At 58.5% G+C, this 138884-nt stretch overlaps 6 protein-coding genes across 6 annotated transcripts; 2 read left to right on the forward strand and 4 right to left on the reverse strand.

The window, feature by feature from the left end:
- Positions 1-4570: 4570 nt before the first annotated feature.
- Positions 4571-21050, forward strand: WNT10A (Wnt family member 10A; the record flags this gene model as incomplete). The annotated part of the gene is made up of 4 exons (XM_084265631.1): positions 4571-4629; positions 7551-7813; positions 15522-15898; positions 20583-21050. The coding sequence occupies 4 exons, from the start codon at positions 4571-4573 to the stop codon at positions 21048-21050; spliced, it is 1167 nt and encodes a 388-aa protein (XP_084121757.1).
- A 29892-nt stretch (positions 21051-50942) lies between these two features.
- On the forward strand, positions 50943-51908 carry CDK5R2 (cyclin dependent kinase 5 regulatory subunit 2; the record flags this gene model as incomplete). Its single annotated transcript, XM_084264403.1, has 1 exon — positions 50943-51908. One exon carries the CDS (start codon positions 50943-50945, stop codon positions 51906-51908), a length of 966 nt encoding a protein of 321 aa, XP_084120529.1.
- Positions 51909-60733: 8825 nt separating this feature from the next.
- Positions 60734-64616, reverse strand: FEV (FEV transcription factor, ETS family member; the record flags this gene model as incomplete). The annotated part of the gene is made up of 3 exons (XM_084264532.1): positions 60734-61245; positions 63483-63557; positions 64565-64616. 3 exons carry the CDS (start codon positions 64614-64616, stop codon positions 60734-60736), a joined length of 639 nt encoding a protein of 212 aa, XP_084120658.1.
- A 4103-nt stretch (positions 64617-68719) lies between these two features.
- Positions 68720-71314, reverse strand: CRYBA2 (crystallin beta A2; the record flags this gene model as incomplete). Its single annotated transcript, XM_084265122.1, has 4 exons — positions 68720-68867; positions 69277-69419; positions 70502-70643; positions 71154-71314. The coding sequence occupies 4 exons, from the start codon at positions 71312-71314 to the stop codon at positions 68720-68722; spliced, it is 594 nt and encodes a 197-aa protein (XP_084121248.1).
- A 15468-nt stretch (positions 71315-86782) lies between these two features.
- CFAP65 (cilia and flagella associated protein 65) lies at positions 86783-118274 on the reverse strand. Its single transcript, XM_084264459.1, has 31 exons — positions 118201-118274; positions 117415-117517; positions 115833-115999; positions 113819-114018; positions 113016-113161; positions 111854-112076; positions 111349-111614; positions 110674-110874; positions 109884-110246; positions 108836-108973; positions 107717-107962; positions 107081-107305; positions 106255-106407; positions 105288-105453; positions 103952-104080; positions 102909-103134; positions 101802-101930; positions 101314-101490; positions 100636-100702; positions 96701-96805; positions 95719-95910; positions 94818-94976; positions 93496-93639; positions 92943-93059; positions 92203-92340; positions 91575-91637; positions 90034-90248; positions 89537-89686; positions 88731-89006; positions 87968-88105; positions 86783-87299 (listed from the first exon to the last, which is right to left on the reverse strand). Exons 1-31 carry the CDS (start codon positions 118257-118259, stop codon positions 87263-87265), a joined length of 5118 nt encoding a protein of 1705 aa, XP_084120585.1. The 5' UTR covers positions 118260-118274; the 3' UTR covers positions 86783-87262.
- A 4995-nt stretch (positions 118275-123269) lies between these two features.
- Positions 123270-131972, reverse strand: LOC311192370 (uncharacterized protein; the record flags this gene model as incomplete). The annotated part of the gene is made up of 3 exons (XM_084264831.1): positions 123270-123587; positions 124187-124347; positions 131537-131972. 3 exons carry the CDS (start codon positions 131970-131972, stop codon positions 123270-123272), a joined length of 915 nt encoding a protein of 304 aa, XP_084120957.1.
- Between the last annotated feature and the right edge of the window lie 6912 nt (positions 131973-138884).

Here is a 138884-nt window from a genome sequence, read left to right on the forward strand (position 1 = left end):
GGCATCTGGGGACTGTGGGGAGGAGGAGGTGGCGTGTAAAAATTGAGGGGTGGCAAGAGGGATAGCGGAACAGAGGGACGGAAGGGAGGATGGAGTGAAAGAGGGATGGATGCGTCCCCAGTGCTCTGCACAAAGAACATGCTGGGGCACCATGTAAGTTGCAGAATGATGGGAACTGACTGGGTGCTTTGGCTTGGGCAAGGGAGCTCCAAGGGATGTCCCCATGGTGCCTTGTGCCGGTGACCCCCCATCACCTTTCCAGCCCTGGTTCTGGAGAGCAGAGCCCTTCATGCCAGTTCTGAGTGCTTCCCACATCCCTGGCCGGCTTCTGCAGTGCATGGGGCTGCTGAGGGGTGCTGTAGGTGGGAGAGACACTGGGACGTGTCACGTCCCACAGCCCCATGGCCTTGTGACCCCAGCTGTGGGGCTGTAGCAGTGACAAGGACAGATATGGTGCTCACAGAGGGCCCAGCTTTTGTCCTGAGCCTTGATGCTCCCAACAGGACCAGAGCATCCTCCCCTAGCCTCGCACACCTACCTGCACACATCCCTGCTCACAGGGGCCAGATCCTGCCCCATCGGCCTCCGGTCCCCGGGCCACAGCAGATGCTTAATCTTGTGCTTAAGGGCTTTGTGGGTGTGACGCAGAAGAAGGGCTGGAGCGAAGGGCTCACCTGGCTCTCCAGCCCCGAGACGCTGCTGGGACATGAGGGAACAGGTCCTCCCCCGCCTGCCCGCGCTGCGAGTGCTGAGACGGTGGGACGCAGCGACCGGCCTCCTCCCCAAGCCAGCAGGAGTGCGTGAGCGAGTGAGACACCCGCTCTTGGAAGCGATTATGTCATTAAGGGCTGGAGGAGGATGAAAGCGCTTCCCCTCTGATTTACCTTTGCGTTTATTTGTGCACGAGGTCCTAACAAACACACGAACATCTGTGCCCCTGGAAGTGGGGTGTCAAGGTCCCTGGAGCCGTGGGAGTTGCCTTCTGGTGGGAAGGGGCCAGACTCCTGCTGGAGACCCCAAAAAGGACACCCCCCTCCCCTCCAGGACACCTTCTGGTGGGTGCAGGACAAGGGCAGCACATGTTTGAGTGTAACGCCTGGGGTAGCCTGAGAAAGCAGGGGCCACCCGAAGCAGGCAGAGGGGGCTGCTCCCCACCTTCCCCACCACCTACCAAGAGGGGTGCAGGCAGCCTGTACGGAGATTGGGAGATGGGTCTTGGGTGGAAGGAAGTGGGGAGGGAAGGAGCAGTGGCTCCTACATTAGGGTCTGGTGAGTGTCATCCGTCCAAATCCCCCCGGGTGTACTCTGCTGAGCCCTGATGCTGCACCTCACATCAGCCAAGGGACAAGCATCCTTCAGTGCCAAGGTGGCTAGAGTGGACCCTGACATCACTACCAAACTCCTGCATTTTTGCAGGGGGTGGGGAGGGGGGTGGAAGAAATCAGGATGGCAGCAGCTATGGGAGCGATGATGCCGAGGGGATGCTCTGCCAGGGACCTCTCTGTGAGCACCGGGACCGAGGGGTCTGCAACCCCCATCCCACTGAGCTGTGCGAGCAGGGAAGCTGGAGGGTAGAAGCCAGCCCCATGCCAGTTCTCCCACCTGTCCCCAGCCCAGGAGTGGAACTAGGGGCAAGAGAACAGCCTGCACCCCCAGGCCTGCAAAAGGGAACTCAGTGGGGATGCCACCCCCCCAGCCCCGCACCCAGAGTCCCCAGGGGGCACAGCACAGCCTTCAGGCCCAACCCCGGATTGCAACTCATTTCCCAAAGGAAACGCGTTTTCCTCCCTGGTGCGAACAGGAACCAACACGCAAGCGGTGCTGGCAGCCCCCGTCAGCAGTGCCGTGCCGGCGCGGAGACGCGCGGTGCCTGCCCGGGGGGAGAGCGCTGTGCCAGCTGCCGCACGGCGGTTTGTGCCGCGAACGCCAGCGTGGCGTAGGCCGCGGCGGCTGGGGACACCGGGGAGCTGCGGGGGCACTGCCTGCTGTCCCCAGCCACCGGCACCCAAAAGGAGTCCCCTAGCCCCAGGGTGGGGACCCAAACTCAGGGGACACCTGCGGCCCCACAGCCAGGAAGGGGCTGCATCAGGGCAGATGGGGTGCAGTGAGTTACCCTGGGCTTTCCCACGGCCACCCTCTGTCCCCAAGGGAGCAGCAGCAGGACACAGGGACAGGCTGCAAGGCTGCACAGCTCCCAGATGGAAGACCCCCCCAGCACAGTGGGACCCTATGAGGGAAAGGGCGACACAAGCACTGGTGTGATGGTGCCAAGGAGACCAGCATGACCTGGGTGCCCAGCCTGGGACTGCTCATGGGGAAGCTGAGGCAGGGAGTGCTCAGCAGCCCCGTCAAGAGAAGCCAGAGGCACAGCTCCTCCAAAGGCATTGGCGCTGGCACTGGGCTTGGGGAGTCCAAAACTGGGCCAGTGCTTCCCTGAGCTGTAATGTGCCATGCTCTGTGCCCACGCACACAAAATCACATCCCCATTCACGCTCACACCCCTGGGCACACAGGCAGGCACCCATGTGCCTCACACTGTCATGGACACTTTTTGCAAGCCCCCAGGTCATGCCAGGCACCCCCAGCTGCTCTGCACACACCCTGATGCCCCTGTGCACCCCAGCGTCCTGTGCACACCCCACACCACGGGCACACTCATTCCCACCATGTATCCCATGTGACACACACCTTTCTCCCTGCACTTGCTCACTCAATGCCCCCTGTGCTCACCCCTGCACACACATTCCCTCCCACACACCCTGCACTACGCACACTCTCCCCAAATCCCATGCCATGCACGCTCACCCCACACCTTGCGTACTCCCCACACGCCCCAAGTGCAGGCACATCCCCTGCCCATGCTCACCCACACTGTGCACACCTCATGCACGCTCACCCCGCACCCCTGGCACACTCACACCAGGCTGTGCAGAGTCACCCCACACACGCTCACCCTCACACCTTCTCTGTGCTCCACACATGCTCACCTGCACCACGTGCATCCCATGCACCGGGCACACTTGCCCCATGCCATGCACCCTTGCTCCATACGTGCCTCGTGGGCACTCCATGACACTACACACACTCGCCCACGCCCCATGCACACCGACCCTGCATCATACACGCTCACCCAAATCTATGCACTCGCCCCTGCCCTGCACCCTCAGCCATGCAGTGCGCACTCACCGTGCTACCCGCGCTCTTGCACGCCCTGCACGCTCACCCACGTCATGTGCAACCACCAGCACTCTGAGCACGCTCATGCCACGCACGTTCAGCCCCACTCTGTGTACACCCATCCCACACCACACACACGTCGTGCCCAAGCGCCCCACACTCCACGCACACTCCTCCACCTCGTGCCCTTGCCCCATGCCCACAGCACCCTGCCCCAAGCGAGTCCCCGTGAATATTCCCCCACCCCGCACCCCCCCCCCCCGCACCCCCCGCAGTCCCCACGCTGCGCACATTCACCCCGTGCCACGGACACTCACCCCACACCACGCGTGCCCCCCACCCCGCCGCGCACACTTACCCTACTCCCTCTGCACGCTCCTCCGCGCTGCGCGCATGCCCCCCCCCCCCCCCGCCCCTCAGCTCCGCGGGCTGTGCACGCGTACCCCACGCACCGTCCCCGCTCCCCCACGCCGCGCACACTCTCCCCACGCCGCCCCTACTTCCCCGCGCTACGGCCGCTCCCCCCCGCACCTCACACCCCCTCCAACTCCCCGCGCGCGCTCCCCCACGCCGTGCCCACCCCACGCCGCCCCCCTGCCCGCGCCCCCCCACCCCCACCCCCAGCCCCCTCCGCCCCCCGCCGCCCGCTCCCTCCCCGCCAGGCTGCGTGCGACACGCCGGCTCCCCGCCCCGCTGCCACCCTCTGCCCCGTCCTTCCCCCGCGGGCTCCTGTCTGGACGTGTCGGGACTCGGGCTCCGGGCGCTGAGTAATGCTCGGCGCAGCGCGATCCCAGGCAGAGCCGCCGCCGCCGCCGCTCCGCGCCCAGCGCTCCCGGGGCGCTCCGGCCGCGACCCTGCCCGCTCCGCCGGCGGCCCGGCGACACCGGCGGCGGGGGGCGGCGGGGGGGGGGCCGCGGCTCCCCATGTGCCTGCGGGCCCCGCGGGAAGCGCAGCGCCGCTCGCCCGGCGAGCCCTGCCCACGCCCGCCGCGGCCCCGGAGCCCCGGGGCGCCCTGGGGAGCGGCGGGGGAGCGCGCCCCGCGAGCCGAGGGCCCCCCCAGCCCCCCGGCGCGTCCCGCCATGGGGGGCTGAGCCGGGGGGCTGAGCGCGGCGGGGCGGCGGCGGGCAGGGCGGGGGGCGCGCAGCCCTCGCCGGGCTCGGCGGGCGCCGGGGCGGCGGGAGGTGGGGGGGGCATCCCGGGAGGATGGCAGAGCCGCCCCGGCGAGCCGAGCCCCGGCGCGCAGGGAGCCAGTGAGAGGGAGGAGAGGGGAAAACACAAACAAGCAAACAACCCACAACAAACAAAGCGGGCAGAGAGCAGAGCCGAGCCCCGCCGCCCCTGCCCCAAAGGCGCCCGCCCGCCCGCAGCCCGCACAGCCGCTGCCCCAGCGAAGATGCGCCCGGCCCTGGCCCACGGACTCTGCTCGCTGCTGCTCAGCCTCTGGGTACCCAGGTAGGAGCTGCCCCCCCACCCCTTACACCCAGCCCCACCGCCGCTGCCGCTGCCGAGCGCCCCGGCCCCGCGGGAAGAGCGCCGGGAAGCCGCCGCACCCGGCCCCGCGTCGGGGGCGGGCATCCCAGGGGGCTCCGAGGGGGTCCCGCCGGCCCGCCCCGCACGGTCGCAGCCCACCTCCCCCCTCGCTCGGGGCGCTGTCAGGGCCGCCGTCCCCCCTCCGCCTTCCCCCCGTCCCAGGGGAGCAGCGGCAGGATGCGCGACTCCCCGCGCTCCGGGAGGTTGTCCCCTTTCCTCCCCGGCCGCAGCCTCTCCCCGCGCCCGCCCCGCCTGCCTCAGTTTCCCCGCTTTCCCCGGGCGGAGGACGGGCCTCGCCGCCGAGGGGCACGGCGGAGGCCAGAGAGGATGCCGGCAAGGATGCTACTGTCGTGGGGGACGGTGCCCGCGGGATAGGCGACTTTGGGCTCCGCCACCCAGAGGCGCGCACCGGGGCCGGGGATCCACCTGCATCCTCTCCCCGGATCCACCGATCCCCAAGGCGAGGGGGGTAAGAAGGGGCCACCTGCCTTACAGAAAAAGGCCCCCCAACACTCACCACCCTTGTCCGTCTCCGTCTCCCCCGGGTCGCTGGCAGCTCTCCTCCTCCCGCTCCCAAATTTGTGCGCTGCAGGCAGCCAGGGGTTAACCCTTCTGCTGGTGTGAGTCGGGGGGGGGGTGGTGTCCCCCGCCCTTCCCCCTTCCTCCAGCCCCTTTAAATATAATTTGTTAACGTTGGGACTTGTATTAATTAAAGCAGCAGCAGCCGCAGCCTGTGACCTGGGGGCTTGTCACCGTGAAATCAAGTTTAAATCCAGATTTCAAGGGGGAAGAGAGCTGGGGGGAGTGCTGTGTCCTCCTAGGGAGGGTGACAGTGACAGCTCCTTGCGGGTCCCTGGTCACCCTGGGTGGAGCAAGAGGGAGGAGGGCCTGCCCCCTCGCTCCCTGGGGTCCTAGACAAGGGCCCCTGCCTCATTTTCCCTGGTGTGCAGTGGGGAGAAGGAGCATAGCAGCCCCCCCGGGGTGCCCTGGGAAGAGGCGGCAGGTGTTGTGGCTCTCTCATGACAGGCTGGGGACAAGGTCCCTGCAGTGCTTGGGACAGGAGCTGCTGGACTTGGGGCAATGGTAGCTGCGGACCTGCTCCTCCTCTCAGCCAGGGCTTGTTTTGACGGCATGAATGGGCACAGGAGCCAGGCAGAGGATTCCCCCCTCCCCTCCCCGTGTAGGGGCTTTGGAGGGATGCACCCCTTTCTGCTCTCCTTCTCCCTGCTCCCCCTCGCCCCAAGTCTCCCTGCTGGACTCACTATGGGTTCACACTGGGGCAGACCCATATATCACCCATGGAAGTGGTGGGGTGGGCAAATCCACTTTTTGGGAAGCTGGAGAGAGCAGCAGCCTGATCCTGACAGCTCCCCTTCCCCACCTGAGCAGGCTGTAATTCAGCAGCAGCCCCAGGGCTGAGCCCTTCTTTTGGTGCTGGGCGAGCACAGGGCACAGGACATCTCTTGAGGAAGTCCCTGGTCCCCAAGAGATGTCCCTTTCCACGTACCTGCACTGGGCTTGTGGGATTTGGGGAAGCTGAGGGGGAGTAACTCTTCTCTCCAAAACCTGGCTGCTCCATAAGGCAGCTGCAGTCCTTCCTCCAGCATCCTCCTCCAAGTCTCGTTTCTGTAATCAAGGTTCAAAGAGCTCCAGCTCCCTGCTCCTCCCAGGAACCCAGCTCTTGGCTGTTCCCACGGAAGAGTGAGCCCTGTGTGGAGAGAGGTCTCAGCAGGGACCGACCTGTTCTGAGCATGGAGTGAGGTGGTGCTGAGCTCCTGATGGACCCTTCTGCAAGTTGCAGGATGCTCCTGGGCATCCCACTGCCTACTGCTCACTTTCCATGTCCTCTGCTTGGACACTGTGGATCCCAGGATCCTTCAGCCCTGGAGCTGGGCAGAATCCTTCCTTCCCTTCTATCTCCCTCTCCGCATCCATATGTCCTGTGTACCACTGTCTTGGCTCCAGGCACCTCTCTCTAGACATGTCCATCTCCCCACGCTCCATCTACCTCCCTGTTTGCCCAGGCAGCATCTCTGCTGGTGTCAGTACTCGCACCCCTGCCATGGACCGTTTGCCTCCCTTTGAACCCATCTGTCTGCTGGTCTCTGGTCTTCTGTGGTGACAGACACAAGGTCTGGTGGGGCTGGGATGCGATGGTGGTTTCAGGATTGTTGCTGAGAGATCAGGGGTGTGAGGTGCTTGGCTCTGAATTTCCCAGCTGGGCTATCAGGAAAAGGCTTTTCCCTTTGGTTCCCTCCCTTGTGAGGACCAGCGGTGCCAGGCAGGCACAGGACACACAGGGAGGGGATCAGCCAGCAGCAGGGATGGAGCTGGACCTGGGGTGGGTGTCCTGTTCTGGCATCTCTAGTTTCTCCCAGGGGAAGCCCACACTCTCTGGGGAAGGTGAGCTAAGGTGGTCTGTGCCTGAGATCCTGTGCTGCATGTCCAGGGCAGAAGAGCCCTGAAGAAGCATGTGAAGGGCATGCAGCCCTGGGAGATGCTGGTCTGCTGCTGGGCACAGGCTGCTGGGATGTCCAGACTCTGCTGGAGGGGATTGCAGCAGTGCTGCTGGGGCATCTCTGCCTGGCTGAGCTTGCTGTTGTGCCAAGGGGTGGGGGAAGAGGGGCAGTTCTGGCCCTGGGACCCCCACCCAGCCATTGGAGTTGAAACTTTCCATTGCCCTTCATTGTTTCTTCTCCTTTCCAAGCCCAGCCTGCCCTGGTGTGTCACCCTTGCAGTGGAGCATCTGGGGAGCATCTCCTCTTCCCATCTGTCCCCAAAGGAGAAGCAAGCAGTCAGCACATTGCTTGCCCCAAGCTCACGGGTTTCCCTGTCCCTCCCAGCTCCTGCTCCAATGAGATCCTGGGCCTGAAGCTGCCGTCGGAGCCGGTGCTGAACGCCAACACGGTGTGCCTGACCCTGCCCGGGCTGACGCGGCGGCAGCTGGAAGTGTGCGTGCGCCACCCCGACGTCACCGCCTCGGCCATCCAAGGCATCCAGATAGCCATCCACGAGTGCCAGCACCAGTTCCGGGACCAGCGCTGGAACTGCTCCAGCCTCGAGACCAAGAACAAGATCCCCTACGAGAGCATCATCTTCAGCAGAGGTAAGGACCGGGAGGCCCCCTTTCTCTTCCTCCCCTCTCATCAGTCGCTGTTCTTAGGAGTCCTCATGGGCTCCCCATGGACCTCTGCACAGCTCTTCCTTGGCCCAGAAGACCAGGGCAGCTGGTCTTCAGCATCCCCATGGAAGACAGACAGAGCCTGAAGAGCCTCAGGGTCTGCCAGACGAAACATGGCTATGCTGTGCCAGGGCTGGGCTCTGCTCTGTCCACCTTTGTACCTGCTCTGGCCCATGTCCTGAGCTTCTTCTCCCCAAGGCTCCTTCAGGGCCCCACTGCTTTCCAGCATCTTCCCCTGCCATGCAGTGCAGGCTGGTGTTTGGAGCAGTGCCATGGGCGTGCAGAACATCTGGTGGGTCTGAATGTGGGTCCTGTGCTCCAGGATTCAGTTTGCTGGATGCAGTGGGCATCTTGCCTCATTCCCCCTCTGCAGATGGTGTTTCAGTGGATCACAGTGAGCAGATAAGCCCTTAGCTAATAGGATGCAGCTCTGTGAGCCCATCACCTGGGCATCCTGCCTTTGTTTTGGCTCCTCAGTGCAGAGAGCTGAGTGCTCCCTGCTTTGTGAGACCCTGAAGCATGGTGGCAGTGGGATGGGAGGGAGACAGGCTGTCCTGGGACCTCATCTGCCCACAGAGCCTCCACCTGCATGGCTGGGAATGCTCCTAGCCCTCCATGGTCTGCCAAGCCCTGGTGGCTGAGTCTCCTCATCTCCCTCACAGGCATGGCCAGCCTTGCATGTATCAGAACCTCCCTGGTTGATACTCTTTCCCTTGGGAGCAGACTCTGGTGATGCAGAGGAGCTGACCTGCATGGTGCAGATCAGGGTTGTGACCTGATGGGACCTTCTGCAGGACTTGAATGTATCTTCTCACCTAAGTACCTTTCTTGAAGCCTGGCCCTTGGCATACGCCAAAGGACCTGTTGCCCCAAGCTGTGGCCCTGAGAGAATTATTTGGTGGCAGTGGCAGGCAGGAGGGTGCTGAGGTCTGGCAAGGTGCCCAGCACACATTGCTCCTCCAGCTCCCAAGGAAGAGAAAACTACCACAGATGCTGCTCACCTACCCCCTTTGGAAGCCTTGTATCCTAGTGCCCTGCAGAGAGGTGCCTCTGTGCCCCCTTCCCCCAAACAGCCTTCCACACCCGGAAAAATCTCTCCCTGGGACTCCAGTGAGGGGTTGGTAGCTTGAGGCTTACATGGCTTTGAGGAGATGAGGTAGCAGGAGCACTGAGGCAGCTGTAGCAGGTGGGGAGATGGCAGGAAAGGGGAGCACAGAAGTGTTTTGGTGCCGGGAGGTCCCTCATGCCCAGGGCAGATAGGCAAAGCCTTGCTGGAGGGGATGCTACCTTGGAGTACGTGTGGCATCAGTGCTGCGGTCCTGCTGTGGAGCAGCCACTGGTGCCTGGAAGAAGGGCAACATCTCTTCCCTCTGCAGGCAGCACCTAGGTTAGGGCCTGGCAGGGAGGGTGGGGACCGTCAGCCCTGATAAGCATCGAGGTATTTCCAGGTCCTCTGAGGAATGCAGTTCACTTCTAGTCTCCTGGGGCGGCGGGAGACATCGACTTGCTGGCTCAAGTTGCTCACACACCCAGGCAAGCTTCCCCGCTTTGAGTCCCACCAGCCTGGGTGAGAAGCTCCAGCAGCAGCGAGCATTGCCCTTCTGCACCTCTCCTTCAGCCCACCGTGTCTGGTGGTGGCCAATGGCTTGCAGCTCACCTGTCTCAGGTGCCACTGCAGCCCTTCCGGCTGCCAAGGCCATGGGGCTCCTGCAGCTGCTGAACTCTTGCCCTGGCCCTGAGCTCCTGGCTGTGGCTCAACCCAGGCCCCCAGCACAGGTGGGATGGAGGGGATGGAGAAAAAGCACTGGGGAAGGATAGAGGTAGGGCTGATGTACATCTCATAAAGCAGATGGACATCTCACAGCACTTCTCTTTTGGCACCCAGAGAGCGCAGGGTGGGCCCTGGGCACCCATGTGGCTGCTCAGAGCCATCCTGGTGTGGAGCAGGCCTCGAGGCTGGTGCCCTGGCCTGCTTCCAGCCCACTCATGTCCCTCGGTAATGAAGCTGGAGCTCTGAGCTCCTCCTCACAGCTGTCATGGACGCAGTGTCAGAGCAGGGCCGCTGGGTGCATCTCCCGAGCCTGGCGCTGGAGGAGAGGCGGGTGGTGGGAGCGAGGGGTGCGGGCTTCGCGCCGCAGGCATTAACACACCTCTCCCCCAGGGAGCAGGTCTCTGCTCGGCGCCCTGCTGCATCCCTGCCGTGCCTGGGAACACAGCGTGCTCGTAGGACCATTGTTTGTAACCCGAAGTGACAGACCCCTTAAATCTTTCATTCCTTTTCCCACTTCTTCTGCCATCAGCTCAGCCGTGCGTGAATCTCACTTTAAATTATTTGTAGCTGGCTTCTCCCTCCCGCTCTCCCCGTTTGGCTCCACTCCCCACCTCCGCCCCGTCCTCCTGCATCTCCTGCATCTTCCCTGTGAGCCAGCCGGGGTGCAGGGCCAGTGCTTGCTGCCCACCAAGCCCACTCTCTGCTCAGCATCTGGGTGCTCAGAGGGCTTACACCCAGGGGACAGAGTGGAGGGCAGCGGCAAACAAGTGCCCATCTCCCCATCCCACTGATCTGATCCCAGAAGTTTTGAGTGGAACCTCCGGGGAGCCATGAGGGGAGCAGGGAGGCTTCAAAGCGGGCAGGGTTGGGAATCTGGCGGGGCTTCTGGGCAGCGTTGGTGGGGACAGGGATCCTGATGGCATCCTGGGCTGAGCGCAGACCTTCTGGAAGCATCAGGGGTGCAGGGCACGGCGGCTGTGAGGTTAGCGGAGGGCGAGCGGAGGGGGTGCCCAAGGATTTCCCACCCCTGCTCCAACACAGTCTGTTTTTGTTTTTCAGACACCCCCATGGTCTGTGGGGGTGTTTTGCCTTTTGATGCTGCACCCTTGGGTTGTGGGGGGTCTCTTGCACCTCTTCCTGAGCCTCCAGTCACATCTGCACCCCCCATGTCCACGTGCATCCAGGCTCAGCATTGCCATTGCAAATCCTCCTCTTGTCCTACCTGGCTCCTCAACTGGCTCCCTACATCCTTGCCACCCTCCTGCCCATTCCTTGGCACTGTCACCCCTGTCAGTACCCTCCAGTCCCATACCTGGTTCCATCCCTCTCCCTCCATATGCCAGCAGAGACATCCCCTCCTGGCCCCAGGGGCATAGGTAGGAAGATGGATCAGTGAGGTGGAGGCAGGTGGCTGCATCTGCAGTAGTAGCTGAGACCAGTTCCCTGCTCCTGCACTGAGGCTGAGCAGCATGGTCATGTCCACCTTGCTGGAGAGTGGGGCCTGTTGCCCCTGGTACCTGGTCCTCCTGTGGCATTTGCAGGCTTCTGGGCACTGTGTGGCTTGGCTGGGCTGAACCGTGCTTGGGTGCCTGCCTAAAACAAAGTTGTAGATGGTGGTGGTGGGTCACCAGCCCCTCGTCCTTGTCTGGGATGTGTGCACCCATGTGTGGGTGCGATGCCAGCAGGGCTGGGACTGTCCAACTGCCAGGCAGGGACTGTCTGAGGTGCACTGAGGGATCCCTTTTCCCTGAGCACTGCCCTTCCCTCATCCCAACCCCATCTCTATGGAACTCTGAAAGAAATGGGACACACAGAGGGGCCAGGTGTCCTCGAAGGCCCCCGCAGATGCCTGGCTGGAGGGGACATGGCTCCGGAGCACAGCATCCCGCTGTTCATCCAGCAGCCTTGGGAGGGATGGGTGAAGCTTGCATGCCCCATGCCCTCCTGAGAAGTCTCCTCTGATGCCAAGGGGTCTGCATGGGCATGGCCAAGCATGGCCAAGCCTGGATCTCGTGAAGAGAGGAGGGGGAACTCCCTGCAAGGCTGCAAATGCCAGGTGCTGGGGCCCATCCAGCTGTGATCCAGGGCTTGAGGAGGCTGTGCTGTGCAGGAGGGAGGGAGGCAGGTGCTGTTGTGGCTATCCAGGGGGAGGCTGCCAAGCTGAGGAGCCCGGTGCCCGGCTGTGTGGAACCTCAGCCAAGCTCTGGTGCCCACAGCCTGCAGTGTCTGCCCGGCACAGCTGCAGCTGGGCTGCTGCGGGGCTTCCAGCGCTCCCGGGAGAGATAAGGCTTTGCCCACCTGGCCCTGAAGCGCACGTGGGCGCTTTGGGTGCTCCGCTGCATCCCTGTGGGTGCCCCCAGACCTTCCCCCAGCTGTCGGTGGCAAGCAAGATCCCGGGGACAGGGCAGCATCCCCAGAGGTGTGGGGCTGACCCCTGCTCCCTGCATCCCACAGAGCAGCTCGGGCTGCTGGCTCAGAGTGCCGTGGGTGGACGGGGAGCGAGGGCTGCGGGCTGTCCCCGGCACGCTCAAGGAGGTGCAGGGAGGCAAGTTGGGATCTGCAGGGAGGCGTTTAGTGCCTGGCGTGGGGCCAGACCCTGGCAGGTTCACCTGCAGTTTAATTAGGGAGAGGGGAGGGAAGGGAGCGGGGCTGGGGGAGAGGCGGCGTGTCGGGACTGGCTGTCTCCGCAGGCCTCGCGGGAGGTGGCAGGAGAAGCTCTCCTCTGCCTCGCCGGGCTGCGGGGCTGGGGCGACACGCCACTGGCTTTATGGGGGTGCTGCCGGAGAGAGTGGCTGAGCATCCCTGGAGTGCCCTGGGGCGTGCTGGGACAAGGCTGTCCTGCCTCCTCCCTCAGTGCCACCCAAGTGCCATGGTGGTGGGACCTGAGAGGGTGTCACTGCCTGGGTGTGATGGTGAGCCGTGGGAGGGATGTGGCTCCAGGTCTCCCTACCCCAGCAGAGCATGGAGCCCAAAGCCATGCCTGAGCCAGGTCCATCACCTTGGCCCTGCATCCACGTGAGAGATGGAGAAGCTGCAGCATTTGCTCAGAGTCAGTGTCAGCCGGTGTATGGGGTTCTGCTGAGTGGCCCCCCCATCTTCTGGGTCATGCTAAGCAAGCTGCTTTGCAATCTGACCTGGAGCTGAGATTCCAGATCCATCCTCCTTATCCAGCATGGTCCTTTAAGTAGGTGGCAGGCTGGATGCCGGTGGTGGTGTTGGGGTGGTGTGCTCCATTCCCTCTTCCCTGCAGGATGCAATACTTCCCTTCACATCTCCCACAGCTACAACCTCTTCAGTGATCTCTGGAGGGATCTGGTGACTCAGCCACCACCACTGAGGTCTTAGGTGGCTGGGGCAGCTGGAGAGCCTCCCTCCAAAGGGCTCGAGGCTGGCCGCCGCACACCACGCTCAGCTGCAGCTCCAGGAAGCTCCCACCCTCATGGAGCCCATGAGGCTGGTGGGTGTTGCCTGCAGCCACGTTACTCGCTGCCTTGCTGCAATCCTCTGGGCTCTGGCATGGCTGGGGTAGGACAAGGAGCGTAAACAGACTTCCAGGCAGAACCGTGCTGGCATGGCTGCTGCAGTCCCGGTGCTGCCCTGGCCCCCCCATTGCTCACAGCTCCCCATGAGAGCCCGTAAGGGAAGGAGGGGAGAAGGTAGGGAGGAGCGATGGGGCCAGGCAGAGTGATACTGAGCAGGGAAATGACTGCAGAGAGATGGGGACAAGACTCCCAGAGCACTGGAATGTCGAGTCCTGTGGAGCACAGCCCATCCCTAGCCCACAGCCCAGGCACAAGGACCCGTGCCTCATCCATCATCGCATGTGGCTGGAGAGCGGTGGAGGAAGGAGGAGGGCTGGGGCTTGACCCCAGGGATTTCCCAGCTGTGGAGGGCACCAAATGATCCCGGCCTCTTTACCTGTAAGGAGACAGGCTTGCTAGACGGATTGGGTGGGGTAGAGCTTCTGTCTGGGCTTCATAAGGGATTTTAAGGAGATGCCATGTGGGAAATTGTTTTTTTTGGCTGGAGAAATGTGTGAGAAATAGGCTAACGGAAAGGCAGGGCCGAGAGGAGGCTGCCATGCCAGGTGGAGGGCTTGCTGCTGTGCGAAGAGCCAGGGATGCTGAGCGGGGTGGCAGCAGCAAGTCCCTGCTCTTGGGTTGTGCCCAGGTTTGGCTCATGAAGGGCTGGACCTGACCCAGATCATGGGGATGGAGAACAGATACAGGGAGGATTTGGGGATCCTGGAGACCTTTCCCGTGCTGGTTCTCCATCCCACATCGCTCACCTGGGTGCTGAAGTCCTCCAGCTTTGGGCTAACCTGCTCCAAAAGCGATGTGGGTGTGTTGCTGGTGCTCTCCTGGGGAGGCTGTGCGGTGTATGCACCAGCAGCCCCATTACCTGCCCGCTGAAAAATGTTGTTCAACTTGTGCATGGAAAAAGGCAGGCAGAGAGCAAGCTTGTCCCACACCGAGGGGAAGCTGGGAGAGGCTCCTGCTGGCTTTTAAGCAGCGCCTCGTTAATTTTTTAAATGCACCAGTGTCAAATTAACACACAAAAGAGCAGCGTGACTTTAAATGCAGGTTTCTGAGCTGCGTTCCATCTCCCTTTAATAAGATCATCACGTTTGCTCGGCGGGTGGCAGCGAAGCAGGGAGGAGACATGCGTGATGGGGCGCATCGCCCAGGATGGGCGACAGCGCTGGGAGCGGTTGGGCTCTCGCCTCTCCTGACTCCCCCCCCCACCCAGTGCAGGCAGGGAGCTGGCACAGCCCCTGCCTGGGGTCTGTGCTTTGGGGTGATGGCACCCCAGAAGCCTTGCATCTGTTCAGCCACAGCAAAGCCGGGCTGATCCAGCTGCTCTTGTCCGAAGGAGGGAGAGAAGCTGGCAAACTCCAGCTGTTTATTTATTAATGTGTGAAGCCACTGCACAAAACCTGGCTCTCCCTGCTTCCCCTCCTCGTGCTGGGGCCAGGCATTGAGCACTGAAGCGAAGGATGCTGCAGGCTCCCCTCTTGGTGCGGGAACCATGGATAAAGTTCTTCCTTTGCCTTTAAAATGAAAGTTCCCAGGAATGGGAGGCTCTTCACCCAGCTGCAGCGCTGGGGCAGCCCCCACTACCAGCCCTGCAGAGCCCCTGCTGTGGGACCATCCCTGTCCTCGTGTACCCCATCCCCAACTAATGGCACTTGTGGACATCCTTGTTCCCTGGCATTTAACCACAACCAGCTGCTGGCCCTGGCAACGGGTGCTGTGGTGGTGATGTGCTCTCACTAACCAGGGGTGCTCGGTTTTTCCAGCGTGGTGTTGCATTTAGAGCTTCTTGCAGGAGCTGGTAGGGCTGGGGGTGGGAAGGGGCATGGGCGGGTGGATGGGGCTGGACAGGCAGTGCTGCCTGCTCCTGTGACTGCCTGATCCTGCACCCTGTGGGTAGGCAGCAGAAACAACCCATTCCTGGGCAGGAGTGTTCCTTGGCCAGTGTTATATTTAATGTAGTAGGAAACTCTGAGTGGAGCGGGGAGGAGATACAGCCGCTCCCATCAGAGCCGTAATGCTGGTACCTGAGCAATGCTGTGCTGGCATCTCCCAGGGCGCTGGAAGAGCACGGTGATGGTGGGAGCTGGGGTCCTGGCCAGGGCAGGGCTGAGCTTTGGGGTACCTGTCCTGGTGGGGATGGGGTGGGAGAGCACTGACTCTGGATTCGCTCATGGTTCAGGTGGGAGCTGGTGCATCAGGACAGGACAGGGCGTGAGGTGGATCTCCAGGTCCCGACAGCCCAGCATGCTGCTGGGCTCCTCCAGCCCGCTGCGGGGGGTCATGCTACACAGGAGCCTGAGCCCCTCCGCTCTCTCCTTCCTTGCAGGCTTTCGGGAGAGCGCCTTCGCCTACGCCATCGCAGCCGCCGGCGTGGTGCACGCCGTGTCCAACGCCTGCGCCCTGGGCAAGCTGCAGGCCTGCGGCTGCGACCAGAAGCGCCGGGGCGATGAGGAGGCCTTTCGGCGCAAGCTGCACCGGCTCCAGCTGGAGGCCATGAACCGCGGCAAAGGCATGGTGCACGGCGTGCACATGGAGCACATGCCGGCCGAGACCCCGGGCCTCCAGGACTCCTGGGAATGGGGAGGCTGCAGCCCCGACGTGGACTATGGGGAGAAGTTTTCCAAGGATTTCCTCGACTCCCGGGAGACCTACAGGGACATCCACTCCCGCATGAGGCTGCACAACAACCGCGTGGGACGGCAGGTGAGCGGGGCGCTGGGCAGGGCTGCGGGGTGGCGGTGGCTGGAGCCAGGGTCCCTGGGGTGCACATGAGGGTGCCGTGAGGGGCTGGTGCTGGCTGCGCTGGGAGTCAGTGCGGGGCTGGGGTTGCCTCTGAGGCACCCCCTCCCTCCAGTTCTGCCTGTAGCAAAGGCAGCGGTGCAGCCCTGCTGCTGAGCATCTCTGATGGGGAGGACACCTCTGAGAATTGCTGCTGTCCCCGTGCCAAGGAACACTTCCCCATGGTGCTATGGAAGTGTCACAGCAAGGAGTCCAGCTCATGACCCTCAGGGACTGCGTGAACTGCTGTCCAGCACCTGCAGCAGGAGGGACCTGTGGTCAGGGAGGAGAAAGTCACTGGCATCATATGAGAAGGCAGCTGCTGCAGTGCACTGTCCCCAGCAAGGGGACACAGTGTGGGCTCTCTGCAGCACCCAGCCAACACTCTGCCTCTGAAGAGGGGACGGTGACCTGGAGAGGCAGATGTGAGCAGGACTGTGCCAGCTGGGAAGTGCAACATCCACCCCCTCGATAGCAGAGGGAACAGCCCACAGTCTCATCCTCTGGCTCCAAGGGGGTGTTGGAGCCTGCCCAGGCGAGCAGGACAGCCTCCCCTCCATTCTCATGATGTCAGGTCTTTTCATGGTGCTAATTAGTAGCTCGCTTGGTTTGGAAGCTGATGTTTAAGAGAGGCCTGTCAGCAGAGATGAAGCATGCATCAGGGGGGGCTGGGAGGGTGGCTGCATTTCCCTGCACAGCTTTGCTCCCAGCAGGTGCCAGGGAGACCCCGTCCCCTGGATCCAGCAGGACATTTGTCCCCAAGACCCCAGCCACACACTGCCATAGCGGTGTGGGGGGATGTGTAGTGGCTGCAAGAATAAGTAATTAAAGATCAGAATTCCCCAGGGAGCATTTGCCTGGGATGGCTTGGGCATTTGGATGTGCCTCTTGTCTTGAGGAAGTTTAAAGCCAGCTGTGAGATGGGCATGCTGCAGAGCAGGACCTCGATTCGTGCCCTTCCTTGGTGCTGGAGCTGGACTTTCCCACCCTGAAAGGCTGTCCCAGTCTGGCCAGGCTGTAAATGCCTGGGGAAAGCCAGAGATTTTTGCTTGTTTGGCTTTGTTTGCGTGTGTGTGGTGAAGGCTTGCTCAGCTACATCCTCCACAGGCTGCTCTGCCCTAGGCCAGGCAAGAGCCCCCCCACCCCATCCTAAGCCTTGCTGCAGGGCTCATCCTGACTCCTTTACAGCTCTGTGTGCCCTGAATGACTGGAACTCTCATCAGTGCTCAGAAATTTGGGGTCTGTATTGCCTCTTTCCCAAGGGAAGACCCAAAGCCCCCCACAGAAGGAGGGGAAGGCGAGAGAGGAATATTTGCATGGGGAGACAGAGGAATGTCACCCCTTGGGGTCTGCTTGTCCCCAAGAGCAGGCAGGCATGGGACTGACAGTCTCAGCTCTTGGTGGCTTCAGGGACAAGAGCTGGACTGATGGAAGAAGCCTGGGAGATGGAAGCAGAGGCAGAGGAGGACCAAAGGGATGAAGGAGGGGATGGTACTACTGCAGCTGGCTGGACAGACTGCCCAGTTCAGGCACCTTGAGATGAGGGTGTGAGCCTGTGTGCAGGTTGGGCTGTGATGGCTGCAGGTGCCCTGCATTGGAGCAAGGAGATGATGCTGTGCTTGCTGTGCCTGTTGGTTCCATGCTTATTGCCAGGGCTGGACCTGGCCATCCACAGTGCCTGGGGATAGGGTCTCCAGCTCCCCGCAAGTTCTTTTAGCGATGCCATGGGTTCCACACCCACCCAAACCCTCCTCACCCCTAGAACCATCTTTCTGCTGTACTAAGGAGCAAACTGCTGGGATTTCCCAGGAAAGAAGTGCCAGTGATGGATGCAGCAGCTCTGTGGTCCTCCCCTCCCAGCCCCAAGGCTTGAACCCCTTGAGCAGAGCGGTGACGTGGATGCACGTGCCACATGCCGGGCACCAAGCAGCTGCAGCACCCAGGGCTCTGCAGCATCTCACTGATGCTGAGCATCCTCTCCGTGGTCCCTGTGTCTCCCAAGGGTGCTGTGCATGTGGGCAAGCCTGGGGCCCAGCTCAGACCCTGCAGTGCTCAGGGGGTGGGGGGACATGTGACAATCCCACCGATGGCTGCAGCCCATGGCAGTGGGATGTGGGTTTCTGTAGTGTAGTGGTTATCACGTTCGCCTGACACGCGGAAGGTCCCTGGTTCGAAACCAGGCAGAAACACGTGGATTTTTTCTTCCTTTGCATCATCCAGCTATGAATTCAGCCAGGGAGGAGGGAACTGCAGCTGCACCTGCATGGGATGCACAGCATTCTTCAATGGTGGCAGTGGTCACCTTGGTCTTGAGCTGGAATAGGACCCCCAGGGCAAACCCAGGGCTTCCCATTCCAGCTCAAGACCGAGGTGGGCATCCTGCATCCCTGGGAGGGAGCCACTTCCCCAGCAAGGAGCAGCAGGAGTATGCAGGAGGTTTTGCAGGTCCTCCTAATGCCAGATCAGAGAGCAAGAGAGGATGAAAGGCAGCCAGGAACTACCCATTACCCTCACAACAAAGACCTACGATAAAGCTCTTATGAGCGTGTCAGGGAGGAGCTGGGAATGTGCAAAAGAAAGCACCAGCAAGTCCTGGCATGTGCTGAACCCGAGTGTCTGTGAGATGGGGGAAGGACCTGGCTGGGTAGGGGTGCGTGGAGGAGATCCAATGGCAAAAGCATGGGGCCGAGGCTCAGGTGGGTCCTTCTCAGGTCTCCTGGCTCTGGCAGGGTCCTGTCCTCCCCCGTGCTGCCCATGTGGGAGGGAGGACAAGACGTCCCTGGGCAGGGATGGATGGGTGCTGCTGTGTTGGGGCTCGGGATGCTGGGCGGCGATGTCTTGGGTGATGGAGATGGCACACACCCTCTGCCTTCTCCAGTGCCTGCTGTGACCAGCCGTAACCCCAAACGAGCCCCTGTCCCGCTGTCACACCACTGTCCCCTCCATGCCGGTGGTGACCATCCCAGCCACAGCCCTACATGCAGATTTTCCCTGGTCCAGCCAAGGGAGCAGGGAGGGGCTGTGGGGAAGGATGGGGGTGCCAGTGTGGATGGTGACAAGGCTGGTGGCGAGCAGCCGGTGTTCCCAGCCGGCACACCCAGGGCACGGCGGAGAGGCTGGGCAGCTCATTACCTGCCAGGTGGAGGCTGTTCCCGGCAGGAGACAGGACTCTCAGCAGGATGAAAGCCAAACTCCAGCCCAGCCCAGACCTCTCCAGTGTGCCCCAAGCTCCAGGCGTGTTTCCCTGACCTGCCTTCATTACCATAACTGCTTAGCAACGGGGAGATTTACTCAAAAAACAAGAAAACAAGAAATAAAAACTACCCACCCCTACCCAAACAAGGCACTCCTCGCAAATGTGCCCCCCCATTTCCCCCAGGGAGGGGGCAGGAACAGACAGTGTGTGTCAGGCATGAAGCTGGATGGCTGGTCAGGGCTGGCATCATAGGACACGATGTTGTGTAGGGCCATGTGTTCCCCCAGGCCCCTCATCAATCCTCAGAGCATGCCCCTGCATGTGGAAGGGAGGGGGGGGGGCAATAAGCCTGTGATAGTCTTCACAAGCCCCAGCCCAGCTTCTGGGTGTCCCCATGGGAAGGGGACTTGCTGGAGCCTGTGTGAGCGTAGGGGCATAAGGGTACGTGACCCAGCAGAGAACCCCCATTGGGACAGAGCTGAGGATGGTATAAAAGGCCTCTTTGTTGTGTGGGGATGTGTGGTCACACCGTGACCCTGAAGGCTGCTGGGCATGAGCTGTGTCCCTTGGCATGGCCACGGCAGCATCCCTTATGATGCAGGGGATGCCAGCATGCAGCCTGAGGGCTCAGCATTGCCTGGGCAGCCTAAGGTCCTCCTCGTCCCTGCGATGGCCTCTGGCCCCTGCAAAGCTACACTCTCCAGCCAGCCCAAACCACAGCCACAGCCCAGCCCACACACCCTGCCCCTTGTGTTGGGTGGGTGTGTGGCACCAGCCTCACTGTGGCCTCCCCAAACCACAAATCGGGGCTGTAAAGCACCTCCGATGCCTGCTTGACATTCAGGTGATGGTAGGAGTCAGTGCCTCAGCCCCCCAGCCCTGTGCCCAAGGCTCCCAAGAGAAAGCAGGCAAGAGCTGAATGCAGAGCTGCTCCCAGGACTCCTGGCACTGGGAGTAAAGCCCTGGGGAGGGGAAAGCATCCCTCCCACCTGTCCTGCTTGTAGCGCTCCTGGCCAGTGAGGTGCAGGACCCCTGCACTGGGACATCCCAGTAGGGCTGCGAAGATGCAGCCACACCAGCTCTTAACTGGGGTCTGTGGCCAGGTTGGTTCTGCTGGAGTCAAGCAGCAGTGGAAGGTGAGATCCAGGATCCTTTTCCCCAGGGTCAGGTAGCTCACCCTCTCTTTTAGGTGCCAACCCCTTGTTGGAGTGTGAAAGCCACTTGGTACTGCCAGGGTGGGAAGGACAGGGTGTGGGGCATGGGTGACACTAGGCGCAGCACCAGGGTGCTGCTTGTGCCAGCCCTTGGCGTTCCCATAGTGCCGACTCACAGAGAGCTCTCCATGATGGTCTCTCCGGTCCCCCAAAAAAACATCTCCCCCATGCTAACCCTCTGCTTCACCTCCCCACCCAGGTGGTGATGGACAACATGAGGAGGAAGTGCAAATGCCACGGCACCTCAGGGAGCTGCCAGCTGAAGACGTGCTGGCAGGTGACGCCCGAGTTTCGCCTGGTGGGGTCCCTGCTGAAGGACCGCTTCTACGGGGCCACCCTCATCCGGCCCCACAACCGCAACGCCGGGCAGCTGGAGCCGGGCCACGCTCGGCATCGCCGCCGGGCTGGCATCAGCGAGCTGGTTTACTTCGAGAAGTCACCCGACTTCTGCGAGCGGGAGCCAGCTCTGGACTCCCTGGGCACCCAAGGGCGCCTCTGCAACAAGACCAGCCCGGGCATGGACAACTGCGAGAGCCTGTGCTGCGGCCGCGGGCACAACATCCTGCGCCAGACGCGCAGCGAGCGCTGCAACTGCAAGTTCCACTGGTGCTGCTTCGTGGCCTGCGAGGAGTGTCGCATCACCGAGTGGGTCAGCGTCTGCAAGTAGCTGGGCAGGGACGGGTGCCCGGCCCAGGGTGCCAGGGACAAGCATGCCTGCCTACGGGGGTGGTGGGGGGGAGGGAGACGGGGATCGGCGCTGGGGCAAGGGGGGGGAAATGGAGCCACGCTACCCGCTTCCCTCTGCTCCGAGGGGAGTGGGAGAGGAGATGCTCGGCACCCTCCGAAATCAGCACTTTGTCGTCACCCGGGGAGGGCGGGGCTGCCCGCTGCCCGCTGCCCGCCCGGCCCCACAGGAGAGCACCAAGGGTCCCGTCCCTGGGGAGCGCATGGTCATGCTGTACAGACCGCCGACACCAGCACTGCTCGGGGGGTGGGGCAGAGGGTGGGCAAGGGGGTGGGGGAGCGCCCGCTGGCACCCAGCAGGATGGGGCAGGGTGGGGTGGGGGACAGCAGGGCATGGGAAGCCCAGGGTGGGAGGGGAGGGGGGGGACACACACATGCACTGGCACCGTGCACAGGCTCCTCCAGCCACGTGTGAGGCTGTGTTTTGAGGGGGATGGGGATGGAGCATCCCATGGGATGGAGAGGGGGCACAGCTCCCAGGGTTGGGGAGGCAGAGCTTGGGCCTGCTCAGGCTGTAACGTCGTGGCTGGAGGGGAGGGTACCCAGGGCTGTGCTGTGCGTGCCTGTGTTATTGTATGGTAAGTTATTTTCTCATTGTGAATAAAAGTGGATTGGAGACAGCACGGGGTATTTTGGGGTGCCCTCAGTACTGCCTACCCACTTGTGCAAGACTTTCTGCTGGGTACTCCACTGCCATCCCATAATAACAGCCTAGGAGCTGTTTGCAAACAGGCAGGAGGCAGGGACCCCTCAGTGGCACCCCACACCCTGGCAAGGTGGCTGCTGGGAGGCTCCTGACTGGCTGGATGCACGCTGGACCTCATCCATCCCATGGGAATTCCGGCTGCTGGCCCTACACCTGTGGCTGTGCCAAGGCTGGGGGCTGTGCTGCTGCCCCCCACGCTGCTGTGGAGGGATGGTGGGGCCGGAGAGCAGGGCGAGAGGGAGGCAGTGAGGATGGGCCAGGTGACGGGTGTCCGCAAAGAGCACCCCGCTCTCGAGGAGGGCACCCAAATCGTCCGGCTGCGGCAGCCTGCGGGGGCCAGGCAGTGAATCATGCTGCTGGTATCTTCCAGCTGATAACTTCCCAGCTCCTCCCACGGCTGCACACCCCTTGGGGCTATAGAAAAGAGGAGAAAAAAAAAAAGAGTGAATTAAAAAAAAAAATTAAAAAAAAGAAAAACTTCAGGAGGAAAATACCAGTCTGGAAGGAAGCAGATGCCCCAGGCCTGGCAGGGAGCGGCCTGTGTCCTCGTTTCATAACGCTCCCACAGGCAACAGGGAGCTGGGTCAGCTGGGACAGAGGATCTGCCCTTCCAGGATCCTCTGCCCGTCATCAGCTCAGGGCAGGAGGACTGATTTTGCCCCCCCATGAGGGGTTGGGTGAATGGGGTCCTTGCCCCTGGAGCAAGCTGTGGCTTAGGGGCTGAGGAGGAAGGAGGGTGTAGTGATGGAGGAAAGTGTGGAAGCTCCTGTGAGGCTGCAGCATCTGCCTGGCTCTGTTGGCCAGAGCAGCAGTGACCGCAGGGCGCCTGGCCACTGCAGGGGCTCCCAGCAGCAAAGACCCGGGGCTGGTGACAGGATCTCAGCTTGGGGCTCGGTGCACCCAGGCTCTCCCTGTGAGGCATGAAAGCCGTGGTGCTCCCGTGGAACAAGCTTGCTCTGGCAGGGCACGCACCAGCAGTCCATTTTCCCTCCTGAGGTCCTGCTTTTCCACCTCCATCATCAACCTCCAACATCAGCTATCCCTTTCACCCTTTGTCCCCACCACTAATTGGACCCCATGACGTCCCCTGGTTCCCCCCCCCCCCCCCATCTCCCCACTTCCTCCCAGGCTGTCCAAATCCCAGAGCTGTGCTGCCCAGGGCAGTGGGGCTCTGCATGTCCATCACGCTTCAGCACTTTGTAGGTGGTGGTGGCTTCCCCCCTCCCAGGGGCTGTTTCTCAGGTGCCTGTGATCTCAGGGCTGCCTGGGGTGATGACTGGCTCTCCATGGAGCAGTCCCTGCACTGCACTGGCCTCTGCTCCTCTGCTTGTTAATCCTGGCTGGGCAGAGCTGGGGAGGGGACTGGAGTGCAGATAGAGAGTATTTGGTGATACAGAGAGGGGATGCAGAGCAGGGACACTCCCCTCAAGCAGATCTCATATCCCAGCTAGGGACCAGGCTGTGAGCACCCTGCGGCTGCAAAGACCACAGCTTGCTGTCCCCTCACTCTCTCATTTTGGGAAGGCTGAAATGGCCCACTAGCAATGCAAGCACAGCCAGTGTGAGACTCCCAGTGCAGCCTGGCCACTGAGCCCAGCAAGCCACCGTGCCCAGTGCTGCCTGAGCTTGTGACCCTGGGACATCCAGGGGAAAGCATAAAAAGATCCCGCGGTCTTGGTGGGTCTGTGGGCACAGTGGTTAAGGGTGCAAACGCTTGGGGCTGCAGGCAGCACGCTCTGGGTGCAGGCAGCTCTGGGGCACAGGCTTCATGGTCGCTGGAGCTGGTTCCCTCCAGGCAGCTGGCTCGCAGTGCAACACCAGCCTTCAAGATCTGCTCTGTAGCTTCCCTCACTGAGTGTCTCGGAGCCGCGGGCAAGACGTCAGTGTGCTTGTGGTTACAAGGACTGCATCCCCAAGCTTCCCTAACTGGGAACCAGCTGCCTGGCAGCCATCCTAACAGCCACGCTGCTGGGCACAGAGACCATGCAGGACACCTCCTCTTCCCATGGACACTCCTGAGCCTCCAGAGCCAGTTGCCAGCAAGGACTTGGCTCCCTAAGGTCTGGGCATCCCAAAGCGCTCCTCTTCCATGAGCCTGAGCGTAGCCTCCCTGATCCACAGATGGGATCTGTGCCGGTCCCACTGAAGAGTCGTGTTTCCACACTTAGAAGGTCTGTCTTAGCCTGCTGAGTTGCTCCAGCCTTGCACCTTCTAGTGCATGCGCCCCCAACCCACCATGAGGGGTACCTGCAGGGCCCTGCATGCAGGGTTAGGATGAATTGGGAAGGTTCAGGGTGCTTTACCCAAGAGAGAGGAAGAGCCCAGGCAGGTGATGGAGGTGGTTTCCAACAGAGGGGACCAGATTTTCCCAACGCTTTCCCATCATCTCCCCGCAGAGCCAAATTGCTAAGGAAGTTCCGAGCCACTTCTTTCAGGTGCCTTTCTTGAAAAGAGCAGTAAAGGCTTCTGAAGATGGCAGCAAGACCATGCTGGCCAAAACAGGTGGAAATTACTCCAGTTTCATGAAATATTTTGGCCGAAGCTTTGGGGATTCTTCCATCCCCGAGGGTCCCTGGTGCAGAGGGTGGCTGTGCTGGAGCTGTGTGAAGCCCAGTTGTTTTCCCGAGGTCTGAACTTCCTAGTCCCAGGAGCAGGGGAGCTTCTCAGCTCCTTCCAGCAAACCGAAAGTAAATCTCATTCTTGCCCCTGCGGCTGTGGAGAGCGATGGGGAAACCTGACCTAAGTGTGACCGCTGAAAAGGCAATAGGGAGACCTGAGCTGGCCCGATTGGTTTGCACTTCTGCCAGGTCTGAAGCCAGATGTCCAGATGTGGATACCCCAGGCTGGCGCTCTCTCAGCACCTGGCCTTGTGCCCATCACCAGACACAGTGTGGAAGAGCCAAAGGAACAGCGGATTCGCTCTGGAGTGGCGGGTTGCTCTGGTCCCTTCTCCTCTCACCCAAAGCCCCAGCTCATCTCCCACTTCTGGAAAGCTCCAGCAAGGGTGGGGAAGGTCTATGGGGGTGGTAGGGGGAGATTGGGGGGGGGTGGGACTTTCCCCAGGAGATCACAGGAGGAACTTTGGCTGGAGGGCGGGGGGAACTGGTGAGGAGTTGCTACATCATGCCCCAATGAGCCGTGAGTAACTCCTTTGGTATTTCTTCCCCTTGCAGAACAGTCATCAGAGCCAGATCCTGCCTGGGGGAATCGCTACACGGGAACGCCCAGCCCCATCCAAATTCCATTCCTGCTCCCAGCAGAGAAAACGTGAAGCAGAGCCACGAGGGGACGGTTCCCTGGTACTCCTGTCCCATCCCACAGGCTGCAGTGGCATTAGCACGGCCATGGGCAAGGCTGGCAGTGATGGCTGGCAGAGCCTGGTGGTCTGCTAACCCACAAAAGCAGCCAGATGCTCCTGGGGCTACTGGAAGTCACAGGAGAGCAAAGCCTTGTTGCATCCGCTGGTCTAAAGGGGGGCAGAGGGAAGACCCTTCCTCTCCTTGAGCTGGGCAACTGGCCTCCATGCTCCCTGTGGTTGAGAAGCAGGTGGCCATGGTTTGAGACCTTTCCCGTGAGCCTGGCTGGCACTGTGCTGCAGCCTGAGATGCAGAGAAGTGCTCCAAGGCTTTCCTGAAGTTCAGCCCCAACATGTCGTGCTTGGCACCAGCACCCATGCAACCCCCCCAAAAAAAGAAAAGGGGAAAAAAAAAAAAAAGAGAAGAGTTTGGCCCTGACTGACCTGCTTGGCAAGGCACAGTACCTACAGCGAGGCAGCAGCTGGCTCGGAGAGGAGCTCAGAGGGAGTCCTGTGCTCCCCCTGCCAGGCCTAGCCCCTGCCCACCGCTCCCTGGCACGGCATCCTGAGGGTGCTGCTCCCCAGGATGGGTCAGCTGCCCAGTGAGGAGGCTGTAGCAACCACTGTGTTGAGCTCATTGAGTGACCAGATGTGCTGGCTGCAGCCTGGCTCAGCAGGAGCACCTCTGCTGCCTGGGAGGACTGCAGCATCCTTGCACCAGCCCTTGGTGCTCCATGGTTGGGTGCCCTGGGACACAGGGCTGCTGCGCGCCTGCAGAAGGGCCACCGGTGTCTGGAAACGGGTGGGATGTGGAGATGGAGAGCTGAAGAGCTTGGGCTGAAGGCTGTGATGAAGCCAGGGCAGCTCCAAGGGCAGCTCCCAGGGGAGGCTGGGTAAGGGATGGGAAAGGCAGTGGCTGAGCAAGGTGTGAGCAGAAGATCTAGAAGATCCAAGTGGAAGCAGGGGGTGCAGAGGACCAGGGTGGGCAGACACTGGGGTGACACCAGGCAGGGGAGGTGCACAAGAAAGGAGGTTGATGGTGTGCCTGGGAAGGGAATGATGTGGAGGTCCTGCCCAGCCCAAACCCAGATAACTGAGTTCCCCACCAAGCAGATGGGCACCAAGTCTTCCCAGGGAGCCTGTGGACTCAGAGGGAATGCTCTAACCATTAGACCACGTTGCTCATGACCAGGCAATGCAATGGCTGCGGGGAAGTTTGAACCCAAATATTCTCTACTGTCTTGGTCCTGCATGTGGTCCCCTGCCCCAGGAAACACCAGGGACACCCCAGGCCTCTTGATGGAGTGTGTGAGGGTCTGTGACCCACAAGAAGAGGGGACCCACCACTTTTCTTTTTGCTTTGACCAGAGACCTCTCACAGGGAGTGCCCAGCCCTGGCTGCTGCATGAACTGGTGCCTTTCTTCTGTCCCCCAGCTGGAGATGAAGAAGAGGAAGGTAGGCGGGTGCCAGTGACAGGGAGGGACGTTGGGGTCCACCAGCATCCCCAGCTCCTTGATTCCATGAGGCAGATGGAGGAGGCAAGAGGATGCCTGGCTGCAAAAGAAGAGGGCATACCCACTGTGAGGGTGTGAGGGGGGGTGTGTGATCCTGGAAGCAGCCTGATGGGGACTGATGGGAGAAAGAGGGGGAAGAGATTTTTGGATGTGGATGGAGAACACCTGGAGGGACTTCGAGCCACCCCTCTCCTTCACCCCAAGGTAATGGGAGAGTTTGGGCTGGGGAGGGAGCTGACAGAGGGGCAGCCCCGTCGCAGGGGCAGGATGCCAGTGCAGGGGAGGTGGGAGCAGGCAGCTGGGGGGTCAGGGGATGAAAGCGCAGGGGCCTGGAGGGGGGGGCGGCAGGAGGGGGCGCAGAGGCAGCCAGCACAGCCAGGTGCAGTGGGAAGGGCTGGGGGGAAGGCAGGGAAAAGAGGCCAAGTGCAAAGAGAGCAAAGGCAGCGGAGGGAAAGAGAGCGTGGCCAGAGAAGGCAGACATGAAAGGGGGAGTGAGGCAGGGGAGAGATGAAAGGGCCACGGCGCGGGTGCTCCTGCCTCCTCCCCAGGCTCCGGGGGCTCTGTAATCCCCGGGGAGCTGGCTCCTCTCATGTGGTGGCCCGCAGCTGTGTGCGGTCGGCTCAGCCCCACCGCTCCGCACTGGGACTTTCCAGGAGGGGGAGAAACCCAACACAAAACACATGACTGAAGCAGCGCCTGCCAGGCCCCGGCACACGCGGGGTCCCGGGGCACCCTGGTACGCGGCGGGGATGGTTACACCCCACCCCCCCCAAGAGCTGGGTTGGACCGGGGACAGCCTGCGTCGGACAGCACCCACAGCAGCGTGGGGCCAGACCCTCGGGGGCACCCTTCGAGGGCATTAGGTGGGGGGGTTCAGGGGGCTCATAGACTCAGTCCCTCTCCCCTGCTTCCCCCGTCTAGTGCCACACCGCTCCTCCTGCCTGCTGGGCTTGGCTCTGGGTACCAGAGATACAGCAGGACTTGGCAGTCAATCTGGCACCCGTCCTGGTGGGTCACTGGGTCACTTGTTTCACTGCCTACAAGCAAACCAAGAACCCAGGCTGCAGCAGATACTGAAGCGGTGCTTCCAAGACACACGCAGCTTGGGATATCTCTGTTCTCCATGCCCAGCTCAGGCCATCAGAGGGGGACTCCTTCCCATAGCTGATGACCTTGCTGCTGGGCAGTCTCCTCTTCACCACTGCTGGCTTTGGGGATGCTGGGCTCCCCGGGGATCCTGGGCTCTCTTCTCAGCTTTGAGGCAGGTGTGGCAGCAAAGCTGGTACCCATGGGGGAGGATGGTCCTTTGTATGTCTCCCTTCCTCCTCATCTCATTTTTTTTTTCCCATGCCAAGCTTTCCTTGTGTGCCTAGGTGAACCAGGTGGGTTCAGCTAGAAGTGACTCTGGCCAAGTTTGGGCAGAGCCAGAAGATGCCTTTGCCCTCTTCTCTCAGGGCTTTTGCTCCCCACCCCCCACCCCCCCCACCCCAACCCCAACGCAGACAACAGAGATCTGGTGCTTGGCAGCGTAGCCAGGGATCTCCTCTGAGCCCCTTCCAAAGGCCGTCATGGAGCGTGGTTGTGTCAGCTCCACACGTATCACCCCCCTGGGGAGATCCTAACTCCATCTTTTTGGCTACACCTGGAAGTGCTCTGACTTCCTCCAGAACACCCCGTCCTCCCCGCAGTCCCATCTGCCCTCAGCATGGAGCTGTAAGGGGATTCTGGAGGGCAAGGAGACCCCAGCCCTAATGCACTGTCCTGTCCTGGCCCCGTGGCTGCTGCTCTGCATCGGTTAGGGGGGTCACACCACTCTCAGCAACACACAGATGGGAGAAGGGGCACAGCCATCCCAGGGTGCTCCCTGTGCCGGCACAGCAGCCCTGATATCGCTGCTGGGAATATCTCCTGGTGCCGGCTGGGAGCGCTGCCTCCATGGCCACCCTGGGCTCCTGCTTTGGGGACCGAGCTGAAGAGGTGACAAGGGTGCTGCACGGGCCAAGAGCCCAGTGTGCTTGAGGAGCAGGGGGTGGCCATCCACAGCCCCCCATCCCTCCCGGTACGAGGCAGCCCTCCCCAGAGGAATGCTCCGGCATGGCTGCAGCTGCAGGGAGGGGAGGCGCTTGTTGAGCGCCGTGGCACGAAGGCATGATAGGGCACGCTCCGCTGGACCATGAATACCTGTCCCAGGCAGCTAGAGGCACCCAAGGCGTGTTCGGGTGGCGCAGGAGCACACGCCCCGTCAAGCCTGGGCGGTGGTGCTCCACCGGGAGAGGAGGCTCTTTCCAGTTCGCCCTCCCACTCGTCCTGGTGAACGGCAAGCGCCCACCCCCGGGCAGCGACCCGCTTCCCCATCACACGCTGCACGTAGCACACGGGTCTCGCAGGGGGGGGAATACCCCTCTTCTCCCCGGCAAAGGGGGTGCGAGTGGGCCTGGCCTGAGGCTGGAGGTGGGCTGGGTGGCCCCGCTGGGTCCCTCCAGCCGTAGCATCGCTGCTTGAATGAAGCACCAAGGGAGCTGCTGAGAGGGAGACAAAGATCAAGGCGTGCAAGGCAGGGGGTGAACAAAGAGGAGCAAGAGTCGCAGTGGCTGGTGGCTTGCCCTCGTTTGCTGCTGGTGTGGGCATGGGCAGCATGCCTGTCACACGCGTGGGGACGCGTCCATGTGAGCCTCACCCCAGCTGCTCACACACAGCTTGCTGTGACCCTGCTGCTTTAGCATCCTGTTGCTCGGGACAGGCTGCACCCTTCAGCCCCTCTGTCAGTCTCACCAGGAGCGCGTGCCATCCCAAGAGGGCCCTGGACTCTCTGCTGGCTTGTGCTCTCATCTCAGGTACCGCAGCACATATCCCCAGGGGTATCCTAAAGGGATACACTGAGTAGAGAATGAGGAAAAAAGCCAAGGTCTCCAGCTGTTTCCAACAGCTGTCCAACAATAAGGATGCGCTGCACCATGACACTGCCAGTGCAAATCCTCTGCCATGGCCAGATGGGGCAAATATGGGCAGGAGGAAGGGGCTTTTGCTGGTTGACATCTTGGAGCAAAGCCAGGTCTGGTCTGGTGTTTGTAGCCCTGTGACGGCTAAAGGTGCAATTCAGACCTCCTGGGAGCCAAGGGCTCTGTACATTCGGGCTGGCAAGGGGGCACATTTCCTGCAGACAGAACACTGGAGCACTTTCGGCCATGACTGGTGACCCTGCAGTGCTGGAGGCATTTCAGCCAGCTGGGTTGGGAACCTCTGAGGACACTTGTCCTCAGGAGGTGGGGGCTGTGACAGGAGAGGTGCAAAGTCAGAAGACTTCTGCGGCATTCCTCCAACTGTAGGACCCAGAGCAAGCCCAAGGTGGCTGTGAAGTGAGAGAGAGCATTGCTCCTCACCCTCCCCAACCACCCCCCCCCCCCCCATACACACACACTCACCCTGCCCAGCCTTACAAGGAGAAGCAACCTGTGCTGTCATGATGTGTCATGCTCACTCTTCATGGGTGCCGAAGCCTGTGGTGGGATGGAGCGTCATGAGCTGGCTTTGATGTGGCTGCCTGCTAAAACCACTCCTGCAAGGTCCCTGGGCAGCAGCCCTGGCTGCGGGGCAGATATCCCAGATACTGCGGGGGCTCCCCTTCAGGTGGTGCTGGTTGGGCTGAAAGAGGAGCCTGGCAGCAACAGGAAAGCCAGGACATCCTGAATGATAAGCAGTCTTTCCCTGGAAGCACTTTGCAGCCGGCGGCTTAGCCCTGCAACCTGCCTGCAAGATGGATGCTGTCAGCTCTGGTGCCACGAGAGCTCCTGTGGATAATGGCAGCAAGAAGCAGCCAGGCTGGGAGCAGGACACGGAAGTCCTGTTCCTGGTGCCACTTCCATGCCACCTGTCACCCAGACTGAGAGGGAGCCTGGTCCTTGTGCTGTCTCTGTAGCCTGGTGCTGCTGCTTGAGGGAGCCTGGGGAGATGCCTGGAAGACTTGTCCCCAGAGGCATCTCAGGATGCGAGTCCCCCCACGGCGGGTGAGCCCTGCAGTGAAGCAGAGTGTTAAATCAAGGCTGGATGTGGGCAGGGATGTGAGGCACTTCTGTCACTTGACTTGGGGATCAGAAGCTGCGGGGGGGGGGGGGGAGAGAGAGAAGGTATGTCCCTGCTCAGCCCACGCTTCACCCCCACAATTCAGAGGGTGCTCAGGCTGCGAGTTGCAGTTGCAATCAGCCCGTGGAGGCTGTGGTTCCTGGAGCCTCCTGACTCCCCATCCCTACTGCAGGCTTCCTGTTTCTGCAGTCAAAGTACTTGCAGATTTGGGGATTCAGCTCCATCCCTGCCCTGCTGGGGCGATGCCCCTTCCCACCAGGCATCTTTCCCCCTGTGCCACTGCAAAGCTGGGGGCTGGCCAGGCCCCACGCTCACCAGGGACCACAGCATCCCTCAGCCAGGCAGCCAGGCTCAGCGGGAGCTGAGCTCTCCAGCTGCTGTCAGAGCGGCCCTCCCTCACCAGCTGCCCCATGCTGGGGCTGCAAACAAACAAACAAACACCCCAGCACCAAGCCCCAGCAACTCATCCCCTCCTAACCACCGTAATTGCACGAGGCAGCTGGTGAGCGGTGCTTGAAACCTGGTGTGTAAACATGGCTTTCTCCTCCACCGCTCAGGCAAAAGCAACCTCCTTCTTGGGGAGCAGTAATTTCAATAAGGGGGTCCGTGTTGTTGCGGCAAGGGCTGTGGCCAGAGACTTTCATCTCGGCCTTTTGATGCAGGGCAGGAATAACAGATGGCAGCCAGCAACACCCCACCTTGCTGCACTGCCTGCTCCAGGCCATTTTCCACCTCCCGGTGGGGAGCTGAGTCTCCTTGCCCTTCCCAGCCCCTGGGCCAGCTGCCGGCTCCCTCTCCCTTGCCAGGATGGTGAGGGCACGGGGAATCTCAGGAGCTGGGCCAGGGCTGGCACCAGCTGTCCAGGAGCTAAAAGAGCCATCTCATGCCCAGAAGGGCTGGCAGCTGGAGCTGTGGAGGGATGGCTGAGACACATCACTACCTGTGGACACATCACCCATCTTTCTCCCTTGTGTCACTGCTTCCAGGGCTCTGGCTGCTCCAGAGCCAATGGACCAAGAGCAAGTGTTCAGACACCCCAGTGATGGGCACCCTTTGAGATCAGAGCGGTGTGGCTGCCCACAAGAAGAGGTGACCCAAAGTTTCACGGTGATGATACCTCTAGCAGAGCAAGCCCAGACTATCACATGTGGGATGTCCCACCCCATGCACAGGGACACTACATCCCTGCAGTGTCCCCTGGTCCCTCCCCCTGCTCCAGTCTCTCAGCCCTGTCTGGCGGTCCCTTGGGTACCACTGGAGAGGAGAGAGTGTGTGTGAGGAGTGGAGGGCAGGGTATGAGAGGCTGTGTGGGTGGAAGAGGGTTGGGAGATGTGATGGAGTGAAGAAAGATTGTCCTGGTTGGGAGAAGTGGGTGAAGGAGACCCTCACTCCCTGCCTTGCCTCCCAGCCCCTCCAATACACAGCCTCAGGTGTGGATGCTCTCGAGATTTGGGCCCCTCCACCCAATCGCTGGCTTGCTGTCACAGTGTGCCCCTCAGCTCCCCTCTGTGCCCTGCTCCTGGTGTCACCAGAAACTCCTCACACTGAGCCCAGCCAGCCATGTTCCTCTGGGGAAGGAGGCGGCCCGTGTCTTGCCGGTGTGGGGAGGATTGTCGCATTCCCTGTGGTGCCAGGGCAATGCCTGTGCAGGGAGAGGGATGTCTGGGACAGCCACCCCCCAACGAGGCCAGGCTGAGCACTGGTGAGCACTGTGTCACGCCAGGCAGGCGCAGCGCTGGGCATGGCTTTCCCAGGACACACAGTGGCCATGCTTCAAGTGACACCTGGTTTTGTGGGAGTGATTCCCGCTGGCTGTAACGCCCGGCACCGTGTGCCGAGCTGTGTGTGCCGGCAGCGAGGGGACAGCGCTGAGCACACGGGTGGTGACTTCCAGGCATCCCGGGCTGCCTCTGCTCAGTGCCACGCTGATAGCCAGGGCAGGCATACTATGGCTGGGTCAGACCGCCTCAGCAGACCCTGGCAAGGTCGCTGATCTGTGTTGGGATCATTACTGGAAGCACTGGACGCAAAACGCTGCCTTATGCCCTGATGGCTTGATGCTCTCCTACCTCCAGAGCCAGGGTATTAAATCCACCTCCCTGGACCACTTCCAGCTCAGGTAACTGCACCTGCCAGAACCCCCTTGCCTGCAATTTGAGGGCAGGGCACTGACTTTCCATTGCTAGGGGGGAGAAGGGATGCTGCACACGGAGCACACTGCCAGGTGCTGCGTGGAGGGAGCGCGTGGTCCAAGTCCCCACTGACGTAACTCCTGGGAGGCAGCCGGGAGTTGCCAGCGGGGAATTGGCCCGCATCGCTCAGAACACTTGGGGAGCCATGAGGAGAGGAGGTAATTGTTAAATGTGGGATGAGATAGGCTGAGTGGGGAGGGCAGGGAGCCAGGGAGGTGGCAGACACCTCACCAGGGCTGGCTTGGTTTACAAAAGTTGGGCTTTGTTCAGTATCTCCCCAGGGTTTCGTGGCTGGGAGGTACCACCCTGTGCTGCTCTGATGACAGGGAGCCAGGCGTCTGCTTTGTGGAGCCTTGCAAAACCTTCCCCAGCAGCCGTGCCTCAGCAGGATGCAGTGGTGAGGGGAGGGGGGACATGGCAGAGCTGCCTCAGGTCTGTCCTAAATGCTGGTGCCAAACAGTGGCCTCAGAATCCCTTGGGAGAGCAGCACAGAGAATAGGGGGGTATGGAGAGGGTGAAGCCTCCCTGTCTGAACTGGAGGATGGTGGCCACAGCCTGGCTGTGTCCTGGGCAGCCTTTGGAAACCAGGCTGAGGGCAGCAGCAGTGGGCTGGAGGCTGTAACCCCCCTCCCCACCATCTTGATCATGGTCCTGATTGCCAGCAAAAGCATCACCTGAGGTGGTTTTGGTCCATGTTGGCTTCACACCCAGGGCACTGAATCATAGAACGCCAGGCTGGAAGGGACCTCAAGGATCATCTGGTCCAACCTTTCTTGGGAAAACCTCTGTGTAAAGCTGGGCTGCTGAGAGCTAATAGTATCCTCTGGATCAGACCATGGACCCTGTGGTCCTCTGGAAGGACACCAGGCAGGTGAGAGATACCAATAGTGTGGTGGGACACAAGCCCTGGCTGCTGGGAAAAGCTTCTTTAGCCTTCAAGCCACCAAGTGCATCCCTGTGCCCACTGGAGATGATGTCCTGGTGGCTAACAGCAAGACAGCGAGATCAGGTCTCTCTTGTGCCAAGTCCCTTTGGCACTGGGGTCTGGCAGACACCGGGATTGTACACTAAAGCACAACTGTCCCCCATGGACAGCCTCAGGTCCCTGGTGTGTGCCCTGACTGGGCCCATGGGGAGCCCATGGTGCAGAGCTGGCTCCCAGGCACCTGTAGCTCTTCCCAGCATCGCACGTAACTAAAGTGGAGCCTCCTGTCCTGCAGGTATAACCTGCCTCTGTCATCGTCCCAGCGCTGCCTCACGCATGCTGTGCTCAGCCACGTAGCCAGGCTCTGTGTTGCTCACCACCAGCACCCTCCAGCCTGTGCGTCACTTGCAAACCTGGTCAGCGGTGATGCCACCTCCCTGCTCATCCCTGCCTGGTGCCCAGAGCTGGCCCCTGCGCTGGATGGGCTGTTCTGCACCTCTTCTTCCCAACACACCTAGCTCTTGGCTTTTGGGCTGCCTGCGGTGGGTCTCCCCAAGCCCCACAGTCCTGAGTTTCCCCTGACTGAGTGCCCCCAATTCGGGACAACCTCCCCATTGACACCACTGTGAAGTCCCCCGTGCCCTCCGCCCCCCGTGGAAGTCACAGGGGGATAAAAAAGGTCCATCCCAGGCTGGAAGTGCCTTGCACTTTCTGCAGCCAAATACCGCCTGGCAGAGCAGGAGCAAGGAGCCTGGGAGAGGCAGCTCCCTACCTGCTCGCTGCCTCGGCCACGGCTCCACGGCCGAGCTGGCTCCCCAGCACCTGCCTCCCCCCAGCCTGCAAGCCCCGGGGCAGCGTGCAAGGAGTGACAGGTGAGTTGGCAGCAGCCCGGCTCCGGCATCCCTCGGCGCTCCTTCAAAACCAAGCCCTTTGCATGCCGTGTTTCTGCCGTGACGAACCGGCAGACATCAAGGAGAAGTAATTTGCTGGGATTCTTCTGGCCAGGCGTGTCCTGACGCCCACACGCCGCTCTTGCCCGTGCAGACACGTGCTCTGATGTTTCCCGACACCCGGCATCGCTGCTGGCTTGTGGTCGCTGAAAACACTGGCAGGGTGTTGGGTTGGTTTCTCTCCGAGACCTGGGAGCCCATGGGTTGGTATCTGCTCAGGGTTTGCCCTTCCCAGGACAGAGGTCACCAGACACCAGACACGCAGGGTTTTTGCAAAGATTATCAAAACCAGCTCCAGGGAGCAGCGATGCTCTGCCCTTCCCTCTGTCCCACCACTCCTGAGCATCCTTTGGCTTTAGGCAAGTCCTATCGTATACCCAAAGTGTTGCTGCTCTGAATCATCGAGCCTGCCTCCTGCTGCTGCTCTGGTACTGATAACCTTCCTCAGCAGTGGCAGTAACAAACCCTCTGGTCTGCTTTCCAGGTGTCCCTGATTTCTGCAAATCCCTCTGACCTTTTAATTCCTGACTCTGAAGCCAAACTGCTCTGTCCTGTGTCTGGCATCCCGTGCCCCATCTTATGGCAGGACTCTGGGTGAGCTCTGAGCAGGGCTCAGGGGGGAGGATCCCAACCAGGGCTGGCAGGGTGGCTCAGTTCCCTGGCATCATGGTCCCTGAGCAGGGAAATAATTCTTGGAGGCTCCATATCAACTCTACCCATGGTGGATCTGGGCTGGTGGGCCAGGCCCTGGGGAATGGGACATGCCCAGCTCCCACTGGCTTAACAGGAGCTCTGCTGGGCATAAGCAGGGGCAGAGGGCATGTCCCATCCCCAGCATGGCGTGACTCAATGCCATGCTGCAACCAGGGCCTCTTCCACCCAGCTACAGTCTTGGGGCTTTGGGCCTGGGCAAGAGGCCTCACCCAGGAGGGTTTCCCAGGGAATGGGTGCTGAGCCAAGCTCCTCAAACCAGGCCTCTCCCAGCAAGGCAGACATCCCATGGGGATGGGCTGGGAAACCCTTCCAGCTGGCGCTGCCACAAGCATCTCCATCGCCCAGGAAAGCCGCGAGGGGACGGCCGGTGAAGGCACACATACCCCAGCATCTGGCAAGGCTCCGGCATGCTCAGCCATAGCTTGGGCTTGGTGACAGCCAGGCTTAGCTCAACGTGCTGAGTCGGCTGAATCCAGGCCAGGGTGGCTCCTGCCCTTGCAGCAAGCCGAGTGGCTGAGCGACACAGAGTCGGGGATCCGGTGGCAAAGGCAGCATCCCACAAGCCCCCCGCTCCCTGCCTGGCTCCCACCTCCCTTCCTGGGGCCAGCCTGGCCTGCAGAGCGGGGACAGTGGGGCTGGGGGCTGGCAACACCCTTTCTGTGGCTTCCCTCCTAATAACAAGAGGATGACGCCATGTGCACAAGCTGTTCCTAAGGGAGGAATGTCCTTTCTTCTTGTGCCATGTTGTGGCGGGATAAGTACAGGCCTTGAGCTCAGCAGGCTCTGCACAGCTTGCCATCGCAAAGTGTACCTTCCACATCTGGCCTGAACACTCAACAGCTGCCGGGGCTGCCCCCTCCCTCTTACCAGCACATCTGGGCTAGAAGACACTGAGATGGTGAGGCCAGAGATACTGGGAGAGGCTGGGATGCACTGGGGACGGGTGCAGTGTGGAGCTTCACCTCTCACAGAGAGGGGCTGACACTGGGGTACCCTGTGGCTGGCTGTCATGTCCCTCACATGGCTGTAGTGGTCCTGCTCATATGGTTATAGTGCCACTCCTGATATAACTGTAGGGACCCCCATTTATAGGGGGACCCCTTTATACTCTGACAGGGACCAGTCTGACCTGGGAGGCTGCCTCCATGCCCTTAGGCACTTCATCGTCTCCCCCTGCCCAATGATAGATATGGGGTCCCAGTTCAGCGGCCTGCAGAATCGCATGGACAATTCCCTCATCCCTTTGGGCCTCAGGACCTTTGTAGCCTTGTCCTGGCTTCCCAGGGCTCAGCACTGGGGGTAGATGCCCCCACACAGCCAGCTGCTGGGGTGAGCAGAGCAGTGTGGGGGTCACCCACCTGGGCTGGACACGACATGTCCTCTGTTGGGGACCAGGGAGAGGACGGGGAGCGGGGTCAGGGTTGGGGACAAGGTCAGAGCATGGGAAGGGCAGAGACCCTCACCGCTCAGTGGTCCCTACTCAGGCAGGATGTGTTGAAGGGCCAGCACTCACCTTGCTGCCACCCCTCTCCTGCCAGCCCCTGGGGACCTGTTTCTCCTCCAAGGGCTGCCAGCCTCATCCTCCAACCTCCGGCAGCACCGGGAGCGCCTGGAACCGGTCCCTGTTGATGTTTCCCTCTGTGTCCTGGGCACACAGGGGTGGGTGGCCACGGGGATGCATCGCGGGGGTGCATTACGGGGGTGCATCACGGGTGTGCATCACGGGTGTGCATCATGGGGGTGCATCACGGGGGTGCATCGCGGGGATGCATCACGGGTGTGCATTAGGGGGCTGCATCGCGGGGGTGCATCGCGGGGGTGCATTACGGGGGTGCATTATGGGGGTGCATCGCGGGTGTGCATTATGGGGGTGCATCACGGGGGTGCATCACGGGGGTGCAGCGCAGGTGTGCCGGCGTGTGCGTGTGCATCCACTGCCCTCTGCTGAGGGAGTGCGGGCAGCTCACCGGGGCTGGTGAGGGGCTGGGGCAGGCGCTGTCCCCGGCCACCGACACCTTTGTGGGGCGTGGGTTTGCCTCCCTCCACCCCGTGCTGCAGCGGTAACCAGACCTCTCGGCTCTCACCGGGTGTTATTTTCTGCCCCCAACCGCCTGAGCCCTGGCTCTGAGGCTCAGTCCCCTGCCTGCTCCCAGGCTTCCCTCCCCACAGCCTGCTTGGTTTCCCACTGACCTGGTTCCTTCTCTTTCCCCCCTCCCATGAATTGTGTGCACATGTACACACACACAGAGTTATCTGGATGGTTTTCATTTCCCCCAGCCAAGCCCATCCGTAGGAACAAATAACCAGGAGGTACCCAGAGGCCGCTATTAGCAGCCAGGATGCTGTGGGGGTCACAGGGGACCTGGCCAGGCCGGCCATGCCGAACAGTGCTGGAGCTGTGTCCGGCAGCCACACTCCCCTCTGCCCTGCCCTAGAGGTGAGGGGTGTTCTCAGCCCTCATTCCCAATTGATAGGGCATTTGATTGCAGCCAGCCAGGAAGGTTGTGCTGGAAACCACGGTGGTCCAGATACAGGGCAGGAGGGAGTCAGCAGAGCCGGATCCAGCCTCTCCCAGCAGCACCAGCCTGGGGGCTGCGAGTGCTTTGTTGCCTGGAGGGTCTCTGGTAATTCTGGGGGTACATCTAGCTGCCAGATGTGTCGGGGGGGGGGGGGCAAGGGGGGAGCTGCTCCCCCTCCTCACATTCTGCCTATTCCTTTGCTGCCTCCCTGTAAATGGGCCACTTAATTCGAAGCCTCTAGAGGAAAGGAGGGGGGGAATCTCTGGTACATCTGCACTTGTAAAACAAACAGTCCTGGGGCATTCCCAGGCACAGCAGCGTGACTGTCCCCATGGGAATTTTTAGCACTGCCCTGATGTGATTTTGGCTTGAGCCAACTGGTACTGAGCCAGGCAGTATTTGCTCATGGTTTAGAAGTTTTGCCTGGGTCAGGGACAGTCCCAATGGGATCTGGCACACAGGCTGCCCATTTGCAGGACATGTTTCACAGCCTGGGGGTGGGCTGGTCTGTGGTAGAGGTCCTCAGGGTCAGAGAACAGCCCTGAGGTTTGTTTAACTTAGTGTAGGGCATCCCTTCCAGAGAGCCTGGTGGTGAGCACTTTGAAATCACAGCCCCACAGCCCCTGGCATGTCTGCTCTGGGCATGTGAAAGGTCTTTGGGGAGGGGAGCTCCCAGACAGGGAATGGCAGTGGGACCCTATTGCAGACCTTGTGCAGGAAGGACTGGATTGATGGTAAAGAAGCAGTTTGAGGGCTGGGCTGTAGGATAGCAGGTGGGGGAAAGGGCTTGAGGCAGACCCTGTGGGTGGATGGGAGTCCATCCATACACGGCATGGCAGAGCCCCAGCCCACGTCCACCCAACATGACCGCCCCAAACACCAATATCAGTGGGGTCTATTCACATACTTGCTGAAACATCACAGTGACCCCACAGGGCTTCCACCCCGGGACCCTGCCGGGCATCACTTGCCCTCTCCCACCACAGCTGCACAATACAGTCTGCGTTTGCACAGCCGCCAGGCCTGAGGGTGTGGGACGGACTCCCGCACACGTGTGTGCATGTGTGTGCACACACAACAGCGCTGGGCAGGCGCCCTTGGCATGCCGCATGCCTGTGTTTGAGCTGTGTGCTTCAGGGCACGTGTGGGGTCTGGCAGCTGGGCACGGGCACTTGGTGTGGGCTGGGGGGGGTTGGCTCAGCACACTCCTCCATCCATGGTCGCCGTTTCGATGCAGAGGCAGGCTGGGCTTTTGATGTCGGTGTGTGTGTGCCGTGCTGCACAGGTATTTCACACATGCTGTGAGCAGCCTGGGTGGATGTGTGTGTGTGTGTGTGTTTGCACATGCGTGTGTGTGTGTGTGTGCACGTGTGTGAAGTGTGAGATCAGCGTCTCAGCTGGCCGCCGCTCCGGCTGCTGGAATCCCTGCCTCCCAGGCCATGTTATAGATGAATACACTTGAAAGCATTTTTTCCCCCTTAGCCACCAGATTTCACTGGGAGAAGAAAAGGAACCCGGCACTTTATCTTCATTAGCAGCTGGGAGCCTCTTGAGGCGGCTTTTGTCTGGGCGATGCTCCCTCCGCCCCTGCTCTTATCCCCTGTCCTCACTCATTAGCCTTTTCCAGAGGGGAAAGGGGCTGGCTGCAAGATCCTGTGGCTCTGCTGCATCCCCTTTCCCGCTTGCCACCATGTCCCCCAGTTCCGTGGCCTTCTCCAGGCCCCTGAAGGCAGCAGGGCGGGGTGGGGAGGGGACAGGTCCCTTTCCTTATCTGCTCTGGGAGACCCCAGAGTGATTTTAGACCTTGGTAAGCCCCTTTAGTTGCAAGCTGCTGCCACCTCTGGGTTTGGAGCTGGCTTTGGCCAGCACTGCTCAAGGTCTGGAGGAGCTGGGGAGGAGGGTGGAGGTGGCTCCATGCCCAAGCTGTCCTGGGAGGGCTGGAGCAGGCTGAGCTGAGGGCAGCCCTTCCCTTCTGGAGATGCTCATCACCGAGAAGCACTCATGCCCACACTCATTAATACCCAGTCACCATGACAACTGCAGTGGAGCTGTCATCCTGTCCCCAGGCCAGCCACCACAGGGGTCCTTGCAGATGGGGGCAGAGGTGTCTGAGGACAGAAGCTTTCCTTGAATCACTGCTATGTGTGGGGTGACGCCTGGGCTGCGCATTGCCTTGCTGCTGAGGCCTGGGGTGGTTAGGAGGGGATACAGCACTGCTTCCCTCCTCCCCCCCCCACCTCCCCAGGCTGCCAGGGCATCCCCAGGCAGGGCCAGCGCTGCTGCTGCCAGGAATGGGACAGGATGCTGGGGCCACCATGGCAGTGGGAAAGGATTCGGGGAAGATGGGGGTAGAGAGACTCACTGCTCCCCTCCTGCTAGCCCAGATGCTGGGGGTTCAGTGAGACAGTGAGGCGGGGGTGTTGGGGGCAGACTGCCTTAGGTAACATTCCTTCCTGCTTAAAAGGAGCCATAAATCACTCACTCTTTATTAAAAGCTCTGCCCGACTGGGAGAGAAATGTCAGGAGCATAAATCAACTCCACTGCTCCCTTGCAAGGGTCCTGGTATGCCAAGGACTGCTCCTTCCAAGGACCACTCCCTCCACCGGCCCCAGGTAGGGCACAGCACGGCCACGCTCTTCGCATCCATCCCCACGCACGAGGGATGGGGATGCAGGTCGGGGTCCGACGATGGGGGGTCTCGGAAACCCAACCTCTCCGTGCAAATCCTTACCCTGGGGGGCTGTAAGGAATACAAACACCCATCCAGGGGCACAGGGGCTTTTTTGGCCTGAGTCCTCCGCTTCCCCCTGCCCCTCAGGGCCGCGGGGGAAGTGGGGCAGCGCTCCGGCCAGCCGGGTGCGGGGATGCTATGGAGGTGCGGGGATGCAGAGGAGGTGCGGGGATGCCGCGGAGGTGCCGATGTGGGCCTGGTACACGGCGGGAGGAGAGCACCCTCTCCTGGGGTTGCCGGGAAGGAGCCCTCCTTCTCCCCGCGCCTGTCCGGCGATGAGGGGGACTGCCTTCCCCAGCCCTCACCCTTTTCCCAGGAACAGAAAAACCCCAGCTGAAGGCAGACAGCGCCCGCAAAGCCCCCGATATCCTACTGCCAGTGAGGATTTTGCCTTAAACGACGGGGACTCGCCCCATTTTGCAGTTCCTGCCTACCCCAGGAGCTGGGCTGGGGTCTGGGGGCTGCAGCAGGTGGGAAAACACTCCACCTTAGCACCCTGTCCCGAAACACAAAGGCCATCGGAGCACCATAGGATGCCAGCACCCACCTCCTGGAGCGGGGCTGGGCAGGGGGACAGAGGTAGGAGGGATCCTGGGCAGGAGAAGGACTGGCTCACGCAGCCGGCACTGAGGTAGCTGCCTCGCCATCTCGTTTTTCCACTTAGATGCATAGCTTAATATAGCAGCACTTAGGTTGTAAAACATCACTCATAAAACACAGAGGATGTGCTGTGTGGGAGCGCTCACAAGCCAATCCCCAGCTGCTTTTTGATGTCAGCTTGGAAATCAGTGTCCTGGCAATGGCTGCTTGCTGGGTCTCTGTGCAGCTGGGCCAGACCTTCCCTGGGTCTGGGGAGGGTCTGCAGAGATGTCCACGCTCTGGTCAAGCTTTGAGGATTTCTACCCACCCTGGGATCTCTGTCTGGAGTGAAATGGATGAGACCTACTGGTGGACATGTGTGCAAACCACCTGCAGGTCCCAGTGGTACCATGGAGCTGGTCCCACGGGAGCTTTTCCCTAGTGAGGAATTGCAGGTGCTGCAAACTCCGGGGCCCAGGGGATGGGCAGTGACCAGTAGCACCCACTGGCACTGACAGCACTGGCTGGGCACACCAAGGATGCAACAAGCATTTCTGTGATAGGTCTGGTCTCCCCGTATGCTCAGCCCCATCAGCTGTGTTGGTGGGAGTCGTGGCTGCTCCCAGCAGTGCTGGCCTTTCTCAAACATCTTCACCAGAGACAGAGCAGGCTGATAAAGGATGTTGCTCAGGAAAAATCAGTCCAGGCTCAGGCAGTCTGCATGCAGCTCAGCATGCCCATGTGGAAAGGCTGAGCATCAGGGGCCTCATCCTGCACAGAGGGGAGGGCTTAGCTCTGTGGAGTACCACCAGGCGGGAAGAGGCAGCCAAGGATAGCTCATCTTCCTATCTCAGCCCAGGCCTCAGCTGGAGAGGGAATGGGCTGCGGGGGGAAAGAAAGGGGGTGAAGTGGAAGGAGCCAGGATCTTCTTGCTTGGGAAACCGCCGGGCCTCTTCCATCAAAGGGAAGGACGCCCTAGGCACAGGGCCACAGGCTTTCATGAACCGCTCGCTGCAAACCCCGGCCCCCATGGCTCTGTTTATCCTGGCATGGGAGAGCCCATAAACTGCAGCCCTGAGGCAGCCTGCAGAGCACGGCTTCCCTCCCTGCATGGCTGCTGCTCTGGCGGGGGGGCCAGGACAGACTGCCAGGGATGGGGAGGGGGCCACTGCCTGGGCATGGCTGCCAAGCCTGGCTGGTTCATGGCTGCTTCCCAGCTGGGCTGTGGGAAGGTGTATCTATCCCCACGTCCCCAGACCCAGCAACAAGGCCTTCTGCTCCTGTTGACTCTCCATGGCTGTGCTTGTTCTTCATGCAGCATCCCTGGAGCAGCTGGGGGTGACCAGGGCACAGAGGTCTTTGGCTCCCATCTCAGCTCAAAAGCAGGTCCCAGCCCAAGGACAAGGGTCCAGAAGCGATGCTGGGAACTTGTCACCATGGCTGGCTGGCACCCTCCATCATCTGCCCCGTTAAGTGTCTCTCCTGTCTGGACTGACCCAAGGTGCCCTGTAGTTTCCCACGTTCCCTCCTCCCTTCCACCCGTCATATTTTGCATTTCTCCCTCTATCTTATCTCCCTGCCGGCTCACCCCTTTGCAGCTGGTCTCTTGTTTTTCCTCTGCCCTCTCCAGTGCTCCTCAGCCCCACCTGCTCCAGCTCCAGCCCGGCTCCCGTGCTGAAGGACCTCGAAGCAGGTCCCTGATAAGGGCCAGACCAAACAAGAACCTTTTGTGCCACTCCGAGCTCATCTGGAGGAGCTGAGCAAAGACCTGGGACAGGCAGATTAAGAGCGATGCACGGAGGGACCGAGCAGTTCAGTGCCTCCATGGGGTGCCAGATATGCAGCCTGGTCCTGCCTCAGTTTCCCCACTTCTCTGAAAATCCTTCCTGCCCCTTCCTGCCCCTGCCTGCTGCAGCATTCCTCCCTCGAGCAGAGGAGGGGAAAGCCGAGGGCTGAGCCAGGGAGGGAGGGCGCATGCCCTGCTGAGAGATGCTGTCAGCGCTGAGCCCTGTGTACACAGCAGGTCTGGCAGCCAGCAAGTGCAGGGAATAAAACTCTCCCCCCTCGCAGCCCGCTGCCGGGTTAATATTCCCTCTAACGACAGACGGCTCCTTTTATCCTCTCTCGCGCTCCCGCCAGTGATTTAATCTTGGAACAAGCCATGATTATTTCCTGTACAGCTGCCTCCCTCGCTTCGACCGCAGCCCAGGCTTGACAGCATCCCACCAGGCAAGGGGCAGAGACTCTTCTCCAGAGCCCCACAGCCAAGGGCAGGAGAGACCCTCTCCAGCTCCTTCCCTGCCCAGCCCCCTTGCCCTGCCTGTCGTGCATTGGGTGTGCCATGGGGAGAGGAGGAATGGGCTGTGGTAGGATCCCTGTGTGGGGCTGACAAGCATCAGAGGAGAAAAGGGGCTGTAGAAGGCAAGGAACTTCTTGGTCAGGAGGTCTTTCAGGGTCCACCTTCACTGGGCAGGTCTAAGGCTCTCTCTCAGAGGAGGTTGATGGGTCTCAGATCAGCTCCCCTGGGTCAACAAAGAAACACCTCCCCCTGGATTCCTCCAAGCTGAGCTTTGTCCCCAGATACAGATGTACACGTGGGCTCAGGAAAGCAGCACATTACCAGCAGGGTTGGAGGCAGCTGGATCTCAGGCTGCCAGGGCACAGGGAAGCAGTGGGAAGGCAGGGGAAGGATTTGCCCTCATAGCCCTTTGCATCTCAGATGTCTGCGGTGCCTGAGCAGATGCACCTCAAGCTCGGGATCTCTGAGCTCACAGCCTGGGATTCCAACAACAGCCCCAGCAGAGCCAGTGGAGTGGCCTGCAGCAGACCCAGAAGGTCAGGGGTCCTCAGGGACCCTCACACAGGGTCTGCTTTGCATCAAGGGCTCAGCAAGGAGCTGTGATTGACCCCATCCTCATCTGCGTAGCAAATGCAGCCATCTCCAAGCACTGGGAAAACGCGAGCCACTGCTGAGGACAATCTCCTTGTGTGCCTGTTGAGGAGAAGGCCTCCAAAATACTGGGCCAATATCCAGCGTCTGCCTGCAAGCAGGCAGCTTCCCTGTGCTGCTGGGCAGGTGGGGCTAGCGGGGGTCAGCATCCCGCATGCTACCCGGAGGGTTCGGGGAGGCCAGGATGCCTTTTGGGACGGCAAGGAAAAGCAGCAGAGAAGAGCTGGCCCAGGGCCACCCCAGCAGCAGCAAAACGTGGGGTGCAGCTCCACCTGGTGGGCAGCGAGGCCCCCCCCCAGGTGTCACCAGGTCCCTTTGGACATCACACGGGGCAAGGTGCCTTGAGAACTGGAGCCTACAGCCCTGCCTTCCCTGATATGGCTGGTGACAGAGCTGGGGACAGCAGCATCACCCGGGAAATTGGGCTGCCCTGGCACCCAGGGATGCCGGGGCGGCATCAGCCTGTGGATGCCCACGCAGAAGGTGCTGCATGCACTCAGATGCATCCCTGCTCACACAGAGCCTTGTGCAGTGAGCACGGGATGGCTGGTGCAGAGCCAGTGTGCCCCTGAGACCTGGCTCGTGTGTATGAGGCTCCCGTGTCCCTGCAGAAGGGGGCTGGACGGAGGGAGCTGCCTCCCTGCCAGGTGGAGGCAATCCTGAGGGGTGCACTGCCTAGCTCCTGGGAGGTGTGGGAACAAGTCTGACCTGCAAACCAGGAGTCCTGGGCTCAGCACCCAGCATCCTACATGATCCTGGACAAATTCTTGCTGGCTGCCATGGAGGAGCCTTGCACAGCTATTTTCCTTGCCCTGTGCATCCCTCTGGGATGCTCCTCAGGCAGGGTGCCTTGTGGTGCTCCTTCCATCCCGGCACAGAGACATCAGCCCCTTCACCCACAGCTTCTCTGCTGACAGGAGAACCCAGAGATGCCCCCTGCTTCTGCACAGACCGAAGGCTGGAAGCTGCTGGGTCTTCACAGGCAGGTGATGGGCAGTGTAGAGGAACCACCAGGGCCAAGACAGCAAACAGACACTTTCTCTCGGAGAAGCGGCAGTTTCCTCCAGCTGTGCCAGTGCCCCTGACAGCCGGGGAGTCTCCCCAAAACCGGAGTTACTGTGGCGGGCTGGGCACGGAGCCGCTGGAGCAAGCCTGCGCCCAGCTCCAGCCAGCCTGGAGATGGGGAAGGGACCCAGAGCAGCTCAGGGCCCACCCCGGGGAGCTCCGGGAGGCGGCTGCCGCGAGAGGGCAGCACAGCCCCGGTCCAGGGCACCCACCCGGCGGCACTCCGAGCCCCCCCCCCCCGCCCCCCGAGTCTCCACAGAGCCTCCACCGAGCCCCCAGACAGCCTCCACCGAGCCCCGCCCAGGCAGCACAGAGATCTGGGCAACCCCACTTTGCACCTTCAGGAGGTCCTGCTCAGACCACCGACCGCTCCCCCAGTGCTAGGCTGGCAAGGGCTCCCCTAATGGAGCCGTAATTATCCGCAGGGGTGATAAATAGCCCCATTAACGGCGGCTGTGTGGGTTTCCTCCTGCCACAGACCAGAGGGATGTGCTGGCAGGTATTTAAGCAGCCCATGGCTATGGTTGGGGCTCCCCAATTACACCTTCCTGTGCTATCCAGAGCTGAGCCCCTTTTCCCTTAAGGTGCTACGGTCCTGGGAGGAATGTGGGCTGCAGGCATAGCCCTGATGGCGAATCCCCAGCCTTTCCCCCTACACCAGGAAGGGGTACTTCCCTCCCCACCAGAACCTGTGGGCTGCCCAGTGCTAAGACCCCTCTTTCTGCTCAGGGATCAGGAGGCAGAGGGATGTTTCCATGTTGATTCAAGGCCCAGCCTCTGCCTCGCTCAGTTTCCACCCAGAGGAGCTGTGCTTCTCTGAGCTGTTCCCAGCACCGCCGTTCAGCAAATGGCAGGACAAAAATAGCTTCTCTCCAGGGGCTGCAACAGGGCTGCTCGGCTCAGCTGTGCTCTGCTCCACTCTGCTGTGTGAACCCAGGGCAGACCTCGGAGCAAGGACTGCACCAGCTCCTCCAGGCAGCTTAGGTAGGTGCTGCCCCCCACCCTGAGCCACGCTAAGGGGGTATCACAGGGTAAGCACAGGGTGCCTGTGGAGCTGCAGTCCCTCTCCCTTGAGAACAGGAAAGGAGAAAGTGGGGGACCAGGGATGGAGAAGGGAGAGGGTTGGGGCACTTGGAAGGACAAGGAGGTTTCTCCTCCCTGGGCCCTGCTGACAACCCACCGGCCAGGTCCTCTGGAGGCTCTCAGCTCAGGCAGGAGCTCTGGTGGAGATGGCCTCCCCGCTGTGCAGGCTTGGTGGGGGAGAGCATCAGAGCTGCCAGACGTGCTCAGAGAGCTGTACTGAGGCTGCAAGCTAACGTCTCTATGGGTAAAGCAGCACAGTGCAGGAGCTGGCTGGCCAGCTGCTGCCAGGGAGATGGTCCTTTTCCCTGCCAGTCCTTGCCAGTGCAGACAGATCACAGCACAGCAAGTGAGCTATTAAAGAACAGCTCCAGCCAGTAAACACATGCTCCTTCATCATTCTGGAGCAGGCAGGGGTATGGAGATGTGCCAGCTGCTTTCAGTCAGGTCCCCTTACAGAGCCTGTACCCAGTGGCTCAGCAGCCTGGAGGGGAGCTGGCATCCAACTAGGTGGCCCAGGACCCTTCAAAATGCCTCTTCATGTGCTGGTAGAGCTGCTCTGCCCCAGCCTGGGAGGGTGTGTGCTTCCAAGCCATGGCCCCAGCATGACAGCATCACTCAGACAGCTTGGCAAGGATGTGAACGTTGGCATGGGCCTCACCAAGGCCTGACCTGCCCCCGTGTTCCCAGCTGTGCTGAGCAAAGCTCTGTGCAAGAAGAGACTCAACTTGGGTGGAGTGGGAGATGCTGCCGGGGAGCTGCAGAGAAATGTATGGTTCCTACAGGTCAACACTAGCTATTTTAGACTACAGCACTGCCTGGTTTTGCCCCAGCTTCTCTCTCCTGGTGTTGCTGTCTCCCTGCCTGTCTCTATCCCTGGAACCCAGCCAGCTCTGCCAGCTACTGGACTGTTCCAACTCCTATTTTGAAACTCCCCTGCTTCAGGCCAGGGGTACCCCTTTACACAGCCCAAATTAGGAGTCTGAACTAGAAACCATCCCTTTGGTGCTAGCATGTAGCTGAGGCATGTGTTTGCCTGCCTAGCAGGGGCTCTTTGTCTGCCATCAGTGTCCAAGAGAAGCTGCAGCACCAGCAGCTGAAGACTTGGCCAAGGCCAGGAGCCCAAGACAAGTTTTGAGACTGAGGGTGCCTGGAGCCCTACTCTGCTCCTCCCTTGCACAGAAGGGCATTTCAGCTGCCTGGGGTGGGAACCCCAGTTCTCCAGGGAAGGGAAAGGCTGCCCTTCCCTCCTGCTTTGTGCCTTCCCCTGCCAACTGACCATTTAGAGCTGGGACCTGAAAGAAAAGCCAAGCAGGGATGACCCTGAGGATGTAGCTTGTGCTGTATCATTTCCTGTCAGCCTCAGGCTGGAACCTGACGAGTGAAATTGAAGATTGGGGAAATACCATCCTCTTTCACATGGAAGAGCAACTGCCTCACAAGTAAGATGTAAAGTGGCTTCTTTAGATACAGACGGGGAGGAGAGCTTCTTGAGCCCTGCTGAGAAGGACTTGGGGATTCTGGTGGATGAGAAACTTAACATGAGCCAGCAGTGTGCTCTTGCAGCTCGCAAGGCCAATGGTATCCTGGGCTCCATCAGAAGAGGGGTGGACAGCAGGGACAGGGAGGGGATTGTCCCTCTCTACTCTGCCCTCGTGAGGTCCCATCTGGAGTCCTGTGTCCAGGTCTGGAGCCCCCAATACAAGAAAGATGTGGAACTGTTAGAGGGGGTTCAGAGGAGCCACAAAGATGATTAGAGGGCTGGAGCACCTGCCCTACAAAGAAGCTGAAAGAACTGGTCTTGTTCAGCCTGGAGAAGAGAAGGCTGTGGGGGGACCTCATTGCAGCCTTCCAGTACCTGAAGGGAGCAGAGAAACAGGAGGGGAATCAACTTTTTAAAAGGGTAGACAATGGCAGGGCAAGGGGGAACAGATTAAGGCTAAAGGAAGGAAGGTTTAAATTGGATATCAGGGGGAAGTTTTTTACAGAGAGAGTGGTGAGGGGCTGGAACAGGCTGCCCAGAGAGGTGGTTGGGTGCCCCGTCCCTGGAGGTGTTCAAGGCCAGGTTGGATGGGGCCCTGGGCAGCCTTGTGTAGATCCAGGCCTGAGGTTGGTGGCCCTGCCTGTGGCAGGGGGGTTGGAGCTCTGTGATCCTTGGGGTCCCTTCCAACCCATGCAATTCTTTGATTCTATGGACATACAGCTGAGGTAGAGGAATGTTGGCAGGGCCTGTCCATCCCCCAAATTCTACATGTCTGCTTGCAAGAGACAGCTACTGCCCCCAGTTCAGGAGAGTTCATGCAGGGCGGGGGCAGCTTCATGTGTTTCAGATGAAGCAATCTGAGAGCAATTTTGCTGGTCAGGAGCAAGCAGTGTGCAGGAAGGTCTCTGCTTCCCCACCTGTGAAACTCAGCTGTGGGTTTCTGATGAGACCACGTTTCTGCACCAAAAAAATCAGTCCATCCCTAAACACTCAAAGAAAGCAAAGACCTCAGGCTCCTTCCCATCCCCTCCCTAGGGCTCCTCCATTTTCTCCACTGAGTTAAAGCCAGCTCTGTATACCCAAAGGTGCCGACTTAACCTTGTCCTGATTTTCTTCCTCTGTATTTGCACCCCTTTCCCAAATCCTCCTGGTTCCCTCAGCCCAGCCTAAGCTGGCCTTGAGTAGGTGATGCTGGCCCAGATCCACTTTGACTCTGACACCTCACAAAGGGAGACTGCCTGGTGGGTCTGTGTGCACATGTGCGTGTTCTTTGCAGACCCCACTGCAGCTTCCTGCAAGGAAATGGCTGCATGTGGCTGGCCACAGCAGAGGGTACAATGGGAACGGGACCGTGCCCCTTGTCCCTCCCACAGCAAAGAGGGCACAGCCCCTGTCTTCCCCCAGATGTGGTAAGTCGGCCCCAGGCCTGGCTGGGAGTCTGAAAACAGGCTCTGAGCTTGCGCTTTCATTGCAAACACCTCCAGCATCAGCAGTGCAGGAGGAAGTGTGGGGGGGGCTGGTTTAGCTCCTCCCAGTTGATAATTCATTACTGCCTGTTAGCCCGGATCCATCCGGCAGCAGCTACATCCTGGCACTGACATGTGTTCATTTCACACATAAAATGCTGTATCAAAATGCATCACTGAGACATCCTCCCCGAAACCCTTCCCAGCTGCCTCTCCCGGCACTTTACATGCACGAGCAGTCCCAGCAATCGGGGCATTTTGTTCCTAATCGATGCCTGGCACCCGCCATCAGAGCTGCAGAGTGTGTCCTCCAGCTCATGAGAAACACAGGGGGATCTTCCTGCAAGGGGCAGGGGGGCAGTAAGGGGCAGGTGGGGGTTTTGTCCCTGGCATGCTTGGATCCAGAGCGGGAGAAGCAGCCTGTGTGCACATGGCTGGTTTATCACATACCATTTTGCAATGATGCAGAAGAGCAGCATCTCTTCCCTCGTCCCTCCTCCCCCTTCCCCCAAGAGCTCCTGGAGCCCTGGGCTGCAGGGCTGACTGGTCTCGCCTTGGGGACCCAGAGGAGGTTCCTTCCCCATTGTCCAGGGTCCCTGCCCTCAGCCTGATGCTGGTGACTGCCAGTATGGTGGTAAATCTCCTCTTGAGAGCCGAGGGGGAAGAGGCAGGGGGGGTGGGGGACCCAAGGCTCACACTGCAGGTGCCCCCTCCCACCCCCTCAGGCCGGGTGCTTCCTGACTCTCTCCAGAGCCGTGCCCCAGGGTCGGGCTGGTTCTCACAAGAGCTGGAGCTCTGCCACCAAGCCTAGCCCTTCATGGCGACTGTCGAGTCACAGCCAGCCTTGTCACAGCCCCAAGCTGCTCCCCCAGGACACGCACGCATCTTATTATTCATCCCTTCTCATCCTCTCCTCCGGCAATCCCCAGGGCTTTTCTTCACCACTGTGTCCCCCAAGCATTATCTGGGGGAGCTCTGCTGGTCTGGAAAGGTTCACCCCTCACTTTGTAGGTAAGAGTACAGAGCAGGACCTGGGTGAGAGGGGCCAAATACAGAAGACACCGTCCCCTCACCCTGTGCTTCCCTGTGCCCCTGTCCTCTGGGCTCCCCCCCACCCCGCTGGGCCCTGCCGCCTCCCCACGTCCCTAAAACAGAGGGCTGAGGGTCTGGGACAGCATCGCAGGTCCCAGCCCCCCCGCCCCGGCGGGAGAATCGGCCGAGCACCCCAACGGTGAAGGTCACGTCGGGGCGGCGGCGCCCGGCAGAACCGCGCCGGGCTCTCCCCCCACCCCCGCCGTTTACCGGCGAGGGGGCGGGCCGCACCGGCGTTGGGAGGGGGAGGGGGGAGGGGGTTGTCTGCGGCAGCGATTGGCTGGAGACGGGGAGGCGGGGAGCGGCGGGGCCGCGGCTGGCTGCAGCGGCGGGCGCGGAGCCCAGAGCGGGCGCGGCGGAGCATCTTCGGGCACCGCGGCCCCGGCGCGGGCTGCCTCCCCCGCAGCCCCCGGCCTCCTATGGGCGGTGCCGGCACCCCGGCCCCCACACGCCCGTCCCGCTCGGCGTTAGCATGGGCACGGTGCTCTCCCTCTCCCCCGCCGCCTCTTCGGGCAAGGGCGGCGGCGGCGGGGGGCTGCTGGCCGACAAGGCGCCGGGAAGAGTGCCGGGCAAGGGCGAGAGCCGGCTGAAGCGCCCCAGCGTGCTCATCTCGGCGCTCACCTGGAAGCGGCTGGTGGCCGCCTCGGCCAAGAAGAAGAAGAACACCAAGAAGGTGACGCCGAAGCCCGGCGGCGGGGCCCCGGCGGCGGGGGGCCCGGGCCAGCCCGACCCGCTGGTGGTGCAGCGCAACCGCGAGAACTTGCGCAAGTCGGCGGTGGGGCCGGCCGAAGGCACCAAGCAGGGCCCGCTGGCCGTGCCGGTGCCCACCGTGCCCTCGGCGCCCCAGGAGCTGCACCCGGGCTCCGGCGGGGGCAAACCCCCCCCGCCGCCGCCGCCGGCCGGCAGCCGCGCCCCGGGCTCCCCGCGCCGGGTGGTGGTGCAGGCGTCCACCGGCGAGCTGCTGCGCTGCTTGGGGGACTTCGTGTGCCGCCGCTGCTACCGGCTGAAGGAGCTGAGCCCCGGCGAGCTCATCTCCTGGTTCCGCAGCGTGGACCGCTCGCTGCTGCTGCAGGGCTGGCAGGACCAGGGCTTCATCACCCCGGCCAACCTGGTGTTCGTCTACCTGCTGTGCCGGGAAGCGCTGCGGGGGGAAGACATCGGCAGCCAGGCCGAGCTGCAGGCCGCCTTCCTCACCTGCCTCTATCTCGCCTACTCCTACATGGGCAACGAGATCTCCTACCCGCTCAAGCCCTTCCTGGTGGAGGGCGACAAGGGGCGCTTCTGGGAGCGCTGCCTGGGGATCATCCAGCGCCTCAGCTCCAAGATGCTGCGAATCAACGCGGACCCGCACTACTTCACGCAACTCTTCCAGGACCTCAAGAGCGAGGGCGAGGGCGGAGACGGGTCCAAGCACTGGACGATCAGCCTGGACCGTTAGGGAGGTACCGGGCCCCCGGCGCCGGGGGCGGAAGGGGCCGCGCACCGAGGGGTGGGGGAGGCGAAGGACTGCCGGATCCCCCCGTCCTCCCCGTCCCGCATCCTTCTCGCCTTCCACCCTCCCCGGCCGCCAGCTCCGCGGAGACGCCGTCTGGACCCTCTCTGCTCCGGATCCGGCCGCTCCTCTCTCCCTGCCCTCCCCCCCACCCCGGTCCCCCTCTCCCCCTCTCCCCCTTTCGACCCCAGCTGGGGGCTGCCCTCCGGGACACCGAGACGCCGGAGGAGACGGAGGGAGAGGGGTGATGTCCCCCGCCTCTGCCTACGCGATAGGGCGGGGGGGAGGCTGCCGGCGAGCGGAAGCTCCTGGATGCGTTTTCTCTAGAAAAAAGGGGGGTGGGGAATAGAGCTGGGGGTCGGAGGCAGGAGGATACGGGGAGGGGTGGAGTGGGGGGCGGGGGGGGCTCCTGGGTACTGCGGGGACCCCGGGCAGGCGGTGCATGTGAACGGCCCCCCCACGGCAGAGTCGGGTGCCGCGCCGCGGCCCCGGAGCTGTCCGTGGTGCTGGAGCCGCCGCGGCTGAGCAGACAAAGGCGGGGGCGGGGGGGGGGGGGAGGCGGGCAAGGCGGGGGGGCCGCGGGCTTTCGTGTCGTGGGCGCTGCCTTTCCTCCCCCCCCCACCCCATCCCCCGAGTGGGGCACACGTCCGTCCCCGTCCCCCCCCCCCCCCCCCCCGCGCATGGGCGACGCTGCCCCTCACCCCGCGGAGCCGCTCGCTTGCCCCTTTGTTCGAGCTGCCGGGGGGTGGGGGGGGCACCCACCCCCCCCTTTCCGCGGGTAACACCCCCACTCCCCGTTGCGCCCCCAGAAACGGGGTCCTGGTGGGGTAAGCATCCCCCCACATACACACACCCACCCACTCACCCACACCTTGGCTTGCTGCGGGGAAAGGGGTCTGTGCCAGAGAAGGCCTAGGGAGCCCGGGGGGAAGGGGCCTGCTATGGGGGGGAGGGGGTCCCTCTCCTCTTGCTTTGCTTCACTGGAGAATAAAGAGGCGGCCTGGATGGGCCTGGTGGTGGCTCCATGGACTTGCTGGGCTGTGGGGTGCAAGGGGATTTGGGGGGGGGGCACCCCAAACTCCCAATTGTGCCCCCTCTCCTCCCAAACAGGGATTTGGTGGGGGGGAGGAGGGGGGGCTGGTTCTCAGAGGGTGTTTTACTCTGCAGTGTGGGTTGGGGTTCAGGATTTCACCTGTTTTTGTGCCCAAGGCCAGTCCTGGTCCACCCGAGTGCCCCTTGGCTCTCTGTGAGCTCTCCTGGCCTCCTCCATTCCAGATGGAAATGGCTGATGCCTGTCTGCTGCACTGAATTTAACCAGGATCCCACAGCACATTTCACCTCCATTATGTGGTTGGTTGTGCGTTTTTTTGTGGGGTTTGTTTTGGTGGGGCTTGGGGTTTTTTTTCTTCCCCCCCCCCTTTCCTTAAAGCTATCTCCTCTCACCACCTTCCTCCCTATCTCTGCAGGGCCAGGCTCCCTTCCCTGGCAGCAGCAGGCTGTGGGAAATGTGTTGCTAGCCCAGTTACCAGCCCTGTGCTTCTGCAGACCCCCAGGGAGAAGGGTGGAGAAGGGGAAGGCTTTGCCTTTCTCATCGCTGGTTGCTATGCTTCAGGCTACTGAATTGGCCAGGGCTTCTTTAGCAGGATCCACAGCGCACGCTCTCTGGTTGGGGTCTGCATCCAGTGCTTCCCAGCCCCTCTGAGCCAGGTGCTCAGGCTCCCCTCGGCCGCCAAGAGCTGTGCTGGCTCTGCAGGTCACGGAGGGTAAGCTGGATTCTCTCTACCTTTGTGTGCATCAGCAGAGCTGCTAATTAGGCCCAATCTGGCTCATTCAGGCAAAGCTGTGCTGCCAGGAAGACAGCACAGATGTCCCTGTGACTGGGGCTGACCTGGCAGGGTGCTGGGCAAGGCTTGTCTGTGGCTGCCTAAACCCGCCGAGACAGCGCTGCTGCCCTCCTCCCTGTCCTTAATGGGTGCTCTTGCCCCTGCCTTTAGCTTGACATTCACGTGACCTTGGGGTGTGCTGTCTGGGCCAAAATGTACTCGTGCCTCACCCTGAATTTGGTCCTATCCCCTTCTCGTGCCGGGGGAAGGTAGCAGCTCTGACTTGCTCTGGCTTAAACAGGGGGGGACTGGACCCTTAGCTCCATGGGACTGCTGGGGGACCCCTGGCTCTCCCCTATCAGCATTTCACGGAGAGAAAAACTGAGGCATGGTGAGGTGAAGCAGCAGACCACAGTCCAGTAAGAAGGGTCTGCAGCAATGCAGGATAACATCCAAGCCATTGCTGTTTTCTTCCTCCCCCCTGAGCCAGGGGTGTTTGTTCAGAGACCTCCTACCCCCTCCCATGGGGCTTTATAGAGTCTCCTTGCTGAACAACCTTCCAGCCCTGCCAGAGGCTTCCCACCCCACAGGTCCTGTTCAGGTGGACCTCTCAGGGTCCTTCCAGCCTCAAGCCTCAGCTTTTTAAAATGCTTCCAGCTGCAGCGAGGCCATGTCCTTCCCCTCCTCCCTTGTGTTTCATTGATTAAGAGTGCTAGGCCTCACTGGGGGATTTAGGAAGAGCTAATTGCAGACTGGTAATTGAAGACAGCTTGGAGTCTCTGGAAATGTCAAGGAATGAGAGACGAGCTTAGATGCTCCTGTGCATTTAAATATGCATCGTCAGCTCAGCCCAGAGCCTTGCTGAGGGGAGACATGTCTGGTTTTCCCTCTCCCAGAGGACCTCATACAGCTGCTGGGTGGAGTGGGGCAGGGGGAGCACAAACCTTACCTTGTCTGAGAGCCTTGTGTTCCTCCCAAACCAAAGGAGAGGTGGGGGGACCGCAAGCACAGGGATACTGAGGATAGGAATCTGCAGAAAGGCTTGAGAGGTCAGTGTTTTTCCTTCTGAAAAGCTGTGTCCCTTAACCTGCCTGATCCCTGTCCTGCTGCACAATACCATGGGGGGCTGGGCTCAAGGTCTGGGCAGCCCCCCCTCACTGCCGGCCACAGAGCCCAGCTGTGTCTGGGGCTGCTGGGATGGGGGATTCACATCAGATTTGGGGCTCAAAGGTAGAGCAGCAGGGCCAAGTCAGGGATCCATCACCACTGTGGTGAAGTATCCCAGCTCTTTTCCAATTCAACATTCCTCCAGCAGCCACCTATCTCTCTGTGCTTCACAGAGGATGGCCAATCTGCTCCACCCCACGCTGCAGCAGGGGAGGTGGGCACAAGCTGCACAGTACAGCCTGCAGTGGGTTCAGCCCCTCCTGCCCCAGGGAAGTCTCTTCACATCCTTTTGCTTCTCAAGGACAGGCAGGGCTGCTGTAGGCGCCCTGGGTGGCAGTGGGTCCCTGGAGTGCATAGTCACCCATGAAAGGGGTGGGGGGTTCTGCCCAGAGCCTGTGGAGAAACAGCTCTGTGTGACACTACCTGCCCCACTGCTCCATCTGCAGCACAAACTCCGTGGCCTGGCCATGCTGGCTGTGGCGTGGAGGAGCGATGGGCAGCCAGGGCAGCCAGCCTGGCAAGCTGTGCCCCATCCTGCTGGAACCAACAGCGGGGAAGCTGTGCTCTCCCTATTAAGAGTTGGCAGCATCCCCCAGCGTGACTCGAAGCTGCTCTGTGGGGAGGAAGCAGCTCCGGATGATGCAGACCCAGCGCCCACGTGGCTGGTGAAGGACCGGCCTCAGCCCAGCTTCCTGCGCAAGCCTTTCTCCTCCGCTCGGCTGCAAGGATGATGGATAACGTGTTCCTCGAGGCAGATGGAAGTGGGAGGGCTCTCTTCTGCCTCTCTGGGAGCTACCTGAACATCGGCTCCATCTCAGCGTCAGGCTGTCGCTGCTCCAATGAATTTAGGATGGTTTGTGGCTTCTGGTCCCCTCTCTGCTCCACGGCACTTTGGCCACAGCTGTCGGTGGGGTGTCTGGGGGGGGTGGGAGTGGGGGACATGAACAATGTGACCTGTGGAGATGGCAGCAAATGGCAGAGAGCACATGAGCCATCACAGACTAAATTGTCTGGTGAGTATTTGTACCCAGAGAGAGAGAGGGCAGCTGTCCCAGGGTCTCACTGATGGGGAATACACCCAGGCTGGGGTGGGGACCTACAAGAGGCTTTGAGCTCAGCCTGTGCCCAGGGTAGCCCAGTGGCAGCCATAAGACTGAGGGAGGTGGGACAGCAGCCAGTTCTGTCCCTGCTGTAGACAAAACATGGCTTGTGGCATTGCTTGGCTGGTGGGTATGGAACTGAGGAGCACAGGGCAGGGACAGCTCTGTGCCAAGAACCTGGAACAGGTGGGGATGGGGAACCGGATGCCTTGGAGCCCTGCTGTGATGATTAATCCTTCTGCCATGGAGCCTGGGTGAGTGGCTGGTGAGGGTGGGGCATTGCCTCCAGCCCACTGAGAGCTGAGCATGGAGGTTATCCTGCCTGGTGTCCCCTGCATGTCTCATGGTCACACTTCAGGACCAAGCTCCTTGGGAGGTGGCCAGACAGCAGTGAGCTGTGGCCCAGGACAGCCATGGGGAGACTGTCCCAGGGAGTGAGTGCCCTCGGGGCTGGGTCGGGGGCCGTTCCCTCATCAGAAGTCCTGCATTAGGCGTAATCTGGCATTAGCACATTAATCCCGTCCTCTCTGCAGCCCAGCCCCTGCCCTCTGCTGAGTCTGTCACAAGGTCTCAGTGTACAGCCAGGCAAGAGTGGCACCAGGATGCAGCCCTGGCCTGGGCATCACAGAGCAAGAGACAATGGGGATAAGGATTGTGGCTCCATCCAGAGCATCCCTGTGCCTGGGGAGAGCAGCAAGCAGGGAAGAAACCCAAAGTGCACAAAGCTCCCCCAAGGTGGACCTAAGGGAAAGAGAAGTCCAGGATGGGGGGTGAGGGGGAGTTGGGGGCTTGGTGGCAGTGTGGCCCCAGCCCCAAGCACGTTGCCAAAAGAGGAAGCAGTGTATTTTTGAAGCATCAAAGGGGGTTCCTTGGAGGGGCTTCACAAGGGGGTTCAGAACCCAACTGCCTGCACCCATGGGCTCCAGCTGAGCAACACTAAGTCATGAAGCACTTTGCAGGAGCCAGGCGAAGGGAAGGTGGTGTCTGGAGAGAGGATGTGAGTCAGCAGCTTGGGGGTGGGGGGGGCAAGCCGAGGAGCCAGCGCAGCGGTGATACGGAGAGGAGAAAATAGGTGGGAACTGGGAGAGCTGGAGGAGGAGCAGGAGTGGGCAGGGAGGCAGCCCACGTCCCCCAGCGCAGACGTGACCTGGCTGTGCTGCGAAGGCTCTTCCCAGCATGAGAAATGAAGCAAGTGGTGACGTGGGGCTGCTAAGATAGGAGAGGAGCTATTCCACCCCCCTTTTGATCCCTTTGGGGGGGGGGTCGGTGTGGGAGGCTTAGGGGGAGTTGGAAGGGTTCTGTTGCCCCCATCCTGGCCAGAGGCTGAGCCTCAACCCTGCCCTCTCACTGGCTGAGGGAAGTCAGGCACAAAGAGTTTTATTTATTTTTTTAAGTAGGAGAAAACCCTTCTGCCTTCAATCCCTCGGCAGCAGAGGAACCTGCCAGGCCACATGCCCTGCTCCCTCACTCTCCCCGGCGCGGGCTGAGGCCCCTAGGGACCGCGTTCCCCCATCACACCCTTGGGCAGGGCACCCGAGGACTCCTCGCAGGGAGGTCTGGAGCCTGCAGGCCCACGCACTCTGCTGCCACCCACCTGGGACAGGCGCCCACCCAGCCGGGGTACCCCACTGCTAGGGATGGTGCTCCCCCGTCAGCGCCCTGGGCCAGGCACCCCCGGCCGGGGCCGGGGCCGGGGCCGGGCCGGTGCTGTGCCGGGAGCCGTGCCGGGCCCGGCCCCGCTCGCCCATTGGCAGGATTTTGCTGCAGTCTGCTCCGACCCGGCGGTTTCGGAGGCTGGAGAAAGCGTGTTACTGGCAGCTGGGTCAGAGACAGAAGACTGGGTTGGGAGGGGGAGGAGATGCTCTGCCCCCCATCTCCTCCGGTAAGCTGTTCCCAACGGGGCCTGGCGATGGGAGCATCCCGAGTTGCCATGGTGACACCGGCTGCATCCTCAGGCAGGCGAGAGCATCGCTGGTGCAGTCCTGCACGGGTGCCCCCCACCTCCCCTCCTGGCTGCTGTCCCCGGGGGGTGCAGGGCGGGTTCCTGACAGTGGGGTGGCACTCTGGGGACCGAGCAGGGGGTCTCTGCTGGCTAAGCCCAGAGCAGGGTGCAGCAAGCCCTGGGCTGCAGCCTGTTGCACTGGGGATGCGCTGTGGTCCTCCCTCCCCCAGGAAAGGAGCTCCCCCCTCCTTTCCGCAGCGTGTCTGGCCTCGGATCCGGAAGGGATCTGGGTTGCAGGGCTGGGAATGGGCAGAGCGCTGGTCTCACCTGGTCTTCCCTAGTCCAGGCACTGGTGGAGGGACAGGAGCAGGATGGCAGGCAGCTAGTAGTGACCCACATCCCTTAATCCATGTCCTGTCCTGCGTCACGCAGTTACCTAAGCCCCGAAGCAGGCTCCTCCAGAGGGGGCACAGACCCCTGCCCCAGCTCTGAGGAAGCCCACAGCCAGCCAGCCCCACCACTGGGGGAAGGTCCTTCAGGCTGCACGCTGGTTGTGTGGGGATGTCTGCTCCTTCCCTGGACCCCTACTTCATCTCCTGCTGTCCTTAGGCACCAGGCTATGCAGGGCTCTGGGTACCTGGAGAAAGGGATGCTCCTGGTCCTCACGGCTCCTTTCCTATACATGGGCTACCCCCTAGCAGTGTCAGCCCCCCCTCTGCCACCGTCCCTCCCCACAGCCTGAGCCCTCTGCAGAGGAGACACTGACATCAGATCCCCTTCCCTTAAGCTGATTAGGGCAGCAAGGACGCATCTGAGCAGATGCTACCAAGGCCATGAGAGTGACTAGCCCCTGGAGGAATGCAGAGGGGGCAACATGGGGACTGCAGATGCTCTGATCTGGGGGGCACAGGAAGAGGAGATTGCCACCCCCTCTGTGGGTTGGGTAATTAAATGACACCCCCTTACACAGCCGGTTGGATCACTGCCGTAAGCCTGGCCCCCAGCTCTGGCACCCTGAGCCCCTTATGGGAGTGGGAGGGGGAGTGTGGCCCCAAGGTGGTGGGAGCAAGCAGAGGGCAGCCCCTGAGACCACACCAGCTGCCACAGACACCAGTGGATCCGTGATGTGTTCCTGAAGCTGGGCAAGCAGCGCTTCGCTGCTCACCCCTGCATCAGCGTCACACATGAGCGTGGCCCCATGCTCAGAACCTCCCCACTCCTGGCACAGCCCAGCCCAGTGGGGAGACCTGCTGCAGGATCAGGGTGTGCTGGGCACAGTGCATTGCCCTAAGATGGTTACACAAGGCTCTGGGGGACATGAGAGATCTGACTCTGGGATCCCAAATTCCCCTGCATGATGGCAGGTTGGCAGACATCCATCCCACCAGGCCAACTGCATCCCCTCTTTGCCTCCAGCTGCCACACTCCTCTGCCATCCTGCGAACAGGGTATGTAGCTTCTCTGGAGGGGTGTCTGAAGAAACCCAGAGGTTTTCCACTCTGCCCTGTCTCTCAGGGGCTGTAAGAGCCAGAGGTGATGCCTGGAGGAAAGGTGATGCAGCAGGGTGGCCACACCCTCCCCATCCCAGCCCTGTAGACTCTCTGGCTTGAACAAAAGGGGGTTTTCTGGGTGGTTTAGCCCCTCACCACCTCCCTGAAGACACAAGAGGACACAGGTTACAGCACCTCTCTGTTTTATTGAAGACCAATCCCTCCCCCCAGCCAGCGCAGAGCCCAGCATGCCCAGATCTTCTGCATCCACTGGGCCAAAGTCCTGCTCTAGAGGATGGGGGCACCTCCTTGGACCCAGTGGAGAGAGACCCAAGGCTGCCCCTTGGTGCCCAGGGCTTCCAGCTGTACTGTTGTCCTTTCTGCTCCACCTCTGACCCAGCCTTGCCCCAGGGGATGTCCCCACCCATGGAGGTGTCCCACCAAGCCCTGCATGCGAGGTGCTAAAGCCACAGTAAAACTGGAGCCTTAAATTTGGAAGTGACCAGCAGGACATGAGCTTGTGTGCAGGGTGTTGGGGATCATCCCACTGGGGCACTGGGGAAACAGCAGAGGATTGACAGCGGCCCCTACCTGCCCCTGGCAGCTCCAACCCATGCAGGAGTGAACCCATGTAGGGCACCTGTTCTCCAGACCAAGGATTCTCCTGAGGTTTGGAGGAGGCCACCTTCAGCAGGAGGTGTAGGAGGGAGAGAGGAATGGAAAGTTTTGGAGGCAAAGGTGGGGGACCAAGGAGTGTCAAGGAAGGTTCCTTTCCCCTGCTCAGTGGGACCTTCACCCCTGGACAAAATTGCCCTGGAGCTCCCACTCCTCACTCCTCTCTGCAGGGAGAGGGGAGAGCAGGCATGGGCTGGGGCCAGAGCTAAGGATGTCCATGGGGTGCGCAGCGTGTTGCAAAGGAAAGGGGGAAGGGTGGTCTCTGCCAGGAGGAGTACCCATGGTTTTTCCTTCCATTCATACCCTGCTTTAGGTATCAGTGTCTGTTCCCAGGATCGTGGATCCCTCTTCACCCTAAATTTAGGCAGCTTCTCTCCTCCAGCCACCCAACATCGGGGAACCAACCCAGCTACCCTGCAAGCACCCCTCGCCCCCCTTGCCAGTCTCCACCTGCAAAAGGGGGAAACTGAGAGCAGGGTACGATCCCACCCCCCCATCCCTTCCTGCCGAGCTCCCCAGCTCCACAGCCCCATGCCACCAGTGATGGGGAGGTCTGCCCGGCATGGCCAAGGCTCTAGTGATAATGGTTGTTCATGTTGTTGAGGTGGGAGGCTGCCATGGCACTGAATGGGGCAGAGGGCTGGAGCCCATGCCCAGGGTAGAGGGACGGGCTGGAGCCAGGCCAGTAGGAGAAGCTGGCTGGTGTCACCCCCGAGGTCATGAGGTTGAGTTTGGAGATGCCCGAGAAGGGCAGCGGGGCCAGGTTGCCCTGAAATTTGTAGAGGGTGTGATCGGGGGCGGCCGGCTGGCAGACCTGTGCCAGCCCGTGGAAGTCGAACTTGTAGGCGTAGCGCTTGCCATGGACCTTGGTCATGATGTTCTTGTCGTAGTAGTAGCGCAGCGCTCGGCTGAGCTTGTCATAATTCATGTTGGGTTTGCTCTTCCGCTCGCCCCAGCGCCGTGCCACCTCGTCGGGGTCGATCAGCTTGAACTCCCCGTTGGTGCCTTCCCAGGCGATGCAGTTCAGGTTGGCCCGGTCCGAGAGCAGCTCCAGCAGGAACTGCCACAGCTGGATCTGCCCGCTGCCTGCAAGGCCGAGCCCGGGAGAGGTTAAAGCTCCCTCTCAGGGCACAAGGAGAGGGGCAGGATTGCCCCGGTCTCCTTGATCCCCTGATATGTTGCCCCCTCCCAGACCCAGGTTTCAGATGAACCTTGCTGCATCTTCTCTGCTCTAGGGACACAGAAGATGGTTACAAGGTTGTGTCTCCTTTGCAGCATCCCCACCCCATCCTGCTCCCCAAGGAAGAGGGGGAGAGGATGGCCCTGTACCTCTGGACAGGGTTAGGAGTGCTTGGGTCTGCAGTGGGTCTGGATACAGGGTGTCAACACAGGGTCCCCACATGCCTCCAACCCTCATTCACACCCCACTTGAAGAAGAATACCTGTTCATTTTCTTTGGTGTGAGGATCTGGCCTGGTTCTTTCACCTGCAGCCCCGAGAAGGAGGTATCCTGGCACTGCCCAGCCCTATCCCAGCACCAATATTCCTCATTGCCCCCTCAGATTGAATCTGGGCTGGTGTTACAACAGTCCCTGCCCATCTCTAGGGGCACTGTGCCCTTCAAGGATGTCTCCGTGGTGAGCTGAAGCTGGGGTGCAACACTGCTCTGACCTGCACCCCTGGAGGCACAGGCAGGTGTGCCCATAGTGAGGCACAAGGACAGGCACCACCGTGTCCAGCCGGAGGTCATGAGAGGAAAGTGTCCCTGGGGACCTTGGGGCAACGAGCAGTCCTGCCTGTGGGACCCAGCCAGCTCACAGAGCAGCTGGCACTCACCCAGCCTCCCTGGCAGCCCCCAATCCCTCCCAAGCAGCACCCCCTGCACATCCCAGCTCCCACCCTGGCCCGTGCAGCACGGGCTCTTCCCACAACAGAGGAAATGCCTTTGCTTTTCATCCCCCTCCCCGTGCTTCTCTGCTACTGTTTTGTCTGAAGGTGCTGGGATCCCATGCAGAGGCTCAGCACCCCGATGCCTGCAGCAGGCAGTCCCACACCGATCTGCATTTCCCTCCAAGAACCACCTTGTCCTACTTGCTTTGCACCCACCTATGTTATCTGGTACCCCCCAATTCTTGCTCCAGAAGGAGCAGGGAACAGCCATTCCCAATTATCCCCATTCCACTAAACCTCGTTCAGACATCCTGATCCAGGCAGAGAACCTTGGTCTTCCCAAGGTATTGAATTCCCAAACCCCCTATCCCGGGAGAGAGGTTGAGGATCTCTCAAGTGCTCTACGGTACGTCCACAGCCTTCAGTCCTTCTCCATCCCCACAGCCCCCACCCTGGGCTCTTGCTGTCCCCTACCCCATGCAAGGAGGGCAGGGAGGTGTTCGGGGTGCAGCTGGGTGGGGTGGTGAGGCTCAATCCTGCCTGCCGCAGGGTGCTACGCTGCAGCACCCGGCAGCTCCCTAAGGAATCCTCCAGGAATCCAAAAAGCTCCTCGCTGCAGCCCGTGCTCAGAGGATAGCTGGGGCTGAGTCTGCAGTGCAGGCAAAAGTCCCCTGCACCCCAGTCCCACCACTAAACCAGGGCTCCCCTTTTCCTGCTCGGAGCACCCCCTGGTCCCTGTGTCCCTGTCAGGCAGGCGAGCGACATGGCCCGAATGCCGCAGCGCCGGCTGCCCCACGCCCAGCCCTGCCGCTCTCCCCAGCAGGCTCCAGCCCTCAGCCGAGCCCTGGGATCCCTGGACGGCTTTGCCCAGACGGGTGGCTCCGGTTCCCGGGGATCCATCACCTTCCAGCCCACCCATCCCTGTCACCGGCTGCTCCCTCCCAAGTGGTATCTCACCTAATTCCCCCGCTCCCAGGAACGGGTCCCCCGAGCCCGCATTAGCCGCCCACCCCCGCGACTTCCCCCCAGCTCCCGGGCTGGCTTGCAGGTCCCCCCGCCGTCGGTGCATCGCGGGGAGCCGGGCTGGTACCCCGCACCCACACCGCTTCAGGGCTCCGGGGGGTCCGGGGACGCTGGGCACCCCGCTTCCCTCTGCGGCAACGGGACGGCGGCGCCGACGGTCGGTGCTCGGCCGCTTTCCCGATGGGATTTGGAGGCGGGATGCTCCAAGCCCGAGCCGACGGGAGCAGCACGGAGCGGGGCTCTGACGTGGCTGTGTCCCGCCTGGGCAGTGTCCGGTACACGGACGGGAAGGGGTCCCGGGTGGCTGCGGGGCCGGGGAGGATGTGTCCGCCCCGGGGGGTTCCCGCTCCGGGATGGCCGGGGAGGAGGGGAGCAGGCGGGTCCCGGGGAAGGGGCAGCGATGCTCTTACCTTTCTGCACGCCCGGGCTGAGGGACCCCCACGCCTGGCTCTTGCCGTCTTTGAACAAAGTTTCTCCGACGGGATCTGGGGGGGGAAGAAGGGGCGCGGATGGGGGTGGAAGGGGTGGGAGTGGGGGGGGCTGAAGCCAGGCGGTCCCGCGACCCCCCGGCGCCCACCCGCGGGCAGCCTCCCCGCAGTCCCCGGCCGCTCCCCCTCTCCTGCCCCGCCGCCGCCGTGAAGCCAGGAAACGCGTCCAGGAAAAAGGAAATCCGATTTCCGACCGAGCCAGGGAAGCTTTTAAATAGGAATAGAAAATCCTGCTAGCTGGGCTAGGGAGGAGAGAGGGAGAGAGGGAGAGAGCTGCGGGGCAGGGGCAGAGGGAGAGGAGGCGTGCAGGGTGGAAGGATGGGTGACAGGGGCGGCAGGTGGAAGGCAGGACAAGTGTCCGTGTTTGGGGAGTGGGTGGCCAGGGAAAGGAGACACAGAGAGGTGGATGGATGGAGGGAAGGAAGGAGGGATGGGTGGGTGGATGGAAGGACAGAAGGGAGAATGGGTGGGTAGATGGATAGAAGGATAAGAAGAAGGAGGCAAGGAAGAGGGAGAGGTGGAAGGATGAAGGAAGGGTAGGTAACGGGTAAGGCGGTGGAAGAATGGACTGGTGGAAGGACGGAGGGTTGATGGAGGTATGGCCGGTAGCAGGGACAGAAAGAGGGACAGATGGGTGGGGTGGAAGGATGCATGGAAGCACAGGGGAAGGGTGGGTGGGTGGAAGGGCGGTTTGGAAGGACAGAAGGATGAATGGAGGGATGGAAGGACAGGGGGAAGGTGAGTGGATGAAGTATGAAAGGAGGGATGGGTGTGCGGGTGTGGAAGGCTGTGAGGGCGGCTGGAAGGAAGGAGGAAGGGACGGTTGGGGAGCTGGAAGGCAGAAAGGAAAGATAGATGGAGGGAGAGGGGAAGGCAGGGTGGGCGCTGGAGGGGGACGGGGCAGAGCAGGGCTCCAGGACAGCGGCGGGGCAGGGCGGGTGGGGCCGGTGCTGTGCGGTGCACGGCGCTGCGGTGGGGCAGCAGCCGGGGGGGTCCGCCCGTACCTGGCAGGTACATGTTGAGCAGCAGTGGCACCGCTCCGGTGCCGTGTCTCATGGCAGCTGTGGGGGCGGCCCGCGGGCTGCATGTTTTAATATTCCTGCCCCTATTATTATTATTATTATTCCACTTTATCAGGGAGCAGCTGATGGCGAATAAATGGCAGCGGGACGGGCAGGGGACGGGCAGGGGACGGGGGAGGCGGGGGGGTGGGGGGGGAGTTTCCAGGCAACTCGCAGGGGCTCGGGGCCCCGGCTCCAGCAATTTCCTCCGCTGTAATTAAAGCGGGCGCTGCCCCCCCCTGCTATCGGGCCCGCATCAGACTTTAATCACGGCCGCGGGTTTCTATGGAGAGCGGCTCGGGCCGCTTCCTGCCTCTTCCGCCTCCTTAACTCTTCGCAAACACGGCGCTGCCATCCCAGCCGGGAGCGGGGCTTGGACACTGCCTGGAGACCACCTGGGCCCAGCTTCCCACCAGCATCCAGATCCACGACATGGTGGACACAGTGGTCTGCGTGCTGCCAGCATCACCTGGGCCCTCTGCATCTCACCACGCGGCACCGTCCTGCCCGCCTCCGTCCCTCTGAACCACCCATACTGCCTGCACTGGGGCTCCTTGTCCGCCCCTTACTCCACTGTGGGGTCCTCAGCACAGTCTTGGGGTCCCCTTAGAGCTCCCAGAGCCCTGGGGTGGGTCAGTGGTGTCCTCACTGCATCCCTCCAGCTCCAGGACCCTTGTGATAGGATCCCTTTGCAGTGCCCCGAGCTCTGGGGTGGATAAGTGCAGGACCAGGGATTGGTGGCACCAGGACGTAGCACAGTTCTGCCACTTCCCTGACATCTCGAGCCAGTGACCATCCTGGGGTCCCCAACTCTGTCCCCAGCCCTGTCCCCATCTCTGAACACATCTTTATTCGGACCTGTAAAATCCAGGTGACCCCCAACACCCACCCAAACCTGCACAGCCCCATCTCCATCACCTTGTCCTGGGTAGCCCTGGGTGTTGTGAATACAGGAGGGCAATTTGGGGAGAAACTTGCAACAGGGAAAGGATCTTGGGTGATCTTGGCTCCCAAAAGGTACATCTGACACTAGCTGCTACGTGTAGCTGCGGGGTGCTGGCAGGGGTCCGCTTTTGGCCCCAGGGGCCAAAGGCAGCTTAAGGCAGCCAGGCAGCATGCCAGCAGTGGGTCCTGGCACTTCCAACCAGCTCTGCTCCATGAGTCTAGTGCCATCCAGCCAAGCCACCCTCCAGCCTGTGACCTCTCCCGTGGTGTTTCACTGGTGTCCAGTAGCAAAAGGAGGAGCCCTCATGCTGGGCTTAGCCAAATTTCTTGAAAGTGGTCATCATGAGACATTAATCCGATGGAAAACAGGATACAGATCCATGGATATTATTTATACTGCAGCTGAAGTGTGCCCTGCATAATAAGTCACAGTCCATGGGAAGCAGCACTCTGCTGAGGTGCTTTTGGTGGCTTCTCCTGGGTGAGGTTGTCCAGAAGGTTTAGGATACAGGGGCTCCTGTGGATGCTGAGCTGGGCTCGGTGCTCTACCCCTGCCTCCCATTGCCGTTGGGGACAGAGAGGAGATGCTGGTGTGGGGGAGAAATTAGCTGAGCCCACAGCAATCCCCCACCAATCTTGCTTGGATCAAACAGCCCTTAGAAAGTTTTCCTTCCCACAACTCGTCCTCTGAGCTCCCCTGAACCCCACAGCGGGGTGTCCCAGCTCTGTACAGACCAACAGCTCTAGCTGCTCCCCACATCCCCCTCCTCCCAGCCCCCCAAGCGCAGCTCTCTTGGCAGCAGCTCCGCAGCCTCCCAGACTTGCTTTCGCTGCCTGAGTCACTGGAACAAACCGCAGGCAACGGAAAACAAGCCCCGGAGACAACGGCATGAGGTGGGGAGGGGGGCCCGACCTGCCGAGCCCCTCTCCCCCTGGCAGCCATGGTGACCAGGATCCTCCTCCAGCAAACCTGCAGTTTAGGATCAGCCTAAGAAGCAGGGTTAGGGCTGCAGGAGCTGGAGAACTGGGGGTGGGGTGGTGGGGGTGGTGTGTGTGCTGCAGGGGGCACTGGGGATGGGGACTCTTGGGGTCCCTGGGAAAATGTGGGGAGGGGGAAGGGCGAGGGGTGCTTACAATGGGGTATGATGGGATGGGGGGCTTTGGGTGACCTGGAGGCTGAGGGGTGCAGAGGGGTAGGGAGTGTAGGGTCAAGAGGCTGGGCAGCCCTGTGCCTGTGCAGAGGTTTGGGGACCTGAGCAATGTGACCCCAGGTTCATGGGGGAGCTGGGATGGACGGACAAGGTGAGGGAGAAGGGTACATGAGGAATCCAGAGAATAGGAGCCCAGATTCATGGGGGAGGCAGGAGATGGGGCTCTGAGTCCATGGGGGATGTGGGAGGTGAGGGTTTGGGTCTGTGGAGCTCCAGGGGACAGAGCCTGGACACGTGGAGCACCCAGCTGGCAGCAGCAGCAGGTCCCCCTGGCCGCAAGCAGTTTACCCCCCATCCCCCAACCCAGCACTTCCCCCCACAACCCCCATACCCCAGGATGGAGCAGTAAGGACCCCAAATTTTGCCATGACCCCCCCCAGATTTCCCCCACCCCCCACCCCATTGCAGCCCTATTGCCAGGTGCCCGGGGAGAGCTTCACCTGTGTGCCTGCGGCGTGGAGCAGAGCGGAGCAGAGCTGACGTGGCCTTGGGCTGGCTGCAGCCCGGCCGGGTGTGCAGGAATGTGTTTGTGCAGGGGGAGAGGCCGGCTGCTGTGGGGCCGAGGCGGGGTGGGGCCAGCGGGGACACGGAGGGGACAGGGGAGGGCTGGGGTGCAGCCCCGCAGCAGGGACGCCCCACAGGACGGGGATGCACAAGGTGCTGGGGGGTTTGCAGGGGCGCGAGGGGAGAGGGCTGGGGGACGTGTGGGGCCTGTGCAGGCATGCCTGTGTGCACACGCGTGTGTAAGCTGACATGCTGGAGCACACGCACACGCCGGGGTCTCTGCACGGCTCTGGGCGCAGGGCATATGCACACACCGACTCCCAGCCCAGTCCTTCCCAGTCTCCCAGCACCCTTCTGGGGCATGGGCAGCCCCCAGGCCACGCGTGCTGGTAGCAGGGTGGGCAGCCAGGGACGTGGACATGGAAGCCACCCGGCAATGTTCCGCTCTCCCGTGGCTTTACAGAGCACGTCCCGGGTGTGGGGAGCACCTCGGGGTGCTGTCCTGAGGCCTGCACCACCCCAGGAGGCCTCAGGGTGCCGGAGCAGGATGGAGGAGGAGGAGGAGGCAGGGAAAGGGTGCTGGAGGAGGAGGAGAAGGAGGCTGGGTGGGGCTCCCGGTGTGGTCGGGCGGAGCAGGAGCCGGATGCTGGCACGGATGTGCTGGCGTGGCCAGGCTGGGGAGGGGTGGGAGGGACCCAGACCCGAAGGGTGCGGGGAATGGCGAGCTGAGGCCCGTGCCAGCTGCGGGACACTGCTGCAAGGACCTCCTCTCTCTGTCCCCTGCACCCCCCATACCTACCATACACTGTTCCCCCATATAAAACAGGGCCCTCCATCTTGCTCCAGCTGTGGCCATTCCATCTGTGGCAGTCCCATGTGTGTTCCCTCATCACCCCAGTGCTCCTTCAGGCCTACAGCGAGCAGGGAACTCTGCTCTCTCCCCCATAGGGTGCACGGAGAGGGTCCCTCATCTTCACAGGTCCTGTAGCGATCGTGTTCCCTGGCACTGAGCCTGTGAGATGGGCACAGGGCAACCCCCCCAGATGCCACCTCCCAGCCCTTTCTTCGGGCAGTAAGTTCACATCTCCTGCAGCCAAACCATCACAGAGCGGGAACCATTCTGCATCCCCTCTACTCACCAGGCATGGATCAGAAGTGGGATGTAGAGAACTCTGCTCAGGCTGGAGGTGGCCATGGGTCCAAACCCACCTGGGGAAGGGGGAACCCCTTCCAGCTGCCAAGAGCTTGGGGGCAGCAGGGCTGGAGCAGACACCCTGCCTCCCACCCTACAGTGAGTCCTCAGGCCTGGCAGCCCCCAAAAGAGCAGAGCAGAGGCAGGAGCCCCCATTTTTTTTGACAAATGCCTTTATTTGCTACCAGATAAGAGGTCTATTGCACAGCAGCCTGGAGGCTGCAGGGCATGCAGCCCTGCCCCTGCTCAGTGCTGGACGCGGCGGATGGATTGGATCTGGTTGGTGTGAGCCTGGCTGCTGTATTCGTTGTACTTCTTGAACTCGCCGTTCTGTCTGTCCCGCTCCAGCACATACTGGTAGCCCCTGTATCCTGGGTACTGGTATGCCACCCACCTGCAGGCAGACCCCTGGCTTAGAGCCCCAGGACAAACCCCACCCCACCCCCATCCCATCCCATCCCATCCCATCCCATCCCGTCCCGTCCCGTCCCGTCCCGTCCCGTCCCATCCCATCCCATCCCATCCCATCCCGTCCCGTCCCGTCCCGTCCCATCCCATCCCATCCCATCCCATCCCATCCCATCCCATCCCATCCCATCCCATCCCATCCCTCTGCTTGCCCTAGGAGAGGAGGGACAGAAGACACCCCATGGCTTTATTTTTAAAAAGGGGAGGAGAGCAGGCAGGTTCCCATCTTTTTTGGGCTCTCCCTTCCCCATCCTTGGGGTTATGCTGGAGGTGGGTCCTTGCTAAGCCCTGCTCCCTCAGCCCCTGCCAACCCCCTCCCCAGTGGTGGGACTCACGCTCCGGAGTTCACTTTGATGGATGCCACCTCCTTGTTGCCCCAGCCCATGGCCTGCAGCGAGGGGTAGTCGTCACTCAGCTCAAACTTGTGGCCCTGGAAGTTCTCCGCCTCGTAGAGGATGACTTTGCTGTCATTGTGGTTCTGCAGAGAGAGAGGGCTGGGGTCAGTGGGGCTGGGGCAGCTTAGGCAGGGATAGGGGATGTGGCATCAGAGGGACACGTGCCAAGGCACTGTGGGAGGCTTGGGACTATGCTCTGCTTAAGTGAAAGGCACAGGGGTATCCTTCAGCCTGGTGCCCCCTCACCAGGACACCCCAGGGCTGCTCAGAGGATGCTGGTCTCATGTCCCTGTGGTCCTGTGCACAGCTGCAGGGAAGATGGCAGTGGCCACATCCTCTGCATCCAGACGGGCTCCTGCCCTCAGCATCCTTGTGCTCCCAGAGGCTGCAGGAGGGTCATGGGGACACACAGGCTACAGAGAGCGGCCCGCCCTGCTCTGTGAGGCTTTGCTGGGTGCTGGGCACTGAGGGGTTAACGTCTGGGACACTGAGTGATGCGGCACTGTCCCCCGTGCCCAGCCCCCACACGCATCTATCTGCACTGAGGAACAGTCCTGCCAGTAAGGAGCGATCTTATCGCAGCCCCTTTATTAAAGCCCAAGCATATCTGCCTGGTGATTATTAAAAGTTGGGGGGGGGACCCCCCGCTCGGAGGCGCAGACGTGCTGCTATTGCGAGCACCAGTGTCTCTGCAGATGGAGCGATAGAGGCTGCATCTGCCTGGGCACAGCTCGGGTACCCCAGGTGGGAGGGGGGTGGACCCTGCACCCCAAGCATCTCTACAGTGCTGCGCCTCCTCTCCACTCACCCCGTCCCTGGGTGTGGGGGACAAGACCTGAGGTCCCCAGCCCGGGAGGTGGGTCTCTAGGGCACAAAGCAAGAAGAGCTGGGATGATGTTTAGGCTAAATTTTAAGCCTAAAGAGCATCCCAGGAAGAATACAGGGAGGCAGGAGCCAGTGGGTGCATCCACCCCCTCTACCCCACAGTGCCTCAGTGCCACAGTGCCTCAGTGCATGCCTCCCCCCTCCATTCCATGTTCCATGTAACCCATCCTCCTGTCTGTTCTGCATCCCCCTCAGTCTGGGCTCTCCCTGGATGCTAGGCTGCTGGGGGGAGGCTCCCCCTAACTCCTGAGCACACCGCAGCAGGGTCCCCGTAACTCACTGCGCACTTGACGGGCCGGAAGGAGAGGAGGTGCTCGGTCCGGTAGCCGCTGTTCCCGCTCCAGGCCTCCCACCGGGGATAATCACCCTTCTCCAGGATAAACTGCTGCCCCTGGTACTCGGGGTACTCGAAGCCCACCCAGCTGGAGGGGAGAGGAGGAAAGCCCTCAGCAATCACAGAGTCACAGAATCGTAGGGGTTGGAAGGGACCTCCAGAGATCATCGAGTCCAACCCCCCCCACCAAAGCAGGTTCCTTAGGACAGATCACACAGGTAGGCATCCAGACAGGCATAGCACAGCCCCAGAGCTCAGCCCAGGGCTGGCCTCTCCCCCCATGCAGGGGATGGAGACATCCTGGCAGGGTGTGGGATTGTTGCTGAGGTTGGGGTCCTTGCTAGCAGAAAACATCCCTTTTGAGAGTGGGACCCCTCTCCCCAGGGCCACACTGTTGCCTCCAACCCACACCTCGGCTTGGCAGGGTCTCCCTGCTTTCCAGAAGGGGAAACTGAAGCACCGCGCGAGGAACATGGGGAGGGAGATTGCACAGTGAGGCTGTGGTGGAGCTGAGGAAGGACCTGGGTGTCCTGGCTCTTGGGCAGCTCCCAACAGTCCCCTGGGAGCAGCAGGTTCGCGAGGCTGGCGGGGCACTTACGGGCCAGACTCCACCTTGATGGAGCGGATCTTGCGGAAGCCGCGCTCCATGATGCTGGGGCACTCCATGAGGAACTCGCAGCGCTTGCCCTGGAAGCTCTCCTCCTCCCACACTGTGATCTTGTACTGACCCAGGGTGTCCATGGCTTCGCTGCTGGTCATGCGGGTTGCTTGGCTGCTGGCAGACCCCCACACATCAGCCCAGGCAGGTGCCCACCATGAGCCCCCAGCCACCCTGCTGCCTGCCACCAACCCTGGGGCACCAGTGGTACTGCCCTGGCACATCCCATGCCTCTAGCTCCTCACCCTCTCAGGCTGGCATGGGGATGCTTCCCATTCTCCTTCCCTTGGTGCTGCGGGATCTCTGTCCGCTCACCCCCAAGTTTCAGCGGGCACTTGCCATGCCCCATCTCTCCATGTGACATACCCAGGGCTGCCTCAGTTTCTCTTCTCCCAAGCCCCCTGTGACAACTCCTGGGGTTGCCTGGGTGCAGTGGTACTGTACCCAGTACAGGGGGGCAACAATGATCCCAACTCAGATACAGGGGTGCAGCCCTGGGCTAGAGCAGCCCAGCTCTTGTGAAGATGGGTGCCAGCATCCCTCCTGCCCACACAGGGTGCCTCAGCCGTGCCATGCAGCACCCCGCAACTTGACCTTCCCCAGAGCATGGGATGGGGTGGGGTTCAGGGAGAGGGGGTTTGCAGGGGTCAAAGGGAGCATGGCAGTGCAGGGGCTTGGAGCTCACAGGCTGGTACTTACTTGGTCGGCAGGGCACAGAGGCGAAGGTGGCGGTGCCGGTGCCGGCTCTTCCCCTCGCCCTTTATAGGCGGGCACCGAAGTGCCGATGGTGCAGGCGGGCAGGACGCTGTGTCAGCACGCAGGGTATGGGGGGGCACAGGGTGCGCGCCCACCCCAGACTCCGGCTGTCCATTCCAGTTAGGCAGTGTGGCGAAAGCTGCCCCCCCGCACCGCGCGGGGCTGACAATGAAAGTGCTGGGCTGTGTTTGCGCAGGGGCTCAGGGCACAATGGGCAAAGGGCCTGACGCGCCGCTTTCCTTTCTGCCCCCGGACAATGTCCCTGCTTGGCCCAGGGATTAGGGAGCCAGCCTTTCCCAGGGTACCCACAGCCTCTGCCAGGGTTGAGCATGGTGGGAAGGAGGTGCCAGGGTGAAGCAGGGATTTGCCAGCTGGGAGCTGCAGGGCACCGACCTCCTGCAGGGACTGGGATTTAGGGTTTGCTTGGGGCTGCATCTGCCCCTCTGCCTGTGGGTTCCTCCTCCAGCCAGGCTCTGGTAGGGCAGAGTCGGGGCTCAGTCTGCACAGGCAAGGTTGCACATGGGGTGAGAAAATGTTAGGGTGAGCAGAAGGGGTGGAGGAGCTGTTGGCATAGCCACAGCTTGGCCACTCTGTGCTCTGGGAGATGTGTGATACCCTGCAGAGGTCCCTATGCTGGCTGCAGACCAGGTGCTGCTGGCACCCCGGTTACATGGTGCTCACTTGCAATGCCCTGGCCATGTCCCAGGGTCTGGAAAAGGGCTGCCCATTCTCCCCACACCCCTCCCGCCCAGGCAGAGGACACTGCACAGCAGGAGGGAACTCGCTCTGGGGCAGGGCTGTATCCTTCACCTAGGCTGCAGGCCCAGCCCTGTATGCAGACACCCCCAGTGTCCCCCACCAGGACCTGGGCTGGATGAGGCCAACACAGACTGGAAATAAAGAAGAGTGCCCAGCTGAGCTGTGAAATCCTGTGTCTCTTGGCAGCATTGTTTCCAGCTGCAACCCTGCATAGCCTGTGGTAAAGCCAGGCACTCCCCAACTTGGGCTGGACAGAAGCCACACTGGCAAGCACCTGAAGAGCACCCCAAACCTTCACAGGAATCCCCCAGCCCTCCTGGATGTCCTGAGCATGGGGTCGGTATCCCAGGAGAGCCCAGTAGTGACAGTGACAGAAGGCGCGGTGTGGGCAGCTGGCAGGGGCGTTAGCACGCCTGGCGTCTCTGCATCGTGCTCAGAAAGAACTGGGGCTGAGGAGTGGCAGCAGGCACAGGCTGGGCTCAGGACTCGTGGGTCCCCTTCGTGCCCCCCCACCTCCCAGCCCCCGGCCGCTGCGCCACAGGACGCTGGGCGCATCCCCCGGCCTGCGCCGAGGGCCGGTGCCGGGCTGCGCCGATGCCGGCAGGTCCCAGCAGAGGGTGCAGCCTGGCAGCGGTTGGAGCTGGCTCCGGCTCAGCGACATCGGTGGCCCTGCCCGGGGAGAGGGACTGGGGAGGGGACTCAGGGCTTTGCGACGCCCTGGGTAGCAAGGGAGGGCACCCCCTTGGATCTGCCTGGGGAGCAGATGGGGACGCTCCCCAGGGAGGGAAGGGGATACCACGTTAAGCGGACTGTGGGGTGCAACGTCTGTGCCCCAACTCTGCTTTGATGGGGATTGGAGGGGGCACAGCCTGGCTCCATCCACCTGGGTGCCCCCCACGTACCACTTCTGTCTGCCCCCCTGCCCCATCTCCCTTCTGCCCACTTTTCCAGCTGTATGTCCCCACGTGTCCCCATCGCTACCGGGTGCCCGCAGTGCCATTGCCATGGCCCTTTTTTCATATGCTCAAATGACCCCTGAGTCCCACAGGTGTGACCCCTTTGTGTGGGGCATGGTGTGGTGACACTGTCCTGCTCCCTGGCCAGGGATGTGCTTGCTCAGGGTGGCCTGGGGACATCCCACAAAGTGCTGGGGGACAGGTTTGGGCAGCCCCAGCACCTGGGGGAAGGTGGGACTAGACACAGAGCTAGCAGGGTGTCCCCATGCCACTGCTGGCCCTCACCTGGTCTGTGTGAGCAGGGGTGTGAGGAACTGGTTAGTGTGGGGTGCTATGGGGTGCGAGGGCAATCTGGGGTTATGGGGTGCAGAGCACTGTGGGGTGCATGACAGACCCCCCAGGGCACGCAGCACCGCAGGGTGTGTGGGATGCTGTGGGCTGTTATGGGGGGTGTGGGTGGGTGTGCAGGGCACTGTGCAGTGTGCTGGGGGATCTGTGGGGCACTGGTGCTGTGCCATGAGGGCCATGCAGGCAGCTCAGCATTTGGGAGTGGGCACAGGGAAAAACCCACCCCCAAATGGGGGTTGTGCCCCCTCCTCACTTCTCAGTGTGTCTCTGGGATGCGCCTTGCTCCCCTCTTGGCACATTTGGGGCAGCCACGTGGGGTCCACATCTGCATCCTGGTGACAGTGGATCAGGGGACCGTGGGACCATGCCCAGGGCCCTTACCCACTGCACTCCAGGGTGCTGGCACAGCCTGGCCTCCCCAGGCATCAGCCAGCGGCCTCTGTCACAGCCAGCCCCCAGCCACATGTGTCCTGCTGGGGACAGGGGCAGGGAGAGGCTGGTGCGGGGGCAGGCAGCGGCTCCCCTCAAGGGCAGCTGTTAATACCGGCTCTGGGAGCTGGTTGGTGCTCGCCCAGGGCCTCCTGCATAGGATAATTTAATAAGGACCCCGCATTGCTCCCGGCTCAGCCTGTTCCCTGTGCTAGCAAAACAGATCGGGTTTCTCTGTGCCACCAGGCACAGCGCGGGCGGGCAGCAGCCCCGGGGTACAGAGGGAGGACAGGGTGGCCTGGGAGCTCCATGCCAAACCGGGGCCGTTCAGTGTCCTTGGCTGTGGGGTTGTGCCCTGTGCCTTGAGTGGGTGCTGGTCCCGGGATAGTGCACGGCTCTGGGAGCCGAGCAGGCTGAAAGGCAGCTGAGGGGAGGTGAGGCAGGCTGATGCTGATGCCGTATTGTGGGCTCACAGCCTGCTGTCTTCCCCACTGCTGTTAGGATCAAGTCAGGCTAGCTGATCAAGTTAGCACAGCCGTGTGTGGTCCTGCACCTGGCTGATGCCGCGGGCTGAGGCCTGGCCACCTCCCTGAGCTCCACAACCCCCTCTCTTCTTGCCCCCAACTCTGCTGGGGGCTGCACCATCACCCCAGTGGGCTGGAGGTCCAGGGGCTGGGACAAGTGGGAGCAGATGGAGCTGGTGCCGGCCCCTGTTTGTCTTTCTCCCAGTTGCCTGGTGCTCTGTTTGCTCTGGGGATGACTTCCTGCTGCCAGGGCCGAAACAGGTGGCTTTTATTTGCAGGATCGGGCTGATTAGATCGGGGCAGTGTGTAATTCCCCTCACCAAGCCCCGCTGCCCTTTTTTTCCTGCTTTTTCTCCCCCAGCCTGGAAAACCATCCTCACTGGCAAGGATGCAAGCACTCTCCCGACTTCCCTCCCCTAGCCTTTCCCCTTTGGGGCCGCTTTGAACATGGCCACACCAGGATGGACGAGTCCCAGCCAAAACTCCGACTTCTACCTGCTGGGGTCCCCAAATCCCAGAGCTGAGGGTCTCACTGGGGTCCCCAATGCCATTTGTCCCCTCCCGGGGCCTTGCTGGCCACAGAGGACACACACGTGTGCAGGCACATCCCTGCCACAGCAGCTGCCTTGCACGGGGAGCCCCAGCACCCGCCAGCCGCCCCGCACGCACGTGTCCCCTGCGCACCCGGCCATCGCCTCCCCAGCGCCGGAAACCCTCGGGATCACAAACAGCCTGGCAGATGTTGCTGGGATTACCTCCCACACACGCACACCGCGGGCTGCCAGCCGCTCGGTGCCCGCAGGGGACGGAGAGGTCCCAGGCACTCTGGCTTCTCTAGGGCAGGCAGTGGGGAAGGGAGCCGGATGGGAATGGGGGGGGGGGCAAGATGCTGACTGGTCTCTGAGTACCAACCCCAATGGCCTGAGGAGGGCAGAGGTGAGGTGGGGGGCACAGCCACTTGCAGTGCAAGGGGTACCCATGTCTGCCTGCTCACAGCTGGGTCTCACATATGATCTGCTGATCAGCAGCACCAGCCCCCAGCCTCTGCTCTCCCCACACAGATGTGGCCCTCAGCCAGCCACCAAACCCACACTGGGACCAGCTCTCCAGACCTGCTCACCTGCTGCCCCTACCCTGGTTGCTGCCGGGCACACTGCTCACCCCCTCCCCCTGGGGCTGTGGTGCCCACTCTGCCCTGTGGCACCCACAGTTCCAGATGCACACCCAGGATACTCCCAGGGAACACATCCTCATCCCCTGCCACCCATCTGGGTCCTGCTCTGCCTGTCCCTTGCCTGTCCCTGGCTGCGGGCTGCCCCCGGTGAGGAGGTGTCCTCAGCGCCCCGGCTCTGCCAGCCTTGCCTGGTCCCCAGGAGCTGCCAGGGGAGCCGTGGCCTCACCTGCCTGCTCCCCTCTGTTCCCATGGGGACTAATCCCACCTGAAGGTCAGGAAGGCTCCGCCAGCTGCTCACCTCCTGCCTGTGGATTACAGCCCGGGTGTGAGCAGGTGGCAACTGCCAAATCCACAGGCTGGCCCAGCCCCGGCATGGAACTGACAGCGTGACAAAACCCTGGAGCCTGGCTGCTCCAAAAGGGGCCCTGCAGTGGCAGGTCCCTGGCAGCCTCAGGTGTCACCCCCACATCTGTCATACCTGACCCAGATGGGGATGCCAGACACTGGGGCAGAGTCACTGGTACCTGGTCCTTGGCTCCAGATCTGGATCCGAGTCTGCTGGTGCCAGTCCTCCTGCCTATTACCCCAGAAGACCCCATCCTTGTACCCGCAGTGCACCCCACAGCTAGTGTATCCTGGAGAAATATGCTGGTCCCCACACAATGGCCAGTGCAGACCAGTTTGGAGGGAGTGTGGTGGTGGTGATGGAGACAGGGGAAGCAGTGGTGGATACGGGGGGAGCATGTCCGACCCCACACCCATCCTGTCCTGGATACAGTTCCAGGTGCATCTCCTCCAGTACATCACAACATATTTGTAGGGGTGCCACAGGGTCTCAGGGTCTTTACCATTTGCACTGGGGGTGTTGCCATGGGAGTGCAGGATGCAAGGACAGTGCTGGGGTGGTCCTCAGAGCTCCCTTCCTCAGCTTTCTCAGCCCCACAGTAAGGTGATGGCTGTGCCTGGCCATGGTCCCACTCCACCCCAGTGCTTCCCTATCGGCAACATCTGTGGTGCCTGGAGCCCTGAGCCAGGATGACGCTTGTCCAGGAGGCAGGCAAAAAGCCTGGCAGTGGCAGCTCCCCTCCTCCAGCAGCTCTGAGGAGGCAGCACAGGTGGGGGCTGAGCTGGGCGCTGTGGCAAGAACAGAACATCCTGCCTTGTGGGTCCCAAAGCTGGTGACAGCTGGGACAGGAGCAGCGGCCCTGGCACCCTGCTCAACATCCACCCCCCGGGCAGGCTGCCCACGTGCTCCACAGGGCCACCCACTGACCCAGGAGAGGGGACCCCCATCGCTCACCCCTTCCTGGAGGACCCAGGGGAGGATGAGGCTGAAGCACTCTGAAGTGCAGGACTAGTTCAAGCTCTGGGGTTGTCCATCCAGCACCTTGAGTCCTCAGGAGGGCCCCCCCCATGTTGTTTCAGCATGGCAGGATGCAGCTCCATGCCTGGCACCCACCTTTTCCCCCTACCCTGCCTGCCAAATACAAATAAGTCTGTCCCAGACCCAGCTGCTGCCTCTCCCCATGGATTTGAGCTGGGGAGGGAATATATGAGATGGACCCATTGCCTGGGGATGGCACCTGGAGCTACACCCTGGCGTGGGGAGTGCAGGACCCCAGCACAGAGCTGGGACAGACCCTCATGCTCCATGTCCTGATATGTGCCTTGGCCAGAAGCAGGCTGGGGGTGCTGGGGAGAACTGAGGGTGCTCAGCAACACCCTGACCTCCAATGTTAGCCCAGCCCCAGGGACACAAGCTGCCTCAGCCTCCTTAGCCCAGACCTTGTGCAATCTGGCTGGGTACCTGCAGCTACACTGGGACAGAGTGACCTCCCTGGGGCAGGGAGCTCCCGCTCAGCCCAGGCACCTCCTCCCAGCACAGCAGAGCCGTGGCGAAGAGGCTGGGTGGTGAAAGTTGGGGGTCTAGGTGTGCCCACACAACCTGTGCCCAGCAGCAGGTCCTGGGGCTGATACCCACCCCCCAGCACTGGGATGCAGAGGTTTTCCAGCTGCCTCAGCCACATCCTGCGGCAAAGCGGATGGCACACCCCATCCGGGCCGGGCAGGACATGGGCTGGCAACACCCCGCAGGCAGCCAGCAACGGTGTGGTGTGCACACCTCTGCTCACACCCACACCTTCCTAGGGAGGATGCACACACCCCAGGGCGCAGAGCCGGGAGCGTGGCAAGGGCACGGCCAGTGGCACACATCTAGCTCGGCTGGAGCGGGCACACGCGTGCATGTATGCACACACACACACGTGCACACAGACACACAGACACACACACACACACACACACACACAGGGCAGTGCATGCAGTGGCAGGATGCCTGTGGGACCCAGGGAGGGCACACGCGTGTGCACAGCCATGCACACAGCTGCACACACCTGAACACGCTTATGCAAATACACAGGCACACGTGTGTGCACACGCACACACACACAGACACACACACACAGACACACACACACACCCCCCTGGCTGCAGCTACAGCTCTATGCAAATGAGGACGGGGGCACTCGTGCTCCTGCACCCTGCCCTCCCCATGCAAATCCTCCCCGTGCAGAGCTGCACCATGCAAATCCTCAGCCCCCCCCTCCCCAAAGCCATGCAAACGGCCATGCAGGTGCCTGAGAAGCGGGGAGGGGACAGCACCCCCATGCACCCCATCCCCTGCCAAGGCGGGCACAGCCCTTGGCACTGGCACCGGCTCTGTTGCAGGAGATGTGGGTGCTTAAGGGTTTAAAGCCCCTGGCTCTGCTCAGAACAAGGATCATCTCACCTTTGGGTGCTGTATGGCCATGCCCCACCCAGCAGAGCCCATAGGGCAACATGGCTGCCTCCTGCCTGGGTCCACCCCAGCTTTGTAGGGTGCTACTGCTTCTCAGGGCCACTGGGACAGGGGGAACAGGCTGGGAAGGTGTGGCAGGGGGAAACCTCTAGTGCTGCTGCTTGCAGGTGTCCCCTTCTCCTGCTGGGAGACACACACTGCACTGCACACAGACCTGCTGCTGATGCCAGCACTGGGTCTGGCTCCCAGCCTGCTGCCTGGAAACCCCAAAAAGCAAAACTTTTAAAGAAGCCCCACTTTTCTGGAGTGTCTGAGCTATTTATGGGGTCCCACAGGGCATGGGGTCCTGCCAGGGCTAAAGGCAGCCCAGCGGTGTGTGGGGCCACTGAGGGAGAGCGAGGCAGCCGGGCAGCATCTCCAGCCCTGCTCTGCCAGATACCATCTCCGCCGGGCTCTGCCCCCGCGGGGACGCACGTGCGGCAGCCGGAGCAGCACGGGCAGCAGGGTCTGGCTTTGCTCACAGTTATTAACCGTGCTCTGTTTGATCCCGGCCCGAGCGGGGCGGCTGCAGGGGGTTGTGTGGATGGGGGAGATGTGTTGTGCTTTCTCAGCTTTTCAACTTTGCCAGGCGTGGTGGCGGGAGACAGAGCCCAGAGGCTTGGCTCAAAGGGGGCTGTGGCCACCACGATGGCCAGCCACCACGCAGCACGGTGGCTGCACCCAGGCTGGGATGGGCGCTTGGTTCTGGAGAGACATGGGGAGCTCAGCACCCCATGAGATGCTCTTTGATTTTGGTGCTTTCCCACACCACCTGTTGGAAGTTTTTCCTGCTCAGGCAAGGAGCCCAGGAGGTCCCTCAGCTCCATCCCTGGGGAAGCCCAGGGAGGGACCAGTTCTCCCCTGCTCCAGTACAGGGGCTGCTGAGTCTTGTTGTGTGCATGGATTGGATGGGGACAGGGGGAAAGCAGCAGGAATTATCCTATCTTGTGGCACACTCCTGAGCTTCTTTACCTCCAGCCTCTCTTCCATCCCCACTGCAGGGCTGGGCTCAGCCTTCATGGCATTTATGGAGAGGCTGCAGGAAGAGTTTGGGACCTACCTGTAAACTCAGAGCATCCCTGTGCTGGACCCTGTGCTACAAGTACCTGTGTCTGCCAGGAGTGACATCCCTAGGGCAGGGCAGGATAGTGCTCAGGGCTGTCAGGTATGGGGTATTTTGTGTCCCCCAGACAACATCCTGAGGGTAGGAGGAAAGCAGATCCATTGCTGTCCCTGCTCTCTGGTCTCCCTGGTGTTCCCAAAGGGCTGGGGGCAGCCCTGGGCTCTGTGTGTGGCTGCAGTGGCTGCAGGGGGACAGGGATAGGACAGGAGACCAGATCAAGCACTGCGCTTTGAGAGCAGGGCAGGGATGAGCTGGAGGAGACCCCCACAGCTTTCCAGACCCACCCCTCAGTACCCTTCCTCAGTAAGCACAGGCAGAGGGATTGCCTCTGGAGCTGGTACCTGGCCCCAGGTGAGGGTGAGCCATGGGCGATGGCGATACCTGCCCAGGGCAGCCCAGCACACCAGCAGATGAACCCGGGCAGGGCTGGGAATGAACCTGTGCAGAGCTGTACAGGAAGGGATGTGACACCCCACCATGCCCTGTCCTGCTCCTCCCTGCCTGCTCCTGCCCTCCCTCCCCACTGCCTGCACCGTGTTAGCAGCTAAAGCTCCCTTGGTGTCAGCAGACCATTGAGACCTACCTGCGCATTTGGCAGAGCCCGGTGAGCTCCACCTTGGGTCAGCGCTGTGCCAGGGCTCCTGTGCCTGCCAGGGCTCTGCAGCACTGCCAGAGCTTGGGGGGCCGGGCTGCCCTTCCCCAGCGGGCAGGACACATGTTCCTAGCGTGTTACACATCCCTGCCATGCCATGGGCACGGGGTCATGTGCCCTGGACTCTGCCTGCAAGGCTGAGCGCCGTGTGTGCCAATGCCACGTGGGTCCTGTACCCCGCGCGCGTGCGAGTCCCATGGTGCTCGTGCATGCTGCGTGTGGATTGCATCATCTGCGTGCACTGCCTGTCCATCGCTTCATGCAGGTGTCACGCACAGGGGTACGCGTTGGGGCGAAGGCTGGGCGTGCGCTTCCCCCACGGGCTGTACGCCCGTCCTGGCACGCACCCACGCGGCACGCCGGCCTGCGTGCCCAGCAAGGGCACCCTCCCTGGGTGTTTGCAGGTGGTGGGCGCGCACGGGACACGCTGCCCCGCTTTGCAGACGGGCTGGACCTGCCTAACGCGAGCCGAACGAACAAAACGTTCAGGTCAGGTCTTGCACGTGGGGCTCGACGCCAGGCAAGTGCAGAGATGCTCCGGGCTTGAACGGCGGTGGGCTGCCACTGGGGTGCTGGAAGCCCCTTCCCCATCCTTCCTCCCTCCGGGCTGGGAGATATAGTGTCCTTGCTGCACCCGCTATCCTGAACCAGCTTCTCCGGGGCTAAAGTCCGGAAGGTGGATGCTTGACACCTCCTGCCTGGGAAAGCCAAACAGAGCAGGGGCGGGTTAAACTGACACAGCAGGGTGGGGAGGCAGGGTGGGAAAATGGGGGAAGGAAGGCAGGAAGAAAGGAAAAAAGTAAATGGGGGGAAGAGAGCGGAACTGAAAGGATTGGAAAACACAGGTGAAAAAGAAGGGAAGAGTTAAAGGAAGGGGACAGCCAGGACAGCGTCCCCTGAGCCCATCCCCTCCCCTCCCAGGAGTTCTGGGGTGCCACCGAGCACCCACTGCTTGTGCCGGGGGAGCTTCAGGGGTGTCCCCAGGTCAGAACCCCATGCCTAGCACCCTGCTTCCAGCCAGGCAGGCAGGACCCCAGCCCAGGTGTGCCCGGCTACAGCAGCTCACCTGGCTCTGGTGACACGCTGGCAGCTGGCAGGTGAGCGGCTTCGCCTTCCCCCTGCGGCTCACGAGCAGAAAATGAGGGTGACGCCGGTTGGATGGGGCTTTTATAGCCCTGATAAAAATAGCGCTGGCTGGCCGGTGATCGGGGGGCTGGAGAGATGTGACTGAGCAGAGACAGGCGAGAGGGCTGGGCTGGCGGCGGCGAGCCTTCTCCCCAGCACACCTGTCACGGCTCTGTGTTTGCTCAGAGCAAATATTGACCCAGGGAAGGCAGGCTGGGCAAGGGAGGCGATTAGCCCACCTAGATTAGAGGCAGAGCAGGTCTCTATGCAAACTCTCCAGGGCTGCCTTTGTTAATGGGAGCCTGATGGGCTGATAGGAGCCAGGAGCCTGGGTGCTGGGGCGGGTGGTGGAGAGGAGGAAGGGGGGGGTGGAGAGGAGGAGACATTCATTAACCTGCACTGGAACAACACCAGCTGTCACTTTTCCACCCACCTGCCTGGCTCACTTTGCAGCCGGGGGTGAGGGGAGAGTGAGGGGCTAGGGGAGGTGGTGGGGGTACCCTACCTGGGCAGCTCTGGGGTGGGCTCTGCTCACTTGTAATGTTTTGGGCTGCTGAAAGGTGAGGGAGCTGTAAGGTCCTAGGGCAGGAGATCAAAGGTAGTGCCTGCCCCAGACAGCCTGATACTGAGTGCCAGTGACGGCAAGGACCCCTTGTCACCATCCCAGTCTCCCTGCTCGTGCTGAAGACCCCTTGGGCGCCCCAGCATGATGCACGCTTCATTTAGAAGAGCCCACAGACTTCTGAGCCGGGTGACAAAGCAGAGCTTGACAAAACCACCTCTGATTGCTCTCTTTGGGAGCACTTCCAGCACAGCCACATGGGCCCAGAGCCAGCTCTCCCAACACAGCCGCAAGAACAGGATGTGTTTCGCTCCATGTGCACATACCTCCCCATGGGGTCACTGCATCCCAGAGTCACAGCACCCTCCTGCATCTAGGCTGTATCACTACCCAGCGGTGTAACTGGTGCAGACACCCCCATGCTGGCTCTGGGGGGCCGCATGCAGAGCCCACAGAGGCTGGGAGAAGTTTAGAGATGCTCCTGCAGCACCCAGCCACACTAGTCAGCCCTGAGAGTCCTCAGCCGATCTCAGCCAGAGCCAGCAGGAGCCGGGCTATCTCTCCAGGTTACTCTGGCACTGGCAGCGCCTGGATAACAGAGCATGAAGTGCAGCTGTGATGGCAGGAGAAGCTCCTTTGTGCGAGTGCACTGGCGTGTTTGTTTGTGTAGATGGGTGTGTTTGTGGGTGGGGAAGGGGGTAACACTGCTTAACCCCCACGGCAGACACCTGCGGGTATCCTGGTTCTACTTTAGAAACTGCCACCCCTGTCCTTTCCAGAGCTGGAAGTTGTCATAAAAGGATTCCCAAGTGTAAGCAGCCGGTGGCAGATCCTCATCAGCCTCTGCCACCCAACTCTTCTTCCATGGAGACTTCTGTCTCTCAAAGTCATGATTTTGTAAGGTGGGCTCCATCCCTCCTGCTTGCAGGCTGGGGCTCCCTAAGCCTGGCACAGGGACGAGCTGGAGCAATGCCAACGTGCTGGCCTTGGTGACACTGATCCTCTTTCTCCAGTAGATCCTCTTTCACCAGCAAAAGGCAGAACCACCCCTGTGCTGGGTTGTGGTGCTAAGAGGAAACATGATGTTGTCTCTCCTTTTGACATCATACAGCCCCGATGCTTGGGCCTGCCTGCTTCTCCTCTCCTGGCACGGAAACATGTCAGGCAGGACTCACTCACAGAGCGGAGCAGCGGCTCCTGGCATAGGCTGCCTGCTTGTCCCCCTGCTTTCCAGAGAAGCCAGAATATACACCCCCACACACACCCCCACACCCATCCCCCAACACCGCAGTGGTGCTGCTGTAGTTCCAGCAGGCATCTCCAAGACGATGTGCTCCCTCCGAAATGGTCTCTCTCCCCAGCCTCTCTCTCTTGCATGGGCAGGGCCCCATCACACTCCAGGTAACAGAGGGCTGCCCCATGAAGAACGGGAGAAAAGCTGGTCCCCTGAGCTTGCAGAGTGCCCTGCAGCAGGCAGCTGTCCTGGAGAACATCTACCCCTGCGCCAGCCCTGGCATCTCCAGTGTGTGCTTTTGCCTGGTGTGCAGCGCTGGGACCGAGTCCCTGCTCCCACATGGAGCAGTGCTGGACCCAGCGCGGGCGGGCTCAGCCTCCTCTCCCAGCAGCCGAGGGCTGGTGCTGCCTCACTGTCCCGGGATGGGTGAGTAGCTTACATCAGAGCATCTGATACCCATCAGGAGCCACCTTTGTGCCCTGACCAAAGAGTCCCGGTTCCCTAATACCAAAGCCACGCACCTGAGCCAGCAAAGCCCCATATCTCACCCACAGGAGACCAGGGGTGAAGGGTCTCTGCCCAGGGTTTTGGGAGGATCACTTTCACAGGTTATTCTCCAGACTCGGCCCTGCCTGCACAGAGACTGCAAGCTACCCAGGGCAGGACCTCTCCAGGTTCCTCCCTGATACCCAGTACGGGGGAAGAAGGGACGGGACCCAACTGTGTGCTCCTGGGAGACTGTCCCTTAGCACTGCCACCTTCCCTACATGGGCACAGGGCCGTGCCGAGTGGGATTCGGGCTCCCCCAGCTGCAAAGGGACAGCAGAGCCTTGCAGACACCCTGGCAGGTAAGACCAAGAGGAGCTTTGTTCCCTTCCCTTTATCTCCCAGACAATGAGACGATTCAGCGGGTGTTAAATGTTTTAATGGGATTCAGGATAGCTTCTGTTGCCCACCTGCCCCAAGGCCATTTCACCCCTCCCTAAGAGCCAGGACTAACAGCCAGGAAGAAAAGGCCTGTTGTGTGTGGCATTAACTGCCTGAGCAGTCCTGACAGCCAGCACAGGGGAGGGAGCCGTGGGCCTGCGAGCTCCCACTCTGCCATCCTCACTCTGGCCATACACCTGCAGCAGCCCGGCCTGGCCAACCACCCGGCCCCACGGAACATCATCCCTCTTCACCCCCCAGGTGCTAGGAGGAAGGAGCAGCACCTGTATCTACAGTATCTCCGGGTGAGAGGTGGGGCTTAGAGAGCATGGTTTGCAGTGGCAGGGATTTCCCCCTCTTCTGGGACCTGGGCTGGGGGTCTGGCTCTGCTTTAGACCTATGGCTTGTTGCCTCCACCTTCAGCAACAGGTACCCACTGCCCCCTGCCTCTTACCCAGGGACAAATCCTCCCCACTAGTGCTGCACATCTCTTCTCGCCCTTCACCTCGCTGCTGGCCCCAGGATCCAAGTGTGGGGACAAGCAGCAGGGAAGCACTGGAGGAGGTTGTGAACCCTACCACTGTGGTCTGGTGGTGCTGCTGTCTCACCCCTGTCTTCCACAAAACAGGGCTGAAGGGCTGTTCCAAGCTCAAGAAGAAGGAGCAGGAATTTCCCCAACCTGGGAAAGGGACTGTCCTGGGTGTATTTGTAACATAACTCAACTTAAAAGCTGCTCCTGGCTTTGCTCAGTGCACCCAGAGTGGTTCTGGTGGGCAGGCAGCATAGAAGACGTAGAAGAGCGGTGACACTACAGCACCTCACAGCCCCTGCAGAGAGCTGAGGTGGTGCAGGTAGCTCTCAAACCTCTTGTTCCCCGACTCTGCCATTGCTGAAGGCACAGTCTCTGTGATGCTAATCAGAGGAGTGAAATTACCCCTGATAATGCTTCAACTGGCAGGTGCAGTGCCAGTCTGCTTACCTCCAAGTCCACAGCTCAGGAGAGCAGGAAGGATGTGAGCTTCAGTGACCAAACCCTAACAGAACCATTCCTTGCACCTGCTTCTGCACTCAGGCTCCATCCATTCACTCCTGGGCGTGACACCAGACTTACACACAGTGTTTCCCATGTCAGCTCATCTATCCCACAGGGCAGGGGAGTTAGCACTGATACAGTCTAGAGCACACCAGATCATGCAGCAGGTCTGAGGATGGACAAACTCACCACCCCTGGGCTGCAGGCAGCTGGATTCAGCCTGCTTTAGGAAGACAGAGAGGAGAGGCTCCTGTCCCTGCCTGCACCACGCATTTAGGAAGTGGGCACCTGTAGTGAGCAAACCCCAGCGAGGAGCCCAGACCAGGCAGGCACCCCAACTGGGCTGAACAGCCAGGTGCTGCTGGGGAGGAAGGGAGAGTCCAGAGGGAGAGAGAAAGGCTGCTGTGACCTAGGAGGCCAGGCACCCAGAGCAGTGGGGAGGGAGGAGAGGATCTGCACTTCTCATGAGAAGACCCAGGACCCACGTGAAGGCCCCAGGCACCCAGGCTGAGCTCGGGAGCTGGCAGTGCCTTTGCTCCATCATCTCAAACAACAGGAACAGCTTGGCCCTGGGGCTCAGTACTGGTTACGCACGCAGGGCTCCTGCAGAGACCTGAGTGCTGGGGTGGTGCCGGGTGAGCTGCAGCACCCCCAGGCACAGCAGGCACCCGCCCTCTGCCAAGGAGGGCAAAATCCCTCTGCAGATCCTCATGCCTGGTCTCCTCTGAGGCTGCCAGGAGACAAAGAGCAGCCCTGGTCGTGGCTGCGGGCTGGCACGGGGAACCCGGGGCAGAAGGGGGTTGGGGGGACCCACGCCAGCTGCATCCCTACCGTGAGCTCATAGCAGGGCTGCAGAAGAGGGGAGATGCTGCAAAGCCGGCGCCCAGCCCCAGGCTCAGCTCTGCGCTGGCACCGGGATTTGTCACAACTAACACCGCCACCTCCCGGCTGTGACAAACGCCGCTCCTTCGCAGCGGCACCCTCCCGCTGCTTGGGCCAGCCCTGAGCATCCCCTGCCCCAGTGAGAGCCTTGCAGAGCCTGCCCCTGGGAAGGGCAGAGCTTCTCCAGGGTGCTCGCAACCCCAGATGCATCGATCATCTGTATGTCACAGGCGGTGTCCGTCTGCCCAGAGGCCAAGCTCCTTTATTGGGTTGCAGTGTGCTCCACGGTGCTGCAGCCGCTCTCTTGGGCTGGGATGCAGCATGTGGGACCTGCAGCAGCCACCAGAGCAAGGAGGGAGGAAGATTCAGTACCTGTGTCCTACTGCTGTCAGCTCAGTAGCTCAGTGCTCAGCTGAGAGTCCTTCCTCAGCTACATTTCAAAGCAAACTCCACTCCTGTCCCAGCAGGAACAGGCACGGTGGTTGTCCAGATGGTGGTGTGGGTCCAGGTCCTCCGATGATGTCGCCAGCCACAGAGGGATCTCAAAAACTCTGCTGTGGAGTTGCCAGGGGATTCAAATTGGAGCTGAGGACATAATCAGACATACCTTCTTGGCAGACAAAATGCTGAGCTCAGGTCACAGTGTGGGGGGATCAGAGTTGCTCTGGACATCACAGGGTTGGGATGAAGAATGGAGAGACTTGATGTGCACAGCACAATGCCCAGCAGCTATGCTCTTGAGGGTGGGGGTGCTGGATTGGTGACTCTGAAGGAGAAGAGATTGCTTTTGGGGTGGGGAGAGTGCAGCCTGCTGCAGCCTCCTTCCAGGCAATCATCCCTCCCTGGGGGATCACAGGGAACACTTACCATCTTGACAAAGACTACTGCAGCTCTGCAGATGACATCTCTGTCCAACAACCCTCTCTCAATCCCATCTCCCCACACTTCTCTCCAAGCTGGGGCAAATCCTTATGCTTTGCCCTCAGCTTCCAACCTGCTTCCTCAGCAGCAGCTGTTCCCTCAACCTAGCAAGGTCCCACATGATCTTGGACCACGTTAGCTTTGCTTGCTTTCTGCTCTTGGTGCTGCCTGCACCCTGACCACATTTCCTAAGGGACCCTCCCTGTGCCAGGCTTTCCAGTGCCTCAGGGCACCCCTTCTGCCAGGTCTTTTCTCATGAGGCTCTGCCCCAGAGCTGCATGAAGATCTTGTGCCTGCAGAAAGGCTGTACCGCTACCACCATCAGTCTGTGGCTCAGGACAAGACAGGAAGGGGCAGAGGCTTTGGGAGTGGATTCCCCCTTTTGTACAGGCAGCCTTGGCATCAATAGGCAGTGACTCAGGTAACCCATGTGGTCTAGAACACGGGCCATGCTTCAGCCTGGCATTTAGGACAGGTCCTGTCCCCCACCACAGCACAGATAGGCTCTGCTACCTTCGGGAAGGGCTGGGGGGCAGAGCCATGACCCTGGGCCGGGCTGTCAGCATCACCTCCCCACGGCTGGCTTCGATCAGGATGTTCTGCAGCGTGTTGCTGAGCACCAGCTCCACCAGGTTCCCAAAGGCCGGCTGCCTGGAGGGACAAAAGGACAGGCAGAGGACAGCTATCAGAAAGCAGATAAGGCAGGCTGCTGGGACTCCTCCCCGGAGGCACCAGGCACAGCAGTGGAGCACACACTGTTTTCTACACGCTGAGGCCAATGAACTAAAGACTTGAGCAATGGGGTGCTGACCCTTCTCCCAGTACTGCCACGGGCTGGCAGGCCCTGGCCTCAGACCAAGCTGGGTGGCTGTGGTTTCACTGGGCCCTTCCTCCAAGCTATCCCATCATTTGTATTTTTGCATGTGGCCTGCAGCAGCGTGCAGGGCTGTAGCCACAGCAAACGCAAGGTGATGAAATACCCCAGGACAAAATAAAAGGTAAAGGTAAGCACCCCTTGTACTCCAACACCTAACGTGGCCAGGAGCATCACCAGCAGCATCCTGGTGCTGCCCAGAGCTCAGCCCCAGGACACAGCAAACCTGCGCTCAGGAGAGGGTGGCTAGGTGGGCTCACATCCATTTCCACCCAGAGCACACTGAACACTCCAGCAGAAATGCCTCAGGGCAGAAGCAGAAATGGGATTCTGGATGGGTGATGTGCTGCCATGGCTCTCCTGCACACGCAGCTCTTGCCCTTCATGCAAGTTCTTCCTCACCTGCTCATCATCTCCTGCTGCAAACTCTCACTCATCCTCTCCCAAGACTCCAGCAAATCATTGTTGGGAGAGGCTTCCTGCCTCATTTCTCTTCTCTCTCCATCCTTCTCAGGGTAAAGATCTGGGGAAGCAGAGACCCTGGAGGGTACCGTGGAGCACTGCCTCCCGCCCTGGAGTTCTACTGATTCTTTCTGCTGGAACTGGGAGAAATATGGAATGGGCTCATCCAGGCTTCTTCTCACTGCATCATGGAACTGAGTGCTCTGCAAGAGGTTGCTGGAAGGAGGAAAATAAGGAACGAGTCCTAGAAAATCAGATATCCACTGGGGTCATGCAGGTCATTACAAGACAGTACAAATCAGAGGAAAACCCTGGCTGATGTCAACCTTCAGTCCATCTCTTCTTGCTTTCTGGGCTTAAACGAGGCAGCAAGATGGCCCAAACTAAGGAAACTACCTTTCCCTCCCCAGCACCACTTCTTAAATTGCTGCAGCTGGCAGACAAACCAGGTGAATCCCAGTGCAGCCTGTTCCCAAGATCATGGCAGGCAGAGTGTGCTGGCTCCTGGGAAGTGACACTGTTCCCTATGCAGAGATAGGCCCATCCCCAAACTGAGGAGCAAGACCCTGCCTCTAGCTGTCACACCAGGACTCCTGAGCTCGGTATCCCCAGGGCAACCTTTGGCAGGCAGAATCCCCCACTCTGGTGCAGCAGGAGTGCCCAGACCCCTCTGGAATTAGCAGAGGGCTGACTACGCTGCACACACTCAGGGGCAGGGGCTCCAAACCGGGTAAAGCAACACCCACCTGATGACACCTGTGAGTGTGTCAGTCACTATCTGCAGCTCCTGTTTGGAAGCAGCAGCCAGGGACAGCCATTTGGGGTCCATGTCCATCCTGTCTCTGTCCCTGCTCCCATCCTCAAACATGCTCTCCAAGGGCTGGTGGCTGAAAGGGCTGGGAAAGGAGGAGTTGTTCCATCAGCTGCAGCACGACTGACCCGAACTACCCAAGCAGCACTGCAGGCAAGAGGGGAGCGGTGCGGGGTGCCAGTGGAGGAGGAGAGGGAGCAGCTGCAGTCATGACAACTGTGGTGAGAGGAACACTGAGGTCTGACAGAACCTTCTTTTTGAGGGAGGGAGAGAAACAGGTCACGTCAGCTAATGCTGGGGAAAGCGAAGCCCCTCTTGCCTGATACGGAGGTGCTGGAGAGGAGCAGAGCAGAGCTCCAAATTCAGTGCTATCACAGCATGGACAGCCCTGGCTCAGGTGAAGATGTCACTCCAAAAAGCTGGATCTCTTACCAGGACAAGAAGTGTTTGGGGAAGTCCGAGGTGAAGTTATTGAAGAAGTCCTCAGTGGAGCAGAATCTGGCTGTCACACCAAGGTGTAAGAGGACAGGCTTGGGAGGCTCTGGTTTGACCCACACCCGGCTGGCTTCTTTGTCCAACAGCAGCCTCCTCTGGAAGTGTCCAGCTGGCAGATTGGGCATAGGGTGGTTTTTAACAGGGGGTAATGTCTGTCAGAGAGAAAGAAGTGGCAGGTACTTAGCTGCTTCTTTGGCCACAGGTAGGCTGGTGTAGGTGTGAGCACTGCATGAGAACTGGAAAGCCCAGCTGCCAGAGCCACCAGATCCTGGACAGAAGTCAGGGTCAAAATGATCTTTGCACTGCAGGACCCCCATGAGCAGCCATGATCAGGTCCACTCTGTCTATGATGCCTAGTGAACCAACCTTGAGTGTCAGCCAGGATTCAGGGTCTTCCCAGGGCCCTTGGGGCTGTTAGGCTCCAGTCCATCCCTGGGGAACAGTGAGAGACTGTCTCCCACTCTTCCAAGCACACCAGGAATGCTGTGGGAGATGGGATGTGCAAGAACACATGCAGAAACTTTCCCCCAAGCCTGGAGGGAAACCAGGGACGGGAAACCGACTCCAGATACACTATGTGGGCCAGGTCAGAGTTGCATTACCAGCAGTTAGTTTGGGGGAAGTTTCTTAAGACAGGAATAGTCCAGAAGCCTGAGCCAGAGGGATACCACCAGCTCTGGAAAAGCCCTCAGGCATCCCAGGACGTCAGTGACCTTTGAGACCCAGCCATCCAGCCTCTGGGAATGAGGCCAGAGGCCTTCACCTCTCCTGACACAGACAGAGCAGGTCATTTCAGGCTCCAAATTGTCACCAGGAGATAAAATCTTGGACGACTAAATTAAGCTTTTTTTACTTTTCCCCAACTACTCTCATGTTCATCCCAGTGAATGCCTCAAATGGCATCGCTGGTCACAGGTAACAGCACAGGGCAGACAGTCTGCAAATTGAGCTTTTAAGCAAATTGAGCTGTTAAGATTTAATCACAGAATATCCCAAGTTGGGGATATTATGGGAAGGGACCCATAAGGATCAAGTCCAACTCCCTTCAATCGAGGCAGCCCCTGCCCTTCTCCTTTGGCGGCACAGCACTCTGAGGACAAAGCCTGCACCATGCCAGGGTCTGCTTTCCCTCATGGCACACTTCCATTACAGCCCCAGTGTCAAACCAGTCCAGGTACCGACTGCTCTGCCCATGTGCATCTTCTCTGTTTATTCAAAACCTCTCCCCCACTCTCCAGTCACGGGGTGTGTTTGGATCCAATTTCATTGCTTGGCCACCTCAGCTGGAAAGTTACTGCCCACAGGACACAGCCAGACTGTCTGATTCTGTCTCCTCCAAACAGTCTGTCTCCCAAAGCCTTGAAGCTACAAATGCTGCTGTGCTCCCTGCCCAGGCTCCCACGCTGTGACACCCAGCAGCTGCCTCTTGGTTAAAGCAGTCACTCTGATTCTACTTATGGGGGACGGGCCTGACCTACCTTGTATTTCCTGATCACAGCTGAAGGTTCAGGAAGATTTTCTGTCTCAGAACTTGATAACCTCTAAAAAGAAAAGGAAAAAAAGAAAAGAAGAGAAATGACAGTGCAGGGAAGACAGGGAAGAAGAAGAGTCCAGGACTTTGTTTTATTTTGTCCCAGCTGAGAGCCAGTGATCTCATCCTCCCATTCTTCACTCAGGCCACATTCTTTATGTGGGTTACACATTTCTCTCCAGTGTTTATTCATGGTTAAAATCCAACCATCTGTTCCCAGAGCCACTGTTTTGGTTTTTGGTGGGAGTTTTTGTTTTGGTTTTTTTTTTCAAGGCTTCTTATGCACTTCCAAATTCCAGATGATTGTTAGCAAATTCAGAGTTTCTCAGGTGATTAGAAAGAGAATTTTAATTCCAAGTGCCCCACCTGCCATTCCCTCTCTCAAAAGGATTTCTGGCTAGCAACCAAGATCTCCTTTTCCACTATCCACAAACTAGCTATGAGACCTTGAGTAGATCAGAGCCTCCTGTCCTCTTAACAGCTTGTCTAGGTTTTCTTAAAGAATGTTTCTTGTTGACACCTGGCTGCTGTTCTGAGCTGAGCTAAGCTGGTGTAAAGTTCTGGCTAGCACTTACCCCTGCAGCTGACTTTGGCTTCTTCTTAGTCCCAAGGTCCTTCTCTGTGATGGTGAATTCCACTGCCTGCCGTTCCTTTTCCCTTTCCCACTCCTGCAGGTCCTTCTTGTACTGAACCAGGGACTCCTGGATGTATACCTATCAAGCAAACCATGATCGGGGGAGTAGGTCTAGAAAGGAGCTGCATGTGACACAGCCTCTGGTTCAAGTCCTTCCTGTCATCCACTCCTTCCTTCCAGGAGGGTCACAGTCAGAGCCCGCTCCCTTCCCATGTCTTCCAGTGGCAGGAAGGGGAGAGAACAGCACTACTGTGAGACTTATACAGTGAAGAGACAATCCCCTGCCAAAGGACACCTGGAAAGCATCCAGAGGGACACTATTGCAGATCTGTGCCCTGAACAGTGTTAAAGCAGTAAGACTTGCTTGTTACAGACAGCCAAGTCTCTGGCACCACTGAAAACCAGTCCCACTCCAACCATGGATTGTAGTTGCTGGGTGCAACTCCCAAAGCCACGTGTTGCACAATTACACCTCATGTCATGAGCCACACAGAGACACAAAGCATCAGAAGGCATGAAGCTCAGTGTCTACAGTGATGAGAAGCACTGGCCATCATTATGGAGCAAAGGAGGAGTCCTTTGGCTGGAAGCAGTGGGCAGGTGACTACTGGGACCATCCATTTGGGAACTGCAGCGACATGCCCAGGGGATGGTGATACACAGGTACCTCTTGGGTCTCACCTCACACACCAAATCTATGCTGTAGATGGAAGGACTCCCTGAAGGTCGCAGTGTGATGAAGCAGGGGATGCTCTCTCCGGGCTGCACAACCCCTGACTCTGGAGCAACCTCCAACACCTGGGGAAAAAAAAAAAAAGCCACAGAGGAGGTTTTTTACTTTTTCACTGTCCTGGGACCTTTCCATGTGCCTTCTTTTTGCAGGAAACAGGAATGTGGGAAATCCCTCCCCTTCTCAGAGGTATGTGGCATGAGAGAAATCAAGCTGGTGTATTCAGAGAAGGACTATGGACTTTGCTGGTAGACAGAGTCCCAAGGATGATTACAGCTTGCTGTAGTTCTAGTTTCATGTGTCCTCCCTGAAGTCTTCAGATTCCCCTTCTGAATTTCTCTCCCCCCACTTGCCTTCACTTTCTCTGCCCTGTCCTTCCATCAGCTAGTACAAAAGCCAAGTCCCTAGCATTGTTTCTGACTGTGTGGTTGCAAGCAGAAGGTTCCTTTGTGGCACAACAGAGACGGGCAAAAGGCTGCAGAGGAAAGCGAAGGAAGGACTCACCCCCTCGTCTTTCCAGGGGCTGATCCGCCAGGCAAACGCAGCAGCCTTGCTCTCCGAGATACTGTTGAGAAACACAAATCTGCTGGCTTTGGTGCCCTCTGGGATGCTTCCAAAGCAAATCCTGTGGTGTGACAAGGCAGCTGCCTGTGGGAAGCAAGGGGAAACCAGGAGGAACAGCGGTGAAGGAAGATGGGATGTGGCCGCTGGAGAAAGACAGTCACAGAGTCCTCTTCAGGTTCCCCAGCAATTTCTAGATGGTACTATCAAGGTACCTTCACCACAACAGCTCGAGGGAGCGTTGTGTTCCTCTCATTTTTGTTCTGGTCACGATGACTCTTGGCTGTGAGAGGACAGCCCTGTTGCAGTGGGTTCCAGTGAGCAGTGAATAGAGCATAATGCTTGTGCTGGGGCAGGAGAGGGTCTCAGGACCACAGAGGACCAGTAGCACCAGGAACCTCTCTGCAACACTTGTGGTCCAAGTCCTTTCCCCCTGCAGTGGGCAATCACATGGGGGGCATGCTTGGGCAAAATCTTTATCAACCTGAATGAGTTCCTCTGCACCTTGCTTTGGGCATGCTGCTAGTCTGTCTCGTTCACAAGGCACTCTAATTAATTATCCTGATCATTAGAGAAGCTAATGACACTTGGTTACAGACAACAGAGCCCTGTGGAACGGCATCTTCCTTGGCAGCCCCAGACAGGCTTTTAATCACCATCTTTATGCTTTACTTGGGAATGCAATCGCACTGCTGGAAGCCAAAGAGCTTATGTAGCTGTGGCTGGGCTCCAAGGTAGGCACGCTGGTGTCACACAGGATGAATCCTTTACCTGCCTGGATTATGCTTCCGCTGGTGCTGCTTAATGGTGATCCACTACACTGGGATCTGTGGCTGAGTTTAAGAACAGCTTGTCCAGGCTGAGAGGCCAGCCCTAGCCAGGCCAAACAAGCACCTGCTGAATGCTCTTTTTTGTGAATGCATTACCAGAGAACAAGGTGCTGGAGCTGCAAATGAGAAAGGTAGCTGGGATGGGGCTGGGGGGAACTTTTAATACAAAAATTCAGAACATAGTCAACCCCTAAAGCCTATTTGGTTCTAATGGCAGTGGAAGCAGCATGCTGGAAGGCAGGTACCTTTCACAACAACTGCTTTTATGAGCTAGGCTCTAGTTGACCTGCTAGAAGGGATGTTTCTTGCTCTATCTCATGGCAAATGTACTCTCCTGCAACACAGATGACTGTTAGACATGGCCTCTTGTGTATTTCAATCTCTCTCAACACATTTCTGGACTAATCACATTGCTCACATCAGTAATGGACTTACCTGCCCGGGCACAGTTAGCTTGGTAGAACCTGCAAAGACTGAAGGAGGCAAAGCTTCGCTGGATGGGGCAGTCTCTCCTACAGTGTTTGGATCATAGCCTACTCCCTGGAAGGTAATCAGAGCTGATTCTCCCCCCAGGATGTGGATGGGAACTTCAACCTGCCTCAGACAAGATAAGAGCTTTAAGTCCAGAGTCATGTTTGGGGGAGATGTGCAATAAGCTCGTTTACTTGCAAAGGGACTGGTCTAATTATGCCACACACGCAGATGAAGAGAAATCCAGCCTTTTTTGCTCTTTCAGGTCTCAGCCTTCCCTGCTAACCCAGGAAAGCTGGCTCAGTAGTCAATTAGCCAGATATTGTATGAGATGGGCAGATACTCCCTCTCGGAGCAAGAGTTGAAGTTTTAAGTAAAATTTAGTTATTTTTCCATGCATGCACCACAGAGTGGGGCAGTAAGCAGTGCTTCAGCTCTATCTCAGCCTGCCTGCTGCAGCCTAGGGCAGAAGTCTTTGGGAAAGCCATTTCCAAAGGGCTGCAGCCGTGTACAGCGCCGTGATAAAGGACAATGACTTCAGTCTCTTTCATGGAAGCTACTAGAGGCCAACAACGAACCACCGATCCGATCAGATACTGATCCCTGGTCACTGTCTGATCCTTGAAAAATATATACTGGAATGAGTCTGGTTGTGGAAGAAATCTGTTCTTTGGCAAGAAGAAACTTGTGAGATAAAAATTTATCTGCTCCATTTCATGACCAGACCAGCCACTCATTTACTTTGCTTCTTAGAGGAATGGAGCTCAATTCAACTGCAGCATGACCCAGCCCAACCATCAGTGGGAAATCTAAACAGTTTTAGGCACACAACAACAGAAATAAGCTGTTTCTGGATAGGTCTTACCAGGTATGTTCTAGCTTCCAGTGGTGAGAAGATCCACTCAATGTAACCTGTTGTGCCAGGGAGGATTTCTCCTCTAGGAGTTAGGCAGACAAACACAGGATGCTGAAAATTCTCCTTCTGGATCCTCATGATGTTGTCCAGCTGAACCTCAAACCTCACAGGCACAGAGCCACCATTGTAGAGCTCATAAATCTGAAGTGAGTCGGAGCAAGCAGTGCTTGTTATACCATGCACAAGTTAAACTAGTTAACACATCCCCAGAGGACTCCGATAAGCATTAATAATTAATTAGTCAGCTTGTGTCCTAAGAACAAGGAAGCCTCATAGTGTCAGGATTTATCACCGAGTGACAGGAGACCGTGCCGAAGGTTTATCTCAGCCTATGTACATTGATAACTACAATGCCTCTCCAAGAGGTGCCCTGTGAATTCAGTTAGGAGAAAATTAATACAAATTAGCTAAAGGGATCACTGTAAAGCAGATTACTTGAAACGCAAACCCACTCGTATTAAAGTGATCTTAATTCAATTCAGACTTGCTCATTTCCCAAGTAAATTAGGCAGAACAGAATCAAAGCTGCCTTTCTGCTGAATAAGTGTTTAAAGAAGTTTAATTAATTTACAAAAAAAAAAAAAGAAAAAGAAAAAGAAAGGATTTCTTCCCAGAGTGCCTGGAGCAGCTACACACATTTTCACTCCCATCCAATGCAAGAGAATAAGGGAACAGCCCAAGACACCTCACAAGGCTTCTGGCCAGAGCGAACACCAAACCCTGTCAAATTGGACATGGTGAGAGGTACTGTCCCTGCTGCCATCCCAGCTGCACGTTCGGGCTCTCCTTACAACTCAGCTCAAAATTTTGCTGTGGCACTTTCCACAGAGGCCATTCCCTTTCCTGGGAAGTGCCTCAGACACTTGGGATGCAGCAACACCTGCTCCTTCCCCACGCTTGCTGTTGTTGGGCTTGGCCCCAGGATGCTCACCTGCGTGGGGGAGGTCCCGACGGCAACGGGTGCGAATTGGTGCTCAGTGGATGCAAAATGAATGTACGGCTGGTCCTGCTCCACCGTCAGGCCGCTGAAGTCGAGCTGCAGTGGGAAGAAAGGCAGCAGTTTCTCACAGGGCCTGAGCTCCACCACTAACCACCACGCAAGGGCTCCCATGGGGTTTGCGAGCTGAGGCCAACACTGCTGCGGGTGTCGGTAACACCAGGACAGTGTATCCTAAGGAAAAAAGCAAGGAGATGGAGAGCCTTCTCAACTGTTGTCTCTTCTCTGAGAGCCAGTACTTTGCTTGTTGAGAAGGGACTTTTCTCCCTGCCATGTTAGGCACCAGCCTCAGTGCTTCTTTTTGAAATTGTATGGTAGAGATTCTCCATGAATGAAAGTGTCTGGACGGTACATAGGAGAGTGTGCAGATGTGATGGCCAAGTCCTTTGGAAAGACAGGATTTTAGGGAAGTAACGGCCTCATCTTGTAAAGGACCATCTGGATGTCCTCACTCTGGGAAACATCCTGCTCCAATAATACATTTCACGGTCCAAAATCTGCAAGAAGATCCCAGCTGAATTTTAAGTGACCAAGTAGCGATCAACAATATATTGTTAGCAAAGTAAAATGGAGAGATTTATAAAGCTATTTCATCACAGGGAAGAGGCACAGGACTCTGCATTTTGAGAGAGCTGCCATCAGGCTAGAGAGGACTCGTAACCGCAGGGATAGCCCCAAAGCACCCCTGAGCTGTGTACCGAGAGACAGAGGCTGCAATGCAGTGACAGAGTTGGTGATGTCTCTGCTTGGGCTGGAGGGAGCTAACGTTGTTGCAGTTCATAATTAGCTAAGCCTAAACCACAGATATTTTAAAGTACATGTGCAGAGGATGGAGAGGATGTTTGTGACACTTGTGGAGGCCTTGGACAGACACCTGCAGGAGATCCAGTACCAGATGCTTGAAAAAAAAAAAAAGAGCAGAGTGCTGGTTCCTCTAAAGCAACCCACTCCAGTTCAGCTCCACAAGGAGAGTGAGGAAGGATAGAGGACTAGAAACACAATGCTAACAAGGCCCCACGTACAACCTTTCCAAAGCATTACATGAGCATTCAGCCTCCTGAGGGCCTCAGCAAGCCAGATGAAGTGCACATAGAAGGACAAAAGCTGACAGGTTCAAGTTGTAAGGGGAAAGGGACAGAAACCTTCCCAAGCCTTGGGAGTGAAAGGCACATTTACATAACTCGAGCCAAAAAGCCATCCCAGATTCCACCAGACCACAACTGCTGAGAACAAACCCTATCAGTTTCCATTGACACTGGATGCAATGATTAGCGAGCTATCAGTTAAAGGGAGAGAACAGGGAAGAGCTGCTGCAACCAGTTCCCCTTGCAGAGTGCACAGACTCTGTCCTGCAGCGAGGACTTAGAGCAGGAGAGGAAGATGCCAGATTCCCTGGGGAGGAGAGCTGCCCAGAGGATGTGAGCTGCAGGTGACAACATCTCACAACACCTAATTAGCAGCTACAAGGTGCAAACACTTCCAGTTTATGGATCCAGTGTGTTAGGGGATTCTGCCTGAGGTCCAGCCTCTTTCTCCAGCAAGTTTTGGGAACCAGCCTACCTCACCCTGCAACACCTGCAGCCAGCTGGGCTTTTCCTGCTAAAACTGCTGAGAGCTGCAGATTCTGTCTGGCAAAACTATGCCAGAGCTCCAAGCACAAGGTCACAGCTGCATTCCTATGGGAAGGCTGTGGTGACGAGGCAAAGGGCAACCCGTGAGAACACGAGGCAGCAGGAGACCTCATTTCTCTCCAGCATAAGAGAGTGGGTAACACACAAGTCCCACAGAAGTTTTGTCCTGCTGCCAGAAGAATTATTGCCAATAGGAAATCAGTTTGGCTCCTTCCAAGTGCCTATAAATCCAGTCAACACGGGACTGAAAGGTGGCCACTGAGTGGGGAAGGAGTAATGGAGAGGGAGCTCATCCTGAGGGTGAAGCAGACAGGCTCCGTTGGGGAAGCAGAGGAGTGGAAGGTCAAAATGTATCCACATGGGTAGAGCCATCAAAGAGATCAAGTTTGGACCCCCCCAAAAAATCATGCACTGGCTTGCAGATGGCTAGCATTCCACTCCACAGCCAGGCAATGGAATTTGACAGAATGACCAGGCAATGCCCCAGTCCTATGGTCTCCACCTCGGCTTATTGTTGCTTTCTCATATTTCCAAAGCTTAACTTTCAGGGTTCCAAAATTTAACTTTGGGGCATTTGCTTCCCTGAAGGTTAGTACATGTTCTTTGTATTTCACCAGGTCCCTAGGTGAGGATCTGTTCAACCCAGGCAAGTGAGGATGCTTAGGACAGTCTCTGCCATGGGGTCTGGCAGCTCTGTGCTCATGCCAGGACTGAAATGAATTAAGGTACAGTGTGTTCAGGCCCAACATTGCTCTCTTTGCAGAAGAAGGAGCCTCTTCCATTTCTAGTTCCTGATACTAGCAATTCATCACCATCACTGTGCATCCCCACAGGTTGTGACGCCCTGCACTGCTTCAGGTCTCTGGACTAGCCTCCTGTTGCCACAAATCCAGCTCATCCTCGAGTCTTTCAGCATCCCCAGCCCCCTCCTTCCTCCCCAACTCCCTGCTTTTTCAGGTCCTGCTACAGTGACAGTGCGAGGCAGGGTGGTGCCCTCAGGAAGGCACCAAAGGCACTGGCTATGTGGCAAGGGAGAATGTGTCCCCTTTGGGCTTCTGGTGCTCCAAAGACTATTCTCTCACTGTCCAGCTGGTGAAATGCTCATATCCACTCTCAGGATTGTGCCAGGCAGGCAGAGCACAGGGAGCCTGGCCAAGGGCTTTGAGGGAAGGCACAGTTAAGCCACTGTTTGAACAGCTTGGTCAAAGGGTTGGATTTTCAGCTGACAACAGTCCTGAAAGAAAAGAAAAATAAGAGAGATGTGTGAACACAATGGTCTCATAGGAAACTTCAGAGACAGACAGGAAGGCTCAGCCGGGCATGAGCTGTGCCCGGCAGAGCACAAGGTGACTTTGACTCTAACTGACAGTTTGAGAGAGGGAGAGAGAGAAAAATTAGTTCCAAGCCTGAGGAAATGCTCATGGAAAACACACCACAGGTCAGCTCTGTGATGCTTCAGGAAGCAGTGAAGCAGGGAGAACCTCCACCATTGGTAAGTGGGTGGACAAATACACCAGGGCTGCGGCAAGAACAGCCAACCAGGAGTGTAGGGAGTACCTCCTGAGCCTGGGGAAGCAGCTGCCTGCACAGCTGGAAGATGCTCTGTCACTCTGTGCCAGCACAGCGTGTCTCCAGGCCACCGCCAGTGCAGGTGATACTTCCGGAGGAAAGAACATTCAAGGGGGGGTTGAAGAGCACAGGGAGCTGATGAGGTGGGGCAGTTCAGGACAGTTGCGTATGAGAGAAGTAGGGTGGGTTGCAGAGCTAAAACCCAGGATCACTGCGTGGGAGCACTCATGGTGAGGCAGGTGGAGCGAGGGGACACAAGCACAGAAACCCTGTCTGTGAGGGACATGTGAGTGTGGGAGGCACACAGAGACTGTAAATCCCAGGTGAGCTGCTTTGGACTTGAGCTGGTTTGGAAGAAGCAGCAATTCTGCACTAATACCACCAATAAAACACAAATCCTCCTCCTTTTGCTGGGGAAACCAGCAGATGCTACATCCAAGGGCCATTTTGCCAGTGCTCTGCCCCATCACACTATGCCAGAACCATGGCTCTGTCAGGATGTCAGCTTTCCATCTCTGCTTGCCCCTGTGTTACTGCTGGATCAGTGCTGATTCCAGGGGAAGGCCTCAGCACCCTGGGTGCAGCACAGCTTCTGGGAAAACACCTTTTCATCCAGTTCCTACCTCCTGCTCTTCTGCAAACAGAAGCTAGAGATACCTGCTACCTTACCAGAATCTCATGGCCATAGGAAACCTTCAGCAGGACAGGGAGGTGGTCGGTGCCGATGAAATCATGTCTGGCAGTGAGAAAGGAGAGAGGGAAAAGCATTAAAAATCAACCTTGTGCCCAGGGTAATAGAATCAGGAATGGTGCATTAGAGACAATTCACTTCCCAGCTAAAGAGTCACTGTTGCATAAGGGGCACTGAGAGGGAGGGGAGCAGTTGTGTTTGAGTCATGCAGTGTTGATTTTAGTCATCCACCAATTTAAGCACCCAAGTTTCCAGGCTGATGCCATTCAAAATGCCAGTACTTCCCAGATCAGGTCTGCTGCACAAGGGGAGGTATTCGGGTGTTTTCATACCTCCCCAGGCAGATAAAGGCTAGCAGCTCTAGCTGGTGACAGAAATAAGGATTTCAGTGTATAATCAAACCCACAGGAAGGGCAGCATCTTGTTTGTGTCCTCAAGCATCAGGTCAGGGCAGACCAGTGTCCCCAGCATGTCACACTAAACACCTTTTGCACTGCAGCCTTGAAGGACATTAACTACTTTCCCCTGAGGAAGAGAAACTTTGGGGCTTTTCACTTGCCCAGTCTCTGCTCTACAAGGGGCACGTGAAGGGAAGGAATCCAGGGGACACAGGGGACTCTGATGTCATGTCAGAGCACACAGGAAGTTGCCATCACCTGTGTGAGAGCTGGACAGATTCCTCCTGTCCTGGAAGAAGTTTTCCTGACTTTGGGGAAACACTGAAGAGGTGGTTATCCTCAACTCTCATCTGGTGCAGCTCAAGGGGGCTAAACTCAGCATCCTCTGCCCAGTGTTCCACGTCCACCTTCTGATCAGAAGGAAACAGGAAGGCCCTGGGGAACCAGTCAGCTGGTCAGCAACACGCACAAACAACTTCTCTGAGGCCAGCCAGGCACAGCCCAGCTAGTGGACACATCATGTTTCACCCAGTCTGACCTGCAGAACTCTCCCCTTCTTTGCTTGTTTCCCCACCCAGACCCACCAACTGATCTCAGTCACAGCTCCACAAAACAAGCTGCACCCACAAAGCCCACCCTGCTAATTTGCAGATGTCTCATGGCCTCATGAGCATTTCCATACCCCCAGTCAAGACCTCCCCTCCCTGCCCCCAAAAAAAGGCTGAGCTCCAGCAAGCACCACTCACCACTCCACAGGCACTGCACCCTTGTTTGCCAGCAGGAGCATCACTAGGGTAGGCTCTGAGCCTATTGGGGCAGCCCCAAAGTTGAAATCCAGCAAGAGAGGGGTGTGCACTGGAGGGATCAAGCATGTGCTGGTCACAGGAAAGAAATGAGAGATTAAACTGAGACAGGAAGAAGGGCTGGTAGGGCATGACAGGGAAAGGGCCATGCTATACTGTGGTTCTTCTTAAAATTCTTCCCTGACCTTGTGTTCTTGGCACTTTTGGGAGAAAGGATACTGGGCACAAGACAGGACTTTCGAGTTTTTCCAAAAAAACCTTTTATATATACCTAATGATAGAGACAGTCCTGCTTAGCTGAGGCCTCTTTTTGGCACCCCAGTACAAGAAAGTCACTGACATACTGGAGCAGAAGGACCAGGATGGCTGAGGGCTGAAGGACATTACTGACAAGGAGCAACTAAGAGACCTGGGTTTGCTCAGCCTTATGAAGCAAGGGCTGAGGGACAGCAGCTGCACGAGTTCCAACACAAGATGCTCCCATGAGATATTAGAGAAAACGTTTTTACCATTAAGGGGGACAAACACTGGCATCAGGTGACCAGAAAAGCTGTGTCTCCTGCCTCTTGGAGATACTCAGCACTGAGCTGGACAAGGATCTGGGCAACATGACCTAGCTGTCTCTGCTTTGAACGTGGGGTTAGACCAACGAGAGTCTTTGAGAGGTCCATTGCAATCAAATTATTCTTTGTTTCTGTGGCTCCTCTCTAGAGAAGTGAGGGTGAGCAACTGCCTGCAACAACTAAGATGGAATGGGAATATAAGGAGGAACTTTTTTACTGTGTGGGTGACTGAGCACTGGGACAGGCTGCCCAGAGAGGCTGTGGAGTCTCTTTCTCTGGAGACACTCAAACCTGCCTGGATGCATTCCTGTGGGATTTAGTCTGTGTGATCCTGCTCTGGCAGAGAGGTTGGACTAGATGAGCCTTTGAGGTCCCTTCAAAGTCCTAATATTCTGTGAACAGAGAGCTGCAACACAAGTCAATGGCCACAGCATCTCTATCTGGCTCATGTGAAGGATGGAAAGATCTTCTGACCATCTCATCTCACCTGTGCCTTGTGGGAACTCTGTAAGTGAGCTCGCTGGGAGCTGGGTCTCTCTCCAAGTACTCATTCAGTGTGTCCAAGGAAAAGAGCTTCCAGAGGTACAGCCTGCTGATACCACTGGCACTGCCTGCTGAACAGGCGTCTGTGATGCAGAAAGTTGGGTAGGTGCCTGTTGCTACAATGCAGCAGAGGGGCTGCGTCTCCTTTTCTGTGCTTGCAAGATCTGTAGCTTGGGAGAGAAAGAAACACCAAAAAGTAGTCATGCATCATTAAGGGGCAGTTGTCTGGGACAATAGAAGGAAGAGAGCCCCAGCTAGACCAAAGAAAGAAAGAATAGGGCTTGTACAGTCTTTTGTTTGGCCGTTTCTAAACCCTCTGACCTCTAAGTTGTACCTTGACTTCTGCATTTAGAGGTCACCTATGAATATGATCCTTTTCAATGATGTATTTACAGTTTAGTTCTGCGTTATGTGAACCCCCTATTTTTCATTTAAGCCCACAGTATGGTCATTTGATGGCATGCCCCTTGGTTATACTGAAACAAATCACAAACAGTTGTTTATATCTTGTGTTCTCCACGCTGTTCCTGTGGCATTGCTGTTACCCACTTTCTAGTCTGGAAACTCCTTGTCTGACTGGTCTCTTCTCATACAAATGGTGTTCCTCACTTCTGAACATCCTTATTGCCCTCCTCCATGCCTTTTCTAGTTCAGCTGCATTCTTCCTCCTCCAGGGACCAACCCAGGACCCCAGCTGCATACGGCTGGTTGCATGAAGCATCTTTCATGACACACAAAATCTAGGATCGTGCTGAGGAGCAGGGAATCTTGTGACCACAGCTTCAGGAAACTTGGAGCTTTAACTTTCTGTGTTTTAATCCTATCTGACCCCAAAAGATGCAACAAAAAGGAGGCAGCATGCAGGATCTGGCTGTGACGAGGATTTATTCAGGCAGGACTCACACTGGGTGCTGTGCAGCTCAGCCTGCTATGGCACAGGCTACTCTGTTGGGAGGGAATGGTTTTCCCCAAATACCCATCTCTTACCTGTGGGCGTGCAGACAGTGTATTTGATTGACCAGGTGTAATCCATCCGACGGGCTGGCCTGACTGTCAGTCGGAGAAAAGCTTTTGACCTGGCGGGGACTGTCCCTCTAGAATGTTCCAGCTCTAAAGCTGAAGGGGAAAAGAGGTGATGTGAGGTTTTGGCATCACTGATCTCTCTTACACCACATGTGTGTTCAGCACGCAGGTCCCAAAGCCTGTGCCTAACCATTAGGATCAGCTCCAAGCGTTGAAGTTGGGATTCCCAGACTACGACTGCAGGCAGCTCATTGGGAGTACCCAACGCTGCCTTTGGCCAGCAAGGGGCAAGGAACTTCCCCAAAAGGGTGGTCCTCTAGAAAAGGAGCCAAGAGTTGTGGTCCAACACCTTCTCAGAAGCTCCCTTGTTTATCTCCCTTCTTTGCTGAGAAATTGCATTTTATTTTAAGGTTCAAATTGAACTAACTTCAATTGTCAGGCTCTGGGTTATGCTTTCTCCAGCAAGACAAGTCACCTGTAGCACATCCCTAAGCAGAAGAGCAGACCCTTCACAATCATTGAAGGCTGTCTTCCTTCAGCACATGCATGAGGTGATGTAAATCACACTCACACAGGCTGGAGTATTTAATCAGCCTCTCTGCACATCTGTGCATGGCCATGCAAAAGAGCCTTCACATCCTTAGCAAAGCACAAGCACCTACACAGGCACCTAACCATCATCTTACTAGCACTGTGCTCAGTGACATAACCCCCTGTCACCTTTGGCTGTCTTCCTTCTACATCCAGGGTCTGGGTAACCGCCTTACCACTGGGTTATAAGGGGTTATAAGGGTGGAAATTCTCTCTGAGGAGTCTTCCAACATTTGTTCTCCCCTGTTCTGGCTTAATTATATGTGCTTCAAGATCTTTAAAATGTAACAATCTAATGGGCCATGCAAACCATTTCCTTCTGTCCTTAGTAAATGTAAAAAAAAAAAACCCAACACCCAAAATGTTGCCTGTTTTGTGTCTTCTCAGAATCACACACACAAACTTCAAACACAAGCACAGATATTTTTGACCAAGTGATGGGAAGAGGAAGCTACTTCTGTTTCCAGAGAGACATTTGGCAAAGTTATCATCACAGTGCAAAGTCTCTACCACGTGGTACCCAGCCTTGTGCTGTACCACTTATGGAGATTACCTCACGCCTTCCCAAGCATATTTCTACCACGCACAAGACAGATATCTTAATGCCCTTCAGGGAATAGATGGAAGCCAGCTAGCTAGCAGCACAACCTCCAAGTTTATGCTAGAAAAGAGAACAAGGCCCCACCCCATGGTAATTCCCTTACAGTACCCAGCGGATCGCTGCGGACCTCCTTGGGGTCGCAAGGCCCAGTGATGTGTTGTTCCACGCTGAGGACGTACTTCACAGAACAGATCCCATCATTTAGCAGCACAAGGCTGCAGCTTTGTGGCTCACCAACCAGAAGGTTCCCAAGGTCCAGGTGCTCCGTTTCTGCCTGGAATCCAAACCCGCCGTGCAAAGGTCACTGTTACACGTTGAGCGTAGCCACGTGCTGATCCCCTGGCACACACAGCGCAGGGCAAAGGGCTCCCAGCTTTGTGTAGGGCCTGGTGTGTCCTGGAAGATGTTCTAACAGGGCTCAATCTGTCCTGCAAATGCTTTCTCCTACTGTTATTTTGGCTGCTTGCTGGGTTAGATACAGCACCTTCAGGGGTGTGAGGAGACTAGCTGGTCAGCTGCACTTGGCCCAAGGGCTGAGCTCTGCCAGTCCTTCTGTGATGGTACCAAGAATCCCCCTCTCTTTTGGGAAGTCATCCACACACGTCACTTATAGTGACTAAACACCTCAAAGATGTTGACTTACAAAATATTATTTTATTAGCCTGAAAATAAAGGCATCTGCACAGATCTGCAGACAATAGGAGGCGACCTACATTGTTGCCACACAACCTTGACTGGTCCAGGACACTTAGAAACTGGACTGACAGCAGAACTAATGGAGAATGGAGCAAACAGAATGAGGGGAGAGAGCTGGGAGTCCCAAGGAGCCAAATGGCTTGCTATGTTCAGTCTGGAACAGAGAACTTAAGAGAGATCTGAGAGGATTCAGGCACATCACGTTTGAACTGGTGGGACATTTCATCACGCTGTTGCCATTAGGCTGCCAGAATCAGCTCTGTCATCTCCCCTGAAAGCAACGTCTGGGAATTTTGCTGTAAATCCTTACTGGTTGTAATGGGGAAACCCATGACCCCCATCCCACCCTAGTACCCCACCCTGCTACCCAGTTTCTTACCCTGATGGTGCTCAGCACCCCCTCTCCAACAATTCGTAAGGCATAACGGACACTTTTGGGAGACGTGGGGTCTGGGCTTGTCCTGCTCACAAACACCACAGCTCGCAGCAGGTACTTGGTCTCCTTGTCAGGAGTGAACGTCCACGCCTGAGCCTGAAATCACAAGAGGGAAGGAGAGCATCACAGGAGCTCTAGGCCAGAGCCAAGCCTAGGCACCACAATGGCTGCACTCAGTGTGCAGCCTCTTCATCCATTACAGCTAACTGAATCCTCTACAGACAACGCCAGGGACACCCTCACTTCAGCCCTTCACCATCTCTGCCTGTACCAAAGGTTCACACTGGGAACGCACATTCAGATACCTAAGCCAGGCTGTGGAGATACATTAACCCTTACTACTCTCAAAAAAATCCACTCAGGGTATACAGTAAAAGTTTAAAACCTGAATTTCCAGGTGGGAGAACAGAAGAGCATCATAAACCCTCTCATGGTCTCATTTGTCCTCTGTCTAGTAACATCTCCCGGTGCACAACGGAGTTGCTGCTGTGTTAATGCCCAGGCCCACTCAGGGTGTCACTATCTAGTGCCTGTTTTAGACTCATTTAGTCCTGTAGCCAGGGAGGTTGTAGTCATGTTTGGGTAAATCCACATTGTGGGACCCAGCATGACAGCAGATGCTGGCTAGCAACCCAGGCTGACACTGACTGGTATTCTCCAACTTTGGCATTGATGACGAAACGATTGGCACCCCTCACATTCCCACTCTAAATGCTCTACAGTTGTACTGTAGAGAGCAGAATGTAACTTGGGTAGAACTTCAACTTACCATGGCTTCATAGGGCTGGAGCATCCCTGCAGAGGGGCTGACAGACAGGATCTTGCTGTCAGACTGATGGATTTTCCACGTGAAAACCATGGGTAGCCTTGTGCAGTTTTTTATGGTATACATTCGTGTAGAGGAGGTCCCTTTATAAACAGGCTTGAAGTAGAGAATTCCATCACCTTCTAAAAGCAAAAGAAGGGACTCCCCACAACTCTGGAGAGCAATCTCCTGTGGAATAAAGGGAAAAGTAACAGACATTAGCTAGAAGCCTCAGCTACCTCTGGAAGGGCCTTCCAAAGATGTTGTCCCTTCCAAGAGGAAAGCAAGAAAAAGCTGAGGCTAGAAGAGGAGGGGAAGGACTTTAGGTTGTGCTGTCAAGGATGGCTCTGAGCATAGTGTAGTGCATTCCAGAAGATGGAAACACAAGGGAATGAGGGTTACAGGATGTTTGGCACCACAAGCACCTTCTATCTGGAATGTTGCCCCCACTTTAAAAATCGAAAACGTTATTTCCTTCCTATTTCCAAATAGGAGAAATCCAAACTAACCTCTAGGAGATGTAACAGGGTCAAAGTGCAGGTCACCGTGACAAGGGAAGACTACAAGGGAACAAACCTTCCCCATCATCTCTCTCCCTACCTTGGTGTATCCAGGACAAGAGTTCAGCTGCAAAGGCAGGACATGCTGCTGTGAGACTGTGTTCACTGGGCGAGTGGAGAGAAAGAAAATCTGGTGGCCTCCTGGAATGACGTGTCCTGAGCAGGGCTTGAGCAACACAGAGGGACAGGAGGCTTGGTTCACGCTGAAGGTTATCAGTGAGGTGCCCTTGTTCAAGAGCAGCATACTGCAGTAGGTATCAGTGTTAGGGGTCACAGGAGGAAAAGCCTGGTGGAGACAAGCAAGAAGGGTTGTTTGCATTTGGTTTAGAAAGCCAGGTTAAAGAAAAAGCTTTCACTATGTTTAATTCCAGGTTCCTGAGTCCATGGAGAACTTAGTGTTTCTCTTCAAGGAAAGAGCAGAAATCACCCAAGGGTGTACAAATTAGGGTCTTTTCCCTTCCCACAGTGGCCCTGGTCTTTCACAGGGTAATGGGACCAGTGAAGCTACTTTGCTTACGCCATGCCATGCTTTCTGTTCATCCAAAAAGTGAGCTGCTTGCTGGGGCCTGCAGTCTCTGCATGGATAGTGAACTCCTGGATTAAGAATTCCAGCAGGCTGGAATTTGCCCCAGGTCTCTGGCTGTGTGTCCTGAACTAGCTGAGGAGATTTTTAAGAAGTTCTCAAAACTATTCCTGCTTTCTAGGGGCAGATCTCAGTTTACCTCAGGAAAAATACTTCCTGTGCTACAGAAACAGCAGGAAGAGTCAGGGAGACTTTCACTCTAGTTTGTTACCACTTCTCTTCCATAAGCATACATTCTTTGTGCCACCTTCCATTAGCTCAAGTGCATGCAGAGTGTCTGAGGCTTCTGGATCTGACCCTTGTCAGGTTCTATGTCCACTTAAACAGAAAGGAAGGAGATGCCAACAGCTTTCCTCTCAGAGCTAATAAGACGCTCAATGCAACCTGACCCACTGGAGGCTGGGAAACTAATGCAGGAGAAAAGGCATCCTACCTCTGTACCAGAGCAGGAGTCTCCCCACCATTAGAAACCACCTGAGTCACATCTCAGGGTGGTGCAATAGGAGACGAAGCAAGGACTTCAGAGGTAAACACTGAGCATCTCTGCAAAGACCCAGAGGTCAGCCAGTTACACACCTTGGGGACATCCAGGATGTACTGTGGAATGAAGTGCTCCCGTCCTGCTTCATACGTGTGGGCTCTCAGCCTGACAGTCAGGCACCAGGATGGACAGATGGTGGCATCCTCTTTAATGTTGCTGTAGTGTCTCAGCACCTGCAGGTATGCAAGGGACAGAACGGAGCGTGTGTGGGGAGGGAGTGTGGCAAGGTACCCTCAAGCACTTGTACAATTGCAGTGGTAGTTTCAGTGACATTGATTTTTCCCCTGCTGAATGAGGAATAGGAGTGCTGCTTTCCCCAAAAGCTGTATTTCAGACCCAAAAGACCACTGAGTGACTTGTAAGCTATTCTGTGAAACTACAAGGGCTGCCTTAGGGAAGGAGGGTCTACAGACACTCAAGTGCAGTTTGAGATACTTGCATATGCTAAAGTTAGCACTTAATGGTGAGGCACTGAAACGAATCATCTGTCTTTTACCTGAGCCTAAGAAACTCCTGACTCTAAGGTTACTCCTAGATACCCTCCACACTAGCAATAAGCAATGGAATGAAGACTTTCTGACCTACCGGGGAGTTTCTGGCTGCTGAAACTCCTGCAAATGCAGGATGTGTGATGTGAATCCCACACCACATGGGAGAAGAGTCTGCAGGGATGTACCTTTACTTAAGGGCCAGACACAAAAACTAAGTTACTGCTCAGCACCCAGGCCACATCCACCATCCCTGTGCAGGCTCCCATCTACACCAGAAGTGTGCAATTCACAGCAGTTCCTCTTTTAGGGAGGTGTGCATTACTTCACATTCTCTGGGTGTAAAAGCAAGTGCAACTGTTTGTATGATGAGCTGTGGCTTCCTTTGCTGATTTATCTTTGCCAGGACACAGATGAAGGAGAAATTTCAACCCACCAGTGTATCAAAACAGCATCCAAAGGAGTTGGTGAAGGTAACAGTTTGACAAACTCAAAAGAAAAGATTCCTTTGGAATTTTAACTCCCCCAAAAGTCTTTAGCCTACAGCCTTTCACCAGGCCCTCTCTGGAAACCGGTCCTAGTAATTCCTACTAACCTTGTAGAAGGCAAAACCTTCCAGCTCTGCTGCATAGAGACTGTTGAGCTGAGTGGGCTGGAAAAGGACACGGAAGGCTGAAGACTTCAGAGGTGGGATGTCACAGATTTCAGGGTTCACTTGGAAGGCACTGCCACGGCTCGGAGTCCAGGCAACAGTGATCTTCCCCTTGGTGTGGTTGGTCACGCAGAGAGGAAGTGGTTCTACCTTGTGTAGTGGCACACAGCAACCAAAGTCGTGCTCCCTGGGGCTGACGCTAACGTGAGGGGGAAACAAGGCCAGGTCGTCGCTTACGCCATCGTGGAAATACTCCGTCATGGGGTTGGCTTCAGTGTATCCACTGGGAGGCTTGGCTGGAGGTATCTACAGGATGGAAACATCTCGGTGTGAGTGGGGGAAGTATGTGGGAGACAGCAGGCACTGCAGTCCTGACTCGTCCCATGAGCAAGAGGGCACCAAGATGCACTCCAGCAACAGTTCCCAGGACAGCTCGAAGTTCAGGCTTCGAGGAGGCTCCTGTTTGTAAGCCAGTCCTCAATCTGAAGCTACGTGAAGCAAAAGATGACCCTGAGTTTGAGTTAAAGCCAGAAAGTGGCTTAGTGGCTGAGCTTAGTAAGACCCAACTGACACAGATACAGTGTTGGTGTGTGTAGGGAACATTCCCAGCAGTTCCTAAAGAACTCAGTCCAGCACCTGCAAGTGTTTCTACACCTGTCTGGCCTGTGCAACAGAAACCCAGCATCTGCAGAGAACAGCTTAGGAGTATCTCAGATTCCAGGGCAGCTCATACCTCGGGAGGCAGCATGAGGGCTCCCTTTTCATCCACCTGCAGCTTCCCATCCTTCAGCATCACACTCAGGATATCAGGGGGGTAGTAGGTCAGTCCCCTCACCATGTTTGTTCGGTACTGGGAGAGATGTCTTGCCTGAAGGATGGCTGGCTTATCTACATCTGAATGGCAGGTACCAAAGAAGTCCACATACATGGGTTCCTGAGAAAACACCAGAAAGGATTTTAAGGAATAAACTGTCCATCTGTGGTTGCTTTGAGAGTTAGACTATCCTACTGCCTCACTTCCAAAACCATGCCTGGGAAAGGCTTGGCGTCTGCAATGTTAGGCTGCCATTTACTTCATGCCTTGATGCAGCCCAAGAACTTCCTTGAAACTGGAGTGAAAGTTGAAGGCAGTTGGTGCACTGCTGTGCAGCTGGATTTAACTCAGGGTCCTAGATGGACAGGAGGCACTGAGGATGCACCTCACCCCACCCATAGGCACCACTGGCTGTCTGCAGCAGCCCTCTACTGCTGATAGGAGCCTGCAGCTTGGGAATTCTGCTCAGGACAATGGGAATGCCATGGGAAGAGATTTCCAGGGACTACTAAGCAAGAGTGGCCAGCCCTGGTGGATTACGTTGGAAGAGTCCTCTGAGCTGTCAGTGATGAAACCACCCTTTGCCTCTCCTACCTGATGGTGGACAAGGCACACCACTCTGCGGTGATAGCTGATGGGGTGAGTAGGTCGAAAGGTGACCTTCAGTGCCAGTGTTGTTGTGCCCTCCAAGACTCCACAGGGGCGATCCAAGGAGAAGACGCTCCCTCTGCCATCAATATCAAACTGGTAATAGGCTGGGACATCTGAGATGTTGCTGATTTTCAGCGTCTTCATCAACCTTTCCCCAAGCTTGATCCAGTCAAAGTCCACAGAGTATTGGTGCAGGGACACCAAAGGACCTAGCACAACAACATGCAAGACACATCCTGGGGCTGTTGGAGCTGTTTGTGTCAACAGGTTCACAAGCCACTGCTGTGCTTAACCAATTTCCCCAAGCCACAATCACCTCATCTCAGCAGAAGGTAGGTATGTGACAGGGCTGTGACAGTCCCTAGTCCCTCCCCAAGAATTTGCCCTTTCCCTCCTGCAGTGCCAAGAAGAAGACAGGGAGAAACAGGGAAGGTTTTCACTCTGGTACCTTTGCACGAGCCGACCACCTTCAGGACAGTGTGCAGGAGGCACCCAGCAGATCGGATGGTGAAATAGTCAGTACTGTGCTGTCCCACGGCCTGCGGCTGAAATCGTATGCGCAGGGACAGCTTCCCTCTGGCAGGGACAACACCATGGGACATGTCACAGGAGAAAGCACCGTCTCGAGGCAGAGGGTCTTTTGCTCTTTCTATCCTACATGGTGCATCTACCTGTGACCAGAGTAGAAATGGGTTAACAAAGGAACCGTCAGGAGACGGAGCAGCTCTGAACGTGGGACACTAATCAGGGAAGAACTGCAGCTTTCAGCAGAGCTGAAAACCACCAAACCCACCAAGACTCCTGTATCTCAGCATGGTAATACTGCACAAGCCTCCACAGCCCTGTTCTGCTGGAGCACAGCAGCGAGCTGGAGTGCAGCAGCAAGCTCCCACCACATGCTCGGAAGTCAGTGGCCTGCAACAAAATGTGCTGGTGATCTCTGGGGTTGGAGTGTCCCTCCTGGCAGGGAAAGGATGGCTCCAGGTGTCCTCAAGAGCCAAAGTTGCCTAAGTGACTACTGTGACCAGGACAGTCAGGCAGATAACATTTCTCTCCATCCAGAGTCCCACCTTGTCTGGGGATTTTCTTCTCACACAAAACAAGACTGATGCTCTGACACCTTCCTCAAACCCCTTGAAGAAGGTCTTGACCCTTGCCTGGGGATGCTGAGCACCACTGTAACCTGAATGTCTTTGCCAGCACCAAGTTGCAGAGCCTGCGGACGAGCCACCACTGCTGCACCAGAAGAAGACCCATCAGCTGCCTGGAATGCATGAATGCCAATTTGAGACTGTCACCCAGGAGGGATGGGCTTGTCCAGGGTGAGCAGGAGAGCTGCAGGGCATGAAGGACCATGATAGCTGCCTGATCTGCATCAAGCAGGTGGGAACTGCCATACCAAGCTGCAAATGGGTATGGTTCTAGCACTGCAGCTGAAAGCCAAGACTGAATGGCCTGTTTGGTGGGGGAAGGCTCATCATCTCTGCTTTATTCACACTCCTACTTGGGTTATCTTCACGGCTTTAAGGAGGATACTCAAGACCACATACCCCAGGGAAACCTGCCAGCATGCCACCCTCTCACAAGAAGTAATCTCGCTCTTCACATACCACTGACAGGTTGAGGATTTCTACAGACTTCTCTGCAGTTGTCCCCACTGGCACTGATCCAAAGCACAGCACATCCTGAAACTTCCCAGGCTGTACACCTTCATGCTCCTCCTCTGTCACACTCACACGCAGGCAGGGGTATTTGGCTGTTAAAGGGAATTAAATGCTGGGTTGAGAAAGAGAGGTGGAATCTCCATCCTTAGATATTCAGCACTCAACTGTACAAGTCTCGGAACAACATCAGGTAACCCTGACATTGGATCTACCTCCAAAGATGGTCCCGCTTTGAACCACATCAGCTCCCTTCCAGCTCTAATTTACTAAACCTGAGTCACTTCTTTCACTTGTCAGTGGCCATACAAGGCACTTCAGGCAAGGACTTGCTAATGGCACCATTGCTTATTCCAGCTCACATCCAGAAAGCTTTAGATATTTCCCTAGCAGGGACAGACAGGGGAGATTGAGTGCAGGCACAACCAGGAGTTCCTGGAGGTTTTTGCATTTTGCCAATGAACTCATTTACTTTCTTCCCCTCTGTCAACTTAAACAGGCTCCAGAAACACCAGTTTGGCCAAACCATGTCAGGGGGCACACTGGACCCTTCTGTCCCTACTGTCTCTTCAGATAACACTTCCAAATAGACAATATTATAGTAGAAGATTTCACTGGCCACTTTCGAACCATGGGCTTCACTTGTTCATCACTGACTGGGGCCAACCTTGACTCAGTCTCGCCGTGGGATGCTATTCCTCAGTTAGGGATGACACACACTTCTTTCAGTGTTAAAGGCCAGACAGACTCACCCAGGGCATTTAGCTGAATAGTCCTCTTTTGTTTCTTTTCACCTCCAAACCAGCACGTTGCTGCCACGTCACAGGCCATAGCCACCTTGGGCTGGAAGACCACTTTGACCATGCACTCAGCACCTGGGTTCAGCATGCCACAGTCAGGAATCATGGAGAAAGGGCTTGGCATCTCCCAGGAAAACACAGTAACAAGGTCACTAGGAAACAGAGACAGGTTTTAAGTAGGTGAATGGATCCTTTGCTGCCTGTGCAATCACATGTAGGATGGACCTTTCCCATGGGCTGGTTATTTGGTTAGGAGGTGAAGCAGCCAATGTGGAATGGCAGAATCCCTAATGCATCCAGCCAAATATGTGGTGCTGGGAAGAACTTTGTCTCTGGGCTCTGCAAATGCTCTCCTCTTGCTTTAATGAATCTTAGCTGTTACATCTAGTGAACTTTATTAATGGCCATAAAATTTCTCAGCTTCACCATGTGACAGCAAACAAATCAGCTCCTGAATGAAGTGTTTGCCTTTTCTGTATCCAAACTTGCTGTTTAATTCCAAATGAACATTTATTCTTCTGTGGTATGCCCAGGTGAGGAGAGAGGACTGAGCTCATTCAGCTCTCCAGAGCTCCTGCTTGGTTGATTTGTGCAAAGAACACAACATACCATCAACTTTATATATTTCATTGTTTCCAGGCTATGTGTCACTTACCATCCATACCTCCACCACCCTGACCCTTCAGCCAGCACAAATCATTTCTCTGATGGGAGAGTGAATCATTTGAAATGGTTTCTGGCGGATACCTTGCTCTGCTTAAGGCAGATGTGCCCTCTGTCGTTTCCACTCTCCTCCTGCATCAGCTGACTGCTTTTGGGAGCACAGGCCATGTCCCAGCTAGATTCACAGGATCACAGAATCATAGGGGTTGGAAGGCACCTCCAGAGATCATCATGTCCAATCCCCCTGCCAAAGCAGGTTCCCTAGGACAGGTCACACAGGGAGATGTCCAGATGGATCTTGAATATCTCCAGAGAAGGAGACTCCACATCCCCTGGGCAGCCTGTCCCAGGGCTCTGTCACCCTCACTGGGAAAAAGTTCTGCCACATATTGGTGCAGAACTTCCTGTGCTCCAGCTTGAGGCCATTGCCCTTTATACTGTCCCCACAGACCACTGAAAAGAGGCTGGCCATTTCCCCCTGTGTCCCACACTTGAGATATTTATGAACATCAATCAGATCCTCTCTCAGTTGTCTTTTTTTAAGGCTGAACAGCCCCAGTTCCCTCAGCCTTTCCTCACAGGGAAGATGGTCCAGGCCCTTAATCATCTTTGTAGCCCTTCTCTGGACTCTCTCCAGGAGATCCCAATCATTTAACTAGTAAAGGTTATTTTTCTCTCACTGTAAATGGTTGGAAGCACCCCTCCTTCCTACCTAGGTTCTTCACTGCACATCTTTCTACCGTGCTGACTGAATTACAATAAGGCAGTCCTTGCTAACGGGGAGCACTGTTTGCTCCTAAATCACGAGTCCAAGGCACAGAATGCTGCCACTGCTTTGGGCAGCTCCATGAACCACAGCAGGCACTGGAGAGACTCTCCAACTTCCATATTGCTTCCCTCAAAAGAGGTCAGCTGGAGCACTGGCATTTCTGTGCTGAGGGAAGACAGACCAAGTCACAGAGAAAACTAAATGCATCCTGCTGGTGGGTCACCTCTCCCTGCCCATGCTAGGCCACCTGCTTTTTGTTAGCTAGAAGCCCAGGCCTCTCCTGGGGATGTGGGATCTTCTCAGTGGGACACCATGCTGGTCCCCCAGTTATCTCCTGTGCATGGTTCTCAGCAAATGCTGGAAACAGATGTGAGGCGCCAAGGTGTGCCCACAGTGAGACCTGGCCAGCACTACCACTGCCTTTGCTGCTGTGACCTCAGAGGAGGTCTGACAGCAGCTGCAATGAGTTGTGTTCCCTGGAGAGTCCGGGAAGGTGGCACAGGAGGAGGGTTTGCCCAGCCATGTCTCGCTCACCCGGTGTTGCGCACAGGGAACATCGTCTCCGTGACACTGTGGACAGCGCAGGGGCGCAACCGGACAGCAGCTGGGAAGGACAGCCAGCAGCGTGGAAGCGTAGCACTCAGGGTGACAGAGAACTCCCCCTCAGCCTTCTTAAAACAGATACTGTCTTCATACTCCCTCTGCACAGGAAAGCAAGGGAGGGCAGCAGTTAGTCAGGGTCCATCCTGCAGTACTGGCGCTCAGGCACAGCCCTCGCCCTGGCAGGGAACACACAAACACCCCCAGGGAGCAGCTGAAGGCCACCTTAGTTTCACCTGGTTTGTTTTGATGCAGACAGATTTCTTTTGGCCTTTTCAAGGTCTCATTTCAGCTTAACTGAAGCACATACAACACCTCCTGGAGCTCCACGAGCACAGAAATATTAGTCTTTGATTAAGAGCTTTGTCAGCTAGAGGCCTAAGCGGATAACACACAACTTAAAGACGCAGTGTTGACAGCGCTGGGTACAAATAGCCCCAGGACATCTGCTAACCAGCTGAGATAGAAGGAATTGCAAGATATGGGTTTTCCATGCTCCCAAGTCACCATCTCTCCTGAGCACGACTTACACAGGTAAGGAGAGACCTTGGGGGCTGCAGCACACGCAGTCCTTGCTCTCTAAGAAAGGGAGGCTCCTGCTTTAGTGATTGATGTGGTCCAGACAAAGTATTCACAGCAAATGGAATGAGGCCAGCAGCTTGTTTCATAAAGGGAACACTGAACAGTCGTCAGAAAACCCATGATACTGAGAGAGCTGGGTACTGGGAGTCTACCCAATGATCAGGCTCTATGGCTGGGACTGAGATACACATCAAAGGCATACAGCTGTGGACAAGAGCCAGAGATCTACACTCAGAGCCAAGACACACAGCAGGAACAAACTGAAAAACAAGGAAAAGGGCAAAAGGAATAATTACTGTTAAAAATAAAGCTTAAAGAAACCCACTCTGTCCAAAAGAAGGGAGGCCCTCATCTATAGGATCAGAATGAGAATATACTGGGTTGGAAGAGACCCATACAAGGATCATCGGGTCCAACTCCTGAACTTCACTTATGTTCTTCCTCTTTTAAAAGTGGACACAAGCTTCAGACTTGTGGGTTGTGTGTGAAGCCAGATTCATCCCTTACAGCAAATCAACAGCCTTTCAATATACAGGCTTTGGGATCTCCTGTAAGAGAGCAGATCTCAGCCCAGTGTCCTGAACTAGATGAGGCTCCCTAGATCAAACCAGGTGTGGACAGCTTGAGCACCTTATCCCACTGATTTCATGGCCAGAATCAGCATGTGGAAAACCGGGAATGCCTTTCTGTGAGGATCCCTCTCCTAATTATTGGCGAACTCTGCAGAGAAGTCAGGTGTTAGGGCTCCCTCAAGCGATGAGGGTGTGGGGAGAGTGGGAAGGTCACGCTGCCCAGCCTTTCTATGCTAGAGCCTTCCCCAAGGACAGGTTCATTCAAGTGAAAACACATCAGAAAGGACAAGAGAGGCAGAGGCCCCCCGCCCCTCTGGGGGCCACCCTGAGCACCGGGAGCAGTTTTGACGTTGCCACTTTACCTTTTCAGTGGGCCGGAAAACGATGGGCAGAGATAAGGACATACCAGGGCTCAGAGTGATGGGCTGTGGAAAAACAGTGCAGAAGAACTGCGTGGAAGGACATCTAGATAATGAAATCAAAACAAGAAATATTGTCTGAGGACAGGCAGCTGTCGTTAATTTAGACCACAGAAGAGAGAATAAAGAATCAAACTCCCTTGGAGCCCACAATTGGAAGCACTTTACACTCCTGACCCCAAGGGTAGCAAATCAGCAGAAACAGGGGCATAACCCAGGTGTCCTGGAAGCCCATTCCCAGCTCAAGGTACCCACCCCTTCCTCAAACAGGATTTGACATTCCCAGGCCATGCAGCACAAGCAAAACACGTTTGGCAGAAACACTGGAGTTTCAGCACTCCCTGCCACCCTCCCAGCTCTGGAGAGGCTCGGCATCCAGTGGGACTCATGGGAGCAGTGGTTTTAGGACACGCTACTGACTGGCTGGCATACATCCACAATTAAAATCTCACTAGACTGGAAATGCCTCACAGACAGAAGTATCAGCAAAACAGAATTAAAAAAAAAAAAAAAAAAAAGAAAAAAAAGAGGCATTTCATTTAAACTACTCCTGCCAGGAACAAGGGCTGTGCCTCTGAATTAGCAGGTTTCTGTCCTGCTATGTAAGTACACAGCCCAAGGGGAGGGGGGCAGGTGAATCCGAGGGAAGTTGCTAACGTGACTGGTACAGCAGGAAGGATGAGGACGCAGTGTGAGGAGCAGAAAGGAAAGAAAAAACTTCCCACGCACCTGTAGCTCAGCTGCTGGGTTTTCTCATGAACGTTTTTCAAGATCAGGTGTTTGATCATCTCTTTCCCGAGTTCCCAGCCACGCCACCTGAGCGTTTCAGCCACCTCAACGCCCCAGAACACACCTTTCTTCTTCGCCTTTCTCGCAGGCACCTTAGGGAGGTACAACAGGGTCATTAGCACTTGGGAGCGGAGGGAGGAGAATCCGCCCCAACAGCTCCTCTGCGCTTAAAGCCTCCGACGCCGGCGAAAGGACGGGAGGAGCCGCCCTGCGACAAGGCTCCGGGAGTCCCCGCAAGCTCCAGTAGTCCCGAGGGGACTCCTCCTGGCCACAGCCCATACAACAGTTACTGAAGGATGCGATGAACGTGGGAAGCAAAGACCAAAGGGGGTTTTGCTGTTGTTTTTCTCCTCTCCCTGCCCTGCCAGCGAACCCACCCACGACAACGACTCCCTTGCCCACCGCTCACCTTCCTGACACAGCCACAGGACAGCCTCCGGAAAGAGCCGGGGGCTTGGGGCTCGCCATGCACCCGAGCAGGCACCTGCAAAACAAGAGGAGAAAGTCCCGCAGCCCGTTCTGCCCAGGCCCGGGCTCCCGCAGACCCAGCAGCTCCAGCTCCGGCCGGCACACCACCCCGCCGTGTCGCCAGCGGGGTCCCCCCTGAGCCAGCTGGCCCAGCCCTCGCCGGAGCACAGCGTCCCTGCGCGACCCCCGGACCCCGCAGCAGGACTCTCCTTGGGCCCTCGTAGCAAAGCCCTGCAGCCTCGCCTGCCCCCGCCACCCCCACACCCTACTCGAACGGCGGTGGCACGGGCTTGTTCCCTACAGCAAGGGCCCGCCCGGCCCGTTATAACCCAACCTGGCCGCCGGAGCGGCGCCGGGAGCCCGTGAGCCTGCCGCCCGCCGGGGCCTGGCCGGACAGCCCGGCTCCTTGAAGCCCTGCCCGGCTGCCCGTAGCACAGCCCGGCTCCATAAGCCGGCACAGCCCGACCCCCGGGGGAGCACGGGCTGCCTCGGGTGCCGGCCGCTCAGCGCCACGAGGGCCCGACCCTTGTTGCCATGGGGACCGGACGCGGCGTCGGCATCTCGCGGAGCAACGACGGCGGCCCCCTCGGGTCAATCCGCGTGCGGGGCGTCTGGACGGCTGCCGGTGGAGGCCGCCAGGGGGCAGCAGAGGAACGCGCAGAGGGGGGTCTGAGGCGGTGCAGGGGGAGATGGGGGGCTGAAGGGGTGCAGGGGAGATGGGGGGCTGAGGGGGTGAAGGGATAGGTGGGCTGAGGGGGTGAAGGGGAGATGGGCTATGGGGGTGAAGGGGAGATGGGGAGCTGAGGGAGTGAAGGGGAGATGGGCTGAGGGGGTGCAGGGGGAGATGGGGGGCTATGGGGGTGAAGGGGAGATGGGGGGCTGAGGGGGTGAAGGGGGAGATGGGCTGAGGGGGTGCAGGGGGAGATGGGGGGCTGAGGGGGAGATGGGCTGAGGGGGTGGGGGGGAGATGGGGGGCTATGGGGGTGAAGGGGAGATGGGGGGCTGAGGGGGTGAAGGGGGAGATGGGCTGAGGGGGTGAAGGGGGAGATGGGCTGAGGGGGTGCAGGGGGAGATGGGGGGCTGAGGGGGAGATGGGCTGAGGGGGTGCAGGGGGAGATGGGGGGCTATGGGGGTGAAGGGGGAGATGGGGGCTGAGGGGGTGCAGAGGGAGATGGGGGGCTGAGGGGGTGAAGGGGAGATGGGCTGAGGGGGTGCAGAGGGAGATGGGGGGCTGAGGGGGTGAAGGGGAGATGGGCTGAGGGGGTGCAGGGGGAGATGGGGGACTGAGGGGGTGCAGGGGAGATGGGCTATGGGGGTGAAGGGGGAGATGGAGGGCTGAGGGGGTGAAGGGGAGATGGGCTATGGGGGTGAAGGGGGGATGGGCTGAGGGGGTGCAGGGGGAGATGGGGGGCTGAGGGGGTGAAGGGGAGATGGGCTGAGGGGGTGCAGGAGGAGATGGGGGCTGAGGGGGTGTAGGAGGAGTTCAGGGGTAGGGAGATGGAAGGGGCAGGCAGCAGACGGTGAGTGCAGGAGGGAACTCAGGGGCGAGGGGTGATGAGGGTGGGTGTGAGGGAGGGAGACAGGCACAAAGCTGAGTCAGAAAAGGGGGTGTCATGGAATCTGTGGGTGCCCAGGATGGGTGGGTGTGGAGGCTGTGGGACTCAGAGGTGGGGATGCTGAGGGGAGCGAGAGGGTGTTGGCTGCATCAAGCAGGAGAGTGCTGGCATAGGGATGGGGTGACACCTTAACGGGGCCAGGTCACCCTGAGCTCCTTGGAGCACTGGTGACACAAGTGACAAGCAGTCACAGGGCCGAGAGCAGCAAAGGTGCTGAGGGACACAGGCCAGGGACCCCCGGCTGCATCAGCCCATCAGGCACCCTGAGTGTGACTCTCATGGGACACCACCACAGGGGGTCACTCCTGCTTCTTCCCAGGGCCCTGGATGTCCCTCAGGGATGGGGACACCCTCGTGTCCCTGGTGCAGAGGGCCAGACAGCCCCTCCGGTGTGCGTGGGGAGCAGGGATGGCCACATCCTGCGGCACGGGGAGGGTGCCAGCTCGGAGGCAGGAAGGAGATGCAGCTTTAATGGCGTTTGTCAGTGTTTACAACATGAGTCATCTGGCTAAACAGACATAAATCAGCACCCCAACTCCTCTGGCATCAATCGTGTCCCCTCCTCTGTCCCCCCAGCACTGGATGAGTGCCTGGCTCCTGCAGCAACAGCCTCATAAATAACAGCAACAAAACAAACCCTCTCGCAGGCAGGGAGGGCTGGTGAGCGCCAGGCGCGAGACGAACGCCTCCCATCCGTCACTTTAATGGTTGTACTCTGGAAATTAAACCTGTCACAGTCCATCAAGGTGAACGTTTTAAGCCAGTGACATCCCTTCAGCTATTTTCCTTTCCTGGCACTCCTTTTTTGCTGCTTTCCTTCTCTCCTTCTCCTCTCTGCCCTCGACACCCCTTCCCACGCGCCCCCCATGCCCCACCCTTCCCCCCATCTCGCCCCCAATCTGGTGTGCCCAACTCCAGTGTGTGGTCATCTCCATGCTCCTCCACTGCTGGAGGAACAGGTTGTACATTGGGTGGTAGATGTCTTTAGGCTCCTGCAGGCATGGGCTGGCATCCGCCAGCATCTCAGAGGCTGGTCCTGCATGCCTGCAGGTGCAGGCACAGCTCTCCTGGAGCACTGGGTCTTTCCTGCCCCACTGACCCCACAGAACAATGACAGGGGATTCAATACCACCCTTTCCTACTTCATCCCCCTGCTCCTTTCCTTCTTTGTCTTTTTCCTCACCTTCCCCACGTTTCCTCCCCTCCTGCTCCATGTTATGCCAACCACTGCAGGCTCCTGGCACATGGCCCTGCACTGACTCACTCAAGCTGCACCCTCCTCAGGACCAGAGCTCCCCCCACCCCGGGCAGTGACAGGGGTCTGGGCACCTCCTGCTTGGGCAGTGGGGCACTGCACTGCCCTGGGCTGGGTGGCCTGGGCACAGGGGACCTGGGCACAGAGGATGCCATGCACCCAGGAGGAAGCTAGTGAACTGCCAGCAGCCACTGTGGGTCACTGTCACCCAACCCAGGACCACCGTTTCTCTGTCCCTCCCTCCCTCCCTCCCTCCCTCCCTCCCTCTGCTCTTCTCACCCATCATCTGCTTCCCCTGTACATCCCTCTGTCCCAAAAGCATCGCATCTGTCTTCTGCCCAGGGGAGTGCCCCCAGCCCCACAGCAGCACCACCCAGCCCTGGAAGGCGTGCCAGCCCCACACCACCACTTACCCATCCCATCCCTCACTGACCTGCTGCTGGAGGTGACCAAGGCTCACTGGAGGCTGCTGCCCCTCTGCAGCTCCTACCCCAGGAGCAGGTCCTGGAGGCAGCCAGGCCTCCCTGCCACCCCCAGGCAGGGACAGAGGGAAGGGGACAGCAGGACATGGGGCAGGAGGGAGACACTGCAGGCTGCCCCGCTCCGGCAGACCTACATGTACTGGGGCAGTGAAGCAGGGCCCCCCCACCCCAGGCTGGGGAGGAGGGGTGTGCTCAGGGAGACCAAGCATTAAAGGACCCATCCCTCTGCCTGCACAGCCATCCCAGCATCCCCGGGGGGGGGGGGGGGCGGGGCCAGAAAGTCAACAGGGAGGTCTATAGGGTCTGCCAGGACCTTCTGGCATCTTGAAGACAAGGGCAGCCTGCTTGCTTAGGGAGGTCAGGGCTTGAGCCTAGTCCTTCTAGGGAGGTGGAAGAGGGTGTCTGTGGTCATCCTGTTACCAGGGGTTGATTTGAGCCCAGCCAGAGTGAGCAGGGCTCCAAACGGATTATGGGGTGACTCCAAAAAGGGTCTGAAATATTGCCATGGGAAAAGGTGGGGTCACCACAGCATTGAGCCCTCACAAACAGCCTGAGCACCACCCTGAACCCAGGAGGGCTCCACCCATCCCCAGTGCACTTCAGGGCAATGCCACACCAGTGCACCCAGCCTGACTGCAGCATGGGAAACAGCAGGCCTGCATTAGCCAATTAATCAGCTCTGCTTCATACGGCAGCCTAATTTTGCCCAGCAACACAGACCCCAGCAGGATGCAGGATGGACAGACTGGCACATGTCCTGGGCATCCTCCTTCCTAGGCCACCATGCCACCAAGGGGAAGGGCAGCTGGTGGCACTCAGGGCTCAACAATGCTCCAGGTGCTGCCATACCTGCAGGGAAGGGGCAGCACAAAGGAGGGTCTGGTGTCCCCACCCGGCTCCCCAGGGAGCCCCGGCAGGGCAACGCTGTGGCAGGAGGGGGGCAGAGCCTCCTGTCCCCTAAGGAAAAGCACAGGCATCCAGATAATAGCTTTATAGGGAAGGGACGTGGGGACTCCCCCAGATACACACAGAGGAATAATTATGAGTTAAATAGGATCCAAACACACATAAGTTAAAGGGGGGCAGGTGCTCTGCAGCCCCCCCGGCTCCACTTGGGCAGTCTGTGTCTGCCAGCAAAGAGACCCCCCGACACTGCAGCCCCTGCCCCCGGCCAGCTCCGTCCGCTTTTCACAACACAGAGCCCATCTTCCTCTCCGTGGTGCCCATCTCATCCTCCTCCTCTTCTTCTTCCTCCTCCCCCCCCGAGCAGGAGGAGTCCGGGCCGTAGCCCAGCTCGGGGGTGTTGTGGTGCAGGAAGCCCGAGCCGGGGCTGCGGCCCATGAAGTCGGGGCTGTCGGCAGCCTGTCTGCGGGGCTCTCCGGGCAGCAGCTTCTCGCAGGCTTTGCTGAGCCCTCGTGGCTTCTCGGCCTCGGGCTGCGTGCCCTGCTCCTTGGCTTTGCGGCTCCGCTTCCACTTCATGCGGCGGTTCTGGAACCAGATCTTCACCTGTCAGGGGAGAGCCCACAGGGAGAGTGTGTCCCTCGTCCCAGCCTGCCCCTGCTCACCCCCCTCTCCTTTCTACAAGGAGATTTCCCCCCCCCCAGAGTCTCTTCCTTGAGGGTCATCCTACAGTGCTGCAGGTCTGTGAGGAGGCTGAGGATGTCACGAGGAGGGGAATACCTGGGGGGCTGCTTTCTTCCTCCTGTCTAGCCTCTGTGTGGGGGGGTCAGGGACAGAGGGGACTGGCAATCCCCCAGGATGCCCAAAGACTTGCAGGGAGACGTTAAAAGAGGAGTTTTAGCACCACAAAAAGCCCCCTCCCACAGTGTGGAGAGGGATGGGAATGCTCTGAAATCTAAACTGGGGGTGCCAGGCAAAGGGAGGAGCAGTATTTCCGGGGTGCCCTTTGCAAGAGAAGTGTCTGGAACCCACCAGGTAGCTCGTGGCAGAAGATGCCCAGAGAAGGGCTGCTAATGGGGGTGTGGGACTGATGGCAGCCAGATTAGGGACATCAGCATTCTCCATGACCTTGACTTCCCACCCTGTAGTGCAGCCGCCCCACCTCCCTGGCAACCCCTGCTGGATCCCCCCCAGAACCAAGGTACCTGTGTCTCGGTGAGCATCAGTGATGTGGCCACCTCGAAGCGCTTGGGTCTGGACAGATACTTGTTGAGCTTGAACTGGTTCTCCAGCTCCAGGAGCTGCTGGCTGGTGAAGGCTGTGCGGGGCCGGCGGCACTTCCCCATCAAGCCAGACTGCGGGGCCGCTGCAGGACAGATAGTGGGCAGGGGTCAGGGGACAGCAGGGCTGGGAGGCTGCGGGGGGACATCCCCTCAGCAAGCCCAGCATGAGGAGGAAGGCGAGCGCCTCTTCCATCATCTCCCGCCCCAATAATGACTTTATTGCCTGGCTGATAGGAACCAGCGAGATACGTTATCAGGCCTCGGTGTGCAACTGGGATCAGTCCTGTGACTGAAATTAAACCTCCTTTTTTTTATTGCCAGGCCGTGCAGGTGGCTGCCCAACTGCCAGGCGCTGGGGCGCAGGGCTGCCCGTGGGCCCGGCTATCTCGCCCGCAGCCCTTGAAGGCAGCGCGGCGCTGGATCAGGAGGCAGCGGGAACAAAGGGACCTTTGAGAGTCCAGCGTGGGGTGGCCGCTGCGCTGTGTTTGATGCCTGCTTATCTCCTCTCTGCTGGCTTTATTGTCCCCCACAGGGTTCAGCTTTTACTGCTTCTCCCAGCACCACAGCAGCAATTAAACCCAGAGGTTTGTAACTGGGAGTGAAGTGCCGGAGTGGGGTCGTAATGGGAAAGGTCCTCAGCACATCCGTGCTGCTGCGTCTCAAGGAGCGAGATGGAGCATCATGACCCTAGAGATGTGCCCTGCTTGGAGCATCATGACCCCAGAGATGTGCCCTGCTTGGCAAGAGGTGCTCCAGTTTGCACTCTTTACGAGGCACCATCCATGTTATCTCCATCAGATTCCAGCTTTGATCCCAACCTGCCCATCTCCCAGGGTGTCCACCGAGCCCTTCACAAACACAGTGGTGACGCACGAGGCAGGAATTTATGAAGGGGCATTAACTGATCATGATCCAGGCTTGATCCCAAATACCGGGATGCTGGGTGGGACAGGCCAAACAGGTGAGCCCAGGCTGGACAAGGGGGTCTGAAAATTTGTGGGACCAGGGATGGACATGACCCCTCCTGCACCTGCAGACCCACAGTGCAAGCAGAGACAGTCAGTGGGACCTGGTTCACAGCCACTGGGACAGTTAAACAAGGGGCTGAGGAGAGGCATTCTGCACCCAAAACATGTTCAAGGCTAAAACCAAATGAGAAACTCAAAGGGTTGCTGGGAGAAATACAAATGCCAGACGAAGGATGGCTCAGCTCTGCAGAGCTCAGTTGTGGTCTGGGCTCCGGCTGGCCATGGGTACCTCAGCTGTGCAGATCCTGGGCAGAGACAGGAGACCAAACGGACCCAGGAAGGCTCCCTTCTGCTGAGGAAAGGAGCTGCTATAGGGATCAGAATCTGCAAGGATGGGGCACTCCAAGAGAACACCCTTCACAACTCCTCGGAGCAGAGAGGCCAGAGATGCATTGGAACTGGAGGGGACATTCATTCAGTGGATGTTGGTGGGAAGCACAAAGCAGCCCAGGCAGCCTCTGGCAGCAAAAAGGCTCCAGCACCCAGTGAGCCCCTTTTGCTGCCTGGGAAAGGGGGGTACACTGGGGCACCCAGAGCCTTGGTCCTTCCCTGAAGCAGGGGCTGTGCTGCGCGGGTTGGCTGTATGGGTCAGGGAGGGGTCCTCTGAGTGACCCCAAAAGGCTCCTCTGTGCCACCTCCTGCAAAGCTAGATGTAGCCAGGCTAAAAACAGATGTGGGAAAAGGAGAGACACAGAAGTGAGTCTCATCCCCCCAAACAAGGGGAATTTGGTCTGTCCACCTTCAGGAGAGACTGCTTGCTTTAACAAAACCACTCCAAGGGGTTTGCTCTTCCCCAGGCAAGATGCTGATGACTCCTTGGTCTGGCAGGGAAAAGAAGAACAGAAAGTTTGCCCAAAAGCCAAAAAAATGCAAACGGGATATATCCCAAATAACTGCCAATGCAGGGAATCAACAGCTGGAGCTCAGTCCCTCTGCCAGCCCCGGATTCTCAGTCTCAGTGTCTCAAATTCAGGCTCAGTGTATTAGTGTCCAGTAAAACGTTGCCCAGACCCTGACTTCCCTGGAAATCCATCCTGCCTCCTACCCCCAACCCACTCCTGAACACCCTCTGTGACACTGTTACACAGGCCAAGCTACCACCAGTACAAAGCCCAGCCCACACAGGTATGGCTGGCCACCTGACTTGTGCCTTCTCCTGAGCACACACCCTTCAGCAGCTCCTGTTATCCATCTCCACTGCTCCCAGCTGTCAATGGTTCAAGGTTTTGCCTGCAGATGAGGTGGGGTGAGCCCAAATTGGCACAGCCCTAAGGTCCACCTGACCTTCAGCCACCTGCAGCAGCAGCTCGGCATGAGCCTGAACCATCACCATCTCTGGCCTCAGAGCTGCCATCAGCCTCCCTGAAGGGCCCTGGCTCCTTTTGCATGGGATGTGTACAGAGGGAAGAGGGTCTGCAGCTTCTTATGGGGGAAAGAGCCACGGGAGGAGGAGGAGGAAGTGGAGTCCAAGGTATGAACCAGGTTCCAGCTTCCCCAGCAAAGAGGAAAGGGTGCCTTGTGGCTGCTGGTAGCTCCAGCCTGTCCTGCCAGTGTTCTTGATGGAGTCCTGTCCTCCCTTGTCCTGTGGACATGGACAACACAGTGAGCATCACCCTAGGGCTCACCTGCCCCAGTTCCTGCCAGTTGAGCTATGAATCCATCCCCATCACAACCCCCATCCCACAGAAAGAGTAACCCTTTGGGAAGGCTCTCCTCTTACTCAGCTCCCACCAGAAGACCAGCAACTGCCTCAGCATCACGCCTTTGCTTGCCAAAGGATTTCCTGTCTGCCCAGCCACCTCTTCCAGCGGCACACCCAGGATCAGAGGTTGTCTCGATATCCCTTCAGCCCAGCAGGGCTCAGACCCCCGATAGGTTCCCAGCATTTGGCTCCAATATCCGTAAATAACTGCTTGGCCTGGAGCTGGGAATGCCCTCTGAGGCTGAGGCCAGGAGCTCTGCAAGGCAGCTCTGGATAATTAGATAGAGCAGGCTCTCCCGGATAATTAGATAAAGCTTATAAAGAACTGTTGGTTTATTTGATACAGTTCCATCTACTTGATAACAAGGGCAATCCTCGGTTGATATTAACCCACTTGTTTTTAATTTGCTTTGTTTAGCTATAGTTCACTTAACTCCGTGGGCTGGCAGATAAAGGAGAGGAAATTAGCACCCTGGCTGCTTTGGAGGTGTTTCTCCAGATGTCAGGGCTGGGAGGGGGAGAGGTTGTCTCACTGGCATCGTGGCCATCATCAGAGGCTTCTCCTGGCCTGCTGGCAGTTCTGTCCACTGTATGGGGGGCAGCACATGCAAGGGCACCTGCTACCCCTCCTAGCCCCTTGCTTGCTCCACCATTGGACCCCAGTTGCTACTTGTCAGCTGTTTTCCAGCTTATGTTTCCTGCTGATGCCAGACCATTGCGTACCTGGCCACCCTTGGAAGGCATTGCTTTTAGAAGCAGTTCAACATGACTTGTCTTGACCCCTCTCCTAGCCCAGCACAGCCCATCAGCCAGCTCCCCATCGCTGTGGGCAGGATCTGGTCCGGGCTCAAAGCCATGGAGGTGATAAGTGGGTGATGCAGAGAAGTGGTGTCCCATGAAACCTGCCTGAGCACCAGGTCCCCAGTGGGATCCTCTGCACTTCCTGAGAGCCTGCAGCTGTCTGTCACTGCTCTCCACTCCTATGACTCTTGACTCCCATGGCCACACTGCAAAGAAATCCCAGCTCCCAGAAGTATGGCCAGGCACAGCACCCTGGTGCCAAATGCTCCCCCTGCACAGTTCCAGAGGTGCTCAAAGCCCTGTGACAGGGATCCAGGCTGGGAGCAGCAGAGCCTGGGTAGGCAGCACCCCTGCCTGGTCCTGCACTCAGGCCTTCCCACCCAGCCCTCTCACTCCGCATTGCAGCAGACAGGCGCTGGCTGCGGCTCCGCAGAGGCAGCCTGGGAGGAAGGCAAGGCACCCGCTTGCACCACCGCAGGAGCACTTCTCCGAGCAACCCCAGCACCCAAGCCCAGACCAGGTTCCTCAGACCTTCTCCCCAGCATCCTACCACCCCCATACACAGGTGAGAGTGGGGTGAGCCTGAGCAACGCATCCTTGCGGAGCTTTGGGCTTCAGTTCTGCATCTGTCCCGTCCTTCCCCCCACCCTGTCCTCAGCAGACCAGACTAGGCTGTGCCTGAAAAACACAGGCAGCTAAAGCAGGATTTAGTCCTGGAATCTTCCATAAATAAATCAAAAGGGTGTTTGTCCCCTGGAATGCCCCAGAACATGCCCCAGGAAGCTTTCAGATACATTTCTCTGCCCGCTGTTACCTGGGGAGCTAAACACAACCAGCACCAGTGGCATGGACACTTGTGCTCAGTCACTCTGGAAAGCTCAGTGAGACAGGTCTGTCTATCTGTCCAGGCTGGGTGATAGGACAGGGCACCTAGAAAGCACAAGCAGCCCAGGATTTCCATTCCAACAGCAGTAGGCTCCTGCTCAGACCACCACCCTTCTTGGAGAATGGCTCAGCAGGCAGCACATCCTAGGCAGGACACAGATGCCCCTTCCTCTCCCTGCACACCCATGGCATTGTCCCCATTCCCACACAATGGCCAGCACACCGGGGCAATACAAGCCCAGACACAACCATAACTTGCAGCTGGGGCCAGTCCCAGTGACTGCAGGGACAAGGGATGCTGTGAAGGTACCTGCATTCACAGCTTGCCGTGAGCCCACAGGAGGAAAGGCTGGGGACACACTTGAGAACCCAAATGTTCCCAATGGACTGAAACAGGGATCTGAAGATGAATGAGGGACAGGGTCTGATGGCACAGTCTACCTGTTGATGAAAATAACAGGATAGAAGGACCAGGGGAGGAGGATCTCTGGGAGAGGCATCACGGAGTGGAGAATAGACCCCAAGCTGAGCATAACATCCACAAGTCGGAGTGATGTCTGTGGGGAGGTACAGGCAGGGAGAGCAGCTGCAAACACACACAGCTTCATCCATCTGCCTCCTGGAGGCACTAACTCAAGCTCTGCATCCAGCTTGGCCCGGGGGGCTTTTGGAGGCATTTGGAAGAAAACCCTGTGAACAGTCAGGATGGAAACCCGGCTCAGAGGAGGTGGAAGCAGTTGGGTGGTGCAGCAGAAGGAGGAGAAGGCTGAACAGGACCTACAGAACCTCCTCACACGCAGACCAGGCAAGCAGAGAGAATGGAGGGTGGTTTGCTGTGTTTGGCACAACAAATTTGAGGGCAAAAAATAAATGGAGTAAGAAAACCTTCACATCAGGAAAACTCCTAAAACACTAATCTGGAGAGCCTGGGGAGAGAATCCCCACTGCCAAGGGCTTCCCAGAAAGGGAAGCAAATACCTTTCTGATTTAAAAGCCTGCAGCTTTGGAAGCTTTTGATGCATCTTTGTTACAGCCCCACATGTCCCCTCTTCCCCTACTCTGCTTTGGGATCTCCGGGACCCAGTGCACCAACACTTGGGTCAGAAGCTGCTTTTCCTCTCCTGAGCTATCCCAGGAGCCCAGCTCAGTGCTTCCCACAAAACCCATTGGTATGCTGTTCCCGTGCATCCTAACACAGCCCAAAAAGCTCCCTCCACAAACTGTTCTCATGTCCCAGGTTTGGGGTTTGTCTCCTTCTACCAAGGTTTTGGAGACAACCAGCTCTGGAAACAATCCTGCACTTGAGAGGGACATGTCTGTTGATACACAAATATCCGTGTCATCCCAGCCAGAAGCTGAGCTCAGGGCTCTGGAGCAGCCACAGTGGTGTGATCCCACTCCTCGGTGCTCAGATACACTAACAGACCCAGACCCTGCAAGGAGAAGGTGGTCTCTTCAGGGAGGCAGGAATGTGTCTCACCACGAGCAAACAGAGATTCCCTCCACACACACACCTTCATGCTTGAAGGCTGCACACAGCCAGTAGCACCACAGGCTTGTTCTACCCTCAGGTGCCACCACCACTTCACGGCTGGATCTCTCTTACAGTCCACAGGGAACCAAGGAGGAGAGCAGCCTGGGGTAGGGAACAACCTCTTTGCCTCCAGCCTGCACACGTGCCACTTGAGGAAGGAGCAATAAATGGGATGTTTCATGTTAATACTCCGGTTTTATGGTATTATTCATCCAGCCAGTTTATTAATTAACTGGCTTATCTGGCCATTATTTTTTTAAACAGGCTCCCTGGTTATTAAGCTGTTAAGCTCAGCTAATGAGCCTGGATCCTCTGCTGGGGGTTATTAACAAGCCCCTCTCAGTTTATTGCCCACTGTCCCCATCTTTGCTGCGGCCAGATCAGCAGTGTCCGGCTCAAACTGTGACAGTCCCCGGCGGGAGCAGAGCCCGCAGCCGGTCTCCTTGTGCCTCCCGTGCTCTGCAGGACACTCCCCACCCGTGGCTCAGCACCGCAGTGCAGGATGCGGTGCCCCCCCGCAGCCCCGGCCGTGCCCACCGTGCCCGGAGCCGGAACCCTCCTCGCTGCCAGGAGGAACCGGGGCTGGGTTGGAGCCGAGCACGCTGCGAGGCTGCCCTGTTCCTGCGGCTCCCGGCGGCACCGGGATCATCAGCCCCGACGAGGCGAGCGGGATCCCAGAGCCCCGTTCCTCCCCCGGTCCTGCAAGACCGGATCGGCAAGAACCCGGGCGGGTTCGTTCCTAATCACACCGGACGGATTTTATTCGTTTCCTGGTGCCGGTCCCTGCTCTTTCTTCTTTATTTTCGTTTCCTTCCCGCCGCGGCGGAGCCCAACGAACCCGGGCGGCCATGCGGGAAGGGCAGCTGGGGCCGGCGCGGCTGGCCCGGCCCGGTCCGGGAGCGGCTCTGCCGGCACCGGGGCGCATAGAGCCCCGCGGGGCTATCGCGCAGCAGCGGGCTGGGGCAGGGCGAGATTTTGCCCTTCGGCGGGCGTTCCCGGGGCCCCGCAGCCCTCGGGGGTCTCCGGAACACGGATATTGCCTCCCTTTCTCAGCAATGGGACCCCCAGACCTGCCCTGGCTGGGGACCGGCTCTGGGCGCGGCAAGAGCCCTGCACTGGGTCAGCCCCGAGGGCTCGCCCCCTCCGCCGGGCTCCCGACCCGAACCACCGAGAAGCCGTGAAGGGGCGGCCTCGGAGAGCCTCAGGTCCCCGGCCCCGAGGGGACCTGCACCCCGTTGTGCCGGCGAAGGACTCCGGGGGTTGGAAGGGGCGAGAGCCGCGTCCCGCCCGGCAGGAGGAGGGTCTGTCCCCGGGTCACTCACCGTGGAAGTCGGAGAGCCTCGGCACCAGCATCCCGGCTCGGATCCAGTGCTCCAGCGGGAAGGAGCCGGCCACGGCCGCCTTCAGGTGCTCCGCGCCAGGCGGTGGCAGGTGGGGGATGCCGGTGTAGGCGAACGCGGGGTGCTGGCCCCCCAGGGTCGGGAGCGGGTACACGGCGGGCGGGTAGAGGGCCGGCAGGGTGCCGAGCCCAGGGCCGGGGAGGTGCAGCAAGCCGGGCTTTGGGATGAAGCCCGTCGAGGCGAGGGGCGCGGCGGCCGGTGATGCCCGCGGCGAGGGGGTGTCGGAGCGCCCGGCGGGGCCGGGACTCGCCGCAGGGCTCCCGGGGCTCAGCCCCGGCGGGGAGGCGCTCCGCGACGGCTCTTCAGCCAGGAGCGCCTCGATGCGGAAGTTTTGGGACTTCTCCATGGGCTTGTGCATGGCTCGGCCCCGTCCAGAGCCGCCGGGTCCCCCGGCACCCCGCCGCTCCCCTGCCAGGGCACAGCCCGGCCGGGCAGCCCCGGGCCAGCCCCGGTACCGGCTGGCATCCAACCCGCGGGGCCCCGCCGCGCTCCGCGGGGCTGCCCTCGGGGGCAGCCCTTCTCTCCGCTCCTCCTCCCGGGCACTCGCTTGCCGGTCGGCACCGGGGAGGGTTTTAACCCCCCCGCAACCTGCCCCAGCTCCCCATTGGCTCGGCGCCGGCCCCCCGCCCCACCGGGCCGGACTGCCTCCCCGCGGGCCCTGGCCAGGCTCCCCGCCGGCCTCCCTCCCCCCCCTCCATCGGCTTCCTCATCCCCCAGCCACTGAAGCGGGGACACGCCGGGACCCGACCCAGACCGCTCTGCCTCTTCCCCAGCCTCGCAACGCGGCTCAGCCTCAGTAAACACCCCGGGGTTCTCCCAGCCTGCAGGACCCGCTGCCCAGGGTGCTGAGCCCATCATCCTGATCCAGAGCCGGCCTTGCTTTCCTTACAGCCCCTCGGTAGCAGGGAAGCAGGTCTGCGATGGCTGGGGGAAATCAGGGGAGACTAAGCAGTCTTTGGCACACATAAGCAAAGCCCTGCTGGGCTCCAGTGCCGTCCTGGCTCTGCGGAGCCCCCAAGTACTCAGGGAGCAGCCTGCCTGGCCGGGAGGGCAGGAGAGGCACTCACACACCATCAGGCTCCTCTGCAACCCCACACCAGGGACCACCAGCAATGCCCAGCTGTGCCATTTCCCATGGCACTGCTCTGGCACAGGGAGACTGGTGGACCTGAGCTGGACACACACACACAGGGGCCCCCAACCTCCATCAAGTGCCTACAGGCAGATTGTTACTCATTGTGCCTACTCTCATCTTTTCCAAGCAAGCCACAGCTTGGAGGGTGCCACCAGGGAAGGGCAGAGAGGAAAGCAAGTGTTGGCTGGTCTGGGAGATGAAGGTGAGCAGGAGCTGAGATGGCCCAGACCCCTGGCACTAGAGTTCAGGGAGAGGCAGAGGACATGCAAGTGCATCTGTGTCATTGAGGGTCTGCATCTGTCCCACCTCTTTGTGTCATGCTGACACAGAGAGACAAGCCCCTGGTTGGTTGTGCTCGGTGATGGGTCCTGATCTTCAGAAGGCAAGGCAGCTGCTATTGCCCTGCCTAAATGTTATAATGGCTAAAGAGAGCTCCCATCTCTATATATCTTCCCCCTTCAGCATTTCCAGCACTGCTATATTCCTTGACCAAGAGATGGGTCTGTCCACCCCCCACACCCCTCTCTGTACCCTGTGTCCCGCAGAGGCTACAAGCAGATGCCCAGGGAGGAGAAAGGCAGGGACATATGGGGCCTTCCTCAGCCTCCAGCACTTTCTCTGCTCAGTAACCCCTGGGGCTTCTTTTCCCTATTCCCATCCAGTCTGCTCTGGAGCCTCTGGAGCCCCATGCACATGTCACCCCACTGCAGTGAGCTCCAAAGGTCCCACATGTGGGACAACTTCCTCCTTCCATTCTCTTGTGTGGGAGCAGACACACAACAGGCTTTTTTCAGTTGCCTCCCTGGGAGAGAGGAAGGCAGGAATCAGCCTCATGGGCATCCCAGAGCTGGATTTAAGGTGGATGTCACCCCACAGATACACACCCTACTTGAGCAGAGGGTACCAAAGGTGGAACAGTGATCCTTTACACCCCCAGCACCCCTGTGTGCCTGCTGCTATGCCCAGTCTCCATGATCAGGGAGGCTGGAGGGGTCCCCCAGCCCCCAATCCTTCAGCACCCCAAGCCCTTTCCCTCTGCCCCGTGTGAGTAGCCAGCACTGCCAAGCAGCAGACACAACCAGGACAAGATTTGGGGAGGACTAGAGCTTCCTTCTCTGAGTCCCCTGGCAATGGCTTGTTAGCATGTCTTCAGAGTTGAGGCAGAGACTGGGGCTGCTGCACTCGGGCACAACAGAGAAGTCACCACCACAGTGACCACCATGGGGTGGCACACAGCCAGGTAGCCAGCCCAGGAGAGCCTGGGTAACCCCCTCCAGGGCTCAGCAGCTCAGGCTGGTGCCCAGATCACTGATCTCAGGGTGATGCAAGTTCAAGTGGCCAAACTGCAGCCTCCAAATTGCAAAAACTCTGTGCAGGCACCAGCCACAAGGCCCAGGAGGAAACATCCCAACAGAGAAACCTCCGAGGGAGCTCCCTCCTCCAGGCAAGTCTCACCCAGACCCTGGAACCCTGCGGGAGGGAGCAGCCAGCACACAGCCCACAGCCCACCCCACGCAGGGCAGAGCCGGAGCCCAGGGCTGCGCACAGGGGAGCGGTGCCGGGCGGTGGTCGGCAGAGGGGGCGGGATGCAGGCAGTGATAGATACCAGGGAGCTGATGAGTTCACAGTCTTCAGGGTCATTAATCAGATCAGAGCTGGATTAAGGTGTCTTAGGTCTGATTAGCTTCATTTCCCGCCTCAGGAAGGAGGGAACTCTCTCCCCCATCCATCAGGTCCTCTGGTGACAGCTCACCTGGTTGCTAACTAGATCTGAGGGCTGTAATAAGTGATTGTGACTGTGGCCTGGTCCCTTACCTCTGCCCAGCACCCTTCCTCCACAGCAGGGTCTCAGCAGAGGATCTAAGGCAACCCTGGACATCAGCCACACATAGTAGACCCCAGGATATCAGCCAGAGAGACCACCCATTCCCATAGCCTGGGGGGGTACAGGGTGCTATTGAAAGCAGCTACCCCAGAAAACAACCCCAGCTCATGAGGAGGTGGAGTTTATGGGGGGTGGGGGGCAGATATTACCAGCCAGCAACATATTGCTCCAGATTCCCCCATAGCTCACCCTGTACTGTTACCCCAGGGCCTCCTCTGCTTACCCTTTGGTACCGGAGCCCTCCCAAGGTGACCAGCTCCATGAAACAGGCCAGCAAACACCACCTTGCTGCTGTGGAAGATTCTGGGCACATCTGGGAAGGATGTCCTGAGCCTCATACAGAGCTCATGGGCCAGATGGAAGTCCTGAACCAGCCAGTGTGTCTCTCCCATCTCCACATCCCTTGCTGACTCAAGCCCACCCCATCAAGATCTCCATTTCTCCACTGCCTGATGTTCCACATGATGTCCTAAAGATTCCTCCACACTCAACCATTTATTCCATCCCTGTCCAGCAAGTACAGACCTGGGGGAGGTCCATGCACCCAGACAGCAGTGAGGCCCCTCAGCTCCCTCACTTCTCTGGGATGGCCCTGATCACAACATCCTTTGCTGGGAAATGAGCAGCACCAGGAGGGTTCATACAGCCCAGGGCTTTTTCAGACTCTCACTTGCCCAGGCATTTTTGAGGGATTTTCTAGATGTGCCTCAGCTGGATGTTCAGAGTCCAGTTTTTCTTCAGCCACCTGAATGCATCAGTCACAGCAGCATCTATGTGGGTGTACACAAGCCCTGCAAAGCCTTTGATGGCTGATCTGAAGGTGTCCACCTAGACATCTAGAGCTCTCTGCTGTGTCTTCAACATCAGATGGATTGTCTCCATGCAACTTCCATCCACGTGAGGAGTAAAGCAGCAGGAGGAAAGCTGGAAGAGCAAACACCATGTGGCCACCAAAGACATCCAGCTCTGGTGCAGGCAGGTTTTCAGCACCTGTAGAGACCCACACCACTGCCTACCCACAGCAGCTCACATACTTCCCAGCAGAGCCTGAACTCTCAGAAACAAGCCATGGGGGGGGGGGTGGTGGGGGGTGTCACAGGCAGTATTTGGGAGCACAGTTCAGTTTTACAGCCCCACCACTTCCTCAGCGTCACCTTGAGAAGCAACGTAACGTCCCTCAGCAAACCCAGCTGCCCCAAGATCAAAGCCAGGGGTGCCGAAGAAAATCCATATCCTGATAAAAAAAATACTGACTGGGACCAGACTTTCGTTTTCCCAGGATCAAGCCCTTATCCCAGGCATCAGATGAAGACACGTCCCACGCTGGGGCTGTGTCTTGATTTCCACCTACCTGTCATTTTGGCTGTTCTTTGATGTACAACTTAGCACCAGGTCCTTCTGGGGGGGTTGGGTAACCTGCCTTCAGCCAATAGCAGTTACTTTTGAGACAGGGATGGGTGCAGGAACCAGTGTGCTTAGCTTGTTCCAGAGCAGTGTCAGGCACCCTGATTTCTGCCCAGGCTGTAGCTTTAAAGCCTTGAAAGATCTCCCCAGCCTCAGGATGGCTGTACCCCCTTGCTAAATATTAACTACTCCCCCGGTTACAGCACCCAAGACTTCCCATCTTCAGAAATTACTTCCCTTTAAAATATCTACAGAGCAGCAGCCTTGTTTAAAGCATCTCACAGTGGATCTTGCTGCTTTGAGCCCTCAGGTCATTTTGCAGCACTTCAATGCCCCAAGCCAGCTAGTGGAGAAATACATCCCAGAACCATCACTGACACTGGTGACAGCCTGTAAGCCCACTCACAGGTGCTTACCCAGCCATTCTCCCAGGACAGTGGCTCTAAAAGCATCCCACTTCCATCTGTGCCCTGCAGCATCCAGCCCAGAGCAGGCTGAGCCCCACGGCTGCTCCAGTGTGGGGTCTCCCAGGTTTTCTTGGAGGCCCAAACACTGCCTAGAGCAGGATGCTGCCCTTCCCCTCACAGCAGGGCCACACACTATCACTGGAGTCTGGGAAGCCACAGGAGGCTGGTGGGGAAGGTAAATAAACTGCCAGCCCCACGGTGATTTGTGGCTAAATGAACAGTTGAAGTCACCTGCAAGTGGCCTAGGGCCCATTAACCAACCAGATAATGGGTCTAAATGAGCCCTGCAGCGGTGGGAGCTGAGCCCAGCCTGTGTCAGGCCTGGCACAGCCAGCCCCAGGGTCCCAGGCTGCTTGGTAGCCACCCCCCTGCAGAAACACCCACACTGCTGGGAGGAACAGAGCAGCTGTCTGCAGAGCCCCATGGAAACACTCACAGGGCTCCTCACCTGTCTTTAGGGGGGTCTTCCTGCTCTGGTGATGGCAGGAGACAAGTCACTGAAGCCACCTCCCTGCCTGCTTCCAGGAGTGCTGCCATGTCTGGTCCCTGCCTGCACACCATCCTGCATGGGACTGCCTGCCCCTGCCCACCCCTGGGACTTCCTAGACAGCCATAGGCTCCTGACAGCTTCTCCAGCCTGGTGCACCAGCTGCTCAGACAGACAGGCAGGGATCTGCCCTGGAAGGCAGAAATCACCTCCAGGATCTTCTCTTTCTGCTTTGCTGGGTCTCATCCCAAGGCTGGAGGTGCTCCCTGGGAGGAAAGGGAGCCATGGCTGGACTCCAGGGGTGGGGGATGAGGTGTCAACACAGGGAGGGGTGTAGGGTGACAACCCCCCACCCCAGCAGCGCAACCTCACTATGGCCTTTCCATGGAGCCAGCTCCTAACTGCTTCCCAGGATGGCTGGGTAAATCAGCTGCTCCTCCCAAGACCTTGGGCTCTAATTAATGTCAGCTCATTAACGAGATAACAGCCATTTATTACCCTGTCTCTCTGGCTGCTGATTAACTCTTCTCTGAGGCAGGGGGAGGGGGTGGTGACACCATGGGACAGGTATGGTGGGAACTGGTGACGTCTCTGCAGTGAGACCCAAGGACACCCAAACAAGGGAGGGATGGGCAGCAGGCTGCAGATGGGACACTTGGGTTTCCTTCCAAGTACTGTGGTAAGGGCTCACTGGATTAAAGCCTTGAAGGAGCACTTAAGACTCATGGACTCCCCATGGGTTGTCACCATGGCCTCCTGCACGTTCCCGTGCCTCAGTGTCCCCAAATGCCCCAGCTCAGGGTGGAGAGCGTGGCTGAGACCTAGTGCTCAGCACAAAACCTCTGCAGAGCCCTGGCTCCCAGTCCCTGTCCTGAGGAGCTGCCGGTGTGAAGCCACCAGCCCGTCCTTGCCTGTAGAGGCAAAAGCAGCCCCAGCTCCATCCGCCTGGGCACTGCCCCCAGCGCAGAGCTGTGGGGCAGGATGGTCTGCCCCAGGGCAAGAGGGAGCCTTTGACTTGCCCTTGACCTGAGTACGGGGGGCAGGAGCAAAGGGGCTGAGGAGGGCACGGTGCCCCTGCCCGACAGCCCAGCACCGGGCTGCGGGGATTAACGCTCTGGCTACATCAATCACGCTGCGCGGCGTCTCCCTATTAGCGGGAGCAGCGGCTGGTTAATCAGGCTGAGGGCTTCGGCTCGTTAAGCTGACACCTCCGGCGTGCGAGTGAGACATGGGGGCACACAAGGTGCCACTTATTTATTTTCTTCTTTCCCAGGGAATATATTAAACAAATTAAATTCCTGGAGTGTTGGGTCAGCACAGCCGGCTCTGCGCCTGCCCCAGCTCTGTGTCTGCCCCAGCTCTGTGCCTGCCCAGCTCTGCTTTGCTCAGCTGTGGGGAGGGGGTTGTACTCCCCAGCCTGCAGCAAGCCCCCAACACCACATCAGGGCCCAGGCCCCTCCATGCCCTCCCATCCCTTTGAAATAAGCCACAGCTCCCCAATTTGCCCTGTTCCCTCCACCCCACGCTGCTGCACCCGTGGCTGCTCGTTGGAGCTGAGCAGGGTTAAGAGGGCAGGAGATCCTGTGCGAAATGCAGACCATGATTTCATACAGAGAGTCCCTCCCTGGGCAGCCTGCCTACTGACCCTGGACAGGCTTCCTTGGCACTGTGTGGAGGGAGCTGTGGGGCGGCTGCAGGTGCTTTTGGAGCAGCTTGCAATGCTTCCTGCTCCAGCCAGAGCCTGGTGCTGGGTTCAGCCATAGCACTGCACAGTCCCTTTGCAAGCAGGAGTGCTAGGAAGGAGTGCCCTTCTTCTCTGTAAAAAGTGGTTCTCCAGCATGGGACTCCAGGAGCTGGGGATTTAGAAGGAAACACTGTGCATCCCGAGGACA

The sequence above is a fragment of the Gallinula chloropus genome (genome assembly GCF_964237585.1).
Source record: "Gallinula chloropus genome assembly, chromosome: 5".
NCBI lineage: Eukaryota > Metazoa > Chordata > Aves > Gruiformes > Rallidae > Gallinula > Gallinula chloropus.

Excerpts from the sequence above, each read along its gene's own strand:
- CFAP65 (XM_084264459.1), bottom strand. The coding sequence starts at position 118,259 with ATGATCAAACACCTGATCTTGAAAAACGTTCATGAGAAAACCCAGCAG. Across the intron at positions 106,408-107,080 it reads TCCAGCCCTATGAAGCCATG|GCTCAGGCGTGGACGTTCAC; the intron begins GTAAGTTGAAGT and ends TTGTGATTTCAG. Across the intron at positions 105,454-106,254 it reads GGGTGCTGAGCACCATCAGG|GCAGAAACGGAGCACCTGGA; the intron begins GTAAGAAACTGG and ends TTTGGATTCCAG.